The following is a 136,180-nucleotide window of genomic DNA, read 5'->3' as shown; positions in this document are numbered from 1 at the left end:
GAGAATAATTTTTATTAAAAAAATCATAAAAACATGTTTAACAATGAAAAACTATTTACTATTTTTTTATTTTTAAGAACAAAAAAAATATGATATTTTGTTATAATAATTTCAAAAATTATTTTTAAAAACTGTTTTCGAAAACAATTACTAAACAAACATCAATTCTTCCATAAAATATATTTTAGGGGGTTTTTGAATATGTGAATAAATAAATAAAATCAAATATTAAAATTTTTAAATTTATTTTGATTCACCTTAGTTCTCCACCTCAAAGGTTTTGTTCCTTTCATTAAGAACAAATAAATAAATTATAAGAGAACGTACATCAAAGCTAAAATGTGAGTGATTATAATTTTGAAATCCATCTACTATTAAGAATTTTATTTTATAATTATACTTTTTTCATTAAAGAATGTCTCATAGAAATTTAAAAAAAAAATAGTATAAGTTTATATACTTCTTATTTTAAGTTCATATTTTGCATGTATGTTTGATCATGGGGTGTTTCGACCATCCATGCACGGGATAAATAAAAAGTGGTTAAAGTTAAAAAGAAAAAAAAATATTTATTTAGACATATAAGAAGAGTGTAAATAATTTTTTTATTTTATGTTATTTTATTGGTCTTATATTTTTTAGAAGAATCCTATTGAGAATTATTTTTATTTTATTTTGTTCTATTAGTCTTATGTCTTTGGAAATAGTCCTATTGGAATTGTTCTAGTGGAGTCTCATTTATTTTATAAGTAAAATTCTCTTCCACTTGGAGTCATATTCTAATTACAAGTAGAGTCACATTACTCACTCTCTAAATATGAATACTAATTTTTTAGAGAGTATTTTTATACATCTATCTATAGGAATTTTTTCATAACCCGAGTTGTACACATTTCGCTTACAGAGTGCGCCCAAGGCGAGATTTGGTTGTTAAATCTTGAAGGTAGACCCCTAGTATCCTAGTGCACCGAGTTCGTCTTCGAAAAAGGTGGATCTATTTCAATGACAATGTTTATCACGCCTCAGTCGATAAGTTTTTCTTCTTATTAATTTTGTTATTTGTTTGTGTCTTTTGGGCTAATCATTTATTTCCATACCCCTAATACCACCAATCTTGAAATATATCCAAATGGAAGCTTCTCTAGTTCACACCCGTCCTGACATCTCTAAAATTGATCCCTTCAATGGGACATTCTTTAAGAAATGGCAGAAAATGATTTTCTTTGCAATTGATGTAGTGAACTTGGGACACATTTTGACTGACCCAAAACTAGAAGATGGTTTTCATTTGTTACCAACCTGGGAAACTATAAATAAAACTAAAAATAAACAAGTTAGGTATGTTATTATGAGTACCCTTTCTAATGAACTTTTTGATATTTATTGTCAATTTAAAGTTGCAAAAGAAATTTGGGATGCAATGAATAAAAAATATATTTTGGAAGATGTAGAAACTTAGAAATATGTCATAGGGAATTTTAGAAACTTCCAAATGACCGAGGATAGAGATGTATCATATCAAATCCATGACTACCACTTGTTGATTAATGACTTAGTTATTGAAGACATTTAATTACCCAAACCTTTTGTGGATGGCTATTTAGTAGAGACTCTTCCAGAGTCTTGGAAAGACTACAAAAATAACATGAAACATAGAAGGAAACATATGTCCTTAGAGGATGTCATAATCTATATTAAGACTAAGGAACAAAACCGAAATAGGGACAATGTTGAGAAAGCTAAAGAATTGTCTTCTGAGGCTAATGTAGTAGAAGAAAAACTCCTTTAATTCTTTGTGAAAATCATGGGATCATTCACGAAACTACTCTTCCTTATTCCTCTAAGTCTAATGGAGTAGCAGAAAGGAAAAATAGGACCTTAAAAGAAATTATGAATGCAATGTTAGTTAGTTCAAGAGCATCCTTGAACTTGTGGGGGGAAACTATCCTATCCGCTTGTCATATTCAAAATAGAATACCTTACAATAAAACTGGTAAAACTCCTTATGAGTTGTGGAAGGGTTATGCATCTAATATAGCATACTTGAAAGTGTAGGGGTGTTTAGCTAAAGTTCTTTTCCTTGAACCTAAAAAACAAAAACTAGGTCCTAAAACCTTTGATGCAATGTTCATTGGCTATGCTGAGAATAGTGCGGCATATAGGTTTCTTGTTACTAAGTCATAAAACAGTCTCGTAGATGTCAATACTATAATAGAAACAAATAATGCAAATTTCTTTGAAAACATCTTTCATATGAAACTAAATGGTGAACAACAAGTTCATAAAACAAGTAAAGACAATTCTATTAAACCTTCTGAATTTGAAACTAGAATGAGTAAAATAGATAGGAAAAAAACAAACCTTGGAGATGGTTTATACACCTTCCTAATAGATGAGGACCCTAGATCTTACAAATAAGCTATAACTTCTCCTGAAGCATCATTTTGGATATAGGCCATTAATAGTGAAATCGAATCAATCATGTATAACCATACATGGGAGTTAGTAGATTTACCTCCCGGTGCAAAGACTATTGGTTGTAAATGGATCTTTAAAAGAAAGTTAAAATAAGATGGGTTCATAGAGAAGTATAAAGCTCGTTTAGTTGTCAAAGGCTTTAAACAAAGGAAGAATGTAGATTATTGACTAGAATAACATCAATTTGAGTGTTGATCGCTCTAACTTCCATTCATAATTTGGTGATACAAATGGATGTCAAGACTGCATTATTGAATGGGGATTTGGAAGAGGAAATTTATATGGATCAACCTGAGGGTTGTATAGTTCAAGGGAATGAGAAAAAGGTGTGTAAGTTGGTTAAATCACTATATGGGTTAAAACAAACTCCCAAACAGTGGCACAACAAGTTTGATTATGTGTTGGTAACTAATGGATATTTCATTAATGATGCTCATAAGTGTATCTCTACAGCAAGTATGAGGATAACACATGAGTAATCATCTGTCTTTATGTTGATGACATGCTGATCTTTGGAACTAGCCTAGAGGTTGTGTGAAACCAAAAAATTCTTAGGTTCTAAGTTTGATATGAAAGACCTAGGAAAGGCAGAGGTGATTCTAGGAATTAAAATAACTAGAACACCTGATGGGCTGAAACTTTCTCAAGAACACTATGTTGAAAATATCCTAAGGAAGTTTAAACACTTTGATTGTAAGTTAGTGTCTACTCCTTATGATCCTAACTCACAGTTGAAGAAAAATAGAGAACACAGTGTTGCCCAAATAGAGTATGATCAGATCATAAGGAGCCTAATGTACTTAAGAACTGTACCAGACCTGACATTGCTTATGTGGTAGGTAGATTAAGTCGGTACACCCAAAGTCCTAATCAGGACCATTGGATTGTTGTTCGTAGAGTCTTTAAGTATTTGAGAGGCATCATTAACTATGGGTTGTGTTTTAGTGGATTTCCAAGTGTCCTTGAAGGATTTAGTGATGCAAATTGGATCTCGGATTCAGATGATTTGAAATCCACTAGTGGATATGTTTTCATCATTGGTGAACGTGCAGTTTCTTGGAAGTCTGCCAAGCAAACTTCCATTACTCGGTCTACTATGGAGACTGAATTTATTGCCTTAGAGAAGACAAGTTCTGAGGCTAAGTGACTTAGAAACCTCTTAGCATATATCCATTAATTTATTGACAAGACCAGCCCCATCCGTGTCTATGTGTTGTGATAGCTAAACTGCAATTGTTAAGGCTAAGAGTAAAATATTTAATGGGAATAACATACATATACGCCTAAGGCACAATATTGTGCGGTAGCTGCTTGAAACATGGGTCATATCCCTAGAATTTGTGAGGTTAGAGTTGAATTTGGTCGATCCTTTGACCAAACCACTAAATAAGAAACTAGTGGAAGAAACATCAAGGGGAATGAGGCTTATGCCTATTACAAAAGTTAAGAATGGTGGTAACCTAACCTATTAGAATGGAAATTCCATGAAGTAGGTTCATATGGGTAATAACAAATTACTTGTTGACTTGAGGTGCTCTATCAACTCTAATTGTATGAGAGTTCATCCCTATGGTGTAGATAGAGTGTATTCTGCATCGACTAAGGTTGAGTGTTTACTCTTAATGAATACCATATTCCTTATGGATGGTATGTTTAATACGGAACATACTTGATGGATTCACCTATATGAAAGTGGAGGTGGGGTCGTTTCCTATGAGAATTTAGGCAGGTTCTCTAGAGCTCTCATAAATATCCAAGCAAGACGCATGATCTATTTGTGTCAACCCGTTTTGTACAGCTCATAGTGTAGTTGAGAAAACCAATGTGGATAAAAGTCTCTTGAGTTACATAAAGAAACACTGGTTCATAAAAATTTATTTTTACTGTGTTTTGTGATTCAATACTTATTTGTCCTAAGACTGATTCATAGTCTTTGTGCACTAGTACTGATGCATTGGATTTTTTTTTTCCTAAAAAAAAAAAAATCATGTTTACGCTCTGTAGGGGATTGTAGGAAGAGTGTAAATATTTTTTTTTATTTTATGTTATTCTATTAGTCATATATTTTTGGAAAGAATCCTACTAGGAATTATTTTTATTTTATTTTATTCTATTAGTCTTATATTTTTTGGAAGACTCCTATTGGGATTGTGCTAGTGGAGTCTCATTCATTTTATAAGTAGAATCTCTTTCCACATTGAGTCATATTCTAATTACAAATAGAGTCTCATTGGGATTGTGTTAGTGGCCTATAAAAGCAGGTCACCCATCACTCTCTAAATATAAATACCAATTTTTCAAAGAGTATTTTCATACATCTATCTGGAGGAATTTTTTCAAAACCCGAGTTGTACACATCTCACTTACAGAGTACACCTAAGGCGAGATCTGACTGTTGAATCCTAGAGGTAGACCACCAGTACCCTAGTGCACCAAGTTCGTCTTCGAGAAAAGTAGATCTATTTCAAGGACAGTGTTTGTCACGTTTCAGCCAATAAGTTTTTCTTCTTATTAATTATGTTATTTGTTTGTGTCTTTTAGGCTAGTCATTTGTTTCCATACCTTTAATACCAGCAAAATAAGATAAGACAACTTTCAATAATTTTTTTCTTACCTTGTTAGAACACGTATAGCACTATATTTGGAACAAAATATTGTCAATTTGCTATAATCTTACCTTAATTGGTTCAAATCGCTAATCATGCACATAGCAGTGATCTAAGCCTTCATATGCTATTAATTTTGTGAGTCCTTAAATATTCTTGAATTCAAAAACTCATGGTCAAGTAATGAGTTTATTTAAATTAATAAAATCGACTATTGACTTCAAACATCCTCAAGAATGTCATTCAATGCTACTCATTATAGAGGTATAACTTGTGCCTTCAAATTGTATATATAAATGAGCTACTTAATAATAACATGTTGCTTTTATTTTTAAATTGTAAGGTGAAGTTAAGTTGAAAAAACGATGAGTATTGGTACTATTGTAATTGCCAGTTGGGAACAAGGTGTTAACTTTAATATCATCTAGATCTAACTTTGAAGACACCTAGCATACAACTTTATTTTCTTTGATGCTCAATTTACCGGCATGTGGGTGCTTAAATAGTGAGCTACCTGAAGTGAGCAACCAAAATAGATCCACCAGAATGAACTCTTTGGGTTGCATACCACCCAACTAAGGTGATATTTATCTGAGTAGCTAGGTGTCCTAAATAAGATTATTACATACAACAATTGTTACATGCAATGAATAAGCAATCGTTACAAAAAGTCAAGATTTAAGTGTTATGCATTACAACCATAATTGAAGGCAATCATAAAGGCAAGAATCACATTATAGATCATCATATATAAAAGGCATTAAACAACCAAAATGAAAGGTATGCAATCTAACCCTTGTAGAAACTTAGTCAAAAATTCTCCCTAAGCTAAACTTAGCCATTGAAAGGGCTCGCTCGGACAAAGATCCAGACACGCCTTTTTGTAGGTCCGTCTAACACATGTAAGAGGAAAGCTACTCAGAGGAAGCACTGTTGACCACGGTCCAACAATTCCCACTTGCAACTCTTCTTCTAGATAAATTAGTACACCAAGACTAAATACTTTGAACGAGTGTTAGATGTTAAATCACTAGAGATCTCTTTCATTGTTTGTAGTTGTTTCTTAATGAATTTTAAGCTATAAAATTTTCTTTGTAAGATGACTACTTTATCAATCTCAAAAGATTATTTAATGGTTGAATACAGTTAAGTCAACTAGATGGACTTTGCCTATGATTAAGTTTTCAACTACCAATGCATGAATAATTGGTCATTTTACATATGAATGGTAGGGATTTTTTTTCCCAAAACTAACAATATGCCTCTTGTGGATTTTAAAGGACTCTAAAAAAATATTTTATGTAAAGTTTCCTATGAAAAAAAAAAAGTCATGTTGTAAGCTAATGCACCACTAAAGTTTGTTCACACCCATTGAACATCTAGTTACAATGAGGCTAAATCGGGCTCATCACAGTGAACATCAATCTTTATGGTGATTTTAGGAGCCATCCTCCTATAGGTGGTAGCATGTCAAACCTTACCAATACATGGTTGTCTCTATCTCCTATATGGATCAATCAAGAGTGGTAACTAACTCAACTCAACTCAATTTGAAGATTTATGCCACCTACCTTTGCCATACGACAAGCCTTGTCATAGAACCGTTTTAAAAAGTTTTATTAATAAAATTTGCATAAGCTTGACAGAGGGTTTCCAAAAGAGGTGACATTACTCTTATATTAAATTAAGTCATTTTTAACATGAAAAAAATTACTAATAGTAATTATATAAGGCCGCATGTTATGGATGTCGAGGGGCCTATTGATGAGATGACACCATGCACCCTTAAAAAAAGTTATTTAACTCTTATTATGGAAAAAAAAAAAAAGTGAATGTTTCTCTAAAAAAGTTAATGATTTTTTATATCGCCTAAAGGTGTCACACTCGATACAATGATCGGATGTTAATATATTTGTTTGAGTTGGGATAAGGCTCGAGGAAATGTGATATGGACTTTACACATCTTGATGGTCGAGTTAGTCTTTTTACCACCAAACATTGAATTAATTTAAGGGTCTTGATATGATATTTTGACTTGTGAGCTTATCAAAGTGGAGTTGATATATTTGTTTCAACCAAATTGAGAGTAAGCGAGAATCATCGTGTAGTGTAACATGTATCATTGATTCATTATCAAGAGCTCAAATATTATCATGATAAATGATGAAAATATTACAAATTAATAGAATATTGGTAGTTGGATTCTAATGATATACTAGAAATATCATATGAGAATTAATTAAAACTTAAACAAGTATTAGAAAAAAAAATTTAAGACATTATAAAAAGTAAAGAATAATACACATATTAAAGGAAATACAAGTTTTGATTGTATACACTTGATATTAACGTGGGGTAATATTTGATTTCATTAAAGGTGAATGGTACATATAAATTTCGTTTAATAATTTCTTTTAATTCCAAAAACGAGGACCAACGCGGTTCCATGACACTTAAGGATAAAGGAAGATCATCTAAGTAGGGATAATATTAGTACCATAATATGATATTTTCATAATATTGACTGTAATTACGAACATATTATGCACAGGTCTAATGACTTCTTCCCATTGCCTATCAATGGTTGAAGAACAATAAACTAACTCATATACTTGTTTGAAATCCTCATTGCATCTGATTTTGAGCGCTACATGATATATGGGAGGATATTAAATATACCATAGTTATCATAAATTAAACATGAACTCATCTCATAATGTAAAGGATGTTGGTCATACCTCATAACATAAGATAATAAAATTTAGCTTCATTTGATGATTCACTGCGTTGACTCCTTATACTCATTGAATCAAAACTTGTTGAAAGATGATTCTCGTTAAATTTTGTTAGCATTTATTGTGTCCTCCCTTTTATCGTTCTTGTCATAATCTTTATCACGAGTATAATGTGTGAAATCAACTTCATTGGTGAACAAGCTCAAATGGTGTAGACTTTGATCATGTTATCCAACATCTCCTCTATCATTATCATCTTAAGCACAATCTCGATCATCAACTTTCTCTCATCTTTAGGCATCATAATCAAACCAAAAGCATATGGACCTACTATTTTGGGCAACATTGAGAAAGTTAACACTAGCACAAGAAGGTTGTGTTAATGGTAGCATTACCTACTCAAATATATTTGATTCAACTTTGCTCCAACTATCATTTTAAACTTCTTTAAACAAAATTCTTTTAACTTTAACATTATAATCATGAACAGTGCAACAAATAAACAACTAGTCATGCTCTTTATCTCCTTTATCAATGGGAATATCTAAGATTGTGTTTTGCTCTAGAAACTATCAAGGAAAGAAAAAGAAAACCGTTAAAAAAATGATTTTCTCATAATTGGTTTTATTGTAGAAAATAGTAAAAAAAAAGTCAAATATAATTAAAATTAGTTAAAAACTTATATATTTTAAAATTATTTGATATTTATATAGAAAAGTTAATTAAGCAAGATGAGATTGAAATAAAATATCAAAATAATTTATGGATTTTAAAGGTATTTTGTATTTTATTTCATTCTACCATTTCTTTCTATTTTATTTATCTCAAACTTTCCAAGAACCTAACATCTACGATATCAAAGAAATTCATCTTCTTATTTTTTTCATTTTAAATCTATATACTAGTAGTTTTACTTTTGATGATATAATTAACAGACCTAGTTTCATGTTGTAATAACAAAACTAATTGTTGACAACATAAATAAGTAATACATTCAATTGTTTTTCGTGGATTCTAACAAACGTGTTTCAATTTCTTTTATAAAATATTTATTGTAATATCATAACTATTTATACTTCTATTTTTTTGCTACCAAATTCAAAAGTTATTAAGAATTTTTTATTTAATTTATTATTGTTACATGATAATTTTAATTTTTTTTAAATTTTATTTATTTATTTTAAGATGTAAAAATCGATTAGATTTAATGATGGAGAGCTTGCTTGCTCATTTCATTATAATAAGAGAATGACTCATGACTTATGACCAGTAAGTTACAATAAATAGACAGGGACTTCACTGCAAAATCTTAAATCTCATTGGTAGAATTCTTGACGCTTTTTATATTTTACAAATTTTATTTTATTTCCTCAGGACACTCCTCACCTTTCAAAATTTTCCATATATTTCTCTTACAAGAGATCTAATCTCATTTAATTGTTTTCAATTTTGCCCCCCAGTTTTTCCACTATCACACCCGCATTGGTTGGAACTCGGGATCCAGATCTAGAGTTTCATCTGTGCGTTTCATTCGGTTTCGAGCTGAATTTTGTGAAGGAAGTTCGGTTTTGTTCGTGGTGGTGAGATCTGGCATTTTTGGTGGATTTTTCGGGCTTGATTTTTAGGTAATTTGGTTTTTTATTGAAATTGTAATAACTGTTTGGTTGTTGAGAAAATGCGAGCAACGAAAATTGGAGTTTTACTTCTTCTTGGCTGTTCTTTCCACTTTTTCTTTTTTCCCCCCTTTTGGTGTTCGCTTATTAACGAAGCAAGAAGTTCGACCTGGATGTAACAATGGAAATGATAGGTTTTTAGATTTATTCTTATTTTATTTTATTCGTTTGGAATTATAAGTTCTTATTGGCTGTTGAGAAAATGCGGGAATAGAAAATTCAAGTTTTACAGTTTTTATCATTATTGCTAAATGTTTTTGTTCTCAAGGTAGCGAAAAGCTCGACCTTTAGGTTTATTTTTCTTATATTTCTTGTATTATATAGACATCCATAGGGCAGATTTAAAGGCTTGCAGGTTACTTTTTTGGATTTGAAGGTACTTCCATTGTACAAAGTTTTAAACTCTTGGGTTGCTGACAAACCGAGGATAATCAGATCGAAGCTTTACAATTGTGGTCGTATACAACTCAGTTGAAATGAAATTTTGTTTTTTAAGTGAATTAAAACAGTTTAAGTTATGTAGGGTTGGGGATTCGTTTTCCTGCATTTTGTTCTGTTTTATCAGCGGCCAAACAGTGGGTGATGGAGAGGTGTGGGAATTTCATGTTGATATGTGGTTATGTTAATCTAATAATTATATTGCTTGAATTTTTTAAGGTTGGTCGTGGAAAATATCTGGGTCTGCTCAAAATGCCTGTGAAACTGCAGCAATCATCATTTCGAGATCGGACACCAGAGTTTCTTAATGTGGCGGAGAGGCTGAAGAAGTCATTCTCGTCAACTCAGAATGGGGCAAATAGTGCTTCAAAAGCAGAGGAACAGCGCTTTGCGGTTGCAATGCAGTCAGAGTTTAACAAAAGAGCTTCAAAGATTGGGTTTGGAATACATCAAGCATCGCAGAAGCTTTCAAAGCTTGCAAAATGTAAGTAACAGATACGCGAAACAAGTATTGATACATATGATGGTTATGTGTATTTTCTTGGTTGGTAATTCTTGGATGATACAACTGAAGTGTATTTGAATGGAAATGCACATGCAGAAGCTTTCAAAGCTTGCAAAATGTAAGTAACAGATATGTGAAACAAGTATTAATACATATGATAGTTATGTGTATTTTCTTGGTTGGTAATTCTTGGATGATACAACTGAAGTGTATTTGAATGAAAATGCACATATTTCTAGTGGAAGAAAGAAGCATTTGAAATATTATAGTGGACAGGTGGGTGGCACATGCAAATGTGCAATTTTGGCTTTGGTAATGTGAAGTAATTTTAGTGGTTTATTGGCTGTTGGCTGTCATGAGAATAGAAGTGGAAGAGTTGATTTAGATAAAAATTAGTAGACGAGTTTTTCAATTGCAGTTGGATGAACCACCTCATGGTTTCTTTCATTACAATCTCCATTTTAATCTTTGATATTGAATATGGAAGCATGCATACACATATAGTGTAACATAGGACAATTAATCAGTTTTTATGGGAAATTTGTATGACAGGTTCTCCACTTCACTGAATCCTGCAGGTTTTGTTAAAATTAAAATTGGATTAAAGCAGGAAACTGTGTATATCATTATACTATGCTTGAAGTTATAACATATTAGCATGTATGACATGTTCTCTATGGTGCTTGAACTTTTTTGGTTGTGAATTGATTTTGAGAAGGAATTCTACTAACCAATATGAAAAGGAAGATTATTCTTAAAATTATTTGCTTTCCATGTCCAAAGATTGGAGTAGAATTAGGCAATAGTATCTAAATTTTGTATTAGTAAAATAAAGACATAAAATCGTGCCACATATATCAATAACATTATCATGCCTGGAAAAAAAAAAGGGGGGAATGTTATAATCTGTAATCTGCATGCATGAAAAAATGAGTTTTGATCAACGTCTATGATGTGTAGATACATATATTGACAATTTGAATTGCCTTGATTTACAGTGGCTAAAAGGACTTCAGTTTTTGATGATCCCACCATGGAAATCCAAGAGATGACTGCAGTTATAAAGCAGGATATTACTGCTCTGAACTCGGCAGTAGTAGATCTTCAGCTTCTCAGCAACTCCAGAAATGAAAGTGGGAATATCTCCAGCGACACCACCAGTCATTCGACCACGGTTGTTGATGACCTGAAAAACCGCTTGATGAGCACCACAAAGGAGTTCAAAGAAGTTCTCACTATGCGAACAGAGGTAAGTAAAAATTTTGTTGCACGCTGTTACTTGCTGGATTAGCCAAGTAATGTCAACAGAAGTCTATTCTATGATATCTTCTCCTAGACTGATTGCATTTTATTGGATTTATGAAGAACTTGAAGGTTCATGAGAACAGAAGACAGTTGTTTTCCACTGCTTCAAAAGATTCTACAAATCCTTTTGTTCGTCAACGTCCATTGGCTACCAGGTCTGCTGCTAGTGCCTCAGCAAGCCCTCCTCCATGGGCTAATGGATCTCCATCTTCGTCCCAGTTATTTCCCAGGTAAATACTTGTTCAATTGTCTTTGCTTCATACTGATGCGAGATCACCAGCATTGTGAGTTCTGAATTACTAATAATCTTTCTGTGGCTGAAACATAACTCAGCTTTACCACTGAGTTTTGATATGTCGAGGATAATTCATAACTTATATTAGAGTTACATTTTTTCATTCCAAAATTTGCAAGGCAACTACCATCAATTAAAATTGTGAATATATTCTTATTACTTCTAAAATTTTCTCCAAAGTTCATTTGGCGACAACTTGAACTTTTTCTTCTTTTCTAATTTCTGCTCTCTGAATTCTTTCCTTCTGGGTGACAGGGAATATTTCCAATGATGTTAATATGCTTCATCCAATTAACTTAACTTCTAAACTTGTTTTGCTTTTAATCGACTTCTGAACATGGAAGTTCTTTTTTAGGCTTCTTTGTAGCATGTGAAAATTCTAGCTGCTCATAATTTCTCATGAAGCATCATTCTTGAAGATTGACCTGGACCTGAAACTTGGGTTAGTGCACTACTAAAACCTTAGTCATGGTTTTTCTATTTCCAGGAAGCAGATTGATGGAGAGAGTCAGCCACTGATACAGCAGCAGCAGCAACAGCAACAGCAACAACAGCAGTTGGTTCCATTACAAGATAGTTACATGCAGAGCAGAGCAGAAGCTCTTCAAAATGTGGAGTCTACAATTCATGAGTTGAGCAGCATCTTCAACCAGCTGGCAACACTGGTTTCTCAGCAAGGCGAACTTGCTATCAGGTTTCAATCAATATTTTTGTATATCTACATTTCACACCAAATACACATAGTTATCATTGATCAATTTCAGTGATCTGATTGAAATTATTCATTAGCTCATATATTATAAGTTAACAGAGCCTGAACTAGATTGCACAGCTTGTGAGCTGAGCCTGATCTGCAAGCCCTGCTTGGTTAACTAAACAAGGCTAATTTAAGATCAAGGGGCTTTAGTTTCGGTAGATCTCCACTTGTTTACGATTATTTGTGTGTCATCTACATTCCAGAGTAATATTCTGAACATGCTTTTTAAGATAGTATTATTTTCAGTGTTTTTGGTAATGAGTTTTTCATTATGAACTTAGAAGATATAACTTCCGGGTTTTTAATGACAGTATCCAGTATGCTTAAAACAACCCTAGCACTGCTTGTGCCTAACAAAACTTTAATTATCCAAGTGAATCAAGCTATTAAATTGCTTAACCTTTTGTTTCTTGGGGAATCATATCAAAACAATAAATATTGATTCAGAACTAGATACTTCCCATGAAATAGTCTATTTCCATGGAACGAATATCATTGAAATGGAAATGTTTTTGGTGCATTTTTGCAATGGCCATTTGCAAGTATTTGGAAGACAATAAATTCTTTTTCACTTGCCATTTTTACATCTCAAAACACACGATTGGAAGGACTTGAGGGCATGTCCTTACATTTAATTCACGTATGAACTAATGCGAAGCACAGATTTCATAGAATTTGTGTATTTAAACTTAATCCCTGATGCATATTCTCTCATGGCAGAATCGATGAGAACATGGATGACACGCTGGCGAACGTGGAAGGGGCGCAAGGGGCTTTGCTCAAGTATCTCCACAGCATATCATCTAATAGGTGGTTGATGATCAAAATATTCTTTGTATTGATTTTTTTCCTCATGGTTTTCCTATTTTTTGTGGCATAATTCATGGTGGAAACTGAGATATAAAAATGAAAATGAGAGAAAATGAGAAATCCTTTTACGGGTATACACCAATTATTCTTTTGTGCCCCCTTCCTTCCTTGGAGTGAGTATTCGTGCACGTTCAAATGAGATTATTGTGCAGTTTGCCTTTTGTTGTATAAGCATGTCCCTGTAATTGTAAGAGCTGTTCAAACCGGTGAAATATCATATTTATTATTTTCCTCACTATTTGTTCTTAAGCTATGTTTGGAAGCAACCTCAAAATACATGTCCTTACCAGCCATTGCACCCATTTCTGGTCATTTTCCGAAGAAACAAAAGGGAAAATTTAGTTGTTCGACTATTGTTTTCATTATTTTATCACATTTGTCCGGTAGTTTCTTTTTGTGTAGGTATTGCCAGCTTTGGGTTTAATGAATTCTTCTAATTTTAAAATGCGTTTACATAGTTAAGTGAAATCCTATGCTTATATGATCATAGCATATGTTTCTTCTAATTACTTTTGAATATTACATTCATATGTTTCTTCTAATTACTTTTGAATATTACATTTAAAGTTTGTTGATAGTGATTTTAGAAAACGTTTTTAACGATTTTAACATTTAAATGATAAATTTTTTGAAGTGTTGAAAAAGTTAAAAAAAATTCAAGGGTTTTCTATATAAAAATGGGCTACTGAGTATTATTAAGAAATTTAAGGTCAATGTGCTTGGCTTCTATTTATTTATTTATTTATTTATTTATTTTCTTAATATAAATATTATCACCTAATCAAGATGGAGGTTAACAACAAAATAGCATATTATTTTAGAAAGTAGAATATCTAGAAGTAAATGGGCCTACTGTTAATTTTGAAGATTTTTTAGGTATTATGTAATATTAATATAGAGATTATCACTTAATGAAGATGAAAGTTATGAAAATTTCTTATTAGAAAAAAACAAAATGGTATATTATTCCAATGGGAATTATTGAGCCAACTAAGCTTATCCAAAAAAAGTTAATAGAACAACTCTTAATTTTGTAGATTTTTAGGTATTATGTAATCCAACACTTTGGATGGAAACTTTTTTATTTTTAGATATTATTTATAAGGTTTTTTTTTTAAATTATTAAAAGAGTTTAAATAATGTCCTTGTTTCTAAAAATGATATTAGTTTTAAAATACTTGTTATGACACACTTTTGACAAAAACATCATTTTACATTTTAGTTGCTTTTTCTTTTTCTTTTTTCTTTTTTTTTTTTTAATTTTTTCCCTCTTCATTCTCTCTATTTTTTTTCCTTCAAAATTATCCCCTAGACTCAAATTTTGAAATTTCTATCGATTTGTTTTTCATTTTATACTCTTAGAACTTCTAACTTCTTATTCTATTATAAATCAATCTACGCCCATCAATTTCGTTTTTTACAATAAGTTCTTAATTAGAATGTTCCTTTTAGATCTTTCGAATTTCTTACTTCTCATTCTCATGGAATCAAACCAATTCTTCAACTTTTTTTTTTTTTTTAATTTTAGTATAAATTTTTAAATAAAATGTTCATTTAAGTTGTAAATATTGTTGGTGCACATACCAACTTTGTCCCGAATAGCTTTCTTCGCTCGGTTGCTACACTATCCAACAATGCATGGTCTTGCAAAAAAGGAGTGGTCAGATGGTGACCCCTCTGATGGCTAAGTCAGCTTGGGGAATTCTAAGCAGAGTTTATGTATGAATCAACGTGCGTATTTTTATTTATACTGCAGGGAGTCTTGTAACGTTATTTGTGTCTTTATGATTAACATTTATTACCGCTTCAATCTGCATTAAAGTGTAAAGTCAATTCAATTGGTCAATAGGAATGCAAATGATTTTCTTGTGTTTTATTGTCCCTATAAAAGATATCAAATAAAATTAACATTAGTTAAAAATTTATGTATTTTAAAATTATTTAATCTTTATATCAATGAGTTAAAATAAGTAAAATGAATTTAAATTAACAAATAAAAATAATTTATCAATTTTTAATCTATTTTTTATTTTTCTTCATTTTTTATTTCCTTCTACTTTTCCTTTATATTTTATTTCCCTTATATTTTCTCTCAAATTTTATGAAAACCAAACATAACCTAAGGATTGAGTTATCAACTATAATTTTCTTCTAAATTTAATTGCGATTAAGTTTTACTTGCAAATCATAATGTTTACTATAATTAATTTTCATCTATAAAGAACTTAACAGAAGTTGAATCATGAATAAAAATATTTATCTAAATCAAAAGATTTTACTGAACAATAATTTACATCCAAAAAAATCGAAACATACCAATAATATCAAAGCCACCATAATTTTCCATACACGAGGTATGTTACTTACCACTATTCCTAGCCATATAGATAAAATTTGACTTGGTCATCAATGTGAAGTAAGCTTTTAAATATATATATATATATATATATATATATATATATATATATATATATATTCCTTTATTGTAAATATGGATGTAGAGAGACCAAGAAAAAGAAGATCCTAGGGTGAATTTGAGAGAGAAAAGTCGTTAATGTATTTTCTTTTTACTGGAATTATTGTGGCCTTCATGAGTATCATGACCACATGAAGTTAATCTCCACTATTCTAAAGGTTCATGACCAAAGGCATGAACCTAATGTATTTACATTTCTCATTTTACACATTTAATGTATGAGAAAAATTAAATATATATGGTACATGGTATTTGGAAAATACAAGGTATCATAACCAAAGTCATGAACCTACCAAGTTATGTACAAGGTACAATGACCAGAGTCATGCACCTAAATTAAAAGTTTTCATATACTATAAATATTACATGGAATTAAGAAATGATGATTCATGTATCTAGAAGGAAGTGTTCATTTGTGACTCTCAATGGAAGGTCACTTGAAATGATATAAAAGGGCTCTTGATCCTTCTCTCCACTCATCCTTAGTTTGTAAGGTTTTCCGTCATTTTGTACAAATATTAAATGTGAGAGAGTAAGGAAAGGTAACGTACAAGTTACCAATACCGATTTGAGAGATATAAGATACTACCAAAAGTGATTCAACATTGTAAACAATTTACATGAGGTGATCGTTATCACAATAACATAAGGTGAGTTTTATAGATCTATTTTAGGTTTATTAAACTAAAATTAAGAGATCTTATTTACTTGATTTTCTAAAATGCCATCTCTTAAAATTTTAAGGGCTTAAATCCTACTTATTTTAAGGGCATTTTTGTTTACTAGGGGTTATCTTTCTTGCTTTCAAAGATCAGAGACTATTTGTATGATCATGGGTATCATTAAGACCCTTTTTACCAAACAACCCTTGTTCTTTAGGTCTAAGAAGTAGGTGGGACTCACTTTTACAAAAGAAAAAGTGGTATTGCAACCTAGATGACTTTCGAATCAAGGTGGGAGTAGTGCAGGGACCTTCCCACCTCCTAATTAGATGGATAACTGTCGTGTTACCTGTGAATAAAAAACCAGCTCAACATTATTTTTTGAGTTTTCACCCAAAATAGTACATTAAAAAAAATTACATAAAATAAACTTGTTTTCAAAATAATGCCCAATTTAGTGTGTCTGTACCACATCATGGTTGGTGATTACGGTTTTGTTTTTCTAAAACGGTTAAAAAACCGTAGTCACCAATCACGATTTTAACATTAAGTTTAAAGCCGTAGTTGGTGACTACGACTTTGACAATTTTTTAAAAAATTTAAATAGTCACTAATTACGACTTTAAACTCAAAGTTAAAATCGTGGTTGGTGACTACAATTTCTTACCGTTTTAGAAAAATAAAATTGTAGTCACCAACTACGGTTTTATGACATGACAACTTATGTGGCATTTACGCACTAAATTTGACATTATTTTAAAAACAAGTTTATTTTATAGATTTTTTTTTTCAATTTACTATTTTGGATCAAAACTCTTATTTTCTAGTCCATGTGTTCCTATGGACGATGAATGTTTTCATGGTTAAAAATTATAAAATTAAAAATACCAATAGTTTAATAAACTCACCTTTATAACTTTCATAATTAAAATGGTTAATATCAATAATAAGATGATAAAATGTGTTTAAAATTTGTAATTATCATATATTTTTAAATTTTATATAATAATAAAATATATGATTATGATTCAATCATTGGTCCAATTTGTGAACTCCGATCTAGTAACATTTTTAATTCTCATTATCACAATTTAAATTGTTAATATCAATGATAATATGATAAAACATGTTTAATTTTTAATTATTATACATTTTTTAAATTATTATACATTTTTTAAGTTTATATAATTATTTTTAATATTTTTTTTAAAAATCTATGATTATAATTCAATCATGGGTCTGATCAGTCAACCGTGATCTAGTAACATTTTTTTGTTCTCATTTTGAAAAGATCGAAATCAATATAGCATATTAATGATTGGAAATAACACTTTTTGGCTCTACATTATAAAACCCTAAATCTTTCATGTTTAGTATAAAATTTGATGTCAACTCTTGCCACCGTCAATTTCTCATTAGAGCCAAAAAGAAAAGAAATGGGTTTTGTAATTTTGAGAAATATGAGGGATTGGGTTGCAAAGAGAAAGATTCACAAGGACCAACCTGTAAAAACCCACACCTATAAAATGCTTTCTTCCACTGTCTCCTTATTACGTTATCTGTAACCATTAAAACTTACTGAAACGAAACAAAGTCTCATCACATTACGAAACCCTAACCCTAATTCCTTTTCTCTCTCTTTTTCTCTCTTTTTCTCTCCTCCAAACCTTGAGACATTTTCTTCAAAACTCTTGTAATCTCCTCTTCCACCTCCAACTCTAGCGATCTCCACCGAATCGCTGTTCTCACGAAACATCTGATTTTCGAAAATTCAATAATCCGAATCTCTCTCTTCACAATTTTTTTTTTCCATTCTGGATCTTCATATTCGATTTCCTTGTATAATTGTATAAAATTTCAGTTGACTATTGCGGACTCAGTTCTTTCCAAATTGCTGGATCTTTCGGATTTTCGATTTTTTGGTGTAAATTTCAGTGTTCTGAAGCGCTGAGGAAATTTTTGTTCTATAATATGCATATTCTGTACCTAAAATTTTAAGAAATTGCGGCTCCCACTTGTTGTTTGGATTTTTGTTCGTTTGCAAGATACGTGGCGTATTTGGAGAAGAAATGGTGGGCGGTGGTAGCAGGAGAGACGAGGGTTCGATGGTGATCAACAACAACAACGTTTTTGCGGTGCTTGAGAGCCTAAGGAAGAAGAAGAAGTCCGATAAGGAACGTGGAAGTTCGAAGAGTAAAGGCTCGTCCAAGGCCCAAGAAAAGGATCCGGAGCCGCAGGTGTTTTGGGCACCTGCGCGTTTGACAGTGAAATCGTGGGCAGACGTTGATGATGACGATGATTATTACGCCACTACTGCACCTCCCCAGTCCGTTTGGGGTACTTCGGAGCAGTCACAGACTATGGAGAAACCGACCCAGGTAGAGGTGCGTGCTTCCATTTCTTTAAGTCGCTAATTCATAGTTGATATTGCAGTTCTTTATTTATTCGTTTTGCTGTGTATGCTACATCGATATATGTGTGATGGTTATGTAATCTCTGATATATCAGCTACATATATGTGAAACGTAGATACTAGATATAGATAATGATGGGTTAAGCTGTTGTTATGGTTCCATAATTCTTGTTCTGTGATTTCTTTGCTTGGTAACTTGGTTTTTTTTTTTTTTTTTTTTTTTTTTTTTTTTTAACTCAAAGCGTTTTTTGGATTGGAGAACCTTTGTTGTTATAGCAAGCACTTGGGTTTTCATTGTGCATAGTCATGGCATGGATATTTTTAATTCTCTCTAAAAGAAACTTGTACTGATTGTTGAGATAGTTTGTAGGCCTTCTTGTTTTCATTTAATATGCTTCTTAATTTTAGATGCCAATACCATAGATATTTTGTGAGGCATTTTTCTTTCATCCGGTAGGTGATAAGTCTTCACCGTTAGCACATAGCGAACTTCTCTAGCCACTGAAATGTTTTCCTTTTTATTTTTGGGTGGTTTTGTCATGGGGTGTTGAATGATCCCATTGGTCTATCCAAGATCCAAATATATCTGTTGTGTTCTGATTGGTCAAACTGCACAAATTCCCATATATGCTTTCAAAGCTTTCTTCTGTTCCATGTTATTTTGTATTTCCATGCAGATATGCGGATCCTTCTATGTTCTTTTAATAGATCAATGGGTATGGAGTATGATTTAATTCCTTTAACCTTAGTGGAGGTTTCTTCCCTTTTTTCCATATCTATTTGTTATTATTATTATTAGTATGTTTCAACTTTCATTTCTATGTTGTTATCATTATTACTATGATGTTGATGATAATTTTTGATTGCTACTGCTTTCGCTATTCACTGAATGTAGTAGCTGATGTTCTTTTTGGTAAATGGGATGGGGTAAATTATTTAAGGACAACCTTTACACTCAACCAATATGCTCATGAACTATAGTGCCTTCAATTTTCCTTTTGTGGGTATATCTTCTTTCTTTAATCTTGTCCATGCTTGGATGCAGACCTGGAACTTCCCATATCCCCATTCCAACATATTGCCACTTGAGCTAGGCCTCATGGGCTTTAATTTGTATGTGTTCTTGTAACCTTGTGCCTGCAAATGGATGCTATGGGTCAAACCATGTGGCTTGCATCTGTGTTTGTTTTGTTTGGCTAATCTATAAAGAAATTAATCCAGCAACTTTATGGTTGTTTGTCTATGAGGTTGAATGTAGAAAGAGAGATTGTTTGTATGTAGGAAAGCAGGGAAAATAAGATGAATGGTTTGAGAGGGCCATTGGGTTTGTTTTGGTTTATTATCTACAGGGTACAAAGAACGCCTAATACAGACATTATAGCAGTGAGTAACTATTGCCTTTGGCCGTTGTGTGCTGACGTGATTGTTTTGTGGTTGCACAATGGGCAGCAGTTACAGATGTTTTATTTTTGTAATTTTTTTTTTCTTTTACTTTTTCGGTTTTGCTCATTCAGTTGTGTAGATAAGAGCACCATTCCTTATCTTGTTGGTGTCACATATGAAATATGAAACAAATGTATGGAAGCATGTGGCGACAATGTGGACGATTGATAGAAACCTGGAATTTGGTAAAATATCTTTTTAAATGCTAGGCCTTAGAATTTTTTTGGTAACATTAAATTATGCTCGTCTATCTGGAATAACAGGAGTCTGAAAGTGAAGAAGATATTCTTGATGAAGTTGATGATGATTTAGAAGAAGAGCATGACCATGAACCAGAGCCAGTGGTGAAGAAGCCTGTTGAATCTTCTTTGGTGTCAAAAGAAACAGAAAGACAACTCACAAAGAAGGAAAGGAAGAAAAAGGAGCTTGCAGAGCTTGAGGCCCTTCTGGCTGATTTTGGAGTTTCCCAGAAAGAAAGCAATGGCCAAGTTGAGTCACATGGTAAGTATTATCTATTATCTGCAATGAAAACTTCCCCATTTTCTATGTACCCCATGTCTTTTCCCTGAGCATGCTCTTTTCAATATCTCCATCTCTTTGTTGAGATGCCAATGTGCTTTTGTCATTGTTGTTGGAGCCTCCTTGAGAAACACTGGTTTTCAGAAATCATACAGATTATTCCCAAAGTAATGTTGCTGTTTCAAGGGACTTCTCTCACCCTCATGGCTGCCTGAAAGCTCCGTAGTACAATGAATCTAGAACTGTGATTTGGGCTCTTCAATTAGATTACCACCTTCAAGTGAAATTTTGAAGAAAAAAAAAAAAATTAAATAGAGAACAGGTTTTGCTGTCTGTTGTTTGGTTAGTTCTAGCAAAACACGGAACCGACCACTGTTTAAAACCAATAAAGTTGAGTATTGCTTAAACAAGAAATCTTTGTCAGGTGTTTCACAAGAGAAGAAAGAGGAGGATAAGAAGGGGGAGCTTAATGGTGATGGAGAAAAGAAGGACAATGCTCCTACAGAGTCCAAGAATGCAAAGAAGAAGAAAAAGAGGGATAAATTGTCTTCGAAGGAGGTGAAAGAATCCCATGATCAGCCTGATAGCTCAGATGCTGCCAATGGGCTGGAGGAAGCTGCTGCAGGTGAGCAAGTTGAAGAGGAGACACCTGCTGTGGATATGAAAGAGCGGCTAAAGAAGATGGCTTCTGCGAAGAAGAAGAAATCAACTAAAGAGATGGACGGTGCTGCTAGAGCTGCTGCTTCAGAGGCTGCTGCAAGGAGTGCAAGGCTTGCTGCAGCAAAGAAGAAAGAGAAGAACCATTACAACCAGCAGCCAGTCCGGTGAGAGCCCCATTTTGTTCCTCACATATGAACATGTATTTGCCCTTGTTCATTTGAGGTTGATACAAAATAATCAGAAGGCTCTGGTTTTGTGGAAGATTGCCTTTAGTAGTATTGCCATGGACTCAGAGCTTCCTTTTCTTGGGGATCTTATTATGGCTGGCTATCATGGGACATTGTTTTTCTAGTTTTGTGCATTGAAAATCCTTCCACGGACGGACACGGGAGTTGAACTTCATATTATTAGTAGTATATTTAATCTATTTTTTGTGTTTTTAAAAATTGTTTTAAAAATAATTTTATACATAGTTTTCATTTTCAATTATTTTTTATTTATATAATTATTTTTTTAAAATAATTCTTAGAAAATCAATAAAAATAATTAAAATATGTTTTCAGACTATATTCTGTATTTTTGGAAAAGGTGTCCATAGTGTGCTCAAGTCTGATCAATAATATTTGAAAGAGAAGCTTATTTTATTCTTGGAATAAAATGAAAACAAAAATTTGACAGATTTATTTTTGTGAAGAATAAAAAATAATCATTGAAATAAAAATAAAAGAATAATTTGAACTTTGTACGGATTTTGGCAAATAATAGGTTTTTTTGGAAGGTCTAAAAAATATAAATATTGAATATTAATGAATTTTGAATTTTAATGAGCCAAAAAAAATTGTCAGTTGTTTGGTAATTGTTTTTAACCATAATTTTTAAGAATAATTTTTAAAAATTATTCTTTAATTTTGGTAAAGTAAAAGTTTATTTGAAAACATAAAATATTTTTAACTTGTTTTTTCATATTTTTAAATATGTTTTAAAAATATATTTTTATATATAATGTTTTATTTTTAATTATTTTATATGTTTATATAATTATTTTTTAAAATATTCATAGAAAAATAATTAAAATATATTCTTTAAAAACTTTTCTATTCTTTAAAAAAAAAAAACAAATTTATTGTTAGGTGTATTTTTTTGTACTTCTTGTTATGAAGAAATAAAATTGTTTTAATAAATAGTTTCATATAGGTTGATGGTGTTTTTATGAATTATTTATTTACTTTTTTTGTAAATGCAAACTTTTATATAATATATAAAACTCTTTATGCAAAAAAAATTTAATATGTTTTTAAGAATTATAAAAATAAGTTCCATTTTTTATATAAGAGATTTTATATTTTGTAATGAAAAATTTACTTTTAGGAAAAAAAAAAAAACCAGGATGTGTATTCAAACAACATACACATATTAATCATGAATAAATAATTATGGAGGTTATATAAAATAAAATTATTCAATATTAAATAATAGATATAAGCTTTCATCACTTTTGAAGATGAGATTTTAGAGGTTGAAAAACTTTAAATTAAAAAAATTATTAAATTAATGGTGGGTTGTAAATCCTTTCTAACTATTCAAATAATTTTCTTATTTTAAAAACCGTTTTTAAAACCCATTTTTAAAAATTTAGAAAATCACTTGAAATAATTTATTAATAATCATTTTATTAGCGATTCTTTAAAAAATAGTTTTTAATCTAATAAAAATTATTATTTTTATAGAAAAATATACTCCTACCGAACTCCTTAAATTTCTCTACCAAAAGAAATATCAAAATAAATAAATTTTAAATAAAATTTTGAAAATATAAAAACCATCTAATTTTTTAATTAAAATATTTTTATTGTAAATATAAAATCTATTGGGCAAAAAAAAAAAAAAAAAAAAAAATCCTCTTTTACCATGGACTCACTCAATTTTTTTTAATTTTAAAAATAATTTTATATATAGTTTCAAAATTTAAATTTCGTAAATAAAAATAATATGATTGTAAAAAAAAAAAAAAAAAAAATATATATATATATATATATATTCTTAATAATTACTTTAAAACATAGTATAAAAGATGAAAAGTAAAATAGGCAAAATGGCGAAGATCAGACTTCAGAGTTCTGACTGATCCATGTTGTTCTGGATGGATGTCAGATAAGGTCATTTCCGTCATTTAACTACTTTACAGGGGCATTTCCGTCAACGAACCCAAAAAGCCCAAGAATTGTCTCCAACTCAAGCAAACTCCTTCCTTCTCTTTCGTTTCCCTCTCACTTTCTTTGCCGAGAAAATCACCTCACAAGAATCCACTCATTTTCTCTCGAGAGTAAATGCTCATTTTCCATCCGTTCAGGTTCCATTCCTCTCATTTTTTTTATTCAATTAAATAAGTCTTACATTTACTTATTCAAAATTCGGTTTGTTTCTTATGTGCCAATCGTTACCTTTTTTTTTTTTTTTTTTTTCCTTTCTGCTTTTTGATATTTTTTGCGTTTATACTTTTTGATCTTTGATATTCGGTTGGCTTCGGAGAATAGAGAAGGGGATGAAGAGGAAAGAAGTAGGTTTTGTGTTGGTTTGGTTTCGAAATACGAATGAAGTGGCCGAGGAAAGTAGGAAGGAGAGAGAAGTGAACTGAGAATCTTAGGGCCTGTTTGGTGGCGCAAATGAAAACCGTTTTCTATTTTTTTAAAGCAGAAAAGATGAAAATGGTTTGAGAGAACAGGTGTTTACACGCTTGCAAAAAATTGTTCTATGAAAATGGATCGTTTAGTTTCAATACTGAAAACGGTAAAGAGAGAGAGAGAACATCTTTGTGTTTTTCATTTTTGAAAATGAAAATGATTATAAAAACTATTTTTATTTCCATTATTATCAGGGGCTTATGTGTTATGTGATAATAGTTTTGGGATTACTTGGATAGTTGGATCAGGTTCAGTTGATGCACAATTGTTTGAAAATTGAGGAAAAGAAAAGGAAATTTTGGTTTCTTTAATTATTGCTTTGTTTTATTGGCATGCAAACAATTGGAAACTAGTAATGATGTGATACTCAATGATTTTTTTTGGGATTGAGGGTGGGGATATGAGAGGTTTTCCAGCATAGGGACAAAATTTTAAAAATTAATGTTACCTATCAAGAAAATATTCAACAATTTTTTCATTGTTTAGTTGCTGTGAAGTCTGAGAAAGAAATAAATAAAAGAAATCATTTTTGTTGGGTAATAAAAATGAGAACTGTTTTCAGATATGAAGAATGTGCTAATGAGTTTTTTGAAACTAGGTTGTTTTTGGAAATGTCGTATCATTGCCTCTGGATTTTTAAAAAATACGGGTGCTTTAGTAATTAACCATGGCCTGAAAATGGAATGGTTTCAAATACAGTTATCATTTTTATTTTCAAAAAATGAGAATGTTTTTTCATGGAAGCAAAGTGTTTTAATTTTTTCTACTGAATGGATCTTTATGTTTTATGTTAATTTTGGTCTCCAAAAAATAATTGATGATACGTCACAGCTGAATTCTTATTTTAGGCTCAGTGTAATGGATAGCATTTTGTTTCCTTCCAAACAATTAAAAATTCTGATACTGTTTTTGAACAAATGAAGGAAAAGAAAAGAGATATTAGACTTACAATGGCCACAAGAACCCCAACCGGTTATAAAGATTTCAAATTTTCATTTCTTTTCTGGTGGTAGCTTAGCAATTGAATGGATGATCTTCAAAATTTTGATTCTCTTTCCTTTCCTGCCATTTTTTCCCAGCAATCAATTGGTGGATTTACTTATCACTGAGTGGATTAATTGGAGTATTCATTTTTTAATTGAAAAAAATTTACTTATTAAATTTATATTTGGAAAACGTATCTTGCCAATTAGATTTTATTTAACATGTAAAAGGTTTTGGGGTCATGCTCCATTCTTTTTCAGTGAAAGCTTATGGAAATATCATAAAATAAATTTTGAATCCCAGATTCCATGGTTTGGAACCCAATACTCCATGCAATTATTAACTTGGTTGAGTTTACTTTTTCATTTTTAGAAACTAAGACAACATAAATGATATGATTTGATGGCTTTGCTTCCTTTCTAAGGGAAGGCTATTGCTTGTTTGCAATGTTTGATTTTCACAAAATGGTTGATCTGAAGTGTTTTTTCCACCTTTTTTCCTCAGGATTGGAATGTTTGGGTGCTTTATAGTATTCTGAATTTGCAGGGGACTGAGACAGGGTCTTGGTCCCCAGAAGATGAGTTACAATTGGGTGGAAGCATATAAGGGGAGATAATGAGCAAACTTCACAGCCCATTCCTTGGGCTTCCTCTTCAAAGCTCTGTAAATGGTATAGACCATGGCAATTTAATTTCTCTGAACACATGGGCAAAAAAAGGTCTCTGTAAGTGTGTATGCTCAAAAGATAATTGTTGGATATTTCAACCAATTAGGTTTTCAAATTTTTGTGGGAGAAATATAGAATTATTGAGGAATTTTGGGTCAAGGAGTGGGTCAAGGGTAAAATGTTTGAAAGAGCCTTTTTCTCGAAGCAGATCTCTGGTAAGGTCTTTAGTTCCTTTGTGGAAAGAGGGGTTACTATTTGTCAGGTGTTCTGTCTTTTTGGCTGTGATTTCTGGGGTGTGCTTATTGGTATGGTATGGACGGGCAAAAGCCAAGAGTTTTATTGAAGCCAAACTTTTGCCTTCTGTTTGTTCTGTGCTGAGCGAGCATATTCAGCGGGATCTTGATTTTGGCAAGGTTTTAAAAATTTCACCTTTAAGCATCACATTGGAGTCATGTTCTGTTGGGCCTCATAGTGGTGAATTTTCTTGTGGTGAGGCTCCCACTGTAAAACTTCGTGTTCTTCCTTTTTCAAGTCTAATGAGGGGAAAGATTGTGTTTGATGCAGTTTTATCTCATCCCAGTCTTTTGATAGTGCAAAAAAGGGATTTTACTTGGTTGGGTATACCTTCTTCTGAAGGTGGTTTGCAGAGGCACATCTCGACTGAAGAAGTGATTGATTATCGTACGAAAACCAGGAGGATTGCTAGAGAGGAAGCCGCTGCTCGCTGTGCCAGAGAAAGAGATGATGCAGCTAGACAAGCTGCAGAAATGGGGTACATTGTTTCTGAGCAAATTTCTGGTCCATCTGAAGTCGATGCTGTGCAAAAGGATGCGACTCATTCGATGGGGTTAGCTAGCTCTGAATCTTTTCTATGCATGGATGAGAGGACACATTGGAGGGAGCATCATTGCATGGACACGGGTGTTGCATATGATCTGAAGCATGCAGATTTAGAGAAATCATTTGGTGTAAAAGTTTCTGGCTCGGGGCCTAGATTTTGGTCTAGAACTATATCAGTGAATCCAAGAGACAAATTAAAGAGGAAGGCCAACAGGAGTAATAACTCTGCAGCTGGTGTTACTGCCAAAAGAAGAATTCTTGAGCGCAGTGCATTAATGGCTTCTGCATATTTCCGGGGTCTGTCACCTGGGAATTTTGATGAGCCATCACAGTCAACTGCAGGTTATGATTCTGCAAAACTTGACAATGTTTTACTGAAAATTGAGGGTAATGCCGATGGCTGCACTTCTGTTGTGGATGGATATAGAGAACCTATTCCATCTGCTAACCAGATTGGAGTACTTAACATTGGAGGGGAGAAAAATGTTGAGCATGGAGACCTGAGAACTGCTATCAATGATGCTGGAAGCAAGGGAAGTTTAGAATTAGGGAACAACATAAAGCAAGATATTGGGAATAGAGATGATTCAACAACTCAACTTATTACAGAACATAAAAATCCCAGTGCTCCTGTTAATAATATTAGTTTGACACATGATCCATTTCATATGACTATAGGTAGACTTAGCGAAGTTAGAATATTAGGTGAAAATATGGAACCACTTAGTGAAGTCAAAGGAGTAGCCAAAACAGATGAGTGTAATTTAAACAATGAGGTGTTAGGAGGAGCTCATGTTGTAAACAAAAATATGGATATGGGAGATAACTCCTGCGGATTGCAAGACCATGTGGTGGAGCCTGTTGATGATTTATCTGCAAGTCAAGAAGGTCATAAATCTCGAGGTTTGATTTTGACAAGGTTGGGGCCTTGGCATGCAATGCACCATTCATTTCCCATTTGGCCCTTGTCCCCGAAATCATTGTTACCCTCTTTTCCTAAAAATATGGGGGATCTATTATCTTGTTTTCTTGCTCATTCTATTCAAAAGTTGAAGTCATGCATTGGTCAGAAAGTCGAAGATATTGTTGCAGGCCACCTAGACGAAGTGCATACCGAAGGTATTGAGAAAATGTTTCCAGTTACACTGGATTCTGTTTATTTCAAAAGTGGAACTCTGCTGCTACTAGCATATGGTGACAGTGAGCCCAGGTGAAGTCCACTTCTGTTACATTTGCTGCAAATTTACTTTTAAAGATGAGAATACCTTCTAAAGATGCTTAAAATGGTATAGTTTGTCAAATCATGTATGATAGATATCGATCTAATGCATTTTCCATTTTTAAACTGCACCAACCAAGTGGCCTTCTGGCTTGGTTACCTTTCTTTTGGTGGTTGTATGTGGATGAGCTTTGACACATGTATCGTTTGATGACTTATTACTTTTGCATTAAAAATGGCGTTTTGTCTTCTATGTTTAGCATTTACAGTTTTATACATGTGCTCTCTGCTTGAAGACAATGCTCTATATATAAAAATTTGAATATGCATTGTTTCAAGCATTTATACATGTTTTATTTATTTATTTATTTATGATAGGCATTTAAACATGTTAACTATTAAATGACCTAAAACTTTAGAATTTAGATAGAGTTTTATCTTCTATGCTTAGTATCTACAGTTTCATGTGTGTGCTTCTTGCTAGAAGATGCTTTGCAATATTTAAGATTTTGAATATGCATTGTTCGAACATTTTATGTTTTTCTTAATACACCATTTGCAGAGAGATGGAAAATGTCAATGGACATGCAAAGTTTCAAAATCACTATGGTCGTATGCATGTTCAGCTGAGTGGCAACTGTAAGATGTGGAGATCAGATGTGACATCTGAAGATGGTGGCTGGTTGTCATTGGATGTTTTCGTTGACAATGTTGAGCAGCAATGGCATGCTAATTTAAAAGTCATTAACCTTTTTGCACCGGTAAGGTACAAAGTGAAGGTTTTATATGAACTTGGAAGAAATATGATGGCTACAACCTAGGTGATCTGAATTGTTCATGTCCTGTTTATCTCTTTTTGCAGCTCTTTGAAAGAATTTTAGAAATTCCAATCATGTGGTCCAAAGGGAGAGCCAGTGGTGAGGTGCTTCTCTACCTTTAATTTGATTAATTTTCTTTTGTTCTTCAAAATTATCTATAATCATGTTTCTATTCAAAGCTTCATCACATGCATGCTATCTCTTAGATAATCCATAAAGAATTCTAGATTCCACTGTCTGTTTTTTTTTTTTTTTTTTCTTCTGTTTGGTTGTTATACAAGTGACTCAATGTTTGTATCACTGATCAAAAGTTTTTTATCTGTCCATTTTTGGGTCCACCCATATAATGTTTACCATTCTGATCTCTTTATACGTTTTCCGTGTACAGGTTCACATATGCATGTCAAAAGGAGAAGCTTTCCCTAATCTTCATGGGCAGCTTAACGTGACAGGGTTGGCCTTTCAAATATTTGATGCTCCATCATGGTTTTCTGTATGTCCTAGTTTCTTTTGTTCTGAAATGCTTTCCTCTGTACTTTCTGGAGATTTCTCTTAAGCTTTATGATGTCTTGTTACTGCTTATTTTTTCTAATTTACAAGGCACATTTTAAGTTCCAAGGTGACATGATTTCCATATTGTTGGCAAACATGGTGATATGGGGTTCAGGGGACATCCTAGTATGTTGGGGCTGTAGGAGTTTCCTAGTTGCTTGCTGAACAAATACATGACCACTGAGGTAGAGGCATGAAGCTATGCCTTTTTTTTTTTTTTTTTCCTCCCTTCAAATCTCAAGCAACTTATCAAAAAAGTGGGGAAAAAGCAGGACCTCTTCTCAAGCAGGCAATTTTAATGATAATAAATGTGATTTTCAAGATGTAGAAATTTGTTTTATTTTTAAATTTTCTTTCATCCTTTTCTCACTGAGCGCCTTTTATTTAGTTTTGACAAATCAGTAAATTTAGACTTGGAGAGAGTGCACCCTGTCCTATGAGTTCTTGGGTCTTTATTCAAATGTAATTTCTATGGTTAAGGTTAGCAAAAGTGAGGGAACCTAATGCATTATGATAGAAGAAGTTGGGAAATGCATGGGTCAACCGAAGTGAGTGAACCTGATGGACTGTAATAAAAGAATTGTTTACCTGGAATAACAATGACTATCTTCCTTGTCTTAGTGGGTGTTTGATAAAACTTAATACTTATTACTTAATGACTTAACTTGACTTTAAGTTAAATTATTCTTAAGTTATTAACTTAAAACTTATCATTCATTTTTTACTTTAAGTATTAAGGTTGTTTGGTCAAATTAACTTAAAATTTATTTTAAGTTGTCAAATTGACATATTTACCCTCATTAGTTGTAATTAATGTTTATCATCATTAATTTTAACTAATATTTATTTTCATTAATCTTAAATAATAAATTTGTTTATTAAACATCCGTACTTGAAGTATTTTAGATATATAAGACAACCTTAAAATATTTGCTATAAAAAATGAGTTATGAATTTGGAATCATGATTGTTAAATATATTCTCATTAGATGTGGACAAATAAAACAAAAAAGATTTGAGATTAAGAATAAGTTAATTATTTTAACTTAATATTTCAAGTTATTTTTAACTTTAAGTTGTGATATTAGGTTATTTTATCAAACATGCTTAATTTACTTAATGACTTAAATTAAGTTATCAAGTCATTTTAAGTTATTAAGTTGATTTACCAAACACCCTCTTAGTTAGAGAGACATTCCCTGTTCAATAAGTAACAGAGTGAAATTTTGGGGTTGGGCATGTAGTAGAAACAACTACTGTAAGATCAAAACTTACATGCATGTGAGCTGTGCTTAAGAAAAAAAGAGCTGAATCAAACTAAGTGTAAGGCAAGAAATTTGAGTGCGAACATTCATTTAGCTCTTGAAGGAACCTTACAACAGTATCTTTTTAGCTTTTCACTAGCCAACTGGTAAAAATTCTTATATGATGGAACTTTTAGCTCTTTGTCAGGCTTGCAAAAATTAAATTTTAGAAACTTTGAATTAATGACTTAAAGCTCTTCTTGCTTGGACATGGATGTTTGACACTATGCAGTGGCTTTTCACATACAAACAACCTGCTCGTAACATTAATTATCACCTAAACCCCTTTTTGACTCTATTTTACATTAACTCTGCCAGCCTAGTGCTAAACCTGTAACTTTTGCTTGCTGTCAGACATTCCAGAAAGTTTTTCCATTCATTTCAGCCCATAGGACACCTTCAAATATGGCCAATCTAACCCTTATTCTTCTGATAAACCCTAACTCTACCTTCCTCTCCATAAATGCTAAAAATTGAAGTCCTAATTGATGTTTATTTGATTCTAAACAACTATTTTAAGGGTTGTTCTACATTGAGAAGAGGATTTGCTTATAAGAGGTTTATGTTAAAGACCGACATTGACGTCGTTGAACTTTTGCATTTGTTTTGGCTGGATACTCTGGTCATTCTCTAAATGAAGTTATTTGGTGTATGTTTATTTAGACATTTTGTGTGGTTTGGTTGTTGGCACTCTGGAGTAAATGCGAAAGTAGAATTCTAGAATGGATTTTTGGTATGTAAATGCAGATGAATGAAGTGGTGAATAAAATGAAGTCAAGAATGTTTCCCTTCATATATCTTTTCTTTACTAGAAATAACAATAATTCATTGAATTATGAATCAGTAGTTGAATAAGGATTAGTCATCCTTGACGGATATTGGCACAAAAGAAAAGGAAGTAATATGAAAATACAACCAAACAGCCCAACCATAGAACTTAAAGCACAAAGCTCAAGGGGCTATGTAGGTAACTCCCCCACAAAAACCTCTAGCAGTGATGCACCTTGCTTGGATAACTTATTTGCCGATTGTTTAGCTAGACCAAGGATCCAAGTATAGGAGCACCCCAACTCTGTAGATGGATTATGATTTTATGTAGCCAAATGTCCCATTTCCTAGGTCCTCGCTTCTTCAGTAAGACATATGGATATAATTGTAGTTGAGTCACCCTCCACTAGGACATGTTCAAGCCCGAAGAAGTAACCAGTGTCAATCTTTCCTGCAATGCTAACTTTTTTTTTTTTTACGAATAAAGCAAGATAATATATTAAAAACAAAAGATGCCTGCAAAGTGCCCTGAAGTACACAGAATGTATACAACAATATGCTTTTTATCTTTTCTGCATGGTTGCAACCAGGGAGGAAAATGTCGCGATATTTCGGCGATATATCGCCAAAATATCGAGTATCGGAGCATCTCGACACGATATATGTTAGAGAAATATCGGTTCCACGATATTTTATCAATTTATCGTGAATTTCACCTATTTCTCGTGATTTATTGGCATTTTATCATTTTATCTTCAATCTATTGCAATAATTTGGGCGGTCAAATGAGGATCAATGCGGTCAAACTTTTAAAAATGCCTCAGGATTTCTGTCGCGGGGGCTCGAACCCCAGCCAAAAGGTTTGGTTGGCAACGAGACCGCTGGGGCAAGTTTGCCCCTTGATATATAATGTGCACCAAATATATATAAAGTCAAATTCATCATATAAACATAATTTTAAAAAACTGTTTTAAAGAACAAATTAATTATAATTATTTTATAATTAAATAAATTTTTTTCATCTATTTGAATACAAAAAATATACAAATTATCATGATAATTTTCTTCATAGTGTTTTTAATATTATTAATATATTAATTAAGTATTAAAAATTATACATATATCATCATTTATTTTATATCATTTAATACAATTAAATTAAATTAATTATAATTTTAATATTAAATATATTTTAAAATTAGACATATTATAATCAAATATCACAAATATTATTATGAATAATATTTGATATAATTTAATAATAAATATATACTTATGAAATTTATAGTTTTTTTTATTAACACATATAAAATTATTATCAAATATGATAAATCATATTATACATATATCAAATTATTTAATAAAACAATTTAAAAATATCATTATACTTTTAATTACACTTTTATGAAGTTTTTCTTATATTTTTATAAATTTTGATCAATTTTAGGCTTATCGATATTTTTTTCCAAAATATCCGCCGATATATCTCTGATATATTCATAAAATCGAAGTACCGATATATCCGTGATTACCGATATTTTCATCCTTGGTTGCAACATAATATCCATACCACAGTTTTGTTAATGTTGTATTTTATTGTAGTGTCTCACTTTATGCTTCAACATGATGTTTTTTCTCTGATTTTGTTCTTGTTTTCAAGCTAATGTTAATCACCCTTTCTTAAGTTTCTCTCTGTAAAATGGCAAAGTATTCTCACATACTTTAGTATTTCCTTTCTGATTGTCTCTTCTGATATATTGCTTTTTCTTGCTTGTGCATGAACATTTGGCAACATCCAATTTATCTTTTTATCCGGATAAGTTTGAATATTGAAAGCTAACTCATATGACCAGTTTGGAAGTACTATATACACTATGCTTTTTTGATAGGACTTGTCAGCAAATTTATGGTTCCGTGGTCAACAAATATTCTTGCACAATGCTAGTGGCTGGTTCGGCAATGTTCCTTTGGAAGCTTCTGGAGATTTTGGCATTCATCCAGAGAAAGGAGAATTTCATCTAACGTGTCAGGTACAATTCTTTGTATAAGCATGCACTAGGCTTGGATGAATGTTTTTAATACTTCAGATCAGAGATGGTCCATTTTAGCTAAAAAACTTAGCATTTTACTTGTATCAAGGAGTTGCATGCTGCCAATTGTTGTCAAATTGAATCTTTATAGTTGTTTGATGGGAATCTTCAGGTAGATTGGGGAAGAAATCTGTGAAGATTTGAGACAGTTCCCCTCTTACTCTAGTTGAAGATTGACGATCATAACCTTGTACATGTTAAATGCTAAAGAATGGTTTTTCTGACCTCATCTTTTGTGGAATGTATTCTGATGAGAAGTAAAAGGTATGTGAAGGATGGGTTATCCTTTAAGAATAGGACAAAAAAAAGGGAATTACAAGGCAAAAATAATCAAGGGAGCTTTTTACCAACAAGGGTACAAATGCTTATCAATGTAGTTGAATTGATTCTCTTTTATAACTTATCCTTGATCCTTGAATCTATTTTCTTTAAGTCTGATATTAGGGGGTGAGGAGAGGTCTCACTCCTTTTAGATTTGAAAATATGTGGTTGAAGGAGGAGAAATTTAAAGATGTTCTGAGATTGTGGTGGGAGGGGCTTAATTTCAGTGGGTCTACTAGCTTCATTAAGATGAAAGCTTTGAAACCTATTATGAGAAGTTGGAACAAGTGTTTAGGAAGATTGAAGTTCAGAAGGCTTTGGCCTTGACTTGTGTGAATTTCTAGGATAAGGATGAGAGTTGTCGTTCTCTGCCTCTGGAAGAGGAGGATTCTAGGAGGGAAGCTAGGGAGAATTACAAGAAATGTGTTCTTTTAGAAGAGACGTATTGGAGACAGAGATCAAGGGAAATCTAGCTGAAGAAGGGGATAGAAACACAAGTTTTTCCACCGAATGACTAATGCGCACGGTAGAAAGAACCAAATGGTTAGAGTCAAAATTAATAGAGCGTGGATCACTGAGGACAATGATATTAAGGAGGAAGTGGGTAAAGCTTTCTAGAAGTTGCTCTCAGTCACTGGTGAGTGGAGACCTAGCTTACGTGGTATGTCTTTTGAGAGGTTGGAAGCTTTGGAGGCGGAAAGGCTAGAGAAACCTTTTACAGAGAAGGAGATTTTTGGCGCATTGTCAGATTTTAGCGAAGACAAAGCACCAAGCCCAGATGGTTTCTCCATGGCTTTTTGGCAGTATTCTTGGGAGTTTATTAAGGATGAGGTGATGAATTTTTTTAGGGAATTTCATGAAGATGGTCGTTTTGTTTGGAGTTTGAACACAACCTTCTTAGTACTGATCCCAAAGAAAGGGGATGCGGATGACTTAAGGGATTTTGGGCCCATTAGCTTGGTGGGGGGGCGCTGTATAAGTGGTTGGCTAAGGTGCTGGCTAATAGGTTAAAGCTGGTGTTAGATAAGGTGATTTCCAATGCCCAAAATGCGTTTGTGGAGGGTAGGCAAATTATGGATGCAATGCTTATTGCCAATGAAGCCATTGATTCGATTTTGAAGAGTAATGGTGGTGCAATTCTCTGCAAGTTGGATATTGAGAAGGCGTATGATCATGTGGAGTGACCTTTTTTGTTTTCGGTTCTAAAGAAGATGGGTTTTGGGGAGAAGTAGAAAAGGTGGATAAAGTGGTGTGTCCACTACTAGTTTTTCCATTTTGGTTAATGGTACTCCTTCGTGATTTTTTCAAAGTTCTAGGGGTTTAAGGTAGGGAGACCTTTTTTCGCTTTACCTGTTTGTGATAGTAATGGAATTACTTAACTACTTTTTAAAAAGAACTGTTAGTGGAGGCTTTTTGTCACCATGCCAGATCAGGGGTAGAAGGTGAAGGGGTTAAAATCTTTTATTTGTTGTTCGCTGATGATACTTTGGTTTTTTGCAAGGCCAACAAGGACCAAGTGACCTTTTTGAGTTGATTACTTATGTGGTTTGAGGCTATATCAGGGCGGAAAGTTAACTTGGATAAAAGTGAGCTGATCCCAGTGGCCAATGTGGAGGAGTTGGTTTCTGAGCTTGGTTGTAAGGTGGAGAGTTTACCCTCCACTTACCTGGGGATGCCGACAGGGGCTCCTTTCAAGTCTGTGGCAGCTTGGGATGGAGTGGAGGAGAGATTCTGTAAGAGATTGGCTATGTGGAAACGTTAATATATTTCTAAGGGATGGAAAATTGCCTTGATTAGAAACACATTGTCTAGCTTGCCTATTTACTTCATGTCTATTCTACAATTGCCAAGGGAGGTCAGATTAAGGCTAGAGTTGATTTAGAGAGATTTCCTATGGGGAGGTGAGACCTTAGACCGGAGACCTCATTTAGTAAGATGGGCAACAATGTGTCTTGATAAGATAAAAAAGGGTCTGGGGGTTAAGAGCCTTTCTACGCTCAATAAGACCCTTCTTTGCAAATGGAGTTGGCGTATTGCGAATGAGAGAGGGGCTTTATGGAACCAAGTAATTAGGGGGAAATAAGGGGAGGAACGAGGAGGGTGGTGTTCTCTAAATGTAAGAGAGAGGTATGATGTAGGGTTGTGTAAAGTAATTAGGAAGCTCGAGCACATTGTTAGCAGTAGACTCTCCTTTGTGGTGGGGAATGATCAAAGGGTGAGTTTTTGAAAGGATATTTGGTGTGGGACTACACCTTTGTGTGCTTCTTTTCCTTCCTTATTTGTCCTAGCTGATCCCAAATAAGCTTGGATGATGTTTGGACCGGGACACCGGGAGGGGAGGGGGTGGTGGGTGGGTGGAGTTAGAGTCCTCGCTTCACTAGGTCTTTTAATGATTGGGAGATGGATGAAGTGGAGGGCCTTCTGTTACGCTTGTGTGGTTAGAAAGTGATCTTGGAGGAGGAGGAGGATAAGGTGTGGTGGATGGAAACAAAGGATGGAATTTTCTCGACAAAGTCACTTCACAAAGCCTTAGTGTCAAGCTCTTCAGTTTTGTTTCTAATGAAGATCATTTGGAAATTGTGTGTGCAGCCAAATGTAAGCTTCTTTGCTTGGGAGGTATCATGGGGCAAAGTTTTAACCTTGGATTGAGTTAAAAAGAGGGGATGGGCCTTAGCAAATGGATGTTGTTTTTGCCAAGCGGATGAGGAATCCATTGACCACCTCCTTCTCCATTGTGAAAATACAAGGGCATTGTGGGAGATGCTCTTCACTCTTTTTGGAGTGTCTTGGGTGTTTCCTTCTTCGGTTAGGGAAACTCTCTTGGGTTGGAATGGATTCTTTGTGGGGAAAAAACGCAAGACAGTTTGGAGAGCGGGTCCTCTTTGCATTTTTGGGACAGTTTGGAAGATAAGGAATAGAATCGCCTTTGAAGATGATGTACTGTCCATCGAAGGGCTGAAAACTTCTTTTCTTAACTCGCTTTGGTCGGAGACTAAATTGTTTATAAAAGATGGTCCATCGACCTTTTTTGAATTCATTGATTGGGTGGGTTCCCATTGAGGGAGGGGTTGTTTTTTGTATATCTTTGTGGAAAATTTTTTGTTTCCAATGTCAGGAGGTGAGTGTTTCCCTTTCTATTCGGTACATCTTGAGTCGCTATTTTAGCGCCTTTTTGTAATACAATACTTTTCCTTCTCAAAAAAAAAAAAAAAAAAAGTCTGACATCAACTAATGGTTGATGGAGCTTCTTCCCAATGAAGGAGTGGATGCTAAGCTGTATGGTTGTTAGTCTTGATCTGACTATTTTCTTGTTGTTTTGTCTTTTTTCTCCTGTTCTCTCCCTTCTCTTTTGGTTCTTTTAAATACTTATCTTTTGGGCCGCTCCTCTTCCTTCCCTTCCCTTTAGCTTATTTGCCACTGCAACAGTTGCAACTAACTTTTTCATGTTAATGATCTTACAAGTAAAAATAAAAATAAGGGATATTTGGTGGCTCTTTTAGCTATGATCGTGGAGTTATCGACACATTGACATGCCTTGTATATCAAAACACAGATTGATTCAGTTTTGGACTGTACCAAGTGGATGTTCTATGCAGTTCACAATAATTTAGTCTCGTCTAGAATTGTTGTATTCATTAGTATTCCTTTCTTCTGTTTGATCTCTCAATGAGAACTGGGGCAGTTCTTTTACACATCTTCCCCTTGAAATCACAGGTAGAAACCAATTTTCTGCCTTTTTTTAATCAGAAACTCAAAAGATCTTTTCAATCAATTAAAAAGATCAATAAGTACGAGACATCCTACCACAAGGTACAAATTTAGATCAACCAAGTGAATGGATATCATTACATGGATCCATATTGCTGAACAAACAAGAGAAATTACAAAAAGTGAAACAATAATTGAAACATTCAAAACAAACATTAGATAGACTCAAGGAGCACATAATCTCCAACAAAAGATGCCAATTGCTTTGCTCCTCTTGTAGCTAGCTCATCTGCCACTTGATTAGCTAAGCGAGGATCCCATCAAATGCAGCATCCTAACTTTGTAAAGATATCGAAACTCTGGCATGGCTGCCTATCAATTCTCCATGAACCCCTCTTCTTTTTAGCTACCCATGAGATAACAACATAACCCCTCTGCACTACAAAATTGGACAAGCCAAAGCTTTTTCTTGTACAAGGCCCTCTAGAAGTGATAGAACCTCAGCTTCAATAGCAAAACCATCACCTGCAGGTTTAGAGTATGCTTTGATTACTAAACCTGGATGATCTCTAATCACACCACCAATCCCAAGCTACCCCTAGGGTGCCCAAGACACACCCATCGAAGTTCAATTTAACTACTACTTCACAGGCTCTTTTTTCTTTGCTTTTTTAAATATTAGAAATGAAACACTTCATTTCATTAAATGAAATGGAAGGTACACAGAAGGATGAGTATCCTTATCACATATACAAATCTGACAGAGGAAAGAATACTGTGGAAATATGGGATTATGATTTGTAATTAAGTGCCAAGATTAGAAGGATTGTGTTAGGATACTTTCTATTTTTATGGATGAGAGAATCTCTCCTTGTGTTAGGATACTTTCTATTTTTATGGATGAGAGAATCTCTCCTAATTAGTTATTGTTTCCTTAGAGATAGTGATTGTGCATATTATATGGCTTAGATTAGGAATCCCACTTGTATATATATAGGTCACTTTGTATTCAGTTTTGACATAGAAAAAAGAAGAATATTTTCTTCATGGTATCAGAGCATTCAGATCTGAACCACGTATAAAAAAAAAAAATCATCTTTTTCCATGGAAAGCAGAACGGAAGGATCAAACTGGGAGGTGACGTCCAAGCCTGAAGCAGTTCACTCCGGCAGTGCCAGCACCACAGACGGCATCATTCTTCCCATAACAGGTCATATACTCAATGGGCAGAATTTTATTCAATGGGCTCAATCTGTTCGGATCTTCATCTGCGGGAAAGGTAAGGAAGAATACCTTACGGAAGCCATTGTTCAGCCGAAGGAAGATGATCCAGGATACCGAACCTGGAAGTTGGAAAATAGTATGGTGATGTCTTGGTTAATTAACTCTATGACCAATGACATAGGAGAAAACTTCATGTATTATGGCACGGCAAAGGAGATATGGGATGCAGCTAGAGAGACCTACTCCAACATCGATAATACCTCGGCGATTTTCGAAATCAAGAGTATTCTCCAGGATCTTCGACAAGGAGATTCAACTGTTACCGAATATTTTAATATCCTTACACGGTATTGGCAACAACTCGATATTTATGAAGAATTGGTTTGGAAGTGTCCCGAAGATGGACTCCTATACAAGAAGGTCATTGAAAAGGAACGCATCTACAAATTTTTACTTGGCCTTAATAAGAATTTAGATGAGGTACGTGGAAGAGTTCTAAGTATTAAGCCATTACCTAGTGTTAGGGAAGTTTTTTTTGAAATTCGCAGAGAGGAAAGCAGACAAAAAGTGATGTTGGGAACCCAAAATTCCTCCAAAAATCTTGAGAACTCAGCCCTAGTTGCACGAGGAACCCAATCCAACAACAACAACCACCAAACAAGAAGAATCGTCCATGGTGCGACCATTGTAGAAAACCTGGACACACGAAAGAGACTTGCTGGCATCTACACGGTAAACCTGCTGATTGGAAACCTTCTCGGCCACAGCAAAACAGAGAAGGCCGGGGTTACACCGCTACAGCCGAAGAAGACACATCTGGCACTAGCTCAAATCCTGGACCGTTTAGCAAAGAGCAATTGGAGGCACTACAGAAAATGTTCCAGCAGATTTTTCAATCAACTGGAACAACTATTGGTACCGCATCTGTAGCCCAGAAAGGTATTTTTTCCCATGCCCTAAATGTTAGACAGGAAAATCACACTACATGGATAGTGGACTCAGGAGCTTCAGATCACATGACTGGGAATCTCATGGTTTTTCATGAATATACTCCTTGCCATAACAATTCCTCTGTTCGAATTGCCGATGGAACCCTTTCTAGGGTATTCGGCACAGGTTCAGTTATTATTTCCAAGGATATTACTCTTCACTCCGTGCTCTATGTTCCGAAATTGGATTGCAACCTATTGTCTATAAGTAGACTAACACAGGATCTTAATTGTGTTACTAAATTCCTTCCTCACATGTGTGAATTTCAGGCCTTGAACTCTGGGAAGAGGATTGGCAATGCTGAGGTGCGTGCTGGACTATACCTTCTGAGAGCTGAGGAAATTCGAAGGCTACCAATGAAGACTGCTTGTGTAGTTTCCAACCCTAGTACCAAGACGGATAGTGTTGTTATGTTATGGCACTACCGATTAGGTCACCCAAAATTTTCCTATCTTGAAAAACTATATCCATCATTATTCAATAAAAATTCCAAAAATTTTCAATGCGAAATATGTCAATTGTCCAAACATACTCGCAACTCCTATTCCATTCAACCATACAAACCATCTCATCCTTTTTCCTTGATTCATAGTGATGTTTGGGGGGCCTCTAGAATCAACAACATTACAGGTTCTAGATGGTTTGTCACCTTTGTTGATGACCACACTCGAGTGACTTGGGTATTCCTTATGAAGAAGAAATCAGAAGTGAGGGAAATATTTGAAAACTTCAACAACATGGTTCAGACGCAGTTTCAGGCAAAAATTCAAGTCCTTCGGACAGATAATGCTCGAGAATACTATCACAACACTCTTGGGTCATATCTTCTGGAGAATGGCATCGTACATCAAAGCTCGTGCATTGATACTCCACAGCAAAATGGAGTTGCAGAAAGGAAAAATAGACATTTGATGGAGGTTGCACGATCCCTCATGATAGCTTCAAACGTGCCTAAACAATTATGGGGTGAAGCTGTACTCACAGCAACCTACTTGATCAACCGAATGCCTTCTAGGATTCTTCAATTTAAAACCCCGTGTCAAATCCTCCTCGCTGCATATCCATCCGCTCGAATAATCTCGTCTATCCCAATCAAAGTCTTTGGTTGTACTGCTTTCGTTCACATCCATAAGTCCCTACGTAGTAAACTTGATCCGACAGCCACTAAATGCATCTTTCTCGGGTACTCACCAAACCAAAAAGGATACAAGTGCTACTCTCCAACAACCAAGAAATTCTACACTTCCATGGATGTCACTTTCTTCGAAAATCAACCCTTCTACCCCAAAATTGCAATTCAGGGGGAGAACTGGTCCACAGATGAATTCCAATTCTGGGAAACCGAAATCAGCACTACTTCTCCTTTGAGTTCATCACTGCCTTCTCAAACAGATACTACTCTTTCTGTTCCTGAAAACAATTCCTTGGATGTCCCTTCTGTCATACCTGAGTCAACTACACAAGGCAGTAAAGAGGTAATAGTTTATTCTAGAAAAAATTTAAAGGAAAAGCCCGAGAAACCTCCTCAAAAGGAGCCCGAGGACAGCACTTCACTTGAGCAGAACCAAGAATTGGACCAGGATCCAAGCAACCCAAACTCACAACCAGGTAACACAATTTATGATCTAAATTCCAATAATGAACTTGATGATCTTGATCAACCCATTGCTTTAAGGAAAGGTGTAAGATCCTGCACTCAGCATCCAATCAGTAATCATGTGTCCTATGGAAAGCTTTCACAGAATTTCCAAGCGTTCATCACTTCTCTTGAAGATGATCGTATCCCATCCAACATCCAAGAAGCACTTCAACAACCTGAATGGAAGACTGCTGTTCAGGAAGAAATACAAGCATTGGAGAAAAATGGGACATGGGAAATCTCAGAATTACCAGAGGGTAAGAGGCCTGTTGGATGCAAGTGGATATTTACCGTGAAGCACAATCCAGATGGAAGTATAAACAGGTTCAAGGCTCGACTAGTAGCTAAAGGATTTACTCAATCCTATGGCATTGATTATGAAGAGACATTTGCACCAGTAACAAAGCTCAACTCCATCAGAGTGTTATTGTCAGTTTCAGTAAATTTGGACTGGAATCTGCACCAACTTGATGTCAAAAATGCATTTCTCAACGGAGAACTAGAAGAGGAAGTCTACATGAAGATTCCACCTAGTATGGAAACTCCAGAAAATTCAGGAAAAGTGTGTAAACTGAGAAAGTCCCTATACGGTCTAAAACAGTCACCTAGGGCCTGGTTTGATCGACTGACTAGAGTTGTGAAAAAACATGGGTTCATCTAATGTCAAGCAGATCACACACTGTTTATGAAGCACTCTAAGGAAGGTGAAATGACTTTGTTCATTGTCTATGTTGATGATATTATAATTACCGGAGACGATGAAGAAGGGATAGGGAATCTCAAGAAGCTGCTAGCAAGAGAATTTGAAATCAAAGATCTTGGACAACTCAGATACTTTCTTGGCATGGAAATTGGCAGAACTAAGGAGGGAATTGTGGTCACGCAAAGGAAGTATGTCCTTGATCTACTTCAGGAGACTGGAATGCTAGGTTGTAAGCCAGTGGACACGCCTATGGATCCTATTGGTAAGATTGATAAAGATAATGACAGTCATCCAACTGACAAAGACAGGTACCAGAGGTTAGTAGAAAAGTTGATCTACTTAACTCACACAAGGCCCGATATTGGTTTCGCTGTGAGCATGGTAAGCCGCTACATGAACAATCCCACTGAAAGACACATGAAAGCCGTATACAGAATCTTATAGTACCTTAAAAAGAGCCCGGGTAGAGGATTCTACTTCAAGAAAACCTCAAGTAGGGAAGTTGAGGTATTCACAGATGCTGATTGGGCAGGATCCTTGACAGATCGGAGGTCAACTACTGGGTATTGTTCCTATGTGTGGGGAAACTTGGTGACTTGGAGAAGCAAGAAGCAGTCCGTAGTGGCGAGAAGCAGTGCAGAGGCAGAATTCAGGGTAATGGCTCATGGGATATGTGAAGGAATGTGGCTCCAAAGAATACTCAAGGAACTTGGAATTATATCAAACTCCACTATGACAGTTTTGTGTGATAACAAGGCTACCATAAGTATTGCAAAGAATCCAGTTCAACACGACAGAACCAAGCACGTGGAGATAGACTGTCACTTCATCAAGGAGAAACTTGAAGGGGGAACAATCAGACTTATGTATATTCCTTCAAGTCGTCAAACAGCAGACATTCTGACAAAGGCACTTCCAAAGGCCACCTACGAAAACATGAAAAGCAAGTTGGGAATGCTAGACATCTACTACCCAACTTGAGGGGGAGTGTGGAAATATGGGATTATGATTTGTAATTAAGTGCCAAGATTAGAAGGATTGTGTTAGGATACTTTCTATTTTTATGGATGAGAGAATCTCTCCTTGTGTTAGGATACTTTCTATTTTTATGGATGAGAGAATCTCTCCTAATTAGTTATTGTTTCCTTAGAGATAGTGATTGTGCATATTATATGGCTTAGATTAGGAATCCCACTTGTATATATATAGGTCACTTTGTATTCAGTTTTGACATAGAAAAAAGAAGAATATTTTCTTCAAATACTTTGCTGTTTCTTATGCTGTGTCTTTACAACTTACAAGTAGCAGCCTCACCATATTTGTGAATTTTGTGTGTGCTTGTGTGTCTGGGCTTTTTGGTGAATGTGCCATAGATACCCTCATTTGCATCTGTTTGATATTCTATATATATATATATATATATATATATATATATATATATTTATCAGAATCGATGTCCTCAGTAATACACTACACTGAGATGTTCATATTTTTGAACTTTCTTTTTATAATGAAATCATGGCTTCTGAATTAAGGCTTTCTCTTTGAGTTTCAATTGGCAGCTTGAAGTGGTCTATTTATTTTTACCTTTTCTTTTGATCAATAGTTGCATATGCAATTAGTAATGCTTGTGTGATTATTCTATTTCCAGGTCCCTTGTGTAGAAGTAAATGCTCTGATGAAAACTTTCAAGATGAAGCCTTTGCTGTTCCCGGTATGTATATTGTGTTTCATGTATCTGAAATTTTTCAATTTAAAGTGTTATTACTTAGATGCATTTGCTATACTGTTTCTATTTCAGTAGTTTTTGCTCATTCTTAGTATTTATTTAACTTAGAATGTAATATTCTTAATTTCTTATACTTTTTGTACAAGGCTTGCTTTGTGATTTTCTTATCTTTGTAGTTCAAATTGCTGGATTAGGTAATGCTACCACTATCTCAGTTATTTGTTCTTTCAAAGATCAAATGATTTTTCCTAGCCTTTCTATTTATTGTCTCCACTCACTGCAGCTGGCTGGTTCAGTAACTGCTGCATTCAACTGTCAAGGTCCCTTGGATGCTCCTACATTTATGGGCAGTGGCATGGTTTTAAGGAAGATATCCAATTCTGTTTCTGATTTTCCTGTATCCTCTGCATCTGAAGCACTAATGAAGAATAAAGAGGCTGGAGCTGTAGCAGCATTTGATCGTGTACCCCTTTCATATTTATCGGCTAATTTCACTTTCAACACTGATAACTGCGTAAGTTTTTTGTAGATAACTGATCATGCACGTGTCCAGAATAGACAGTGGTTTTTCATCCTTAATCAATTTGTTTGAATGAATTTACATTTGACAGGTTGCTGACTTGTATGGAATTAGAGCTAGCCTTGTGGATGGTGGTGAAATTCGTGGGGCAGGGAATGTATGGATTTCCCCAGAGGTAGTTAACTGCCTGTCAGATGATCTGTTTTGGTCATAAATGAATTAGGCTGAATGCTAAAGATTCATGTTACTTTATCTTGTTAGATTCATGCTTTTCTTAAGTTTTATCCTTTAGTTACTTGAAAGAACTGTTAAGTTATTCCTAAATCATCTTTGCAGTGTCTTGTTTTAATTTATTGGTAACCAGATTGCTGCCACTCCATTACTAAATATCAAGATCTTCATTTTTAGTTGAATTATGACTTTGTGATACCAGATTTTGGTAAATGTCGAGAGGTGTCAGATACCATGTGCTGGGACTTTCTAGCAGAGAGTACCCAATAATGTGAGGCTGGTGTCAATGTTTTTGTATTAGCAATGACACTGTTGTTAACATTTTTCTTTATTACTGGCTCATTGACTTGCATAAATCTTGGAGGCACCAAGCACAGTGTGCCTGACACTGTTAATCTCTTGTTAATGTCAGGCACCTTACCACATGGGAGAAAATGGATTGTTACATATATGTGTTTGTGTAGATATATAATTCCTTGTCAGGAATGGGCTACTACTTAGCTTTGGGGATTTAGGGTATGTGCAGAAACTGTCATTGAAAACAATTTTTTGTTCTAAATAAGAAACCAGTTTTCTAACTTAAAAACTAGGTTTGACAAAGTTTTAACTGAAAATAGTTTTTTAGGAATCTGTTCTGAAAATGGTTTGTTTTTAGAATGAATTTGAGGTGTTTTTTTGTTTTGTTTTTAAGAAATAATAAAAAAATATGGAGAATACCTTGGGAACTTTTGCATTATTCATTAGAGTAAATACCTTCACGGAGAATAAGCCAAGAAAACCATTTTTCATACTTGAGTTCTTAAACAGAATTTTATTTCTAAAAATAATTGAGAACCAATTTTAAGATCTGTTTTCAAGAACTGTTTTTTGAGAATTTTGCCAAATAGGCCCTAAGTAATTCCAAAATCTACCCTTGTACCCATCTAGAATCCAAATATATTTGGAAACAGATGTACAGTTGTCCTGATTTCCTCTCATTTAGTAGATATCTCTTGCATTTTCTTTTTAGCTTTTATCTATTGATTGGTTGGAATTTTGATGTGTTATGTCATTTTTAAGAAACGAATAATTTCTAGCTCTTAATTCTCAACAAGGATGAGTACAACTTATATAGATACAAGGCTGACTAGGCTACAGCTAATTTAGGACTAAGTCATGGAACCTAATTACATGCAGATTTCTAGGAAGAGATAATGAAAGAAATAAAATGTACAACCATACAAATCAATTACAATATTTACAAATTTGGACATAATTTGTCAAATCTTCCCACCTTCCTCCTCAAGCAGGTGCAAAGATGTCTTACATTCCTAGCTTTTCTAAGATTTGATGAAAACCCAGATTTGGTAAACCTTTGGTGAGGATGTCTGCCGACTGCCTAATTGAGGAGACATATAGTGTACAAATCTCTCCAGAATCCACTCTCTTTAATGAAGTGTCGATCCACTTCCACATATTTGGTCCGATCCTGATAAACTGGGTTATGAGCTATATTTATAACTACCTTATTGTCACAGTACAACATCATTGGCTCCTTTACTCAATCTTAAGATCTGTGAGTATAATTTTCAGCCATAGTAGCTCACAAATACCCTGAGTCATAGTTCTAAATTCAGCTTATGCACTAGATCTAGTCGCAACAGGTTGTTTTTTGCTTCTCCAAATAACTAAATTTCCTCCTAGAAATGTGTTATACCCTGTAGTTTTATCTTCTATCCACCAATTGAACTTGCCCAATCCACATAGGTATAGGCTTCCAACTTGAAATCACCGTTCCTTTGAAACATTATTCCCTTGCCCAGGGTTGTCTTTAGATATATGATAATTCTATACATAGCCTCCATAAAAGACTTAAGTGGAGAATGCATAAATTGACTCACCATACTTGTAGCATATGCTATATTAGGTCTAGTGTGTGATAAGCAAATTAGTTCCCTCACTATTCTTTGGTAGATGCCTCAGTCAGCCATAGGTTCTTCATTATTTTCCCCTAACTTATGGTTTGACTCTATAGGGGTATTAGCAGGTTTGCACCCTAGCATGCCAGTTTCTTTGAATAGATCTTGTACATATTTTCATTAAGAAATAAAAATCCCTTTTTTGATCTTGCAATTTCTATCCCCAAAAAGTACTTGAGACTACCCAAGTCTTTGATCTTGAATTCCTTTGCTAGGTATGACTTTAATTCCCTAATTTCTTCCAAGTTGTGACCAGTAATAATGATATCATCTACGTAGACAATCAAAATAGTTACCGTACCAAGAGGGGAATGTTTGAAGAACAGTGTGTGATCACCTTGGCTTTGATGATAGCCTTTCTACACCATTGACTTCGAGAATCTTCCAAACCAAGTTCTTAGGGATTGCTTGAGCCCATGGAGTGATTTTCCTTCTCATGTTTTTTCTCAATTAATACAATTGTTCGTTTCTGATAAAAAAAAAAGAGTGATTTTCTAAGCCAGCACACTTTGTTTGTCCAAGATTTGTGTATGAATCCAGGGGGAACATCCATGTATACTTCATCCTCTGGATCTCCATGAAGGAAGGCATTCTTTACATCAAATTGTTGCAAAGGCCAATCAAAGCTAGCAATGAAAGATAATAAAATTCTGATGGTGTTTTATCTTTTCTACCATTGCAAAGGTTTTTTGGTAATCTATTCCGTATATTTGAGTGTACCTTTTAGCAACCAACTTTGCTTTGTACCTTTCTATGGTTCCATCAACCTTGTATTTGATCTGATAAAAAAAAAATAAAAATCAACCTTGTATTTGATGGTATAAATCCACCTATATCCTACTGTTTTCTTCCCTTTAGGCAGCTCGACAACCTCGGAAGTTTTATTCTTTTCCTAGGCTTGTAGTTCTTCATTCATGGCATCTTTCCATGATTTACTATTTAAGGCCTCTTGGACTGTTTTGGGAGTTTCATTAGAGGAGAACTGAGTAATAAAGGCATGGTATTTTGATGACAATCTCTGTAAGGATATGGAATGTTGGGTGCATGTTCTAATTCCTTTCCTAAGAGCAATAGGCAAATCCAAATCACTATTAGTATCAAGATTAGGTTTAACATCTCCATTACCTGTCATGGTTTCAGAGATTGGAGCATGTGCAGGTATTGTAGATATTTTTATCCTTGAATACATATTGAAATTAGGTGCTTTAGGTCTCTTGTGCTCAGTCTTAAGTGAATAAATTTTCAATATAGGTTTTGAGGAATTCAAGCTCTTTTCAAGACTTGAGGAAGTTGTACTTTTGTTCAGTTTCAATAGACATACATTCAGGTTGATTTTCTTGGACTGGTTCACTCTCAAAAAGAGTAGGATGAGAAGGAGACTGATCATAGAGATTAGACGAATGATCAGATATAGCACTTGGCAAAACCTTATCTAAAAAGTGACCAGAATCATGCTCTACAACAACCTTATCAGAATTCAAATTCTGCTCTAAAACCTGACCAAAATCCCAACATCCATCTTCCATAATCTTGTTGCTCTCCCCTTGAAGATAGGTTTCAGAGAAATAAGGTTTGTTTTCAATAAAGGTAACATCCATGGTGATGTATTTCCTTTTGGTGGGAGGATGGTAGCATTTATACCCCTTTTGTGTGTGAGAATACCCCAAGAAAATGCATTTGAGAGCCTTTGGATCAAGCTTGCTTCTTAAGTGGGTATGAATAAAAACAAATGAAACACACCCAAAGATTTTTGGAGGAAGAGAACCAATGCCTTGAAAATTTGGAAAGAACTCTAAAAGGGAATATATAAGAGATTTGAATGCAAGAACTTGAGATGGCATACAGTTGATCAAGTAGGTGACTGTTAGAATGGCTTCATCCTAATAAATTTTAGGAACTTTCATTTGGAATAAAAGAGACCTAGCAACCTCTAGTAAATGCCTATTTTTTTCTCTCAGCAACCCCATTTTGTTGGGGAGTATCAAAACATGATGACTGGTGAACAATGCTTTCATTTTGCAGATATGTAATCAAGTCATTACTAAAGTATTCCTTCCCATTGTTAGATCTGAGTGTCTATATTTTGACTCCAAATTATGTACTAATGAGTTTATGAAAGATAAGAAAGATAATGGAGATCTTAGACTTTGATTTTAAGAGATAAACCCTAGTGGATCGGGTGCAATTGTCGATAAATGTAACAAACCATCAAGAACCTGAATGTATCAAACTAAATGGAGAAACACATTTAGAATTTTTTATTGGAAATGAAACTCGATGGTGCCTTAGCAAGAAGACACACTTCAGAATGAAAATCGAGACAATCAAAGTTTTTAAACAAAGATTGAAACACCTTTTTCAAAAATGGAAATGGAGGATGTCCTAAATGTCTATGCCAAAGCCAAATCTGATCAACTTTTGAAGAAGAGGTATAGACCAACCCTTGAGACCTTAAAATACTCGTCTTCCAATTGCTATCTAGGTAGTATAGTCTATCTTTTTCCTTACCATGTCCAATCGTCCTCCCTGTTACCGAGTCTTGAAAAGTGCAACCAGAAGAAGTGAGTATAACCAAACAATTCAAAGCTTTAGTGATTTTTCCTATGGACAAAAGGTTATAAGAAATATTGGGAATGTGCAACATGGATTTTAGAGATGAAGCGGGGTTGATGTTGACTGTGCCTTGACTGGCTATAGAGGAAAAAGATCCATCAGCAATATTTATTTTTTGCTCTCCAGAATGTGTGGAGGAAGTGGAAAATAATTTTGAAAAACTGGTCATATTATCTGATGCACCTGAATCAATGATCCAGGTGCTGGAAAAACAGTCCTTAGAGACATACATTGCATGGATATTACCTGACTAATTCATAGAGCAAAAACCTGAAGTTGGTGTAGAACTTTGATTGTGATATCGAAGTTGATTCGACAGTGAAGGCTAAGCACTCTTGATTTTCAAGCTGACAGATTTAAATGGGATGAAAATGGGACTGATATAAGGCTCAGCAATGAAGGCTATGCACAACCGTTGGCAAAAAAATGGCAATGGAGGCTTAGAAGAGGATGACACAAACTGCAAAATTGTTACCTGCTCTGATACCATGAAGAAGCGAATAATTTTTCACTCTTAATTCTCAACAAGGATGAGTACAACTTATATAGATACAAGGTTGACTAGGCTATATCTAATTTAGGACTAAATCATGGAACCTAATTACATGTAGATTTCTAGGAAAAAATAAGGAAAGAAATAAAATATACAACCATACAAATCTTCCTGCACATTTTTTTTTTTGTAGGAATTGCATTGTTGCTTGAAATCTTCTTTCCACAGGGTTGTTCTTCCTCATGATGTTGTATCTTTGAATGTTTGCTATGACTCTTTTTATCTGCATATACACATAATTAATTCTGTTGTTCAAAGACTGATAAGCAAGGCAGGTCACTTGCCTAACTTCTAAATTGGGAATAGAATAGAAGTCAGAAAGGTTGTGGAATGATGTGCAAAATTCTTTATGAAGTTTTTACTTTTTTTAGTCAAAGGTTTATTATTTTCATTTTGCAGGGTGAGATGGATGATATGGCGACGGATGTGAATTTTTCTGGAAATTTACCCTTTGAGAAGATTATGCATCGATATTTAACTGGTCATCTTCATCTGGTGCCACTTAAATTAGGGGATTTAAATGTTGAAACAAAACTTTCTGGTTCCCTTTTGAGACCGTAAGATTCTTAGGCTTCTTTGTAATTGTTGATAGAATCATTGATATGGTTGCTTATTAATCTCAGTTGCAGAATATTTATTTTTTAGTAATGGAATGTTGCTATATTTCAAGTAGGCGCTTATGTCATTTTCCAAATGTAGGAGGTTTGACATCAAATGGGCAGCGCCAGAAGCTGAGGGGTCGTTTACTGATGCTCGAGGAGATATCATAATCTCACATGATAATTTTGCTATCAGTTCTTCATCAGTTGCTTTTGAATTAAATTCAAAAGTTCAAACATCTTGTCCTGGTGAATATTGGTTAAACAGAAAGGATTATGATGTGAAGAGTGCCATGCCACTAATCATTGAGGGTGTTGAATTAGATTTGCGTATGCGTGGTTTTGAGTTCTTCAACTTTGTCTCTTCTTATCCTTTTGATTCTCCAAGACCTGTGTATTTGAAAGCAACTGGAAGGATAAAGTTTCAAGGGAATGTTGAAAAGTTTCCTACTATTGCTAATGAGCAAGCTTTTGATTCTGAGAAGAATATACAAGGTGTGCAAATAACAGATAAAGAAAATACCCATGGTCTTGTTGGTGATATCTCAATATCTGGTCTCAAACTGAATCAGTTGATGCTGGCGCCTCAGTTGGCTGGAACCTTAAACATCTCACATGAGTGTATTCAGGTATCTCCTCAAAGCATAAATGAGAATTATTTTCTCTTTTGGTCTTTCTGGAATTGTGCTTGAGGTTTTATGTTGAGATATGTGATGTCACGTCTTATTACTAGTAATTTATAATGATCAATGAACTTGCTAAGGGTTCAACATGAGTTATATATCTGTAGCTTTGTAAAAGGGAACCTATGGTGTTCTCTGATACTAGAAGTCTGAAATCTGAAATGCTCTTGTAGAAGTGGCAGTACTAATATCTGTCTGAGAAGCACATATGATGGGTTGGGTCAGAAAGTGCTCAAATAGTGTTTCCTTGTTTTGGGGGTTCAAGGTGTAACTGATTGGGATGAGTCTCCAGGGCCTATTCATTTGAGAATTTTAGGACTTGTTTAGGAATGTTATTGAAAACAGTTTGCAAAAAACTGTTTTTAAGAACAGTTTAAAAAAATAATTCTCTGAGGTTTTTTGGAACAAAAGTCTGTTTGAGATCTTGGAAGGTTCTCAACCTGGTTTTTGTTTTTCCAAATATTTTTAAAAATAACTTTATTTATAGTGCTTTATTTTTAATCATTCTTCTTATTTGACAATTATTTTTTAAAATAGCTCTTAGAAAACAAGTAAAAACAATTCAAATATGTTTTCAGAAAACTATTTTTTATTTAAAAGATTACCAATCATATTTTTGAGTATGGAAAACAGACTCTTAGTTTTTTTAGATTCATAATTAATGAATAGTTGGTATATGAGTCTCAATTAGAACTTGGATGTATTTTTATTGAAAATTTCTTTTGAAAAAAATTTTGTATATTTCTAAAACTTATTATTTTCTAGAAAAATCTCTTTTTCTAAAGTTTCTATTTGAGTACCTTTTTATAATCTAGAAAATCTTCTTTATTAGGAGCCCTTGTTAGAATAAATTTTAATAAAGTTGTAAGCTTCTAATTCTAAAAGAGTGTCTCTATTTTTTTTAATTCCATTATTTGGAAAATTTATGAGTTTAAGGAGAGAAATAAGAATTTTAATAACTTACTATATGGGTTAAGCTTCTTTTTGTGGTTTTATTTTTCTTCTAGGTAAGACCGATAGAAGGCTCTAGTGAGACTCTAAGGTTTCATATCTTTACCTCTATATCTTTTTTCTTTTTCTATCTTTTTTTTCTCTTTTCCTTGCTGACATAATTTTATTCCTCATTCCTATCCATAAATTCTAGAAGATTGAAGCTCTTGCCCATCTGATTTGATTTTAGACAACTCTCTTATGGTTGTCCTACATTAGTAATCCAACGTAAATTCTTAAATGTGATGTCCTTTGTTGTATGATAAGTTTGTATAAATGTGAATTAGTCCTAATTTGGTGTTTCATCTGCCACCTTTGGATCATAGAAATCCTAAAACCCGGGACCAAGTCAAAACATGTTTCCAAAACCACTTCCTCTTTGGATGTGACGGCTTGTGAATGGTTTTATAATTTATCTTGGGAGCAAAACCATCCTTGAAAATATCTTTTGAAGGTAATAAATTAGTTTATAATTTGCAAAATTGTGCTAATTTTTTACTTTTTATGTAAGAACCCTCCTCAAAACTCCATGTTCTCTTGTAAATTCTATTGTGATAATACCAAAAGCCTCCACATTTTTTTATAACTTAATATAAGTTTTACTTTAAATTTATATTTTTGAATAATTAGAGTTATAAAGGTTGGTTTTCTATGATGATTTTATAAGCTTGATGGTTTAATAGTAAACCTTAGGATTTTTAATTTGTGTCCTAGGGTAAATCTCCTGCCATGCATCTTTGCAGATATATATGCCAAGACATAAGTATTTTAGTGCAAAATTTATTCTTCTTTTTTAAAAACACACTTGAGAAAGATTTTAATGTGCAAAACTTATGTGTCTACTAAAGGTTGAAGTTATTCATTTCCTTGGATACATGCCAAGACATGAGTATTTTCAGTCACATGATCACAACAAAGTGACTTGGTATCAAGTGTCTGCTTAATGTTTTTCTCTATGCTACTGGAAAAGCAGTTCCAATCATTGATTCACTGGGATCACAATGTTGCATGTAGTGTGTGGTGAGACTCATACATTTATTTGTACGTCTGTTTCAGGCATCAGTAGTTATACATCTACTCATACTACCTAGCTATTTTTCTCCCAGTTTTAATAACTAAATTATACCGAATTCTAAGCTCTTGCTGTTATGCAGTTCAATGCCACAGGTAAGCCTGATGAAAGTCTTTCAGTGAAGGTTGTTGGACTGTTGCAGCCTAATAGTGAAGAAAACCTGCATAGTGAAAAAATGTTATCTTTTTCTCTTCAAAAAGGGCAACTTAAAACTAATGTCTGCTATCGGCCACTGCATTATGCGAACTTGGAGGTTCTTATCTCTAATTTCTTATCTTCTGATTTTAGAGCACTTTTTGTTCTTAGGCCCCATCTAGCATGGTAATGAAGTCCATTAAAAAATAAAAAATCTCTATGTAGGAGAGGTCATTCAAAAGAGATTTGTTTGAACATACTTAGAAGGACTTTTAACATAGTTATTTTTTAGATAAAAAATGAATGGATTGTTTTGCAATTTTTAAAAATTTATAAGGTTATAATTTTCTTTCCTTTTTTTTTGTTTAAGGAAAACACAATTTTATTGAAAGAGCTTTTGAAGTCCTAATCTCTTTAAGCCAAAAGACTTAAAATGCAACCAGACATGGGATTTAAAGAGTTTTTTGATGCTTTCACCATCAAAAAACTCTTTAAATCCTCTCATATGGTGTGCTAAATTTGATATGAGATCATAGTCTGAATAGAGCTTGTCAAAAAATAATTCATGTTGTCAGCCCCAGATGGTTGGGGATTGAGGCTGTTATTAGTTAAGCCTAGTGTTAGTCTTGTGAGTGTAAATGATTTGAAAATGCAATTAATTTCTTCTTGCACCTTCCTATACAATTGTCATAGGTACGCCATCTGCCACTTGATGAATTGGAGGTGGCCTCACTTCGTGGAACAATACAGAGGGTAAGCTGTCATATGGACTTTCTTGACTTTATTGTTTAAAGATCATCTTCTTATTCTCCCCTGCCTCCCATTTGCCCTCACATTCAGAACAACCACAATGAAAAAGTAAAACAAGATCTTAGGAGGAAAAGAAAGCAATGCCTACTGATTTGGGAATTGGTTTGAGTAGGGCATGGTGTTCAAAGTCTAACTCACATTGTCTGAGGCTGGATATTATAGCTTGCTGTAATTATTTTTGCATTATACTTCAGCCCAAAACTTAATTGATGAAATTGTAAATAATTTTTTCCTGGACGCTGAAAATAGATTATGGTGACTTGGTGATTTGGGTTCACCACTTACTATTAATTATATGTTGTTTACAGTTGAAACCAAGCTCCTAATTCAAGGGTTTTCAATTAGTGGCATGGTTTGGGAATATTGGGTGTTGACAACCATAAGTATAACTGAAAACATTAGGGATCTTGAAAAAGTATTCAGTTGCTTTGAAAAGGGGAGTTAATTTGAGATAAAGGCATTAAAGGGTAAAGAGAAAGGATGCTAATGATATGGATAGAATTTATAGTTAGTGTGAAAGGTTTCTAAGTTTTATAGTCTGTACTTTACCTAATGCATGGTTTATGACTGGTTGAGTGGTAAGAGACAGAGACGATGGACCTTTTGGGATCACTGTTCCACAAGTTCAATAAGTGCCTTTTTTTTGGGTGTCCCTATTTCTTTTTTGTGATGACATAAATGATTCAGGTTCTCAGAGAAGTGGTGTAGAAGTGTGTACCCTAGTCAAAGGGTGGTCACATTTTTACAAAGTAACATTTAGAGAAATAAGATCCAAAGAATGCACCATGAAGAATTTCTTCACATGACTACCAAAAAGAAAGTGAACAGACTTAAATCTAGCACTTACTCCAAGAAGCCTCATGAATCTGGAAAATGTGATTCTAGTTTTCTTTCTGAATAGATCACAGTATAATTGAATTTAAAATAACACTTAAACTGAATCACAATCTGATGGTTAAGTGAATAGCAATAGAATTGCAATCTGATGGTTAAGTGTAATTTGTCTGAAGTGGCTATCCTAACTGTTAGGTGACCAATTTTCCTAAAAACTTGTTTTTTTGATAGGTAATTTTTTTATCCCCATTGGGACTTGAACCTGGAATGTCCCGCACAATTTTCCTAAAAAATTTTAACTTGTAGGATTTGGGTCCACAATGTATACCATATTCTTTAACACTTGCCTTCACGTGCAACCCTATATCCACATGTGGAGAGAGACATATGTCCGTAGGCAAACAAATACAATTATGGGCTTACATGTAGGCTCAATAAATTAGGGAAATAAACGGTGAGGCTTGAGCACATGACCACTTGCCAAACAAGGCTTTGATACCATGTTAGACAACCAATTTTCCTAAAAGCTTGAGTTTGTAGAATTTGGGTCCACAATGTATATCATGCTCTTTGATGCTAACAAACAAATCAACTTCAAATGGAGCTGAAGATCTCCAAATAATAAGTACAAAGGGCCTTCTCTGTGGACTGGAGGCCCTCTTGAGATTCCTTGTTCCTTGGTGCTTATCAGAGAAAAAACTGAACCAAGTTTTGTGAACTAAGCCATCATCCTTCCTCACCTCCTGTGATGGCTTCAATCTATAGCAGTTTCTATTGTGCACATTCTGTTAATGCTAAGATGTTTCTGCTCTTTACTTTATCATATGTGATTAATCACTCATTACATAAAGGTTATTTAACACTGCAGATGTAATATATTTTAAGCCTTATGATGGTCTCTTATGTTTAATAGTTGGTGATTGTCTATGGCGGTTTAAATTTTAAATTTACTTAGGTGATAGTTGCTTGTTTACTTTCAGGCAGAACTTCAACTGAATATTCAGAAAAGAAGGGGACATGGAGTTTTATCTGTGCTTCGGCCAAAATTCAGTGGTGTATTAGGTGAAGCTTTAGATGTGGCTGCTAGATGGAGTGGGGATGTTGTGAGTACCTAGAGTAAAGTTTCTATTCTAATAATCTGTCCTTTTTTGCTGTCTTCTGTCTGGGCATCCATTGCAACTAGTGATTAGTTTTAGTACAAAATTTTCATCTCACTCCTACTTTTACAAAATTTTCATCTCACTCCTACTTACCTATGGATTGTTATTAGTCACAGAGGTTAAATGAAACCATTGATTTCTCTCTGCAGGATTTTCCTTAATATGACATCTTTGAAAATTTTCAAATGCACTACCCTCCAAAACCCATAAACCCAAACTTAAGGTGAACTTTTTTCAGTAAGATTGCCTCTGCTTGGAAAGGAAGGGGCAGAAGTCTTTCATCACCTTCAGTTTGTATTTGATATCTTGAAACTTTGTGGGTGGGTTTTTGAACAGGAGCTATAATTTTAGATCTTTAGTATGTTATTTTGTTTTTTGGGTATGAAAATACGGTGTCTATTGTTATCTTGTTTATGGTTACTACTTGCTACCAACTTGGCATGCTATGCCACCTGAATGATGTTTCTGATTTTATTTCTTGCCGGTTGATCTTCAGGTTGAAAAGTTTTAAAATCCTATCTTTTCAAACAAACTGTGGGCAATAATACCTCCTTAAGCTCTCTCATTTCTGAATTCTTTTTCCTGTGGTCAATGAGCTCTTGCCAGAACATTAACCTCAATTCCTTTTTCAGTCATTTGTTTCCAATTATCATTTTACACCTGATTGCTGGGAAAAAAAAAAAAATCAATTTTGCATTTAGTTTTGTGAGCTTTAGTTTCTAATTATATCAATGATGTTATGCTACTGATCTGATCAAAAAAGAAAAAAAATGTTATGCTACTGATAGAGACACTATTATCCAGATAACTGTTGAAAAAACTATTCTGGAGCAAAGTAATAGCCGATATGAGCTTCAAGGTGAATATGTATTACCTGGCACCCGAGATTGGAATCCTTCTGGAAAGCAAAGGGGTGGCTTGTTGGAAAGGGCAATGGCTGGACATCTGGGTAGTGTGATATCTTCTATGGGAAGGTGGAGAATGAGACTTGAGGTTCCTCGAGCTGAGGTTGCTGAGATGCTTCCACTGGCAAGACTTCTTTCTCGAAGTACGGATCCTGCTGTTCGCTCTAGATCAAAGGTTGTAGTTCACTCAAACATCCAACTAGAAAGGGGCTCTATGTGGAGTTACCAAATCAACATTCTTGTACACCAACACAAAAACTTTGCATTCTTGACCTCTTAGAATGTATCTAAGGGCAGCATTATCCTTGACTTGCATTCTAAGAACTGAACTTGAATAAAGTTTATATAAATGGAAGTTACATGGTAAATTACTTTTAACTTTAGGCTCTTTAATGATTGAAACAGCCATAATAATTATCGATGCTACTTTTTTAAGCAGTGTATGATTTTTTTTTTTTCTTAGTCCAAATATTAAAATTATAAAGAACGATTTTGTATTTTTTTTTTTTTTTTTGGTCAAAAATAAAAATTGGCACAACCTCGTAGACCTTCTTTAATGTATTCTACCTGGAGGATAGGTTGAGGGCCCGGCTACACCTTGTGGAGATTCTTGCTGCTGATATTCTATATCAAGATAGTTTTATTTTTCCAGTTATGTTCTGGTGCTTCATTTGTTTCAGATGTCTTTTAGATGCTACATACCAATATGAGGAAAGTCCATAGAAAAATGTTCTTTGGCTTTAATTTATTTGTTTAATTCATTTTTCCTCAGTACATTATGAACACCAAATATAAGGACTATGGCGAACCTCACCTTTTTTTTTAAAAAAAAAAACTGTTTTGTAACATTTTGTATGAGCATTCTTCAACATCCTGTAATAAGACGCAAGTGTCTGTGCCTATTTACATAAATCTTGATTATTCACGCTTCTCATAAACTCATTTGCAGGATCTTTTTATACAAAGTTTGCAATCAGTGGGATTATATACTGGAAGTCTTCAGAACCTGCTTGAGGTACTTGTTTGACACAGAATTATGATAATTATTTAAAAATTCCAATTTTCATGCTTCTTTTTTAGCGCTCGTGGGAAAAACCATAAAGAAATGCATTTTGGTCGGTGTTTTCTTTTCCAGTCATCTGAATAAGATGAACTACCTAGAATGTTAGGCTTCCTTGTATCCATTTTTTATTTGCTTTAAGTATTTTAATAGAACTATGAATTTTCAGGTAATACGAAGGCATCATACTGTATCGGATGAAGTTATTCTTGAAGATGTATGTCTTCCTGGTCTAGCCGAGCTTAAAGGTCGCTGGCATGGTTCTCTTGATGCAAGAGGTGGAGGCAATGGGGACACTATGGTAGATATCTTGGACTTTTTGCCTGAGGCCATATAGTTTAAATATCATGCATCTGTGATCCAAAACTTCAATCTAAATGGCAGAGATAATATTACCATAATCTGGACAATTGAAATTTGTGATTGCTGACATTATAAAATTTAGTTCTTGATACATGTACATTAATTTTTAAACATGATGGAGAAAATCGGTGTCCTTTTCATGAACAAACATGCACAAAGATTTACCCTTAATTTTTGTGGACCATGTGAGTATGGTGATAGGTACTTGCTTTCTATGTGGTTTTCTCTCATGAAAAATTAGAAGAAAACATTTTACATCACCTTCATGTTTGCCAGGTGTTCCATTGTGCCACATTTGCATTGTGAAGTTCTGTCTTGCAGGTGGTCTCTTGAATCTCTGTGCTTCTGCTGGGAACCTTATTCCCATGCCATCTTTTACACTTTACAGCGATTTTAACAAAAAGAGGTTCCCAGTGATATAGAAATTAGCATTTCACAAGTTTATAGACTTTCTTGCTGTTAAGCTTTGTCCAGTCATAATTGGTTCTTTTTCTGTACATATTTCTCAGGCAGATTTTGACTTTCATGGGGAGGATTGGGAGTGGGGAACCTACAAAGCTCAGCGTGTTCAAGCAGTTGGTGAATACAGCAATGATGATGGTTTACACCTTGAGAAAATCTTTATCCAAAATGATAATGCCACAATCCATGCTGATGGGACCTTGTTAGGGCCAAAAACAAATCTTCATTTTGCTGTTTTGAATTTCCCTGTTAGTCTAGTCCCCACACTGGTACAGGTTATTGAATCTTCAGCTACTGATGCTGTTCATTCCCTGCGGCAATTTTTAGCACCAATTAAGGGCATTTTACACATGGAAGGGGATCTCAGAGGAAGTATTGCAAAACCAGAATGCAATGTAGAAGTAAGGCTCCTCGATGGTGCCATTGGGGGTATTGATCTTGGGCGAGCTGAAATTGTAGCTTCCCTAACATCAACCAGTCGCTTTCTTTTCAATGCAAAATTTGAACCCTTTATTCAAAATGGTTATGTTCACATTCAAGGAAGTGTTCCTGTAGCTTTTGTCCAAAATAACATGTTAGAGGAAGAAGATATAGAAACATGGATCCCTGGTTGGGTGAAGGAAAGGGGCAGAGGTCCTGCTGATGATGTCAGTGAGAAGAAAATCTCCAGGGATAGAAATGAAGAAGGTTGGGATACTCAGTTGGCAGAAAGTCTCAAAGGTTTAAACTGGAACATATTAGATGTAGGAGAAGTTAGAATTGATGCAGATATTAAAGATGGAGGCATGATGATGTTAACAGCTTTATCTCCTTATGCTGACTGGCTTCATGGCAATGCTGACATTATGCTTCAGGTAAGTCAAGCTAGAAAAGGTTTTCAATGGGCTCATCTGAATATTTATAATAAATCAAGTGTTGGATTCTAAATTAAAATGATTTGATTTGATTAGGTTAGATTATACTTCTCTCAAACATTGATTTGTTTTAAATAAACAGGTCAGAGGTACAGTCGAACAACCGGTGATCAATGGATCTGCTTCTTTCCACAGAGCATCTGTATCATCACCAGTCCTCTGGAAACCACTCACAAACTTTGGTGGCACAGTTCATGTGAAATCAAATAGATTATGCATCAGTTCACTAGAAAGTAGGGTAGGCAGACGGGGAAAGTTGTTTGTAAAAGGGAATCTTCCTCTCAGAATAAGTGAAGCATCACTTGGTGACAAAATTGACTTGAAATGTGAAGTTCTAGAAGTACGGGCAAAAAATATCCTAAGGTGCCTTATCTCTCTTTCTAACATGGGGATCTACAGGAAGCATTTGGTTTGGCTTGTTTGCAGCATATATCTTGATATAATTTTTGATAATATTGTTCTGCGCTTCTTTTGATATTTCACAATTTATTGATATTCTTCCTGATTGACCAAACTAAAGAATCTTTGCTCTCTTAAATTGTGTACTTCTCCCAATGCTGATAATCCATTGTTTGCTATCTATGAAAATTTTATCTGCTTTTTTGCCTACACATTTTCTTCATTGTGAACTAATGCGTCTACCAAAATCACAGTGGTCAGGTAGACACACAGATGCAAATAACTGGTTCCATATTGCAACCAAATATTTCTGGAAATATTAAATTGAGCCATGGAGAAGCATATCTACCACCTGATAAGGGTACAGGAGCAGCTCCATTTAATAGATTGGCATCAGTCCATCCAAGTGGTGGTTACAATCCAGGAACTGCTTCCAGATATCTTTCATGGTTTCCCAGTTCAGAGCCTGCTCCCTCAAGCACCAAATTCCCTCAACCCTCAGGTAATGTATAGATATTTCATCAGTTTTGGTTTGTGATGAGAACATTCTACCCTGTGATCAAGCACCTAATACTCTTAACAAAAAGTCAGTGAGTTCCTCTCCCAGAGAATGCAAACATGATTCAAAGTTACGAATGGACTATAAACTTTTTAACATTTTTCTTTTATGAATGGATTTAATCAATTTATGTGAAGTCAGATCCATTGATTTACCTGTGTTTACCATTTAGTGTATCTAATCACTTTCACCCTGTAATGTAATTGTTAGATAATACATTTTATGTGCCTTATTTATTAATATTCAATTAGATAGGTCTTCTTTGTAGTTTACAGGCATTCAATTGTTTCCATTCTGCATGAATTTCTCCACAATTCTATGCATCCAAGAACATGTCAATTTTTTTCTTTTCCTTTATGCACAGGACACCTCCTGCAGTTGATTGCACAAACTGAGGTCATATATAATACTGGAGTGCATGAACTACAGCATTGAAACCTAAAACAGTTTTGCATGGTAGCTGTCAAGCTGCCAAACTCTGCATTTAATGTTGTTCCCTTTGTAGATATTTTTATAAAATATGTTCAACATTTGCAATTGAAATTATTTTTTATATTCCCAGGTAAACAGACCGACGTTGAAAAGGAAATGGAGCAAGTGAATCGTAAGCCAAAAATTGACATCCGCCTCACTGACTTGAAACTTGTTCTGGGACCAGAATTGAGAATACTTTATCCTTTGATTCTTGATTTTGCTGTAAGTGGAGAGCTTGAGCTCAATGGCATAGCTCATCCCAAACTGATAAAACCAAAGGGCGTTTTAACATTTGAGAGTGGTGAAGTTAATCTTGTTGCAACCCAGGTGACACCCATGTTTCCTTTTGTTAGTCTTGTAAATGATTCTTGACATTCTTGTGCACAACATCTGTATTTTTTTCCTGTCTGTCGGATGGTATGTGGACTTTGTTGAGTACACTCACACTTTACCTTTTCAATTTCAGGTGAGGCTTAAGAAAGAGCATCTTAATATTGCAAAATTTGAGCCTGATAATGGGCTGGATCCAACACTAGACTTAGCTTTGGTTGGATCAGAGTGGCAATTCAGGATCCAAAGTCGAGCCAGTAATTGGCAGGATAATTTGGTTGTGACTTCAACACGTGCTGTGGAACAGGAAGTCCTCTCACCTACTGAGGTAACATTTACTACTTTCGTAGGGTTGTCATTCTCCAGCTTTTTACCAGTACCTGTGAAGCTATCAGTCAAATCTGGAGCTTAAGATGTAAAACTCTTTTTCCAATGGTATATTTTCACTATTGCAGTTGTGCACATGTAGGTGGTGGAGTTAGACATATTACAGGAGCCACATTCTACAAATATGAATGGATTATGATATGAAAGCACCGTTTATCTTTATATTTAACTTTAAATACTTCTTGTTTTATATTTCTAGAGCTATGATAGGTAAGAAAGGGAGCTAGTAAGTTGGAATATCATAATGAACCGCAATTTATCAGCATTATGAAAAAGTAACTCTTTTGAGTCAGAATAACATAAATCTAACATGTTTCATTTTTTCTGAGTTTGTATCCCTGCATATTGACAGTTGATTTACATACAACTGTGAAATGTCCATATGACACTTGCTGGCATTTTTGATCTGGTGAAAGTGGCTTGGTGGAGCCCACCTTGATTGTGATGTTGCCCTGGGTTTCTGTTGTAGCAATCTGTCCTTGTGTGGAATAGCGGATCATAGATCAAATTTTTATAGAATTTTTTATGGTTATATTAATATGTCCTAGAGATGTTTGTTAAGCAATTTGATATTATCAGATGTTCCCATTTGCACAGGCTGCCAGAGTCTTTGAGAGTCAATTGGCAGAGTCCATTTTGGAAGGTGATGGCAAGCTTTCATTCAAAAAGCTAGCGACTGCAACACTTGAGACATTAATGCCAAGAATTGAAGGGAAGGGAGAGTTCGGACAGGCTAGGTGGAGAATAGTATATGCACCACAGATCTTCAGCTTGCTTTCAGTTGATCCTACTGTTGATCCTCTCAAGTCTCTGGCCAGTAATATTTCCTTTGGTACAGAAGTCGAAATCAAGCTTGGGAAACGCCTTCAGGTTATTAAATGCAATTTTCCTTGTTTGAAAATATTGTTTCCTGAAATCTTTACTTTTATGTTGGTGGAAGTGCTTCTCTTTTGAAAAAGGTAGTAAACAAAATCATCCCACAAACTGAAAAGTTGATTTTAGGAAAATTAAAAATTACAAAGAGCTAGGGTGGACTCTGCACACTTGTACTAGGAACAGGATCATGGTAGCTTTCCTCATTACTCTCCTCTTGACAGGGCTGTTTTATTACAAACTCAGTCCAGAACTATCAGATTTACTGTGTTGCATGTGTTTTGTATACATGTTACAATAATTACTAAATTGTTGAACACTGAATTCAGTTCCAATGTCTGATATTGACATCATAAATTAGCCCTTGTTGGTCATAATCAAACAAATTAGCCCTCGATTTATTAGCCTAAAAAATAAATCTATCCTTCCAAAGCAGTAAGCTTCTGTGCATGATTAGGGAAAGTGATTGCTGTGTCTCACGGTTTAGTAAAGATGCCATTATGACTCATCTTTTGTAACTATCAAATTGGTTATGATGGACATCTCAACACTCTTAAGATAATGTGGTTCCAAAATGGATAATGTCTTGTTTGATGTGAGTAAATATGCCTTTTTTGTTTTCTCTTGCAAAAGAAAAACGACTGCATAGGATTTCAGTATTATTCCACTAACAGCCTTTTAATCATGTTTTAACAATACTATTCTCTAATTCAAAAGAAAAAGGAAAAAACCAATATGTAGATTTTATATTGTACTAACTGATACAAAATTTAGTTTTTTTGAGAAGAAAAACTTATTGTTGGCATAATGGTGGATGAGGCGAAATGATAATGTTTTCCCAGACCTTTTTATCCTTTTAAACAAAGAACAGAACAATGAAAGGCAAAAAGCAAAGAAAGTCACAGATTGGATGACTGAGATTGTCAATGATGTGGAACTATGATGGAAGGATGCTATATTTAGATGTTAAAGGTTAAATTGAAAATAATGCAAGTTTTTGTTTGTCTTCCTTGGATTTGTTTGCGAATTTCTAAAGCTCAGATTGTTGTTTCCCTCCACAGGCTTCCATTGTTAGGCAGATGAAGGATTCAGAGATGGCAATGCAATTTACCTTGACCTACCAGCTCACAAGCCGCCTACGAGTGCTCCTACAATCTTGGTCTGTTTCATCCCAACGCCTCCTATTCGAATATTCTTCTACCTCACAGAACTAAACCTGCCACTGCTAGGCCTCGAGGTTGCTGAAACCCATTTTGGGAAATATTATTCAGTCCAGGGATTGGGGTGTTTGGTCCTGGTATTCTCCTTTTTTGCCTTTCAATCTTCATTTTCTCTTCTCCCTTTTTAAAGGGGTGGTTGTTAAAATAAATATTGTAAATTGTGCTTATTGGCAAGAATCGAGTCTCAAGTTCACACTAACCTGGATGCCTATACCACCACCCAGAAAAGTACAGTAAGATGTAAATTTTACGCCATTATATTCTTTTCTCAGAAATGAATAAAGCTGTCTGTTGAGATCTACCTTCTGGATTTATATAAATTCCAGAAAGCAAATTTAGGCCTTACTGAGAATTTAGGAGGTAAGGAGTTTATGCATCAAAGTGCTTTATTCATTTGGAAGAAACTTACATTGAGGAAAATGCTGGAAAGATCAATGATATGTCATGGGTTTTGAGTCCAATATTTAAAGCCCATTTGGGGCGGTTTTTGTTTTTAGCTTTACTGGAAGTTAAAATCAATATTATAAAAATGAACTTTTGACTTCTTAGAGGTTAATCCAACCTAGAAAGGTTGGTTGTGGGGGTTTTATTCCAAATTCCTAGTTCAAAGTCTTCCTAGAAAGCTTGAACATCATCCAAAATGGGACATTATCAGAATTTTAGGTCTTCCAGGAATGACAACCTCATGAATTATGATGATGAGAGGCAAGGTACGCAGAATGGAGACTTTCCACTTCTGAGCTATGTTCCAAATGCTATGAACTTTTCTTCAAAGTGTAAATTCCTTCAAAGTATTCAAATTTCAACCAAGATGATGATACTAATGACCTGCTTGAACAGTTCTTAAGTGTCCATTAATCAGTATAGCATCATGGAAATATAAAAGGAGACAGAAAACTGATAAAAGGCTATTATTATTTGTAAATAGAGTGATGGTGAGAAGAAGCAAGAAATGGAACCCAATTAGCTACTAGGAATTGCAGAGAAGAAACATCATGCTCAAAAAATCCCTAAATATACATTATTACAATTATTTAAGGGAAGGGAAAAAAGAAACTCAATAATGGTAAGCTAATGGCCATTGTCACCAAAATCTCCAGGGATCCTTGTATGGAGGAACGTAGTCTTCTGTGGGAGGGAGAAGGCGGAAAGAAGAGGCAGCTTTTTCCAACAAAGGCCCCATCTGCATCATATAAAATGTATTCTTCTTGTTAGACTGGGAAATTAGACTAGACTACCCATTCTTCCAAGAAGAAATGAATCACCACATTCCATAATTGTGTGTGTGTGTGTGTGAGTGAGTGAGTGAGAGAGACTTACTACTTTCCACTGCTTGCTAATTGTTGAAACATTCAGAGAGTACAAATAACCTGCAATAAAGTTTTCTTAAGGTAAGATGAAAAATCCTTTAGTGAAGGAACCATAACTGCTACCGTATGCTATGATCCTTCAAAAATTATGAGTGAATGAATTATCCTGAGCAAAGTAGTTCACCCTGGAACCCAATAAGATGATACACACTGGCTCACACATACAAGGCACAATCTATTTGTATTCCCTCCCCTTTGAATTGAAGTTTCCCTGGCAGATGAGCTAGCTCACTAAGGAGTGAGGTGTTTATTTTTCTACTTAAATTTTTAACAAACTCAATATGTCTCAGTTGCATATAAATAAGATATTTTTGTACAGTTGCATACAATAATGAAATATATAACTATGAAGATCCTACCGTCTCGTTCGGCAGTTGAAGCAACATAGTGCCTGTAAATGTTTGATTCTTGAGCCTGTATCATTTCATGTGAACATCAACAAGCCATTACATCATTCATATACTTGCTACCAAATATTGTAATAGAGACAAATACTCACAGATTTTGTAGGTGATTTGCGAATTAGGTACTCATAGTACCAGTACGGCTCACCATCGACCTGAGAATGATACATTAAAGTTTAATGTTTTTAGTAGTGTTAATTATTACAATTTACATGTATTAAAGTTGGAAAAAGTATCTGAAGTAAGCTTAGAGATCTCACTTCACTAGCATGTGTATCAAGAACTGAGCTTTCAGACATGCGCTGACTTGAAGTGATTCGCTACACAAAACAGTAGTACATTAGATGAAACTAGCATTTGGTTTAGAGAAAGCAATTCAAGAAGCCCCAAAATGGATAATGATCCATTGGAAGTTTCAAGCAACCAAACCAAAGTCCTTTGAACACTTGCTACATTCTAAAGCAAGTTCAAGAGACAGCTCTTGGTTGTGCAATTCTAAACCACAAAAAACACTGAATGCCTAACCTTTCCTGTTCAGAAAGAAACTATTAAGCTACCAATTGACATAAAAGCTTAAACCGTGAGGTAATAGTGGGCTAACAATATATATATATATATATATATATCTATATATATATATATATATATATATATATATATATATATATATATATATCATGCTAAGTTGGGCTAAAGACCTAAATATACCTCCCGAAAGGCAGCCTTCTTCTTGGACTTGCACATAGGCTTGGTGGATTGGGGGAATATGCATGAGATGAGATTTGAATTTATGACCTCCCAATAGCTTAGGCTCTGATACCATATAAACTTTCAATTGACTTAAAGCTTAAGTTGTTGGACAATAATGGGTCAACAATCTATATCATGCTGATTTGCAGTAAAGTTCTAAACATCCCACCTGAGGATGACCTTCTTTTTGAGCTTGCATGTGGGTTCAATAATTAGGGAAAATAAACATGTGGTGAAACTCAAACTTACAACCTCCCAACAACCAAGGCTCTCATACCATGTTCAACTATCAATTGATAAAAAAGTTTAAATTGTTAGGTAATGATGAATTAACAATGTATATTATGCTGATATGAGCTCAAGCCATAAACATAAACCATATATATATTTTGAGTGCTTATACTGGCTACATAGCATTTTGTATTTCCATGTACAATAACTTGCCATTATTCTGAAACTTGTGTCTAAGGTTAGTTTCAGATTTCAGTTTCTGTATCACTGTCAATCCTTATTGACCCCATGCCCTCAGCGAAGTTCGACACAGACAGCCAGACTAATAATAATTGCTGAAAATAAAGGTAGTCTTTACTGCAGATAAGAGACAAGAAGACAAATTACCAATGCAGCCTTGTCAGCTAAAACAGAGTCAGCAACATCTTTTGCAGTCCATGTACCCTTGTCCTTCGATTTTAAGAACTGTGAATTGGGGGGACCTATCTGAATTGAAGAAAACAAAATCACTAATCTTCATGAAAGAACCAACAGGAAGTGCAAGCAACAAGCATATGGTTTTATCAAACTTACGGTAACAGAAATGATGAGGTTATCGATTATGTCAACACGCTCAGACACAATGCGCAGGCGTGCATCAGCTGCATCATACCAATATCCAGTTATTTCTTATAAGATGCATGTAAACAATGCTCAAATTTTTTGAAAGATAACACTGCAGCAGTCACTAATATTTCCAAGCATATCCAAAAGGCACAGGTAGCTTGATGAATCTTATAACAATAGGCATAGTTTCAAACTTCCGTGATACTTCCATGAGAAATATATACTACACTTACGAGACAGTGGTGCAGCTGACGAATAGCGTTCTGGCTTTCTCGATTCCACCCTGAAAGCAGAGATAAAGAATCAGGTTTCCTGGAATTCAAGGATATTTGATAACAATAGAACGAACTAATCCATATTAACATTCAGTTGAATGAAGAGAAACAGATATGGAGTTGTGACTGCCACATCTTGTGAGACAAGAAAGCAATGAGAAGTGCTGAACAAGAGAGTTTCTTATAATAATTATTTTTGAGAGATAGAGTTCAACAGCATTATCTCTCTAAGTATTCCAATTTTGAGGACTTAAACCACCTGAATTAATTCCTACTAATAATGTAAAATATCAAAAGAACATGAAACATTTCAGTAGCAAATGCAACAATATTCTGTTTGCTAAAATGAACAAAGTGCCTACCATTTGAACACAAGCTTCTTAGATGGCAACTCCAATGGGTATAGATAAGAATAAGCATTTATATCATCAACTACTGAAGCCATTTTAAATTCTTCTTCTGTGCCATATCCTGTAACAGTAGTTATGTAAGTAAAAAAATAGCAAGTTACAAATCAAGAAATGAACCTCTGGAAAAAATTTGAGATGAACCCATTTCAACTTCTTACATTACAAGTGGGTGAATTCACCTTCATCAAGAATCTATGAAAATTTTAAATTATGAATTCAAGCAAATCCATGAAATCCTCCATAAAAATTTGAGATGTACCCATTTTCAACTTATTGGGTCACCATTGGGCATTCACTATTCTCAAGAATTTATGAAACTTTTACATCACAAACCAAGTTATTTCCTTACAAACAGTCCCTAGAAATTGAGAGAGGCCCATTTCAAGTAACATGCAGACTCAAACACAGACTTCAGAGCTAAATATCAAATGGAGAATCAATGTGGATTTAGCTAACCTGAAGGAGGGAAGATTAGAGCCGCTGAAGAAGAGAAGCCAAAGAGCATCAAATCCCTTCTGTAAAACCCAATTTGTGAAGTGGGTCTTGAAGGAACACATGAACATGAAATGATTTTCACAGGCAATCCACATTTCTTCTGGTTTACCGTAGTTCTTGTATGGTTTCTGAACGCCACATATAAATTAAAAAATAAAACAAAAATAGAAAGCAGTAGCTATGAAGGGAAAGTAGAAAGAGAAAGGAAAAAAAGAAAATACCTGAAGATGAGAAGATTGGGAGAGAGGAGTGTGGCCATAGCTCTCGCTCTGCTCTTTTTTTCTCTTCCTTCTTTCTTTGTTCTTTTGTCAGCTCATCTACACCCACCCTTTCTTCATGCCGGGTCCAGATCCGAGTCCGGGTCCAGGTCCTATCCATTTATCTTCATGAATCCACGTGACCTGCACGTGACTCTTGTCCGATGAGATGGAATTGCCAAATATGAGCTGGGCTCTTGTATGGGCCAATTTGGAATGTTTCTTTCACCCGTAAAACCCTAAACCCCCCTTTCTTCTTCTTCTTCTTCTTCTTCTTCACTGTGCTTCCTCTACTCCCACCCCAAACGACGTCGGTTCAGTTTCACCGTTTCTCACATAGAAAAAGGCATGAATGAAGTACTGAAGCTGAACCGCCCACCACCCACCAACCACCATGCGTCCCTCTCTACTCACCTCCCACCATTTCCACAGATTCCGCAGAACTCTCTGCTTCTCCATGGTCAATTTTTCATATCTCTGCGCTCTCCCAAACCTAGATTCCATTGAAGAGACCAAGACCCACGACCCCAATCACCTCCAATTGCAGCACACTATGCAGAATGACGCCGCCTCGGGTAATCTCAGAAAAGCTCTCTGCGCATTGAATTCTATAAGGTACCCATCTGTCAATGATTATAATGCTTTGTTGTATCATTATTTGAAGTCATCGTCGAGGCATTTGGTTGTGTTGGATGAGTTGGTTCAAGTGTACTTTGGTATGAAGAGGCTTGGACCATATCCAAATGCTTCCACATTCAATATACTTTTGGATGGAATGACGTCTACTGGGAATTTGCGTGCTGCCTTCTTTTTTGCTGAGGAAATGTGGAGAAGTGGGTTTTTGCCGTCGTTTACTTCTTTATTCAAAATTTTGAAGAAATGGTTGGGATTGGGGAGTTTAGTTGATTCTATGAGTGTGTTTGAGTTTATGCTGAGATTGGATTATTTACCTACTGAACCTACTTTGAATTTGTTGATTTCTATGCTTAGTAAAGCTGGGATGGCTAGGGAGGCCCATTTTGTGTTCCGGGTTCTTCTAGGAAAGGGTTGTTTAAAGTGTGCTCACAGTTATAATCCTATATTGTGGGCTTTGTGCAAGTGTGGCCAGAGTTACACTGCTCTGGCATTGTTGTATTCTTTGAAGAAGATGGGTGCTGTTCATAATGCGGCATCATATACGGCTTTGGTTTATGGGTTTAGTAGGGAAGGGTTGTGGGAAGAAGCCTTTTGTATGTTAGATGAAATGGAAATTGATGGGTGTAAGCCTAACGTAATAACATATACTGTAATTGTGAAATTTCTCTGTGATGAGGGGAGGATTGGGGATGCATTAGACATCTTGGGTAAGATGGGCAAGGAAGGTTGTGATCCAGACATTGTCACATACAATGTAATTCTTCGTGAACTTTTCCATCAGGATAGATATGTTGAAATTGGTGAGCTCCTTCAGGTTATTGATCAAAAGGAGATATCACCTGACCCTTTCACCTATGCAGCTTTAACTGGAGGGCTGTTAAAAAGAGGCCAAGTAAGAGTTGCTAATAAATTATTGCTTTATGTTATTTCAGCAGGCTGTACTGTAGATGTTGCCATTTACAATATATACTTCCATTGTTTATGTCGTGAAAATAAATCAGGAGAAGCATTGTCTCTGTTGCAGAGTATGGTGGAAAAAGGTCTTGTGCCAACCAATGTATCATATAATACTATTTTGAATGGGTTCTGTAGGGAAAACCATATTGATGAAGCTTTGCAGCTCTTTGACCACTTTGAGTGGGCCAATAATAGTCCTGATGTGGTTTCCTTCAATACAATTTTGTCTGCTGCATGCAAACAAGGAAACTCTTCAATGATTCGAAGAGTCTTGTACCGAATGGAGTATGAAGGTGTTAAGCTTAATGTTGTTAGTTCAACTTGTTTGATTCAATATTTTTGCACCATTGGAAAGATTTCAGAATGTTTGGAGCTTTTGGAATCCATGATACGTAATGGCCTTAATCCCACTGTAGTGACTTTTAATATGCTTTTGGACAAACTTTGCAAGAATGGGTTACTTGGAACAGCACACAGAATATTTAGAGAGTTTAGAAACACTGGATATTTCCCCAATACAACTTCATATAATATTCTTATACATGCTTCAATAAGGGAGGACAATGATTCACTGGTGGAGCAGTTGTTAAGGGATATGTATAGCCGGAGATTGAAACCAGATGCTGTTACCTATGGTTCCTTCATTAAAGGTCTTTGTAAGGAGGGGAAGATATCAGTTGCCATCCAGCTGAGGGACCAGATGCTAGAGAATGGACTTACTCCAACTGTTACTATTTACAATACCATATTAGCAGCAATGTTTCAAAGAGGCAAGTTTTGGGATATTGTCTCATTACTGAAAGATATGACCATGGATGGATGTGAACCTAATGCTGTTTCTATTGAGATTTTGAAACAAGCAATGTCAAAATGTTGGATGAAGAGATTCCCTGAGGTATCAAAACAGCTAGAATTTGTGATATGTGGAAATGGTGAAAAAGAGACTCAAAATGGAGGAATAAAAAGTTAAGTGTCTTTGATATCAATTCTTGCAGCACTTGCTCACCATGACCATATCATATGCAATTATGGTCTTTGAATCAAATCCAGCTGTCTTTCACAAGGATCTCATTGAAGAATACACAAACAGGTACAACTGTCCAAAGGATTCTTACTGCATATCCATTTTATGCTCTATATAAACTTCTTTAAATAGTCAAGATAAAAACTGTTACTTGTGGATTTACGGTGCACAATATGTGCAATGTCAATAAGTTCTAAAATATTATACTTATCAAAAAAGAAAAAAAGTTCTAAAATATTATCTCGTTTTGCCTATAAAAAAAAAAGTGTCCTAAGATTCATTTTTCCTTTTCAGCCAGGGTACATTTTGATGTTTAAAAGTTGCAGTCTAATATAGTCTTGATAAATGAAGCAGAACTGATCATTGGGAACCTAGAACCTATAACTATCAGCAAGAACTATCATATCCACAGCAGTAACCAGAACCCTCAGGATGGGATCAACTGTCATATCCAACACAACTAGAATGGTTAGTCTTACATGATCCCTTGGGGTGAGATTTTGCTTCTCCTGAAATTTTTATTGTTCAACTTTTTGTTGAAGTTGTTACCTTTATCTCTGAATTCTTATTAGTTACTGCCCATGCAATTTCTTTTGTCTTATTTGGGATCCAATTCTGTCTATGGTGACTAGCAGTTCACTCCCTACCTCCTTCTCATGAGTCATGACCTCTCTCGACTTTTGAGGCTGCTCATCTTTCTATACATGAGGATTTTTTTTAGGGAGCTTGTTTCTCTTTCATTTAATCTCAGTTCTTTTTGGTTCCAAGTTATTTCTCCTCATGGTAATTAGTAAAGAATTGTTATGATTGCTTGAATCCTGTACTAAAGGAACTTCTCTTGCTGCCAACATCCCAGTGCTGGGGGAGTTCTGGCTGGAAAGTCTTCGAAATATATACTCTGATATGAAATGTAACCTTAGATAGTGGAGTACAGTTTGCCTTCCTTGACATTTGAAGCATGTTGCTACGCTATGGGCTTGGAGGCATTTGCACTGTCTAGTGATCACTTAATAATTAAGTTGGTGGGCTTGAATGGAGAGATTACTAAACTCTCCAGAGACAAACGAGAATAAGCTTATTTCTTGAGATACCAGAATACCATGGTATAAATGACTGATAGAAGAAAAATACCCTCACTGATTGAAAAAAAAAAAAGAAAAAAAAAACAGAAAAACCCACTTATGATGCTCTAACTAGAAAATTAATGCAATTACAGTGAACAGGTTTGATTCCATGGACATTTAAACATCTGTTAGGGTATCATTATAAATCTGTTGTTTCTGTAGTTTATTGAGCTGTGGATTGTTCACCTCTCAGGTTATCAACTAGTGTATTCCTAATAATTTTAGCATTTTTATTTGGTCATTCTGTCTTCTTTTGGGTTTGTTTGCATACATGCTAATAATCCTTGCTTGCTCCTTCCCTTCTCTCCTTTGTTTGTGCCAGCATCAAGAAACTAAATGAGCTTTGCAGTTATTCAACTGTATGATGGGAGCACAGTGGTGACAGGTTGTGTTCTTCAGTTATCAGACTGGTACTGTTGAATATCATTTGAAAATTCTGTGCTATAGGACCTGATATTACCATCTGGAGTGAACTGCAAACCATGGTTGCTGAAGTGACACTGGTTGTGTTCCTTGGTCCAATGCATCTCCTTTAGAACAGGTACAACCTTTATCTATGTCATTTCCATTATTGCACTTCAGTTAGGGTTTTCATTTGTCATTAATACGATCTTCAACGTATTCTTCCATGTTAGTCAAGATGTGAACTCCTCGGACATGTTGAAATGTCAATAAGACATATCGGCTTCCTAGGATGATTGAGATGTGATGTGTTCAAAGCCTACATTACCAGCAAGGGTCATCATCCCTCCCTCAATTACAATGCCTGCATACAGATTTCCTCGGACTCCTATGCTGCAGAGATGGGTAGAATCATCTCTGTAACAAAGAATGGCCTTGAAGAGAGTCAACCTCCCGGACTTACCAGTGGAAGAACAGTTGACAGATACTAATGGGGCAACTACCTTCCCTTTGCTTGCAATGGAAGTGACCTCCAAATCTGTTTGAACTGCAAGGATGGTGGCCATGGTTTTTCAATCTTTAACATTTTCCTCCCTAAGAGTTGTAGGGATGACGCCAGTCTCCACTCCAGCCAAGAATTGTACCATCAAATCATTGTATCCATCTTTTCTTTTTCCAATATGATAAAAGCATTGTATGGTTCCTTTGGATACTACCCATAATTTGTAGACTAAGGTGCCAAATCGATACCCATTTCACTTCGAATCTAAGTAGTTGAAAATGTAGGATGAAATATAAGTCACTGAATGAATGTTTGAACGATGAATAAACGAGTCCAATGTATGAAGAGATGAGATCATTCTACAAAACCATGAAACCTCATTTGTGGTAAGATTAAATTAAATAAGATTCGGGTATAAAACTATAAGATTTAAGTTGTAGACATATTATTATTTGATTGATGATGCATTTTTTTTGTTATATACTTTGTAGTGTTTGTATTTTGGATATAGATTGAGTTGTAAACTAATTCCCAAGAATTTCCTATTACACATGTGGATGTCAGCATATACAAAATTAGTCGGGAGCATAGATAGAAATTAATCCATTAGTCAAGAGCGACCATAAAATTTAATCAAGAACCGTTAAAATGTAATATTTATATCATTAAAAAGTACTATTTTACCTAGATGATCAAATGTACAATCTTTGATCAAAAAATGAATGAAATACTAATTATTTTTAAATGACTATTTGAAATTTGTATTTTATAAATTTGGATACCAATTTTATGTTTTTTTTTTCATATGAACCTATGAAAACATGTTTTTTTTCCTTTTTTGTGTTATTTGTCCTCTTTAATTATATACAATTTCATTTTATATATTTTTTAGTATATAAGATAGAAAAAAAAAAATAAATATAAATAATGGGAAAGAGTTTAAATTATATTTTAAATTCTTTTTAGTTTTAATTACAAAAGTAAAAAAAAAAATTGAAAATTTGTTATTTTATTATTGATGTCAATTTGTAAAGATAAAGTGCTTTCAAAAGATAGAGTATTTTAATAAAGAAAGTGTATTGATATGATGGCTAGAGCATCAATAAGGATTTTTTTCCTTGTTATCCACATATTATATAATTAAAATTTTAAACCTAAGGGTCCATTTGGCAATCGTTTTGGAAGTATTTTTAAGAATAGTTTTTTGTTTTCTGGAACAAAAAATATAAAAAAAGTATTTGATAACAAAAAACCGTTTTATATTTTTTGTTTTTAAGAATAGAAAACATGATGTTTTCAAAGGACATCTTTTAGTTATATTCTTTTTTTTTCACTTGTTTTTTTAAGATTGTTTTAAGAAATAATTATATAAACATATAGAATAATTAAAAATAAAGCATTAAATATAAAATTTATTTATAAAACATATTTAAAAATATTAAAAATATGTTAAAAATATTTTAGATCTCTAAACAGACTTTTTATTTTACAAAAAGTCAAGAGAAAACTTTTGAAAACTATTTTTTAGAATTATTTTAAAAAACAATTACTAAATAGATCCTAAATCTCTTGTAAGTTTAAACTTTTAGTAAAATTGGTAGTTCAACATAGTATCAAAGATTTGATCTCGATTTGTTTTGTTGGATATATGAAATCCATATCGAACCCAAATCATCTAAAAAATCGGTGGTTGAAAGAAAATATGGGTTTTTATTTATTTTTTTAAAAGAAAAGTAAGAAATGATTTGTAATTTTTATTTTGAAATGACCATATTGGGCTTTAATGTTGGTGGGTCTTAGGAGTGGGCATAGCATGAAAGCAATCAATTTCTTAAGAGTATAAGAACAAAGCTATTAATTAATTAATGGATCCACCAAAGATGTTAAGTTACCTTCCATTAAAAACTTGTTGGAAAATCAAAACCCATTCTTTTATTTATTTTTATTTTTATTTTTTAATTTTTTTTATTTAGAAAAAAAAAATCAGTTTCTATTTTTTGAGATTGGAAAAAGGAAAAATAGAGAAAAGGCTAAAATTGTATTCCATTACTTGCGCCTATCGAAACCCAATCCTGAATTCGATTATTTTAAGACTTTGTTTTCTTTAACCTAGAGAGAGAATGAAAGTGATATTTACTCAACCAGAAAGAGAAGATCATCATTAAGATTCTGATTGGATTTGATTTTGATGATAATCTAGACATGTAAAAGAGTTTTGAATGTTTTGGAGAGAGAAGATGGTGTCTCGATTCATGATCTTGAATTGTGGAATGCTATTAAAGATCAGAGATTTTTGTGATTAGGGTTTTGTTTGTCTTTGAATGATTTGGGGTCAAAATGGGGGTGGATTATTACAACGTATTGAAGGTAGGAAAGAATGCAACGGATGAAGATCTCAAGAAGTCATACAGAAGGTTGGCTATGAAATGGCATCCTGATAAGAATCCCAATAACAAGAAGGAGGCTGAAGCCAAGTTTAAGCAAATCTCTGAGGCTTATGAGGTTTCATTCCTAAATTTTTATTGTTCTTCTTTGTCGGTTTTTTTTCTATGTTCATTTCTTTTTCTTCTCTCTCTCTCTCTCTTGTTCGATTTTTGGGCGTTAGGCCCTTGTTTGGTTGTTGAGAAAATTGATGTAAAAGGAAGGAAAATAAAATATTAGGCTTTTTTTTTTGGGTTTTTTTTTTTCTCTATAGTTTAAATTTGAAACCTTAAGCATCTCCGTTTGGTTGCTGAGAAATGGAAGGAAGAGGGAGAAGAAAAAGCAATTTGATTTTTGTTATTTTTTTTTATCAATTTGTTATTTCTCTCTTTCTGTGTTTATATATGTAGAGAGCCTTTCACCCTGTTTGGATGCTCAGAAAGGGGAAAAAGACAAATTGTTTTTTGGGTTTCAAAAATAAATCGAAACACAAAATGAAGTCATTTAATTATATCATCCACCTTTTAATAACTAATAATTATGATAATGAATGATTAGCAATGAAGAATCTGACCAAATTCAAGCAGATTTGGGATGCTATGAAGTAAATGTTTTTCCTCCCAAATTCTCCTCCTCCTAAGTCCTATGGTTCTGTTTCTTCCAATTTTTACAACATTTTCCTTTCATTTGTTTTCTGAATATTACTCATGCCTTGGTGATTCAGAAAATAGAGGGATAGGAAAAAAAATATGGGATTTTGATTTCTGTTTTAGATTTCCAGGAACTATTATTAGACTATGAAAAATGCCATTATGATACCTTTTACAAGCTCTCCCATTAGATGTGATATGTTTTTTGTTAAATAGTAATGCATCCCAAATGAAGGTGAGATTATGCATTGAATTTCCGGTAATAGATTGACAATAAAGAAGCAATGTTTTTATTTTTATATCTAACCAGTTCAATGTTCTGATAACACAAGACACCTTAAAATTGAAGGTGCTCCATTTTCATCAAGTGAAGCATTTGAGTATATAATTTTTCAGTTTTTCAAACTAAGAAAGTGAGATTTTACTGACAGTTTCCGGGGAATTGAGAATTTTACTTTGTTAAATTGATGATTCTATTGATACAGGTTTTGAGCGATCCACAGAAAAAGGTGGTTTATGATCAGCATGGTGAAGAAGGGTTGAAAGACATGCCACCTCCTGGCAGTGGTGGTGGATTCCCCTTTGGGAGTGGGGATGCAAATGGGTTTTTTCCTCGGAATGCTGAGGACATTTTTGCTGAATTCTTTGGGAGTAATCCTTTCGGATTTGCATCAGCAGCACATGGAAGGTCCATGAGATTCCAGTCAGAAGGAGGAGGCACTTTTGGGGGATTTGGTGGTGGTGAAAGTGCTTTCCGTTCGTATACTGAGGGCACCGGTGGTAGTGTCAGGCTTAGGAAACCGCCACCAGTGGAGAACAAATTGCCATGCACCCTTGCAGAGCTGTACACAGGATCAACAAGGAAAATGAAGATATCCAGGACTGTTGTTGATGCTAATGGGTAAGTTTATTCTATACTGTCGCCATGCCTAGCCATCTTTTTCTTCTCTGGGTCTTACCTATCCAAGTTAATTAGGAACAAAGGCTACCTTATACCTAACCCTGGACAATATAATGTTATAGTGCTAGATGGACTTGTATGACAAAACTGTTCTCAAGTAGTCATATAATAATCCAGTCTGCATAGGAATGTGTGTCTAACAAGTTCAGTTACATATCACTGTAAGTTTCACCAAAATTTTCTATGAAAGACAGATGCTTTATGGAATGGGTTTCTTCTAAGTCGGCTAAAACTCAACAAGACAAGGCCATTAGCCAAATACTTAACACAACATGTGACGTAGTTGTAAAGGATGAGGTATACCTTGTTACAACTTCCTCGACCCAAATATTCTGTATGGCTATTGAACTTAAATCATTGAATATGTTCATTATTTCCCCACTTCCATGACAATAATTTGGTGGTCCTTAGAATCAAATTATTTACTTATTTCAATGTATATGGAATGGAAGTTGTGACTTTTTCCTTTTTCTTATTTAATTTTGTAAATGTTCTATTGTTGCTGTAAATACAAGAAGGCAAAGGGGACTGTTTTCTATCATTCTTTGAGATTGATTCTGCATCCCCTGTTCATATACTTGGTTCCTTTTGTAGCATATTAACAACCCACATAATGATAATTTCGGCTTCATCCAAGTAGACTATTGGATAAAAATGACAAGATAGAGCCTTCAAAGAGCACCATTGCCTGGATTTGCAATAGGGGGACCTGGACTAAGATGTTTTAAGTCTACTTAGAGTGCACCAATCTAATAAAAAAAATTGTGATTATTTGCTTTTATCGCTTTTATCGAGTTGTTCATTATATTTATGTAAAATCAATTGCCTCATTGCATACTTCTTGCACTGCAGACCACTTCCACACATTGATTTCACTCGCGCCCCCACCCCCATCTTTTTTTTTTCTTTATCTCATTGCTTATTGCGGCATCATATAATTGATATCATGGTCTGGAACTTACAAAAGCCACCCTCTTTACATTCCTCTCTGTGACTATTGTAGTTATTTTTTTGTATAGATGCGTGTTCCAATCTAATGTTTGTTACTCATTTCTTGGTTACAACCTATTTACATTGTTGAATGTCTAGTTAATTTGCTGATGATCTATATACGACTCCGATTATAACAATACAGTTGACTACTTTGTACACACATGGCTAAGCAAGCTTAGGCTAAATTCAATTGCCTCTCTACTTGCTGATCATTTTTGCAAACAAAAAAAATGCTTTACAGTCGGTTAGTGCCAGAAACAGAAATATTGATCATTGAAGTGAAGCCCGGGTGGAAGAAAGGAACAAAAGTCACTTTTCAAGATAAAGGGAATGAACAGCTGAACCAGCTAGCAGCAGACCTTGTATTTGTGATTGATGAAAAGCCTGATAATGTTTTCAAGAGAGACGGCAACGACCTAGTCATGAACTATAAGGTATCACTAGCAGAGGCACTTGCAGGGACTGCAATAACCCTCACTACACTGGATGGCCGTAATCTAACAATCCCAGTTACAGATATTGTGTCTCCTGGTTATGAACTTGTTGTTGCTAAGGAGGGAATGCCAATTGTGAAGGAACCAGGTAACAGGGGTGATCTGAGGATCAAATTCGAAGTGAAGTTCCCGACAAGATTGACTCCTGAGCAACGTGCGGGACTCCGACGTGCCTTGGGAGGTTGATTGCGATCCATGCTTCAGATTAACAAGATGATATACCAACAAGGCTGCCCTCCATACTGTTGACGGAAACATGGATTGTATAGTGTTGTCCCATTTGCAGAGAACCCTACCTGGCTTTATCATAGAGATGGATTATACAGCAATATCCCCGTTCCACTATAGGTTTTTTTTTCCCTTTTTTCTCCCTGTATTCTCTGATTTCATCATCAGTTTTCTCATGTATGGGGTGGGTAAACGTTTCATGTATTTTTGATTGATGGTTGTATTTGCTTAATACCGTATGTATCATATGGTTCACTAAAAAGAACATGGATTCTTAGCAAGCGCATATGTAAGAAAATAGTTGATATAGAGAGATTTTGATAATTAGAATTCAGTAATGGATTATGAAATGTGTATTGGAAAAAGAAAAATGAAAATAAAAATGGGCAAAGCAACACTGAATTCTAACTGAAGATAAAGATGGTGGCCCCAATGTTGTACGTATTTTGTAAAATTCAAGACCAAGCAAAAAGAAAGACATTTTCTCAACAGTAAATGACACAATGGTACTAATATCAAGGGCTACTTTTATTCCACTATGACCCACAAGATGACTTCATGTTGAAACTAAATTCATGAGGACCCCCTTTTTTTTTTTTTTTTCCTCTTGATTTTGTATGGGCAAGTACATAGAATTAATCAATGAATGAAATGAAAGGATCCACATCAAAAAGAGCTCAAGAGAAACCGGCAACGAAATTAAACTAAAACTTAGTTTTTTTGTTAAACTAGTTCAAAAACTGTGACAACTAAAGCAACCATGTACAGAGATTTATGGGTACAGAACTGAACATTTCTAGAGGGAAACAAGTTAAGGATTTACAAAACATCAACTTAAAACCCTCTGCTTCTAGGTACATCCTGCCTCCAGTTTATCCCGGTCTGCCCGGGATAAGGAGCATTTCCCTGGACAGAGGGAAGGCCTTGGGGACCAGATGGGGGAACCCACCAAGAACCCTGCTGCTGCTGCTGCTGCCATGAAGGGGTAGGAGGGTTTTGTGGGGCTTGTACCAGATTCACTGATGATTGCAGGGACTGCAGAGTCATTGACAGAGGGGTTGGTAAAGGTCCCAGTGGCTGCTGGGGCTGTGCTGCTCCCAAATGCTGTTGCATATGGGTGGGCAGCACCGGCTGCGCCTGAAAGCCATAAACTGGAGGTGTAGGTTGTGGGGGATGGAGCTGCTGTTGGGGGGCTTGTGGCTGCCATTCTGGTATATCATCGTCGTCATCATCAGCCCATGGCTGAGTCACATGCCCTATTATTCTGCCTTTGTCTCGCCAGTTCCCTGAACTTGGTTGGGCTCCACTTTGCCCATATTTTTGGATCAGCTGTCTCATCTGTTCTACAGGGCGGGGCGGGTTATGGGGAGGCTGATTAAAGGGGGCCACTCCTGGGCCCCCAGGGGTGGTTCGGGCAGAGAAAGGCGCAGTTGATGAGTTTGAGCCACCCGAAAATTGGAATTCAGGCAGGTCATCTTCATCCCGGGAAGCCGCAGGGCCAAACCCAGGAGGAATGTCATCATCATCATCGGTTGAGGGTTCTGGTATGTTGGGAGCAGAGCCCAGAGGGAGTGAGGGCTTGGATGTGAAATTGGAGTTCATATTAGCATCTTTTTCATGGTGTCTCCTAGTTGAAAAGTGTTGTTTCTTTGTGCCGTGTTTATGCAGTGAAGATGAGTTTGGTGATATTGTTGAAGTTAATTGAGCTTTTCTCCATACAACAACACCAATTAGGCCATTATCAGTAGAATTAAGTGTCTCAGTCTGGTCCTTGTAAAGGTGTTTGCTGATCATTTCCAGAGTTCTTGTGTGAGGTGGGCAAAAGTAGAGTTCCATGCCAGGTGCTGGCTCAGCAAACCCCACTCTCTCATCCAAAACATATGAATCAGCCACCTGCACACGATGGTGTGTTGCAGTGAGTATGAGGTAGTTGCAGGCCAAGACGACTTAAAATCATATGGGGGAAGTATGTTACCTCGCAAAGGTTTGCACGCCCATCCTCTGAGGATCCCTCCTTCCAAGCAAAACGGACAACCTACAGAACAAGAATTTCAACATCAATAGCAACCCAAAAATACATCATCATTTGTAGCTTGTTAAAGAGAATGTAAATCTTCAACACAACATATAGGATATATCCATGTTTGTAGGTCTTCCCATTGCCTTAGTGATTCACAATTTTTTTTATTTTCGCCTGTTAGTGTATGGTTTTGGCCATTGAGTTTCATGATTTAACACTCTTCAGCTACATCAATTACTTATTTCCATTCTTCTATTTTCTTAGTGTTCTTCCACTGGAAAAAAAAGTCTTTTAAGTAGGATAACTCATAGACTGCTTCATAATTTAATGTGATCAGCACCTTAATCATACTTTTCATTTTTTTTTTGTGAAAAATTACAAAATCAGAGAATTTGTTTCCATTTGGTTTTCATTAGCCACAACAATCTCTGGAAAACTATGGTGAGCACTAACGTCTTTAAAAGAAAGAACTCGTTCATTGAGAAAAAAGAAATATTCATCTTCCTCCATCATATTTCTTCTCACATTCACAGAAAAGCAGATATACATTCTCATTATTCTAGAAAAAATGCCATTCACTATGAATGGGAAGGGCCTGCACCGTATCAACAATGGACAGGAATTGACAGAACAGCAGCATAAAACTGGGACAAGTAGCTCAATTACAATACTAAATAGGGGGAGAACTTGAGATACCATGGTGGCACGACTTCGAGACATAGGAAGCTCTTGGAGGAACTTCTCAAATGCATCAAGTCTGACTCTTCCCTTGATCTCAAGAAAACCAGGCCACTCTTTTGTAGATGCTTTTTCACCACTGTAACAAGAAAATCGGATCAGCAAGACACCATGACAACTTCCACACAGAATCAGAGGTATACCCCTTTCAAGAAACTCCACTATTCAACCAAGATATTGCCAAGCAGCAACACTTATAAACTAAAAAACTGTAACTGGTTGGTTAATATCATTAAAACCAGGAGACAATATCATAACAAGCATTGTTTTTTTTTTTTTTCCTCGAATAGAAACAACCATCATCATTTATCTTAAACATTGTGAAAGTTCCATACCTAGAAATAATTGGTAAACAAAGCAGACAGGCACACATGTGATCCACAGAATTAATTAAGAATAGGCATCTTTCATTCACTAATATAGCATAAAATGGCTAGACAGGATAATAGAATAATGAATTTAACCAATAGTAAACCCCATCACACATTTCCTAAGAAGGTTCATTACTAAACCCACCTAACACAATTTTTATGAGTACTGTTGGCAATTTGCAAAATTACAAGACCAAATATCATTGGTTTCCTCATATAGCATGAAACAAAGGGGCTAATCAAATAATAAACATTGGATGAGTAGAGGCGGTGCTTTTTGCTATCTATGAACCCAACCATAACCTATGCCAATTTATTTTTGGGTTGGCTTATTAATAATACCATGCAATATCTCTCTTAGTTGAGAATAAGTATTCTTTCTTCAGCAGAGATGGATATAGCATAACAATTAGTAGATAATGCAAGAATTAATTACTTGCTCTCATAAGCATTTCAATTTCAATGGGTTTAGCTCATCAGATGCAATAAGAGGGTGCGTTCAGGGCAAAGATTTCCAACCCGATTAATTAAATAGTCTGATCACAAGAGGGTCTCACAAATTTTCTTCCCAGATGAGAGATAAATGCTGGTATAATTGCTGACATTTCAAACTGCAAATACATCTTAAACACTATTAAGATAACTTAATGCAAGCATATTATAAGGTTGAATCAACTCATAAACAACAATTTCATGACAAGAAATAACATGTAACAATTTGGAAGACCAGAATTTGACAGACAAGGCATACCTTTTAAAGAAACAAACAACTGTGGCCATGGATGAGACATTCAACTGAAGTAAGCCTTCCCAGACATAATCACCCTTCTTTTGGTCAACATGAGGGGCACTTTCTGATTGCATATGAACGTGACTTGATTTCTCATTACTCTTAGATGTACCACCTGGCAGGGAGGTTTCTGATTGTACGTGACCATCATTAGGTTTCTCATTAGCATCAGATTTTGCATCTTTTTCATGCATTTTATCAGGCTTGTTTAGTGTACTATCAGGGCCCTTTGGAGATACATTAACCCCTGAGTTGTCCTTGCCCGAGGCAGGTGTCACTTTCTCAGCATCCACCGGTAAATTTTCAAATGGTGGCTCAGAGTCAAGAGACTGCATGAATTCATCCAGAGAGACAATTGGAGGAAGAAATTCTTCATCCTTAAATTCATCCCCCATCAGCCCTTGCATCAAATCAGGGTCTTCATTTGGAAGAATAGTAAGGCTACAAGGACTATCCTGCTGATCTAAACTACCTTTTTCCTCTATAAGATTTGTTTTGCTTTTAGTTCCATCGGGTTCAGAGGGACGACGAGCTTCCTTCTCTTTGGTTCTTGGTCTGACTCGAGTAAGTGAACTTGTTCCAACAGAAACCTCCACTGAGGCACCATCATCCTGCTCAAACTCTACTTGGAACTCACCCTTATGTGTTTTCCTCACTAATCGCCTGATATCTACTTCTGAGTCAGGCAAAACTACCATTTGGGCAAGCTCTTCTGCTTTTGCTATTCGCCACTCAGACAGCTCTTTCGAAGCAAGTTCCTCTGCAGTCATAGAACATAACCGTTCTGGGGAAATTTCACCAGCCACAACTCTTTCTCTCAGTTCTGGATTATTACGATCTTTTAGATTGAACAAAAGAGACCTACCCTTTTCTTTATATTTCTTATTCACACCTCCAAATAATTTAAAGAGTTCTGCTTCAATTTCAAATGCCAAAGTTTGTGGAGATTGAACTGTTTTTTGCCCCTCATTTACAACCTCTTTACCATCCAAATTTTCATTTTTGGCAGTGGAAATTTCCTTTGGTTCTGGAACCTCCGTGTCTAGATCCAGTGCCCAAGAGAGCCCATTTCCCTGCAGAAGCTCATCTTTGACAAAGAAGTTGTCACTAAAAGAACTTTCCGCATCAGGCAACACAGTATTCAATTGGAATTCTTGCCTGTCATACTTCCAGTTCTGTGCATAATCCCCATTGTTTTCATTAGTAAGAGTCTCCTGGGAAGCACTTTGACCATCATTGCACTTCTGAGCAGAACAATCTTCTTTGGATGGCAAAGTCCCACTAGGCTTTTCAGAAACCTGGTCAACAATATTAACAGCAGTAGAAGCAGATTCAGCAGGCTCAGAGTCCTCCTGTGACTGCCTTGGAATGCTCGTATTTGTAGCCTCATTTTTAGAATTCTTTTCCATATGTGGAGGTTTATCTTGCTGCTGGTAAACCAAGGCCAATGCATCAGCTAATGATTCCCTCAGCTTAGTCCTCACAGATTCAAATGACTCCGATCGAACCTTGGGAGATGGTTGCATCTGGGTGGTTTGACCTTTTGGAGTTACTACTTGCTGAGAGGCAGATTTACGAGACATGGAATCTGTACGCACCATTTTCTTATTCGGTACTGTTAAATGCTGTGAACCTGGAGTGTTGGGTGCAACCTGCACTGGTATTTTTTTATTGGGAACAAATAATTGCTGTAACCATGGTCTATGCTCCATTTGTGCCACCCGCTTGTTAGGCATTGATATCTGCTGTGCTCCAGGACTATTAGATATAGGTTCCATTGGTACCTTCCGTTTATTGGGTGTTGAAGACTGCTGTAATCCAAAATTATTCAAATTTGAATCCACCACTTCCAGTTGCCTGTTTGGCATTAAAGACTGTTGTGCCACCAGATTATTAGCTCTTGGTTCCATCTGCCCCAGTTGCTTACTTGATACAGGTATCATTGGAGGCATATGAGTACAAGATATGGGCTCCAACAGTTCCATTTGCTTGCTTGATACTGACAGATGCTGTAATCCATGGTCATTGGGCAAGGTTCTGATTTGTCCCATTTGCATGTTGGGCATTGACGAGTCCAAGTTGTTGGAAGTGGGTTCCAGCTGTGCCATTTGCTGGTTTGGTAGTGATAACTGCTCTGATACAAGATTGTTGGACATGTTGAGCTAGCACCATAAAACATATGCAAATACAACTGCAATATGGACCTCCAAGGAGCTCCTCAACTTAGTAAACTAAATTCACATAGGCAGTAGTATGTTCAATCATCACTGAAACACAAACAAAAAGAAATCTGCATTCAGAAGAAAAATGATATCCGTTTGGCTACACACCTTCAAATCCACACTATTATAATGATTGGTGGACAAAAATATAACACCTTTATAAAAATGGACAAGCAAATTCAGCCCCAAAAAATTAAGAACAAAGTGAATAATCACATCAATCATATAGCACAAAGCTGGATCACAGACTCAACAGAATTAATTATTTCTCAACCAGTAGAAATGACATGCACACAAAAATAATGTTGGCAGCTAAGTTTACTAAATTGATCCAACAACACTGGTTCAAAAACTACCTTCATACTTAATTACCAGGAGTCTAGGAAGCTTTCAGGTACCACCGATATTTTTTATGCAACCTTCAACATTTCCATGCACAGCAGTCCTTTTTTGGAAATGCATAGTTCACAATTCTGAATAACATCATCTAACTTAAACCAAAAAAAAAAATCCACAAACTTGATTTCCCAAACATATATACTGCTTTGAAGATCTGACATTATGATACTTCCACTAAATAAATATGATCTGAGAACCAAGCAATATACACCTAATTTTCCATGAGTTGCAACAAGCTCCAAAAAAATACATTGAAATTTACACACAAGTTGTCAAATACAATCATAGCACCAGTTATACTCGTGTGAACAAGCAAGTAAAAGGCGGGCATAATTATTATTATACAAGAGTGTGTAATAAAGCAGCTACAGCTAAGTACAAAATTATGAATGAAAAAAAATTATTATTCATCAATAACAATGAAGTAATTGGGATACTAAGTGTCTTTCATCAGCTTCATTTCTTTTAGTTCTCCCAAAAATATTGCTCAAATGCAAGCACAACGGATCTACATTAATAAGTCAAATCCAATTCAGGTTGAATGGAAAGAAGCCTAGGCTTAGAACAGTGCTAGAAATAAAAAACCAAACTATATCAGATAACGAATTCAACTTTTGTTAGCAGCTGAAGAGCATTCCATTTTGTCACTCATGCTGGGTAGCTGAATGATATTTTCATTAACCAAATAAAAACAAGGGAACCATACACCATCTAAATCAGCCCATTTATTTCCTCCACAATCCCTGAATCCATAAGAAAGGGCTTGTATTTTAAGTCTAAAATTTGACATAGTACCATACCAGCCAAAGCTTAGGTTACTTAATCACTCATAGTTTACAGGTGTATCAGAGGTAGCACTAACTCTATAAACCAAGAAAAGTATCACAAACAAATAAGCCCAGAAAATTGTGTAAAACCCGCAAAATCCAGATGGATATAAACGGCGACAAGAGGAATTCGATCCAAATGGTAGATAAGAAATCATTCAGGTGCCCCAGACCGCAATAAATTTTCTGGAGGATTGCAGGCATCACAGTGCACTTCCCAACAAAATTTTCTAAAAAAGAAACATATGATCATGGAATTAACTTCTCTACCATAAAAAATAAAAAATAAATAAATAAAATAAATGAAACTATTAAAAAAAGGGATTTGGATAGAACTTTTTCAATTTCATCCTTTCGAAAGCTAACCCATCTCACACATGCTTTAAATGGGCACCAGCAAGCACAAATCCAGACACCCAATCATATATTCTCAGATTTAAACATAGAAGGCTGAAGAAAAAGATAAAAATAAATATAAATAAATAAATAACTGACTAATCATCGACAAACATAACACAAAAACAAGAAAGAGAACGAGATAAAAACGACATCTTTTCACACAGATGCAATCAATCTTGGGAAAATCAACTTGAAAGAAAACCCTAGCTTCGGAATAAATCGCTACAGCATCAGCTAAAAACGAGTGGAAACAAAAAACAAAAAAAAAAAAACAAACAAAACAAACAAAACTTAATCCTAACTAACAAATCGAAACCCTAGATCGACACAACTCCTAAAGATGGAAAATCAGGAGAGGAGGAGTACCTGATCGGAGGCGGTGGAAGACAGCGGCGGAGAATGCAGGGAAAAATGAAGAAGAAGCGAGTCGGCTGTGTCTGAGATTAGGGTTGGAGTCTGAGTCTGGAATCGGACGATGGCAATATAAACCCTAGAAGAGTGAACGCGTACGTGGCAAAAACGGAGCAGGGTTTCATGAAGAGTCTGGATTTGACACGTGTGATTATCTTTTCGTCGGATAAACTTGGTCACATTGCAATTTCTCATGACACGAAGGGATAGTTGTTAAAAGAAATATTTAGCTTAAATAAAAAAAAATATATATATATATATAAATAAAATTTTATGATATTTTATAAAAAGTATTTTTATAAATAAATAAGTTGTTTTAAAAAAATTTTAAATATATATTTATAAATAAATTTCAGTTATTTTTAAAAATAAATTTTTTTAGTTTGATGTTGTAAACAAAACCATAAATTTAATTTATATAATATTAATTTAATTTAATTCCAATCTTATAAAAAATAAAAATAGTTTGTAATAAAAAAATGAATAATATTATAATAATAAAATCATAAACTATATTTTTAAAATATATATATTATTTTAGTATATATTATAAAATATTGATTTTTTTAAAATTGAACAATAATTTTTTTAAAAAATTAGTTAATATTTTTTATTTAAAAACAATTAAATCATTTTTTTAACATATAAATAAATTAAGAGATACTATTGTTTTGGTTAATTGGATCACTTTTTGAATTACCAATTATTCTTATAATCCAAATTATTCTTAAAAATAAGTAAAAATAATCATTTTTTCATATGTAAATAAGTTAGGAGAGAAACATCATCATTCAAAACCAATTTTAACCTATGAATTATAGTTATGAAAAACATAATAGAACAACGGGCTCTTAAATTAGTTATTATTTAAGTTTCAAATCTTAACGAAATATATTGAAGAATCCGTTTGATCATATTTTTAGAAAGCACTTTATAAAATTTGAGGAAAATTACATGTAATGTTTCATATTAAAAAACATTTTTAAAGAAAACACTTTCATTAAAAGTACTTCAAATAAAAACACATCCTAAATCTTATTTGACACAAATTTTATTTCCTTAATTAAAAAATTCAGAAAAATAAACTTATATATGTAAATAAGACACTAATAAAGTAATTTAGAATGAGTTTTAGTATGTTTCTAATATTGATTAAATTTGGTTTGAATTCCATAACTTTTTAGTATTAATTAGATCAAATTTTAAATTTTAAATTATTTTTAAGAATTAATAAATTCTGTTCCAAATTGGCTTAATTTGAAATTTATTTGTTTAATTGAAAATTTTAAAAAGGTTAAAGAAAAATTCAGAAAAAAAAAAATGCATGAAATTAAATAGTTACAATTAATGGAGGAAACAAAAGAAGAGAGCAAATTACACTTCATTTACCTCTTATAACTTTCTAAAATTTGTTCTTCTTTTGTTTTTGAAAATAGACTAAGGTGGTGCTTATTTTTTTGGCTTTTTACTGAAAGCAATTTAGTTTTAGAATTTAAGTTGTTTGTTTTTCTATTTTTTCATAACTTATTATAAACTTTTTACTAAATAGAAAAAACCAAAATATATAGCTTTTTCTAAATAGAAAAAAATAACATATTGATTTTTTTTACTTTTTAATACTTAATAGAAATAAAATACTACAAAAACAAACAATCTAATATTTAATACTATTAAGTATTAAGGTTCTATTTAGAATTAAGTAAAAAAACAAACACCACCTAAAACAATTTCTAAACATTACAACTAATTTTTTAAAAACATTTTCTAAATTTTGTTGAACACCCGATCTTCCCAAAAGCACTGTTTTATGCCATTAGTGTTTTCTAAAATCACTGTCAAAAAACTCTAAAGTGGGCGACGAACAAACTCTTTAAAATCATTGTTAGTTTCCAACCAAAATCACAATATCACATACACCTGTGGGATATTTTATGCTTTTGAAGCTTGATAAAAGCCAAATCTGCAACTTTCTACTCCAATTACATGATGTGCAGCACCTGATGGGGTGTGTTATTGAACAAATTTTGGTATATAACAGACTGTCAAAAGGCACTTGCCTGGTATAACAAGTATCTTACAACTTTTCTTAACCTAGAAACATCAACCACCAAAAAAAAAAAAAAATCCATGAATGAATTTTAAGTGGTCATTCATTCATCCACCATCAGAAGAACGAAACCTAAAAGTACCAGAAGCACCAATTCATACATACCATATGTGATGCACATATACTTGAAAAAAAAAGGGGGGTGACATATACTTGTCAAGTAAACATATTTGCTCTACCTGAGCCTTTCACCCACACCACCATTCTCACCCTCTCTTTTACTAGTTGATACTTAACCCTGAGAGTGAACCTAAAAAGCTCTCACCGATCTCACGCTTGCAGAGGGGACACAGAGCATTGATCTTCAGCCATTTATCCACACACTCCTTGTGGAAGAAGTGAGAACATGGCAGCTCCCGAAGCTCGTCGTTGTTTGCATACTTTGCCAAGCAAATACAGCATACCTGTACAAACAAATTTGTCATTTATGGGACTAGCATGGTTTTTGCATGTTTAATTAAACGCTGTAATAGACCGACAATGATCGACCAGGGCTACTTGAGATATAGAAATTTCAGTCTCTTCCAAACCAACCTATTGGTAGCAAGTCCAGGTTAACCAATTCTCAAATGGCTGGCACAGAGCAGGCAAGAAATGCCATGTTCTCACCTCTATTTACCAATGGTCCTCCATGGGGCATGGAAAGTTGGAGAGGAAGTATGAAGCTAAGAAAATGAGGGGAAAAGGAAGGAAAGTAAAAGCGAAGGAAAAAATAATTTAAACTTGCTACTTTCTTTTACCATGGTTCTCCAATTTTTAAAAGATTAAGATTTTTAAAATGTGTAAGTTTTAAAACTTCCATTGTATTTCATTTTTCTTTGCATTTTCCCAGACAAACTAAACCAGATTTCTTCTTCCTTATCCCTATTACTTTCCAAAAACCAATAGCAACCTAAGCATCAGGTTAGAAATTCCCTTTACGGAAGGGGAGGTGTTCGCGGCACTTTCAGATCTAGGCAAGGATAAAGCCCCCGGCCCGGATGGCTTCACCATGGCCTTCTGGTTGTTCAATTGGGATTTAGTAAAGGCTGAAATAATGGGCTTCTTCAAGGAATTTCATGAGAGGGGCAGATTTGTAAAATCTCTAAATGCAACATTCCTTGTACTAGTCCCAAAGAGGGGAGGAGCTGAAGATTTGAAAGATTTCAGGCCCATCAGCCTTGTAGGCAACCTCTACAAGTTGCTGGCCAAGGTGTTGGCCAATAGAATTAAAAAGGTGATGGGAAAAGTGATCTCAGAGTCTCAAAATGCCTTTGTGGAGGATAGACAGATTTTGGATGCAGTGCTGATTGCAAGCGAGGCTGTGGACTCAAGATTGAAAGACAATGTGGGAGGGGTGTTATGCAAGTTGGATATAGAGAAGGCTTATGACCGTGTTAGCTGGAGCTTTTTGTTGGCTGTTCTTAAAGAGATGGGGTTTGGAGAGAGATGGATAAAGTGGATTGATTGGTGTATCTCCACAGTGAAATTCTCTGTGTTAGTTAATGGGTCTCCATCCGGTTTTTTCCAAAGCACGAGGGGGCTAAGACAAGGAGATCCCCTTTCCCCTTATTTGTTTGTGATCACCATGGAGGTTTTTAGTAGTATGATGAGAAGGGCTATTAGGGGGGGCTACTTATCTGGGTGGAAGGTGAGTGGTGGGAGGGGTGAGGGGAAGCATATATCGCATTTGTTGTTTGCGGATGATACGTTGGTTTTTTGTGAGGAGTCTTCAGACGAGATGACTTATCTAAGTTGGCTTCTCATGTGGTTTGAGGCGTGTTCGGGTTTGAGGATTAACTTAGAGAAGAGTGAGATGATCCCGGTTGGAAGGGTGCTAAATATAGAGGGTTTGGCTTTGGAGTTGGGGTGTAAAGTGGGAGGGATTCCTTCTAGTTATTTGGAAATGCCCCTAGGGGCAGCTTTCAACTCTTTGGCGGTGTGGGATGGGGTTGAAGAGCGTTTTCGTAGAAGGCTTGCTATGTGGAAGAGGCAGTACATATCTAAAGGGGGAAGACTCACCCTAATTAGAAGCACTATGTCCAGTATGCCTATTTATTTGATGTCTCTCTTTCATTTGCCTAGAAAAGTGAGGTTGAGATTGGAGAAAATTCAGAGGGATTTTCTGTGGGGTGGGGGAACTTTAGCCCATAAACCTCACCTTGTAAGATGGAACTTGGTATGCTTGGAGAAAAGAAAAGGTGGACTAGGGGTGAGAAATTTATCTTTGATGAATAACGCCCTTTTGTGTAAGTGGAATTGGAGGTTTGCTAATGAGAGAGATGCGTTGTGGAGGAGTGTAATTAGCCTCAAGTATGGCGTAGAGGAGGGGGGCTGGTGTACTCGAGATGTGATGGGAAGAAACAGAGTTGGGCTTTGGAAAGCAATTAGGAAGAAGTGGGGGTTGTTTGATGGCAGGGTAGCTTTCCATTTGGGTAATGGGCAAAGAGTGAAATTTTGGAAAGACAAGTGGTGTGGTGATGGGCCTCTTTGTGAGTCCTTCCCATCTCTTTTTTCCATGTCCATGTCGAAGAATGCTTGGGTTTCGGAGGTGTGGAATCCTGTTGGTGATGGGATTGGTTGGACTCCTCTCTTTGCAAGGGCGTTTAACGATTGGGAGATTGATTTGGTGGAGCGGTTGTTGCAGAAGATCCAAGCTTTCAGGGTTCAAAGGGAGGAGGAAGATAGAGTGATATGGACAGCTTCAAATGATGGGGCTTTCTCAGTTAGATCCCTTTATTCTATGATGGAGCCGGGGGGCCTTTCTTTGTTCCCTAGTGAAAGAATTTGGAGGGCAAGAGTGCCTCCCAAGGTAGCTTTCTTTGCTTGGGAGGCTTCTTGAGGTAAAGTTTTAACACAAGAGCAACTTCAAAGGAGAGGGTTCTCTTTGGCAAATAGGTGCTTTCTCTGTCTATCTGAAGAAGAAACAGTGGATCATCTCCTACTGCATTGTGTCAAGACGCGGGTCCTATGGAACCTCCTTTTCTCTCTTTTTGGAATATCTTGGACTCTCTCGTGTACAGTGAAGACAACCCTTCTTGGGTGGAATGGAGGGTTTGTGGGAAAAAGACGCAAGAAGGCTTGGCAAATGGCGCCTTTATGTATTTTTTGGTCAGTTTGGAATGAGAGAAATAGGTTAGCGTTTGGGGATGAGGACCTTTCGCTTCAAAGGTTGAAATATTCTTTTGTATGTAATCTTTGGTTTTAGGTCAAGGGTTCCCTAGCAGAGAGTCATTCTTCTCTTGTAAGTTTTGTAGACTGGATAGGCTCCTAGTTAGGGAAGGTGGTGTGTATACTCCCTGTATACTTAGAGGGCACCGGTTTTTGGTGTTTCCTCTTTTCGTTTAATATACTTCTTTTACTTATCAAAAAAAAAAAATCAGGTTAGAAACACCTTGTGGGTTCAAACCAGAATGAAATTTCAGTTGACCCCGTGAAGACTAGGAACCTTTCATCCAATGAGGAGTTTGGTTTTACCAACCCTTCCCTCATCATCGTAAGCTACAAAATACAGAACAAGGCATGCAAAATGGGCAAAGCATAGTATGAACTTCTTTAGTTCAGTTGTATCACTGATCACAGTGTGCAGTATCAAGTTATGGAGGGCTATGGTATAACAACTGAGTTACATCGAAACAGTGGCTTTTTTGGCAAAAATACACTGCACAAGCCCTCCCAACAGTGATGTGGCACAATGCAAAGAGTTAACAATGAACCAAGGAGGCTCATGGTGGAGAACTCATGAAGAAAATCTACAGACTTACTGCATCTTCTCCAGAGATCACCCGCTCCCTTTCTGTTCCTGCTGCTACAACCCCACCTTCACCTGCACCTGAATTACCTTCTCTATCATCACCATTTCTATTTTTTTTCAGCTTGAACTTGTAGGTTGGAAGAGCATTTATTGATTCTGATGTGGCTCCTCTAGTCTGTGTCAGATCCTCTCTAAAGCCAAGGATGGAAATTATACAAGGGAGGCAGCAGCAGATTGTAGCACATAGAATGAACGGCATGGCATATCCGATACAGCTAAAGGTAAGAAAGACTATACATAACCTGATGAGGAAATGCAAAGAATAGGTTGAGTTCTCGCAGAAGGAAATAATGGAAATGACAAAATGTGATAAATGGTACTAAACAATACCTGTACAAGTTGGGAGCCTCAGAGGATGAGGAGTGCCCTCCAAAGATCCACACATTTCCTACCACAAACCAAACAGCAAAGAAGCAATCCAGAGCCATCTTGAAGTATTCCACCAGAACCTTTAGTCTGCCAGGGAGACAAAAACCTACTCCTTAAGTATTATGGTTGTAGTTCTTGTTTAACTCGAGATATCTTGTAACTAACAGGAGAACAAGTTAAGCTTTTATAGGATGCATGCACACAAACACACACATATGTACAATTAGGGGCAAATGGCCAGAGACAGTATGTCAAATGAAAAACAATGGCAGTGCTCCTCATCAGAATAATAGTTGTTCCAAACAGCTCATTGAGGCTTAGTGAAGACTGAGTATCGATATATTTTTCGTTTCCAATAGGCAGAGAATTGATTGAGCTTTTAAGAAACCTTCTTTTTTAACATTTGACAATTATAACCCACCATCAACAGATCAAGAAATTAAGGTTGAAGCAATCATTGAACCTCTCTGTTCAAGAAGATGTTGGTTCAATACTTTCAAAATACTATTCATGAAATATCTGGAGTTGAAAGCAAAAGGTTGAGCCCAAATCTGATTTTCAAAGAATATGCATAACATCAGATCCTCCAATTTTGTCAGGAAGATCCTATCATGTTCAAGAAGTTGGCTTTGCAAAGAGAATTCCATTGGAACCTCCCCTCAGCAAGAAGAATCTGATCAGTTTCGGTCCTAAAGCACATTCAATAACCAAAAGGTGGACTCATATCACAATGCAGTACATAATGGGCATACACAATTTTTTAAAATGTTGGATTTGTTATCAACTTATCAGTTAGCTCTGTAACAACAGAAACTCGACACAAATGCACCATCTCCGCCCATCCACCAAATAAATGCATTTTATCCTGGAGCATTAGTAACAAGGAGTTAAGTACTTCAACACCTTTTTTAAAGCACATTCAACATTCAATTAAAATGGTCAGCAATTTCAACTGTCTATCAAAAGCCAACGATTGCAACTGTATTTTACAAGTGCAGCCATGATATTACGAGTTAAAATGACCACCAAGACCTCCAAAAGGAAACCATGTGCTGGCTTACTTCCTCATAAATAGTCCAAGAGACATGACCTTGAAAAATAAACAATCATCATGAATCACATACCTACCCATAGCTTCATATTGCTCTTCTTGACATGGCCAATATGTTTGCCAAGATCCGAACCTCGTTATAAAGACCCTTAATGACTTCAAAGCCTGTACAACCTAAGAGTGCTTAAAAGTGTCCCTCTTGGATAAAATGCATCAAGACCCTGTTCTGAGTGCCCTCCTTATCTTAAGAAGAAAAACATACCCCCTCCCTCATGGGGAAGTTTCCCATTTCACATGTCAAGACTTCAAATGTTGTTGGGAAGTTTCCCTCTTGGTTTGCCGCCTCAAAAGTTTGAAGTTTGTTGGGGTTTCTCTTTGTTTTTAGAGTTCTATTGTTGGGAGTTTTATCCTTTGTTCAGTTTGTGTAGGAAGGACCTCTCATCCTTCGCTTGCTTACTTCTCTTTCTTTTGTAACTTTTCTTTCTCTTGTATCTTTTCTTCTATTAATATATTCTTCTTCGTTTCTGATCAAAAAAAAAAAATGTTGTTGGGAAGTACAGAATTTTAAAACTTTTATGATTGGAATTGTGAGATCCCATATTAGCTAAAGGGAGAAGTTTCTAACAACTTTTATGCAATGGGCTCCTCTTAACAATGTAGACTAGTTTTACAATCGCAAAGGTCTTGGCCAAAAGCAAACAATATCTACATGGGAGATGCAAGTTGTTACAGATGATATCAAAATCAATCCATAGTCAAATGTAGGAGTTTATCTAACCATGTAATCCCATTGAACATGATGAGAACTTCATGCCTACCAGGGGCGAGATGGTGGGGGTGAGAGGCGAAGAGGGATTGTTAGATCCGATATCGACTAGAGAAAGAAGTGCTTGAAATTTTATAGGTAGTGGATTTCTCTTATTGTTGCTAGTTTGCTATGTGTCCTTGTTGTCTAGTTATTGTTGGAGTTACGGAGAGGGGATTAAAGTAGTCTGTAATAATTTATTCTCCACTGTTCAAAGATGGACAAGAATGCCAAAAACCAATCTGACAAAAAAATGCTATAACATAGTCAAGACGGTATTACATTAGAATATGATTCCTCTAGCATATGAAGAACTGACCAAGTTTTTTCCAGATCACCGTATGACACCCACTGCACAATGTTTTACCCAGCTTTACTTGATCAGGCCAATATAGCATTGTGCTTCCTTGTTTTAAAATTCAAAGGACTTGTCGAAACTAACCCCACAAGGTGGAAGGAAGTCAATGTAAAATGAATTTTGCACATCTATAATTGTTACAGGACATTTGAGGGTGGGGATAGAAAGGTAAAAGAAAGAATAAATAAAATAAAATAAAATAAGAAAAAGAAATAGCCAAAGGCTTACTGTTTTTTTAGCATTTTGTCCGTTTACAAATAAAAATCGAAGGTTAGAGCCTTCACTTGCCTTGTGGCTAACAAAAAGGTTAATACCAATTATCTTTACAACAGAGGAGGCCTTATAGAGCCCTTAGTCTGAGCAACGCCTTATGCATTGAGCAGTAAAGAGACAACCAATCACCTTGTCCTTAATTGACCAGCAAAGATGGAGTTAAGACCGACTTTCGTCCTTGCAGGCTTGGCTTGGGTAAGTCCAAGAGAGGTAGAGATGTGATAGAGATCTACTTTCCAAAAGTTTGGTGGCAATGCTAGAAGCAGGGTGCTTTAGGGTGTGGTGACAAGCCTCTACTATGGATGATCTATCTAACTAGACAAAAGTATCAGGAATTTGAAGATAGATGGAGGCATTTAGAGTCAGTTCAGGGTATACTGCATTTCTTCTCCTCCCTATGGGTTTGATTTCTTCAGAATTCTTAAGCACTCCTTAAGAGTTATTGGATTGAAGAGTTTCTTCTTCTGACAAGATGAGGTTCATTATATTCATAGTAGTGCATTCTGGGTAAGTTCCCCTTGTTAGGCCACCTAAAGCTCATCTTCAATTTTTGTTTTTACTGGGAATTTTTTTTCATGCATGTGAGGTAGGACTAGTTATAGAGATCGAGGTACTAGCACTGTTGGAATATTTGGCCAAGGCATATGCTTTAGTTAGGTTGCAGCAACTTCTTTATGCAGGAATGGGTATCTCAGAGAAAAAGAGGTCCTAGGTATTTGAGCTCATTGTTGCGAAGAATATCTTGCCTGTCCACAGAGTTGGGGTGTTTCATTTTTATGAATTCCACACTCAACAAAACAGTTAGCAAATTCTTTGGCTAAGAATGAAATGCCTCTATTTTGAGGTTTTCTTAGGGGATTTTGCCTCTCCTTAAGTTGTATCTTCAATTTTTATATTGGTTTTTCTTTCAGGTTCCTTTAGGGGAACTCCTCTGTTTTATTCTGTTTCTTCTTTGAAGGATACCTCATCCTTTTTGTACTTTTTGATTCACAATACAATGAAATCATTATTTCTGATAAATAAAAAAAATAACAAATAAAAATAAAAACAATGAAACAACAATATAGCAAGGTCATATGGACCTAAAATCTAAAACACTCATGGAATTCAGATATGGTGCTTTCTTAAGTTAACTACTAGATCATCAAATTCACCATGGATCTGTTGTTACTAATCAGAGTGCTATAGCTACAACGATGATCTACGAGAAGCTTCAACTGCTGAGAAGCAAATTGATTAACCAAAACAAGTTTTTTGAAACAGCATGGTGACTCAGAGCAAAACAAATAGTTCAACAAAGAATAATAGAAATATTCTTGATTGAAGAAGGACAACATGGCAATTGCTGCAAAATGATAACATAAACGCAATCTGCTTAACAACAACAGCAACACCACAAATTCATACCTTGCACTTAATCTCCTTACACTTTGACTGTTTCTCGTGGCTGGAACAGAGGGTTGGCGATCTTCTTCTTCTGAGGTGCCAGTAACTGAAAGGGAAAAGGTAGGTCCTCCAGGGAGGTTGCTGTGAAAAGAAACCTGCCGTGATTGAGCTGACTCTTGCTCATGACCCTGGTTGCGATGACGAAAACGCCAATAGAGAATAGGGAGGGTCGCAACACATCCAGATGCATATCCCACAATCCATATAAACAATGGAGCATGTGGGTGCTCATGCCGTGACAAAGATAAAACAACAATAGATGCAATAATCTGACTCACAGTCAGAGCTAGTTCGATAGAAATCCATAACCCAGAATTCAATGGACTCCTACGACGGCGGGCATCTGCTCTCCTTCTGAAGGAATTTCTGGAGTTTGATACATTGGAGGAAGAAAATGAAGGTTGAGAAATAGGGACCCTCGCACTACTTGCAGGTCTATCGTCATGCTGCAACAGGTCCAAGCTCGTTGAAGGTCCATCATTGGATGAATTAGATGAGGAAGCATCACCACTCCTAGTTATGTCAATGACATGCTCAGTATCAATTTGATTTCCTGGTTGCTCCATTAATAATGGGTAAATATCACTTTGACTTTTACTATGTAGTTCCAGTGAGGGAATGGCCATCTAAGTCCGCCAAACAAATAGGAAGCAAGGGAAGCATAGGAAGATTAAAATAAGAACACCGTCTTCACATCTGCTTTTCAACTGTGCCCAAATAAAGGTTGAACTTGTATTCTGCATTCACTGTCTCATACTTGCCAACTTAAAATTACTTGAGGCCACAAGATGTGGAGAAATTAACAGTCAAAATTCTGATAAGATGAAGCAATGTCAGAATGATTATTTTCTTCTTTCACCTTTCTGAACATAAAACCATGACAAATTGACAATATTAAAAGAAAAAAAAAAAGATTCAAAACTTTATATTCTTTTCTTTCCTCAATTTGTATGCAAACAAATGGAGGGTTAATAGAATATGCATCAGGGATAAGTTTCAGCAAATTCTATAATATGATAGCTAGCGCTTCAGAATAAGCCAGCAATAAGAAAATAAATAAATAAAGGCACTTGAGGATACTTTGATTAAATCAACACTACTACCCATAATTTCATAACTGTCCATACATATGAAAAAATGAAATACCATCCCTTAGATAACATAAAATGTAGCCATAAACCCGACCTAGTTCTTTCTTTTGTGCAGGAACCAAACCCTAATCTGCTTTGAATCTTATATTTTTCCTTTTCCTTTTATTAGACTTGGAGAGAAATCCCCACTTAACTGTGACTGGCACAACTACTTTGCTTAATTGAGGTGAGTTTGAAACAGCCTAAAGCAAACCATTCAAAGCTTAAGTTTCTTTCATTTTACTCAGTTTTCATAGCAACCAGACTGTAAGCAACGCTCAGCATAGCACCCAATCAATAATCAAACATTCCACCATTTTCCTTAAAAAAATAATAAGAACAACAACAACAATAATAATAATAATGCAAACAAAAATAACAGTGACAAGGGGACAATTTGACAATTTACAGATGGTAGATTCGGCAGTGGAAACCTAAATCCTCAACTTGGAAACTCAGAAAGTATTCAAAGGTAAAGGAAAATCAAACTTTATTTTCCTTGGCCTTGTTAAGTTGATTTTATACGGTTTCTTAACCTCAAAAAGATTCGTTTATTTTCCACCATCAAAGTTTCTCTCAGCACCCAAAGAGACGGCAATTTCAGAACAACCGTCCACTGTCTTAAAAAAACAATCAAAACCCTAGCCCCCTCAATTACCTCCCGAGAAATTTGCGAAAAATAAAAGAAAATCGCACTCTGAATCTTAGATTTTTCCATTATCTGATGCGGCGATGCCCAATAAAAATAAATAAATAAATAATTTCACCGAACTGAGCCTAATACTATCAATCCTTCCTGAGTTAACTCTTTGACTACGTTAATCCAGAAAACAACAAAACCCCAAAATTTTCTTCCGTTTTCTTTAGGTTTCCCAGCAACGAAACAGACCACAGATTCAAACCCCATGGCCCTCTTCAAGACGGATCAAAACTCAACGAACCCACCAACAAAAGCTTCAATTAACGCTACGAACTCCCCCCAAAACAATAAACCGACATAAAGATTCGCCAATAAAGACATATATAAATGAGTAATTAGAGAGAGGACTGACCAGCGGCAATTGAGGTAGCAATTGGGAGAAGAATCGGCGAGGTTCCGTAGTCTGTAGTTCTGATTTGATTCAGTGCTTTTTTTGTAATAATTTTTTGGATTTTTTTATTTTTGGGGATTTTTTTTTAGGCAAATGGCGTCAACTTTAGAGCTCCGTTGCTTCAAGGCATCGTCTGGGAATATATATCAGATAGAGAGAGAGAGAGGATAGAGAGAGAGAGGAGAACAATCTCTCGCCCTTCGTTTCAGGTTTGATAATATACTAAATAGTAATAATTCAATAATATACCCCTGTGTTTGACTCCCACACACATATCATTTTGCATTCAAACTACTTTTCCATGAAAATTTGTAGATTTGAGAATTTTCTCTAGTCCCGATCAGACAATCACTTTACTTTTATAAAGCTATAATTTTTATTCAGTATCAAATAGCTTGAGTACTAATATAATTTTTTTGTTTTTTTATTTTTAACTTGAAAATTAAAATAGAAATCCTAATTTTAATAAAAAGATTTAAATATATAAATTTTTAGTATGAAATAGCGATATTTTTATTTTATCCCATATTTAAAATTCAATACTTTATCCTTAAAATTTATTAAAAAAATGATATTTTGTCTCCGATATTTGTTAAATAGTTGATGAATAATTTATTAAGTTAAGAATACGGAGTATTCAGTAAAACTTAATATTTAATAACTTAAATTGACTTTAAGATAAATTATATTTAAATTGTTTATTTAAAACTTATTACTTATTTTTTTTATTTTAAAGTATTAAGGTCGTTTAATAATATTAACTTAAATTTTATTATAAATAATTAAATTAAAATATTTATCTTTATAGATTATAATTAGGATAAAGAAGTCGAATAATAATAGAGATCGTGAAATAACAGAAGTAATTAAGATAAATAAGGAGTTGAAAATCTAAATTAGCTACTTGAAATTATTTTTTACTTTAAATCATATCATTAAGTTATTTTATTAAGCATAATTAATTTACTTGATTACTTAAATTAAGTTATTAAGTTAATTTATCAAGCACACGCTAAAATGTAAAAAATAAAAAAATAAAAATCAATTATTGAAATTTGACATTTTCATACTTGATGAGGATTGCATACGAAAAATCAACATCTTGAAAAGTATTTATGAAATTTAATGTTAAAATTATTAATTTAAAGTTGATTTTACTACCTAATGTTCCAACCGGATTGCAAAAAAAATAAAAATAAAAAATAAAAAATCGGATAAAATGAATTTTACAAAGTGTTGGGTTTTGAACGTGGGGACAAAAACGTGAAACAAATAAAATGCTAAAAGATATTAAGTGCATTTAGGTCCAAAATTTATTAAATATTAAATATTTTATTATAAATTAAAAATTAAAAAATATTAATTATATGACTACTTTTTCTATTTTATCACGCAATCAAGGATGATTTGACGTTGTTTCATGATATAAATGGTGACCACGTAACACTATCCCCAAAAGTCTACAAAGATTTTAAAATTTTATTAACACCACTGATTTACAAATACCATATTAAAACTATGGGGTGTACTATTGACACGTCAACCAAAACAACAAACAAAGTTAACACCAATGTTTATTACTCCGTTATTTTTTCAACTACGTTTAATAATAATTTTAAGAAGTATTTATACTCTTTTTAATATTTAAAAATTATATTCTCTAAAATATTAAAAATATTATAAATATTTCATAAAATCACTATCTAATATGCTCTTAAAGTGCATTTGACAGTAACTCTAAAATGTGTTTAGTCTTTTAACACTTTAATTTTTTTTTTTAAGTATTATAAATATTAGAAACTCTTCTTGTAACGAGTGTCAAAGACACTCTTAATATTTAAAAAAAAAAAGTGTTTTTAAAAAATTATTAGAAATTTAGTATGATTTAAGATGCATTTTAATAATATTTATAAAAAAAATATGTTTTTTTAATATTTAGTAAAATTTTAAAAATACTTTAAAAAAATTTTAAATCACTTGGAATGTTTTTTATAAAAACACTTATAATGTTTTTTACGTTGATTTTAAAAGGCATTGATTTTTGTTTCTAGTCTTTTTTAATATTTGAATGATAAAAATTTTTAAGTGTTAAAAAATATTATAAACATTTCCTAAAATTACTGTCAAATTAGCTTTTAAATGAATGCTCGTAAAAACACTTAAAAAAAAACACTTTGGGGGTGTTTGGTAAAATTTAATACTTAATAACTTAATTTGACTTTTAAGTTAAATTATATTTAAGTCATTAACTTAAAACTTAGTACTTAATTTTTATATTAAGTATTAAGATTGTTTGATAAAATTAACTTAAAATATATTTTAAATCATCAAATTAACATATTTATCATCATAAATTACAATTAGGGTAAAAGAGAATAAGTAACAATGAAGTGGAGTCACAAAGGAGATCATGTAGGTAATTAGGTTAAATGGAGTAAAAAATAATATAAAAATATAAATTTAAAAATAAGTTAATTGGTTTTACTTATTAATTAAAGTTATTTTTTATTTTAAATCATACTATTAAGTTATTTTATCAAACATACTTAATTTACTTAATGACTTAAATTAAGTTATTAAGTCATTTTAGGTTATTAAGTTGATTTATTAAACACCCACTTTCACTAAAAACACTCTAAATAAAAACTATGTGATATGCACTATCCCTGTAACATTATAACTTGATCACGTAACTAATAAGGCGATTATATCCTCATAAAATTTAAATACAATTTTCTTCTATAATAATAATAATAATAATAATAATTCTTAAAACTAATTCTCAATTATTTTAAAAAGTAAAATTTTATTCAATAGCTCAAATATTAAAAATAATATTCTCTATGTATGAAGGGATTATATATAATATAAAAGTTTTAAAAACATTTGTTATATTTTAATTATTGATCGAAAATGTTGTACAAAAACAATTGAATAGAACAATGGATTTTTTTTTAAAAAAAAAAATTGTTTTCTATTAAAAGTTGGTCAAAGTATTTTTGTTGTAAATAATATAAATTTATAAAAAAAAATTCAAAATCGGTTTTCAATTACTCTTTTTAATAAAATAATCCTATTTTTTTCTTGAATTTTATATGAAAAATTGCATTAATCATGAAGTGTTTTTAGTGAAAATATTTTATTTAAAAGTGTTTTAAAGAAAATCACTTTTTAAAAAAATACTATAATTGATTTTTTAAAATTTTAAAAGTATTTCCTACATTTTACCAAACATATATATATATATATATATATATATATATATATATATATATATATATATATATATATATTTAAAAAAAATTAAATTAAAAGTGATTCTTAAAATTATTATCAAAGAGTTAATAAATAATTATCTTAAAAACCCTTTTAGAAAAAATATTTCCTATAAAAATACTATCAAACACGTTCAAGTATTTTTTTTTTTTTTAGAAAATATTATAAATAATTTTTTAACATTATAAGTGATTTTTAAAAATTTTATCAAACATATAATTTTTTTTAAAAAAAATACTTTTAAAATTAAAAGCCATTTTTAGGATCACCGATCAGACCCAATAACACTTCACAAGTCAACACGAGAGTCCACTTTAATCTAAATATCTTAGACTAGTTTTGTTTTGTTTTTTTTACTATGAATATGATATATTATTTAAACATTCAATGATACTTTTCATTGATATTTTACTTGGAGAAGAGAACCACCCATTCAATGATATCTATCAATCAAGACCTACATTTTCGTCCTTAAAAAGTGGCAAATATTTCAAATATTCATTAAAAAAAAAATCAATAATAAAGGAAAAAAGAAAAAGGAGATATCAGCCTTTAAGTCTTAAAACATTGCTGCCATGGCCCCACCCTCCCTTTCCTTCAAAAAAAAAAAAAAAGGAAAAAAGAAAAAAAGAAAAAGGGAAAGAGACTTTTTAGCACTTGTTATGATTTTATATATATATTATATTATTATCAATATCATTTTTATTTATGTTGAAGTTGGATTTGGGTGTTTAAGTGGGTTGACCCGATCCGATCCAATCCAATAAAATAAATATGAGAAAATGAGAGAATATATTTCCAGAGTTTTAAAATTACCTAAGAGGTTGAGGGTTTTTTTTTTCTTTTTTTCCACTCCCTCTAAACTCTTTCTTCCTAAAAACCAAATAGATAATAATATTTTTTCCTCATTTCTCTTTTAAAAAAAAATACAATTATTCTGAAGAGACAAAAGTCTTTTATCTTCAAGTTTTCTTAATGAAATGAATGTCAAGGCTCTTTGCGTTATAAGAAAATAATGATTCTTATATCCATAGTTTCATTGATGATTTCAATCAAGATTTTTGGACATTTATAATCGGAAGTTTTATTTTTCATCAATTTATCTGATAAATATAAAAGGGTAAAGGAAAGAATGAGAATTTTGATTCTCTAGAATAGAAAATTTATAATATTAACATTTTACAACCCATATCTTGATACAAAGCTACAAACTTAAGATAAAATAGTTAGAGGGTGTTTTCTAAATCAACATAATGAATTAATATGACTTAGTAACTTAATTTAAGTCATTGAATAGACTAAACATAATTGATAAAAATAATTAAGAGTGTTTAGTAAATTAACTTAATGACTTAAACTGACTTAATAACTTAAATTTAAGTTATTAAGTAAATTGAACATATTTGGTAAAATAATTTAAAGTTAAAAATGACTTTAAATATTAAGTAAGAATAGTTAACTTATTCTTAATATCAAAACTCTTTTATCTACCTATCTACATCAAATAAAAATATATTTAATAACCATGACTCCACATTCTTGACTCATTTTTTTAGAATAAATATTTTAAGGTTATCCTATATATCTACGATACTTTAAGTCGCTTAATATTGCAACTTAAAGTTACTTTTAACTTTTAAGTATTAAGTTAAAATAATTCATTTATTCTTAATCTTTTTTTTTTTTTTTTTTGCCTCATTTTCCCACAATATTGATGATATATTTTTAGAATTTTGATTCCAACTCATTTTTTATAAAAAAAATAAATAAATAAATTATGGTTATCTTCTATATATCTATAATACTTTAAATATAAATATTTTATAAATAAATTTATTGTTTTAAAAATCCATAAACATAAATATAAGTTAAAATGTATGAGGATAAATATCAATTAAAATTAACGAGGGTAAATCTATCAAATTAATAACTTAAAATAAATTTTAAGTTTGTGTTATCAAACAACTTTAATACTTAAAAATAAATAATAAGTTTTAAGTTAACAAATTAAGAAAATTTCAACTTAAAGTCAACTTAACTTATTAATTAATAAGTATTAAGTTTTACCAAACATTATATTAAAATATAAATTTTTGATATATACTAAAAACTAAAAAGACATCATGGATCATACATGTAACTCAAATTCTATTGTTCTATACATGAGTTTTATTATTTTATACCATGTATAAGTATGAATACTTTGTATGTTGATCTTATTTGTTTGTATTTGGTTTCATTATTTTGCTTCTTAATTCTATTTATTTATATCTCGATCTTATATATTTATATTTTTTATTCAATAACTTAAATTTCATCATATATTTTCAATAACCCAAATTCGAAATTTGGTTATCACCAATTCACTATCTTACTATTTTTAAAAGGTAAAATATTCAATTTTAACTTTAAAAAAAAAAAAAAAAAAAAAAAAAAAAAAAAAGAGAGAATTACCCTTAAGGGTAGGCTGGGAAAAAAAATTACTGAAAATGGTGGGTAGATTTGATAATTCTTATGAAGGCTTAACATTTTTATTAGACCAATTTACCCTAAATTTCTCAAGTCCATTTACCAATTAAGAAGTACATCTTCTTTCTGACAATTATAAAGTATAAGTACAATACAAATGCAATATAGTTACAATGAAAAAATATTAACATTACGATACATTACAATATACCAAAATGACAAAATATTGAATTCATTTTTTATTGAACTAGCATTTCTAGGTTATCATGTTGTATTCCTATCATAAAGCATCATTGCAAACCAAAATTATAAAAAGACAACGAAAATACATTATTATAATTTCAATACATGAAGTTGCTGATGGTAATCCAATGATGTATAAAAAAAATCTATAAAATTAATTTTTTTATATAAAAATATAAATGTACAATAAAAATACACCATAATTATAATATAAATACAATAACATTACGATATATTCCGATAAGGTAAAATTTTAAAATTTTAAAATTTCTTATAAAACTGGGCCGTTGTGGGTTTTTTTTGGCATATACATGTCTAATATACAACAAATATTGTTCTTTATTGTATAAAATATGTCTCAATTGATTATAATTTTTAGTTTTCAATGAAAATCCAAATATGTTCATAAATACCCAAGTAAAATGGTTCCAAACAAGCACGAAACAATTGAGAAATTTTTTTCTTCTGTCATGTCAAACAAGTCTCAAAAACAAAACTAAAGTGCAAACATTTTCAATGGAAATCAATAATAATCATATCAAACAACCCACCTGAAAAATAAATTAAAAATAAAAACACATCTTGAATATGATCAAAATAATATAAAAAAAATTCAAAAAAAAAAAAACATTTTACACAAAAAAATGTAATTTCTTTCTCAAAACCTCCTTCAATATTTCAGATCTAATATTTTAGATCTACATTGTTAAAATTATTAACATTTCGTTCCTTCAATCCAAATTTTAAATTATTTATTTATTTATTTATTTGCACAAACTGACGTATTTTTATTTTTTTGTCTTTTTTTTTTTTATAAAAAAAATCTTACCTTTAATGGATTTCTTGTTAGATTCACATAAAAATACAAGCTTTGTGGAGACGGTTTCAGATCATAACCTAAAGTGCTGGAGTTTTTTCTTCTTTCCATTTTTTATTCTTTAATACCGACATAAGAAAATCAATGAAACTAGAAGGCATTTTAATGTTTACCAAAGGAACAAAAAATTTAGAGATGTCGTCTGCAAATTTCTGCACAAGAGCTTTAGTCATCTAGGCTGAGTTGTGGCTGATTTGAGGGTCCCGTGACAGGGGTTGTGGTCGGTGGGATCATCCAGAATGTGCCAGCTGCGACAACGTTGGGTGGGATCATCATTCCGGCGTTTTCAACGGCCCATATGGGTACGAGTCCTTGTGGGACCAAGCTGCACCTGGGTTAAAGAATATTTTTTCTATGCCTACCCTAAAGGGTAATTCTTCCAAATAAAAAATAAAAAATCAAGTATATCTACTTGAATTGACTTGTGAACTAATATCAATCAAATCTTAAGATGACAAATTTGTACTTAATGGTTCAATTAATGCAATTAAATGGTTGATTTAGCACTTTGAACTACCAGTAGGGTTTATTAAAATTTAAAATTGGATTTTTTTTTGCTTTCCTCACTTATGTGGTGTGGGAGAACATTACTTTCTTAACCAAATCACACACGAATTAAAAATAAAGAAAAAAGACTATTTTTAATGTGATTTGATGATCAATGTGATCCTTATGCCCGTAGAGTCCATCAATACTCAACAATCTACAAATCAGAATGAAAAAAAATAGTTATAATGGTGAAACTTTCGAAAATAACTCTTAATTGCGGCCAAACTTTCTAAAAATCAAATCCTAAACAAAAAAGGGTAAATATATAATAGGGGCAAACTTTTCAATCAACATATAAAAAAAAAATATATATATATCTATGGGCAACCCTCTTGGCATCTCGGGCCAAGTGCAACAAAATTAATTTAGACTTCACAATCAAACAATGTATCATTTTTTAAAAAAATGAAAAAAAAATGAAAAATGAAAAATGAAAATTAATCTTAAGGAAAAAAATGTTTTTTAGAAAACAAAAGCAAAAAAAAAAAAAAACAAGAAATAGATTTTTTTAATATTAAGTTGTTTTCACTTTCTTTTAAGATTATTTTCTAAAAAATAATTATATAAATATAAAGAATGTGAAAATAGACATTAGTTATTCTAAAAAAATATGAAAGAGATTGAAAACCTTCCAATTTCTAAATAGGTTTTTATTTTATAAAAGATAAAAAATAATTTTTGAAGCTGTTTTTAAAAATATTTTTCACACAAAATCTTATTTTTATAACATAATTTAATGGTTTTCACACGAAGAAATATTGAAAATAAAATATTTAAAAATATACAAAATATAAAAAATATCATATAAAACATTGTATAATAATTTTTTAAAACAATTCTCAAAAATTATTTTTCTCAATTATTTTCATACTTTTCAAATAAAATAATTAGTTTTTTCGATGTTTTGTTTTACCACTAGACCACAGTCTTCTTCAACTCAACACTGTTTGTCATGATATGCCTTTTTGTAAATACAAGCAGAATTTTTTAAATACTTGAATTAGTAAAGACCAAAGAGAGGCCAAAAACTAAGTCTATTTGGTCATATTTTTCAAGCCTTGTTTTCAAAAACCTGTTTTCAAGTTGAAGAACTAAAAATTGTTTTTTATTATTATTTTTTCTAAAGTAATGGTGATTGAGAAGTTGTTTTGAAAAGCATTTTTGGAATAACAAACATTAGAATGTTTTTTTGGATAAATACTTTTATTTATTTTTAAAATTAATTTGTCTATTTGATTTTGTTAAAAGAAAATCTGAAAATATCAATTAAATTCAATTGAAAATTTCAATTGAAGTTTTATTAAAATTAAAAATAGTTTTACAATTACAAATAAATTAAAAAAAAATATTTTTTGGTAAAATATAGCATTTTTTTTATAATAATAAAATTATAAATTATATTTTTATTAAAAGATAATCATACTATTATAGAAAATATTATAAAATATGATATTAACATCTTAATAAAAATGTAATCGGTTTTTTTAAATAGATAATAATATTTTTAAAACATACAATTTTTTTTTTAAAAAAATATAGAAATAAACAAGTTTTTCATTATATGTAAACATTTATCAATCAATTATGGATAAAGTATTTTAAGCAAGTTTTAATTCTATTTGCTATTCATGAAATCAACTTTTTGAAAGAAAAAAAATTATAAAAGAATCTAAAACGTTAAACCTTATTTAATTTGATTTGATTTAGAATATATTTCCTTAGTGAGAAAAATCAAAAACATATAGTTGCGAGGTTTTAAATTTTTTTGACAAAATATTAGATTCTTACTTTTTCTTCTAATTATGATACGTTATTTGAATGATTGATTATGAATTGAAAATTCATTTTGAAATATGTTTGAAGGTATAATTTTTAGGCTGAGTATAATTGTTGACTTGAAAATTACTTGAAAATGTCATTTAATCTTGATGGCCATTTATTCTACTTTATTTATTTATTTTAGAGCATTTAATTCATTTTATTGATTGTAGCATAAAGTTGTAATTATGGATTGATTAAGTAATTGAATATTATAATTTTAGGATTGATTAAGTAATTGAATATTATAAGTTTACATATCAATGTATTGATTTGCAAAGGTTTCAAAATTCCAGTTAAATGAATGTCATTTATAGTCTTTTAGTTATTAAATATAGGTTAATGGGTAAAATATTTAGAGAAATGAAAGTTAAGCGTATATAATGCTCATCAACTCAATCAACTTGAATATATATTTACTAACCTAATTTGAACCCGATTTTAGAAAAATATATTTGGGTTGAGCTTGGGTTAACTATTAAACCAACCTAACCCTTCGGAGTTGGACCCTTATCATTTCCTTAAGCTAATGATATCAGTTGACAATAACATATGAGGTGGTCGATCAGGTCCTCTAAGTTGTTATAAGCTTTAAATTTATGGAAAACAAATCTTATAGGTACCTTTGCATCTATAATTCAGGGAAGACAATGAGATGTTTGACCAAGTGATGAAATTTTTTTCCTCTCATAGAATCTACTCTAACTTTTAATTCATTTGATGCATCTTTAGGATACTCTTATTCTTTATGAGCATACAATTGTTATAGTAGTTCCGTATTCTCCCGAGCTAGGATTTCATTCTACAATATTAAAGTTTCTATCTTCTAGTTAAATTGATCCTATTGTTTTTTTGCTTACACATGAAAATCCCTTAAAATATTTCTTACTCTATCTAGTTTAGTACCCTAAGTTTGTTAGGATTGAATCCCTAAAAGCAAGACATGATATAATAAAGTCAAACTTGACTATCTCTTTGGTGTATTGACATTGATTTGAGCATTTTGACTATATATTTTACATTATACATGACTTAAATATATTAGGAGTTGCATAGAGGATATAAGTTATGAGTTCTTTGTAAGCAGATAAGTTGTCCATAATCAGTTCATAGATCTGGGCAATCCAATATTGACTGTAATGCATTACATTCTAATTAGAAGGATGATTTGTTTTGATCATCGAAATGAGTTTCTCATGGTGAGTGCATTAATGTATGTGATGCACACTAGACAAGCTTTACGATGAATCATAATGTAAGGTTGTTAGTTTTCATGATTCACTAAGTTACTATACTGTATGGACTCTCAACCTTAAGTGGATATTGAGTTTGTGACCAAAATTAATATGAGACTTTGATCTATGGGTGATACCTTAAAGTGGTCATATATCCTTAAGGATTTTGTCACTATTGACGGAGGTTGGCGACAACAAGTATTCTCAATAGAGACATCATGATATTTCATGCGATTAAGATAGTGTGTCTCATTTGGTGAGATCCAAAAGACATATGATAGTGAAATTTGTGGCGTCATAATAATTCCTTAAGTGGAATTTGACATAAGCTCTTTATAAGGTAGAATATGTCAATTGATCACATAATAAGTGGAACATGTATCTCAAATATTAGAGAGATAATCTTGATAAGTGATAACACTATCTTGTTGGATTATGGACACTAATTTATGGAAAGTTTGCATGTAGTGGATAGTAGGTCATAGACTTAAGTTTCGTCTCGTTGTTATTTACATAGGACACTAGAGGAAGTTGATTCTCTTTAGTGAAATGTTGAATCAACTTTAGAATTGGATTTTAAGGAAGCTAATACTCTTATGGGTCACAGTGGTCCTTGCTTTGAACTCATATAACATGATGACATGGTTTATGAGAGTTAGATTGAATTTAGGTTTACTCTTACACATAAGGACGTTTTGGTAACTAAGCAAGGTTGCACACAGAATAGTGAATAAGGTATTTGGATTGGACTAATTGATTAATTAGATGACCCATGTGGTTAATTAATCAATTAGAACTCATTTTGGGCTAGATTAAATAACATAAGCCTTGATGAACTTAAGTCACTTAAGCCTAATGAGCAACCCTATAAATATCCTCTTAAGGGTTAAGGTTTTCTAACAGAATGATTTTCAGTTAATCTTCTTCTACCTCTAAAGAGAAAGAGACAAAGTTTCCTCCCTTTCATTACCCACATTTTGAAGTGCTAAGACTGTAGTTCGAGTCATCGAGTAGAAGATCTTGGGTGTACGAAATCTTCAAATTTCTTCTTCTCCATGAGAAATTGATTTGGGAACATCTAGATATAGGTATGAACTTTTTCTTCTTTAGATCTTTATCTTAATATGGTTTTTGTAGTCATATGTTTCCACTTTGATAAATTTAGAGAAACTTAGGATAGTTTTTGTAAGCACTCGAGTGATATCTCGCGCTTGAAAAACACTTCTTACCAAATTCAAGATGAAAAACACTCGTTATAATTCTCTTAGTTTACAAATGAAGCTTAATTTCTCTATTTATAAATGCACTTGGAGCACTTTTAGATAGAAGTTTATAAGAAAAAATAAGCACTAGGCACATTTTGTACCAACCAAGTTACTAATTGTTGGAGGTACAAAGTACAATAGGTGATCATTGTAAGGCGAAAAGCTTAACTAGTTCATTGATTGTTCGATCGGTTACTCAATTAGTTATTGCCTTCCCATTGCCAAAACCTCCTCAACCAATTGACCAATACCTTTATATTTCTTGATTTTTATGAAAATCTTCACTTTTAACTCAAAAAAATTGGAGAAAATTGGCCAAACAAACTCACAATTTTGAAAATCTTTGGACATGAGTTGTTTGATTTTAATGTGGTTATCAATTGAAAAAAGAATTCAATTTTTGAAAATAATTTGATTTAGCTTGGATGAGTTTTGATGCTTAAAATATGATCGCTTGTATTTCTTAGTTCATTCCAACTTTACATAAAATTAACCTAAAAACGAATCTTCAATCTCAATGAGTTCTTCATGATGCACACTTTGATATTCCTTAGCTTTATATCATTGAGTTATACGTTGCTTCTTGAATCATCCATTGTAATCTTCTTTCCTATTACACTTGAGATTAAAATGTTAAATCTAAGTAATGTTTTGTTATCATCAAAACTTAGGTTTAATCAAACATTGAGTCAATAATGGTTGGCTTTTATGTTGTGTATCTTTGAATTTATGGATTTGTGTTTGATTGCGAACATTGATTCATTAATTTTGAACTTTTCAATTTTAAAAAATAATCTAAATCTAACTTCTTATTTTTCAAAATTAATTGGAATTGTTGATTTTAATAGACATTTAATTGAGTGTGAATTATGTTTTAGAGTTGTAATTAAACAAAATTCATTAAAATGGATGAGAGTGTTTTTTTTTTTTTTTTTTTTTTTTCTGGTTTATTGTGCAATAAGATATTAAGTTTTGAAAATGTATAGTAAATACATTTATAATCTAAACTTTATGTTTTTGATTTGGTTATTTTTATTTTAGAATGAGAAAACTATAAAAATTTATAGAATTTAATTTATTTGAGAATTACATAAGTTATGGATTACAATAGTGGCAATATGTGGTAAAATTTCAATTTCTATTTTAGAATTTGTAGATTTTTTTTAAAAATAATTTCTTATCCAAATTATGTAATTTTTAAGTTGTTTATTATGAGAAAATTTTATTTTTAATTTACATTGATTATTTAAACTTATTTTTATTTTTTAAAGAAAATTTAAATGGTTTATACCCTTCCTAGTCCAATTAATTTTATTTATTTATTAGTTTTAATTTTTTTATTCTACTAAAATAAATATAATTTATAAAAAATAAATATTATAATTTTTATAATTTATTTTTTAGTTGTATAATTTTTTATTTTACTTGTATTAAAAAGGGAAATAAAAAAATATTAAATTAAAAAATATATAATAGAAGGTGAACAAAATTGAAATCATATTTGAATTTCAAACTTGGTTTTTTTTTTAAAAAAAATTAAATCTGTCATTAATTCGTTTATCTTTATCTCAAATCTCGTTTTATTACAACTCAGAGGGTAGTTGTTTATGATTAAATAATTTGTTTGAATGCCGAAGTTTATTCGGTTGTAAAAAAAAAAAAAAGGTCTTTAAAAAAAAAAAAGGAAATATGTTGATTGTAAATTTTTGAAAATTATTTTAAAATTAAAAATGTTCTATAAAAATGGATCGCAAATTTACTACTAAAAATACTTATATTTTTAATAAGATTGGAAAATAAAGGATGGAATCAATTCAAATACGAATATATATATATATATATATATATTTATTATTTTCATAATATTTTATTAAAAATCTAAAGTACAAGAACATGAGCGTGTCTTTTAAAAAGCATTATATAAGACTTAGGCGCTTCTGCAGGTTGTACGGTAGCGGTCACTGCCACATTCTAGCGCATTGTAGCAAATAAGAGAAACCAACGGTCCAGATTGAAGGTATGGTCACGAGAAGGTCCAGATTGAAGGTGCGGTCACGAGAAGGACGGGGACGGCACCTCGGCGCATATTAGCAGAAATTTTGAAAAGTTAAAATATTTAAATTTTGAATTATTGCAATTATTATTATTACTGAGGCTGAGAAGTAGCTGCATTTTCTCGGAAAATGGCTAATATATATTTTCTCGGGAATCAAGAGACCGTGGATTCATCGGCATCTTCTGTGATGGAGATGGAGATGAACAGGGTTCACTTGCTTTGATTTCAAACCTCAAAATCTCCTCTCATTCTCACACACACATTCGGTGACGTCTCATTCTCTCTCTAACATTTTCTCTGGGATTCAATCTGGATTTGGAAATTATGTCTATCTTTGAGTGCTGATTTTATTTAGATTTGTCCCTATAATCAACACCCGATTTTTCCTTCTTTTTCTCTGTTTAGAATTTTTTTTTTTGTCTTCAGGATTTCTAAATTTTCATCATTTTCTCACTTTTCTCTCTCTAGAAATTTCATCATTTCGTTCCTTCCTTGCTCTCTAAGATTTTTCCATTCGTGAAATTTCGTAATATATTATTTTCTCTCTGAAATTGCATAATTCGGCTGTTTCTCTCTCTAAAATTTCATCATTTGGTTCGTCTTCTTTTTCGAGCAAGTTGTTTTTGGGTTCATGCAGGTAGACTTTAGTTGATTTCGAATCATTTGTTAATCATTAACTATCATTCACATTTACGACATCTCATATTCTTTAGTCGATCATATACAATGCAGATCTAGGGCATTTTTTTGATATTGCCTTGCATTTGACCCGTACAGGCCCGCAGAGAAGAAGATCTAGGGTTTTGTGACTGCTTCAGGGTTGTGATTTGCGAGTTTCACAAATATCAAATTGGCCCCTATGGATGTGATACTGTGTTTTGATCTATAAGGATTATTTCTAATTGATATTATCGAAATGCTGAAGCAAATTCTCAGTAGGTTGCCACGGAAGGCATTGAAAGCCGAATCCGGTGACTTGGTGCGAACCGACACCGGTACGCCACGGTCGAGCAGTGGGAGCCCGGGGTCTCGACCAACCAGTGCAAAGAAGACATCTTCGGTTTTTCCGACAAATGCTGTAGCTGGAGCTGAGCCCTCAGCGGCATTCAACGATGTGCCAATTGCAGAGAAATTGAATCTTTTTGTGAGTAAATTGAATCTTTGCTGCACAGTTTTCGATTTCAATGACCCAAGTAAGAATTCTATAGAGAAGGACGTCAAACGTCAAACGTTGATAGAACTTGTTGATTTTATGGTTTCGGGGCCTCCTAGGTTTACGGAACCTGTGATTGCCGCAATGTGTAAAATGTGTGCTACTAACCTTTTTAGGGTTTTCCCCCCTAATTATCGATCTAATTCTCTTGGTGGTGAGAATGATGATGACGAACCAACATTCAATCCAGCGTGGTCGCATTTACAACTTGTGTATGATTTATTGCTTAAATTTGTTACTTCATCGTGTCTGGATGCGAAGGTAGCCAAAAAGTATATAGACCATTCATTTATCTTGAGGTTGCTTGACCTGTTTGATACCGAGGACCCAAGAGAAAGAGAATGTTTGAAAACTGTTCTGCATAGGATTTATGGCAAGTTCATGGTTCACAGGCCTTTTATCAGGAAGTCCATGAGCAATATATTCTATCGTTTTGTGTTTGAGACAGAACGAAATAATGGTATTGCTGAGATGCTGGAGATTTTTGGGAGTGTAATTAGTGGGTTTGCATTACCTCTGAAGGAGGAGCACAAGATCTTCCTGTGGAGAGCTTTGATTCCTCTGCACAAGCCAAAATCTGTGGGAGTTTATTTTCAGCAATTGTCCTACTGTGTTACACAATTTATAGAGAAGGAGCCAAAGTTAGCCAGCAGCGTGATAAAGGGTTTGTTGAGATACTGGCCAATAACAAATAGCCAGAAGGAAGTAATGTTTCTGGGTGAGTTAGAAGAGATACTAGAAGCAATTAACATGGTGGAATTCCAAAAGATCATGGTTCCATTATTCTGGCGGATTGGATGCTGCATCAACAGTTTCCATTTTCAGGTACATATATTTCTTCCCTTTAGTTGTGGTAATGCTGTAGATTCCCTGATTCAGCTGTGTTCTAATTTTTCATTTCTTCATCTCCTCCTCACCTTGTAGAGGAGGTTTTAATTTCTTTGATTTGTTCTGGTATTTAACTGGGTGCTTCTAAGCTTTGCTATCACTCTTTTTCATTGTCTTCATTTCATCCTGTGATTATGGTTTAGCATTTATACCACATTAATAATTGAGAGCCTTGAGACCTGGCTCAAGTCTTTCAAATATAATATATAATATAAATACATGCATTCCCATGAAATAATAAAGAGCGTATGAGGGCCAAGGGAGAGCCTTGTTTTGTTTTTTCACTTTTTGTCGCTTTTTGGGGTGGGGCCCTGGGGGATCAGTCCTATTTTAGCACCAACTTTGGTCTCATGTGCCCTACATAAACAGGCATTCTGGAGTTTTCTAAGTATTGGAAAGTGAATAAGAATTGTATTCACACCTGAAGAAATAATAATAGCCATCAATTGATAGAAAGATACATTTCTGTAACTCAGCTGTGATTATGTTTGCTATTGTAGCATCCCACTTTTCAGTAGTAGATATTTTGACTTGAGGATGATCTACCCAGAGTATATTCGTCAGATTCTTCTACCTGGTTAAAACTTCGTGCATGCATTATGCTACCTGCATCAGTTATTTTTCTACCTGGTTTAATTTCCCAAGTTATTTTTCTTCAATTATTCTTCTTTTTTCCTTGAACAATGGTTGCATAGGTGTGATGTAAACTACCCGCATCAGCATTATGCTAGTTCTTGAATATGAACTATCTGTTCGTTGGACTTGTTCTACTTCTTCCACTATGTTAAGGTTTTCTGATAGGCCCTTCCCCAGTGTGAAGGCCCTTGTTTCTGCAGTTGGCATAAAAAGGTTGTCCAGAACAGAAAAGTTGTACAAATTTTGGGGCACCTTCAAATGAAGAAACAGATCCTCAGTGGTGTCTCCTGATTTTAGCAGATGAACCAAGTAGAAGGCAAAATCACCTTTCTAAAGCCTCTTGTGAAGCACATCTCCAAACATAACCTGGACAATGTTATTAGGGAACCCACTGGAACATTTCCTTGTCTATAATCCTACTTCAAATTTTCAGGGCCATAGTAGATGTTTGTTTAAATGTTTAGTTCTGCTCCCTAAGTCCTTTAGGATGGGTGAGAAACCGGAGACTTTCCTTATGATACCATCCATGCAATTATAGGAGCTAGTGAGAGTAGAACTTTTCTGGCTGTCTCTTGTTGGTCTTCAGTTTAAGAATTCTCTGAAGGGTTAGGTGCTTTTCCTTTGGTTAGGTGCTCCATGACTCAAAAAGGAGCCCCCACATTGATAGAAGTCCTGCATTAGTATTGGGCAACTTCTCCTGGATGCCGGCCAAACATGTTCATTCCTCCTTGTACTTTCTTTGATTTGTCATGAGGAGAAAATAATGAGAATAGCAGTCAGTTTATTTATTGGATTTACTTTTGAGATGCTTCAAACTTACATTTAAGGTTTTAAGAGCAAACCCATGCATACCAAGAAAGATAATTTATTTCTTTTTTCCACCTTTAAATGTTTCAGGTGGCCGAAAGGGCCCTTTTCTTATGGAACAATGATCAGATTGTAAACCTGATTGCACATAACCGACAAGTTCTCATTCCAGTTATATTCCCGGCTTTAGAAAGAAATGCCCAAAGCCATTGGAATCAAGCAGTGCTCAACTTATCTCTAAATGTGAGAAAGATGTTATCAGAGATGGATGATGAACTATTCTTAGCCTGCCATGCCCGGTTTAAGGAGGAAGAAAGCAGGCTAAGCCTGGAAGCACAAAAGCGGAAGGAGAAATGGGAACAACTAGAGAATGAAGCCAGCCTTCAGCCAGTGAGTGGAAACACTGCTGTTCTAGTAACTCCTTTAGCAACCTCGATTACTTGTTAAGCAGCATTTTCAAACTGTTGCTGCCTGGCTTTTTTGTCTTTTTCCTTTTTTCTTTTTCCTATTTCCTTATGACAGTGGGAGGCCAGAAGAGGTACAAGGAAATGGATGTTGTTTTGGAGGTGGGGCTTTTCTTTTTTTTTTTCTCCCCTTTGGATAGTCCTATGAAGCCAGCTGTTGTAACTCGTTTTGTACTATTACCACTGAAGGGAGTGATATTTGCTTCCTCGGCAAGGTTATTGAAGAGGCTGTGCTGCTAACATTTCTTGTGGATGTGTTGATTGTACCTTTCTTTGGGTGAGAAATTTTAGGAACATATATGCATTGTGTTGGGAAGCTTTTTTGGGTAGCATCTCTATGCTCTCAATGAGTTTTCCGGGCTGAAAAGTGGAAACCAAAAGGCAAGATTCATATGTTGGCTCCAAATTACAAAACATTAACATGTCGGGTATCCATTTAATAATTACTTACTATTTAAGGATTTGCTTCAGCAAATATAATTAGTATCTCAATTTGACATGTTTACTGTTAATTTATCTACTTAAAATTAAAATTTTAAATGAGTTAGAATAGTTTGATAGTGATTCTAAAAAGTGTTTTTAATATTTTTAATACTTGAAAAATTTTATCATTTAAGTGTTAAAAATATTAAAAACGTTTTATAAAATTATGAATTATGAATTTAATATATCATAGTTACTATTAAATTCAGGTCAAACACGTTAGATTCAAGTCATATTGGGGAAAAGTATCAAAATTTTTGCGATTTGTGAGCCCTATTCTATATCTCTAATTGGTCATAAATAGGTTGCAAGTTGGTCAGACCAAACCAAGCTTGTGGGGCTGGACAGCAATCTTGATTATTTAGAAAATAATTGCGTGATTAAACCAAACTTTTGTTTTACATTCTTGGGAGGGCCTTAGGGGTAGAGAAGCAGCCAAAGTCGACATCAAAGACTGACTTGTCATCCTGCTGCATTACCTTCATTATCATCTTTGCTACGTCGTCCCACTTGGTTTGTCAATCTTTTGGCCATATTCTCACGTGTCCAAGATCTACCTACCTCTCTTTTTGCAGTCTTTGGTCGGTTAGGCCGGTTATTTAATAATCTATTTTTGCAGTCTTTTAGCTATATCATCTTTGTTATTTAATAATAGACAATGGTTTTACATATTTAATAATATAATATTGTATTTTTTATTTAAATAATTTAAAATTTTTAATCATGAATATTATTAACAAACAAATAAAAAAAACTACATCATAAATTATAAATTGTAAAATGATTTCCAAATAATATAAAATATGAAAATGACAAACATTGGGATGAATTTTTTTTTTAAACAAATATTAAATATATATATATATATATATATTAGAAATCAAATATGAACATAATATCTAGCTTTTTTTATTCAATATAATATCCTAAAATATTATTTCCATCAAATATGGCATCTTATTGAAAATCATACTAAGTGTATGCTAATTCTATGTCTTGTACTCTAATCAATCAAACCTATCTTTGGGTCATATTTGTTAACTAAAAATAATATAAGATAAGATGAAAATGAGATAAAATATCTTACCTTACGTTGGATTGACAATGAGATAAAATGATTTATAATATTACTTATCAAATTGATATATTTAATATTTATCCTCATAAATTATAATTGTAGTAAAAAATGTTAAGTAACAAGGGAGATCGAGTAACAATGGAAGTTAGGAGTAACAAAAGAAATTATGAAAATAATTAGGGAAAATGAGGATAAAAGGTAAAATAAATATATGGATTTAAGAATAAATTAATTATTTACTCATTACTTAAAGCTATTTTTTACTTTAAATCATACCATTAAATTATTTTATCAAACATACTTAATTTATTTAATGTCTTAAATTAAGTTTTTTCATTAATTTTTCTATTTTTTAAAATTTTATACTACTCATTTCTTAAAATAAAAATTTTTTGATTAAAAAAAATCTAAAATTTTATTTGAAAAATAAAAGAATTAAAAAAATAATATATATATATATTATATATATATATATATATATATATATATATATCAATTTAGTAATATTTATTAATAAAATTTTAAATATTTTAATAATGAATATTATAAACAAAAAAAATCAATTGGTATTATGTTAGGTTTAAGTGCTAAATATAATTTTGCCATTTGATAATAAAAATAATTGAAGTCTGAAAGTGATTTATTTTCACAAATTTTACCTTATACGTATCATCAAACATCTTTTTTAAAAAATTCAATTTTAATTTTAAAATAAATAAATATAATTTCTAGATTTTATATATTTTATTTTTAATTAATTTAATTACAAACAATAAATAAATTATATGTAGATTTATAATTAAGTATACGTTAATTACATCCCAAAAATATCCTATAAATATTACAAAATAATAAAAAAGAAATTTTATTTAATTTAATTTCCTTTATTATAGTTTTTTTATTTTAATGAAAACTATTTAGAGTATATTATATTCTTGGAAAATACTAAGGAAAGAAAAAAAAAACTACTTCTCCACTATTTGGAGATAAGGAAAATATGATAAAAACAATAAAAAATAAAATATCATGAAAATTTTAAAAATATTTCCCTCAAAAAGAAATAAGGAAAGTTTGAGACTGTGTTTCTTCTTCTTCTTCTTTTTTTTCCAAACCTTTTGATAACTAAATGTAATATATATATATAATAAGAAAATCAATAAAAATAAATTATAGGTTGAAAATTGCAATAAATAGAAGAAAAAAAAAATCTTATATAGCATAAATGGTTCTTATTAAATAAAAATAATATATTATTTAATTTATGTCATCATTATTTTTATTTTATTTTATCAAAACCATTTAAAGAAATATAATCATAGTTTTCAGTTTTTTCATTAACTCTTAAGTGAAAAAATTAGTTCTTATAAATAAATTAAGTAAAATTTAAAATTCATTTTATTATATTAAATAACTAAAGTAGGTTTTTTAAAAGAATTTTAATTTCTTTATGTGAAGGAATTAAATCATAATTTTGATTAAAAAAGATATAATATTATTTAATAAAAAAATGATTTACAAAACAATAAATATAGAATAAAAAAAGTTATAAAATTCTAAAATTTACTTATTGTGATAAATGTGTTTTTTTGATAAGATCACTTGGGTAACACCTTTCTTACATTGACATTGACACCTTGCATCTCTTTTTTCGTTGCTCTTTTCAAAATGTTTGCTCAAATGATGAAAACCTCATAGACTTAAAGATGAGTCGAAAGAGGGTTGCTCTTTTCAAAATGTTTGCTCAAATGATGAAAACCTCATAGACTTAAAGATGAGTCGAAAGAGGGATCGGACCATTTTATATCATATCAAGACCTTTCATCTAGAGTCACAAATGAACACTTCGTATTAGATGATATGAATCCACCTTTTATAATTACATGTAATATTCATGGTACATAAAAACTTTAACGTAGGTACCGGATTTTAGGTTTGTATCTTGTACATAATTTAGAAGGTTTTAAATGATATCGAGAACTTGTTTAATAATAATTTTAGAAAACGTTTCTAATCTTTTTAGTATTTGAAAATAATCATTTTGATAATAATTTTTAATGTTAAAAAGATTAAAAATGTTTTCTAAAATTACTAGGAAACTAGTTCTTAGTCTTAAAGGGTTAAAAATTATGTTGTAAAAAAATAAGACCTACCATTTTTAAACACCCTTTAATGTAATATATTTTTGTTTCATTTTTTATTCCTTCTATAATCCGAAGATAAAAATGATAATATTCATTGAGTAATCATAGGATATCATGTAAGGTATCATATGATTCATATCACATTAAAAATTATATTGTGATATCTTATTCTATCCGACCACCTAAAATTAAACTTGACATATCAGTTGGAGGGATGAAGGCATGATGAGGAGATTGGATCTGGGAAGCGATGGTTATCTTAGGCCCCCTCATGGGCCCACCACCAGTTCTAACGGCCTAGAAAGCCTTGGTTAAGCCACAACCCAAAAAAGACCTGGGCCAAACTTTGGTTTGGGCCCATAGGAGTGTTGGCTGGGAAACAACCGCAGAGGATTTCTCCAAATTTATCAACCAGAGAAGTTTCGTCCTTCCAAATTATCAATCTAAGAAGTTTCGAGGGCTCATTGGATTCTAGGTGCTCCACCATTTGTACTTTGCCTTATCATTTTCTTGTTATAACTTACTCAAATGACCCTCTTATATGGGAGAGAAGGAAGCTTCCACCAATGGAAGAATGTGAAAGATTCCAAACAAGTGTAAAAACACTTATACATCTCTATCCAAGGGATGGAAGACAAGGGAAAAAAGTGAAGTGTTCTAGAGAATTCCAAATTCATCTTATACATACTTGTACATAAAGTTTGTGTAGAGCATTTTTAGAAAATTTTAGGATAAAGTGAAACCTTTGTGGATTTTAGAGACTTCCTTGGTTACCCATAAATAGGAGGTGATAAATTCATTACGTCCTAATATTGTAAGCATTCTTGTCCAATACAAAACTTCATAACTTTCTTTCTTTTTAGTGTTTTCTTCATTAAGCATTCTAGTTTTCAAGTCGTGAGCATTACTTAGCCTAGTTAACTAAGTGAGTGTGAAAGACTGACTTAGCAATATTAAGTCGCCTTAAATAACTTAGGAAATACCTATGTCTGTCATATTTTGCTTATATATATATATATATATATATATATATATATATATATATTTAAAAAAATTATAAAGAAGAAAAAGTAAAAAGAAAGAGTGGAAAAAAAAAAGGAAGAAAAATAATAAATAAATAAATTGTTTTCATCTAAGTACTTCACCATTTGCGCTTTAGCTTATCATTTTTTAGTTATGTTTGTTTTTCAAAAAATTTGAGAAAACAATAAAGAGAAAGAATAGGAAAAGAAACAAAAACTTTTATATATTATTTTAAATTTATTTTATAAAAAAAAAATATAAATTTTTAACTAATTTTAATTATAATTTATTTTCTTTTGTATTTCCTTATACTTTCCAAAAATTAAACATAGTTTTTGGCGCAAACTAAGGCTAGAAAGTGAATGACCTGTGGGCCTGTGGCTGAGGGCAATCTGGATGTCAGTGCAGCTCTCCCTCAGACGCCCATCCAGCACTCCCCCTACAAATAAAAGAAAAAAAAAAACAGTCCATATTCTGCCAAAAGTGTTGGAAAATAGAGACCAAAAAGAAAAATATTGTGAAGGGTAAATTATTATAAGAAATTCATAAAATATTCGATACATTTAAATACAACCCCCTCTTCAAACCGGCAACCCAGCGAGTTGCTGTTGAATGGCTCTGACATCATACAACTACACAAGCCAAAAAAAGGCTTGAAAAATTAGAAGTGTCACAAGGCAATTGAGAGTTTACTACCTCAATTGTGTTTAATAACAGTTCAACGTTACATCGACCTGGCAACATGCTACAACACAGGTAAAACAGATTTTGTGGAGTCTGGAGAAGAGAGTAAATGGAAACTCAGAAGAAAGTTTTTATTAGAGGTCAGGAGCACCCTCTAAGTACCGGATGGATGAGCATGGCAGTGAGCAATTCCAAGTTCTTAGTATGTTATGATTGTATCTTGACCAAGGAAGAATCAGATGTTAATCTTGGAAGAGTTCCTGCACTGCTTTTTCGGAGGAGAGAGTGGCCACGCTCTTGAACTGTCATGAATACAAGAACAGTTTTCAAAACTCAGTACCCTGTTTTTTATTCACTATCATGGAACCCGGCATGGAACTGTTTTTGAAAACAATTTTCTGTTCTCGAGAAAAAAACAGAAAACATAATGTATTTGAAGAATATATTTTAGTTGTATTAAGTTGTTTTCACTTGTTTTCTAAAAGTTGTTTGAAAAGGTAATTACATAAATTATTTTTAAAATATATTTAAAAACATAATATTCTAAGTTACAAGCAAACTTTTGTTGTATAAAATATAAAAAAAACTGTTTTTCAAAATTGTTTCCGAAAACACTTTCCAAACTCTGTACTTCTAATACATGGTTACCTTTTTTAGCTTATACTTGTCACGTATGGCATTCAGAGAGGAACCATTAGTGTTGAGTTGCAAATCTTGCATTGCAAGAACTACATTCTTCAGGTCTGATGCCTTGTAAGTGGTGTAGTGCTCTAGAGTTGCATTCTGCAAGAACATATAATTTTCATTTTTTTTTTCTTCATATAAAGAAAGTTAAATTGGAATTAATGAGGCAGGGAAAGATGCAAACCCAAGGGTGGTCTGACTGATTGAGTGTCCATCTGGCAAGAAATACGGCAGATGCAGCAATCAGGGAGTGTAGGTAATTTAGGAAGCTGTAGTCAACAAGAGTTAGCTCTGCTATATAATTCGCCAAGAACTCCAGTTCAACACAAGGAACCTGTTAATCAAAGTGATTAAATTTCAGAACTAGTTCACTTCCTTTAACTTTTTTCTATTTTTCATATTGGGAGTGATAGGATGCTGTGTAACAGACCTTGTAAGAGGTCTGTGCTGCCTGAATGAACCTCCTGAAAACCGTAAAGTTGAGGAAAACATGTGTCAGGGACTTTGGTGGATTGTAGGTGTTGTTTCACCAATAATAAAGATGGATAGAAGGTGGACGAGGTAGGTACCTGAGAAACTTTTTTGTGGTGGGAACGGATAGTTGAAAGCCCAGAAAATTCAAAACTTGACTCTCCATTTTCAATACCTGCAATGCAACTTCCATCAGGAGGACTTATAAATTCAAAAATGGAGTGAGCATTCCGCAAAGTTGTTGGGAACTAAATTAGTCGTCTACATTGTTGTTCTAAAAACTTTGCTTGTAAGGCGTTTGAGGCAAACTCAAGTAAACCAGCTCAGTACTTTACACTTACTAAGCTCAAGCCTTGTGGCATAGGGTAGGATTCACATGAAACATACACCTTATACCTTGAGGTTTGCCTCGTGCTTTAATTGCTGGGTAGGTGCCTCTACATGGTAATGAGAATTTCAGTGTCATCCAAATCAGTGACATGAGAGTGGCTGTTTGATGAATTTCCTGAGTTCAATTCAATAGCCAACTGGCTACGAATTCACTAGCTTGCTTGTTATGCTTAATAATTCAGTTATCTCTGCACTAATAACTCTTATTTCTGAAAGTTATTGGATAAAAATGAAGCAGAACATAGTTGAAGTTTTGTTTCAAAGGCATCAAGATCATATACAACATCTATGCACCTTTTCAGTAGTAAAATTATTGCTTGCTTAACTTAAAATAGTTTAAGTTCTACTCGATTGCATGGATAATTAAATGGGTTGAAGAAGCAGACTGCAAAAGGTAGCCAAAAACAAACCTCTTCTCTTGTGTAGGTGTTATCGGTGATGAAGCAGAACTCTTCCACATGCGGTGCACATATTTCTTCATACTTTCTTCAAGCCATAAAAAAACATGCACAAGAACAATTTAATTAAGTTAAGAAACAGAAAAACTATCTAAGATATTGTCAGGACCACCAAAAGCTTTCAAGAATATTTAGAATATAGAAACCATAAGCAGGTTGAGAGTTCAATTACTGTATGAAGAGCAATGTAATAAAAAAACCAATTGGAAATCTTATTTAGCTGAAAAATTTTCTGATTTTTTAAGAAATAAATGAGCAATTACACTCTCCCATGTCGATTGGGCAAAGCATGCTCATTCTATATCTATAAATTTAGGGACACTTTCTTGTTTCCTGTCATTTACCTTTTATACTTGATACACCATCCAATTTTATTGAATAAGCTTCAAGTTATAGAGAAGGAACCAGAAAGGAAATTCTCATTGCAATTTGTATAAATATTGATGGTCTTTAAGCTCATCATTATCATAACCAGAGCCATATCAGAAGTATAGTTCTGAGTTGGAGACATTTTAATCAGTGAGAAAATCTTTTTAACTATTTTTTTTTGTTAAAAGAGCTCAATGCATAAGTAATGCATCTATAATTCCATGACAGCTACAACAAAATAGGGAGCTTACGAGGCAATTAGCATGCAAGTAACACCAAGAAGTTGGAGTCTTTGCTTTTCAATGTAATTTTTGGATAGAAATCGATCGATAAGATTAACTGTGAGATAAAGTGTATCTGGAACCAGCTTATATTCTTCTGAAACCTGAAATAGGAGAAGTAATTATGATCAAATCCTTTTGTGATCAACTACTGATCTGAAAAAGAGCCCATAAATGCTGGAAACAAGAAAGAATCAGATGTTCTTGGATCTGTAAGTCCAAATTCAGATACAATGCTACCAAGAGCCTGTTTGGAGCACCAAAAAACATTTTTATGTAGAACCATTGCAGTTAGTTTATCATACAAGTTGAAACGGGTTAAGACCTTGTGGCAGATGTTGCTGCAGCATGGTTCTCCACATGTTTTAGAAAGACTAAAAAGATGACAATGCAGTATAAAAACCAAAATATATAATAGCATAAGAAACCATTAAGTAGAGAAAGAAGGCTATACACAAAAAAAAAGGAAGATACTCTTTCATGTTAAAGCCTAAGCCTACCCATTTGAGACAATAGAAATACCACCAGTCTAATAGTTAGTAAATCATTAGGAGGTTGCAGATTTGCAATCCATTGCTTACAAAGAATAGAAGGGGAAAAATGAAAGAAGGGAAGAGAATGTGATACTGAAATGACCAAACTTGTTCTGAGATTATAATTGTTATAATCTTCTAAAAAATGAAATTCAGTGAGGCAAAAATAAAAAAAATAAAAAAATGGATGCAAGTAATAGCTTCTGAGAGAATCCATAGGGCTTCCCAGCATCTTATGGACAAATCCATAGGCTTCTCAGCATCTTATTAAGTTAGTCATATTATAACATTTTGGATACTGCAAAAGTGCTTGTCCCAGTGTAAGCTAAGTGACTATACCAACCTCTACAAGCCAATCAACCAGAATTCCTCGCATGTTTGGAGTGATGTCTCGTTGGACTGATTCCATAAAATTAGCAGAAGGTCTTCGGTCAAGCTGAGAAAAGGAGGGAATTTACAGTTAGTTACCAGACAATACTTGATGTTTATAGGTGGAGAGCATAAAAGTTAGCAGACATTTTGTTTTTGAAGTCCCATGGCATAAAATCTTGAATTTAAATACTAATCCATGACTGTAAGTACCACATAGAAACCTTTCCTTAGAAATCCTTATCAAACAAGGGAGAATTTTCTAGCAAGTATAAGTTGTATGAGAATCCCATGATGATGAAAGCATGTGATACTCTGTTCAGCATCAGAGGGTAATCATTTAAGATGAAAAGCCAGCAGTGGTAATACATTCAAGATTTCCAACTAATGAATATAATGAAGTGCTATTAGACTATTATTGTAATTGATTGATCAAAAAATTAGACTATTATTGTAGGCTGTATAGATACAATCCTTGCCACCTGAGTCAGGCCCCAGGGGCAGGATATGCAATTGAGCACAGACAGTACTATTGCCATGAAGGTAAACACAATTATAGGCATTATAGGATGGTGTTAGCAATACAAACCTCTCTACAAAGAAAATTATCATAGATGTCAGAGGCATACAAGCTGCACATTTGAGGATCCTTGTGGTCTGAATCAATATCTGCAATGCATGGACCATTTGGGGATCCCTTTGCCTTGAAAAGATTATCTTCTTCTGCATAAAAGAAGCAAAACCAGTAAACTAAGTGAGTTTAGTAATCTTCATTCTAGGGAGTTTCTCCAACTTCTCACCCAAGCTACTAATTCAGATCCCTAGAGCTTATTTGAACCAGCTGGTGCTATTTGCCACCATGACTCTTATGCAACAAAGCATCAGGTGTTAAGTTAATTGCCTTCTGTGGTCCAGTCTAAGAACATAGACTCGGAAAATTGCATCAAAAAACATTTTATTTATCATTATATGAATGCCACCCAGAAGTATTTACAACCTGACTGTTTGAGAAATAATTTTCCTGCGTCCACAATTCCATTCCTATGTAAGCGACTGTTCTTTTTCTAGTTCGTTAAACTAAAAATGATTTAGTGATTCATAAGCCAAGAGGAAATTAATATTTGTATTTTATGCAGATGCTAAATTTTTGGAACAGTTTAAATTTAGTACAAACACATTTAAAGTAGATTATGAAGCAAAAGTTGATTCATAGACAAGGAAACATTATTCACAGAGCAGACTATATAAACATACATTATATGTATAGTTCAAAGCAACCGTGTTTCTCATTCACAGTATCTATTTAATTTTCGGTTAGAACATCATTATTCAAGTCATATTCTTGTCAACATTGTCACACCCTAATGGAAAATTAAAACAGAATCACAAACCTTCCTCAGAAAGACTTTGGTGTTGAGCAGGTTTTATGGATGTCTCTTCTAATGGAGTCGGATCAGCTACATCACTTGTTCTTAAGCTACTAAATGTATGTTGAATGAATTCATCCTCTTCCAAGTTAACCAGTAAAGTACTATCTTGTGTTTCCACTGTCCTTATATTGGATGTTTCTCCAGTTACCTTTGTTTTGGCATCCTCTTGAACCTGCGGAGTTTCCACCAAAACAGTCAGAGCCACCTTTGAACTCTTATTTGAAGGACCTCTTTTAGCTCGCTTGCTAATCTGCCAATCAGAAAATCAGGGGGGAAAACAACAAAAGGTAAGACAAAACAGAGAGAAGGTTACTGAGTGCACAAATTTTGAAGCTTGTGTACTAAAAAAAATATGGAGACAAACGAATGAAGTTTGGTAATACAAACATTCTCTTTGGTGTTGAGTGAAGATCAACAAGAATCATTGTATGTAATTTTCAGATAATTATAACAATAAACATATTAGGTTTTCCAATATTAAAATTCAATACAAAAATATCATGAAAATTGCACATTATATACAATTCAAAGAATGATAAAATCCTTGCCTCAACTTTAGTTGTACTAATGCAATTCATGTATGAATTTTCACTGACGACATTGGTGACATCCTTTAGCGCTGCCCTTCTCTTATGCTGAAGACTAGCATTGGTAGTGGCAGAGGGCTTGTTCTCATCAGACGCTGCCCTTTTAGAATTCGTTCGAACCACCTGCATTTGATCCAGTTTAATGGGAGGTTTAGGGGGGAGTAACCCCCCTGATTTGGTAGCAGCTTTCGCTCGTGCTCTCGTGATCCGAACAGTTGGCTCTTCAATTTTAGCAGAAGTAATATTTTCTTTGTTCATGATGTGCCTAGTGGAAGAGCAATCCACCCTTGAAAACTTTACTGTATTGGTCAAACCAGAAGACCTGTGACCAATTCAACTGCAGATAAAAAAGAAAGAGAAAATGTCAACAAACAGTAGCTGGAGATGCATTGGCAAAGCAACTCAATACAGCAAAAGGCCTTTGGATTTCAATGATTCAGAAAGACTTGAGCAAACAGAAGCAAACATAGTTGCATAAATTGAAGATTTGGTTCATGCCACAAAAACCAGGAGCAAAGGTGTTTAAAAGTATGCAACAACTTTCATAATTCCATTACATTAACATTTTGATGGACTTCTGAGGAAAATGTGGGGGGAAATAAGGTTGAATTTGAATCTTAGGTTTCATTTTCAGGACCCTTGAAAACAAAACCATCTCCAGTGAGGCTTAGCACAACACTGCGCTTTGTTGAGGCCTTTCCATCACAAAATAAACAAAAACAAAATAAAACATGAGATTCTAAGTCTTGTTTGGCTCCTTTTTCCTCTCCTCTTTTTCCGACGTTTCTCAGCAACCAAACAGTATTTCAGCATTCTTTTAGCTCACTAAAACACGTCAATATTTCAAAATTATTCCAAAGCAGAACAGGATTTATGCGTTCATCCAAAGATCTGACTATTTTCAGATGAAAAAAGTTTCAAAACCATCCAAAATTCTTGATTCCCTCATAATTTGGCCAATCTCAGCTTCAAACACCGTAAAAACTCAATCAAAACCAGAACAAAAAAAAAAAAAGAAATCGAAACATAAAAATACCAACAAAAAAAAAAAAAAGAACAAATAATCGTCTCCATCACTGGCCTCAAAAATCTCTATTTTTCTCCAAATACATAAACTCAAAACAAACATCAACAAAAACACACAATGCACAAAGAAAAGGCCGAACCAAAAATTCAAGATAATAAAAAGAGAAAAAAAAAAAAAAGCAGAAACAGAGGTGAAAATGAAATAAGCAAAAAGAAAAAAAGAGAGAGAGAAATTTTAGAAGAACAAAAACATTTTCATGACAGATCTGTGCTGAAAAACTAAAAAAAAAAACTCTGAAGTGTAATGAATTCAAACCGGCCATGACAAAAGGCCACGTTTAAATACATATACACACATTTTCAGAGAAAGAAAATGCGCAGCTTACAATGCATGTGCGAGCTCCGAGACCTCCAATGGCGGTCTGGAGATACAGCGTAGGGTTTCTAGTGACCGATCATCCAATGTAAGGACAGTTGTAGAGAGAGAGTGGTGAGTGAGTGCGTATGGGTTATATAGAAGGAGCGTGAGGACTTGAGAGGCAGGAGGGAAAGGATACAGTTCAAACTTCTCAAATCCAAATGGAAATTTTGTTTTGTCCACTCCTCCTTTTGCTTCTTCCAATATTTTCCTTTTTCTCCCATTTTAAAATATTGAAAAAAAAACAAAAAAGATAGGTGGATATTTATTGAGCCTGTTTGGCAGCAAAAGCGAAAATGTTTTCCACAATAAAAATAATAAATTAATAACTTACATTTTAAAAGCTTGAAAAATAAGTTAGTGTTCAAAAATATTTTACGAAAATAATTTTTAAAAACAATTTTCACTGTCTTCAACAACAATATCATGTACTTAACATTAAAAACGTAAAAGTTTTTAAAATATTTTTCTTATTTTTTTTTTAAAAAAAATATTATTAAAAAAATAATAAATTTTAAATTTATTTTTAAATCAAATTCTCATAAAATTATTTTTTTTCCAAATTTTGCTAAACATATTTTAAATCGATGAAATTTGAAAACAATTGCATTCCCGACTGAAATAGTAATAATAAGCCAATGCCACCGATAGAAAATTTAGATCACGAATTTTTTTTTATAGAATTCATTTTAATATTTTCTTGCCAGCTGGCAATTTCTTTTTTATCATTTTGAAAATTGCTAGAATGGAATGATTTCCTTAGTAAATTATGTATTTAAAAAATTAAATATTAAACATCTTATAGTAAGATTTGCATAATAAATAAAAAATAAATTTTTTTATTTTTTCTCAATATTTTAATTTGTTTATTTCATTTTATATGGACTTGGACCCACCAAAGATGAGTTGTCTAAAGCAATTTTTTTCATTTAAAAATAAAATAAAATTGTTTACCATCTAACCTAATAGAACTGAATTCAATAAATTTTCTTACATTTAATATGTTGTGGGACTGCATTTAATATGTTGTGGGACTATTGAAATGAAGTAATTTCATTGCTAAAAAGTACATTACCCACCTTTTCCATATCTTCTCCATTCCCATTCAAAATTAATTTTCCACGAGTCCAAATAAAAAAAAAAAAAAGATTTTGTGGATGTGGAATATTAGATGTTTTATTACCATTTATTTTTTAAGTCCTATTATAAGATATTTGATTTGAGTATAATAATTGATTTTAAAAAAAATTATCTTAAATTTGAAAAAAAATTCAAATTATTTAGAATATGGATAAAGAAATAAATACCACCTTAATAAAATTTATTCCTTATAAAATTTTAATTACTTATGAAGGTGGAATTTGACTGCTATCACAAGAGATATTTGATTTGAGTATAATAAGTGATTTAAAAATAAAAAATCTTAAATTTTAAGTCTTAAATTTGTAAAAAAAAAATTATTTACATTTCAAACAAATTCAAATTTATTTAGAATTTGGATAAAGAAATAAATACCACCTTAATAAAATTGTTTCCTTATAAAATTTTAATTACTTTAATTAAATGGAGGTGGAATCCATCACGTGATAATTTTTTCATTTGAATTTGAGTGCTATCATAAGGTTTTAGATGTAGATTTGAACTTGTTAGATCTATTGAAATAAGTCAGATGGGCATATGGATTGATAATAAAGTTGACGAAGACAAGTAATGCAGCCCGATTTGGCAATATTACCCCTTATCTAATTTTTCTACTATCTTGTTTGAGAATAGATTTTGGGGGTAGTCTAGTCATTTTACTTTTGATATCAAATTGGGCTGCACATGGGTGTAATTGGGACCCACTATGGTCAACCCGTTGGTTAATTTCATTTACACCATGAGGTTTAGATAAATACAATGTATTTGATATATAAATTTGTTATCTTCCAAGTGATACAAGACTTACAAGTGGTACATTTAAGTCCGTATCAAGTGGTATAAGAGTATGACTATATTGGACTTATTTAAATACTTTTAAAAAAGTTTTCTTAATTATTTTTTAAAACAAAATTTTGTTTAAAAACTCAATTTTGAAAAATATTTTTTTTGACTTATTCTTTATACAAATACAACAAATTTATGTACAACAAAAAATTTTAAACTACTCTCTATTTTAAAGATTATTGTTTAAAAAATACCAACAAAACAACGAAAACATTTCTGAAAAAATAACCATTTTTCAAAATAAACTCAAAAAAAATTATTAAAAGATTATAAATAGTATTTTTAAATAAAAGCAATTATTTATTCTTCAAAACATAAAATTATTTCAAACACAAGTGCGCCTAGAATTTGGGCATTTTCTTGATCTCACTCAAAATCAAATCATTAGTTGGAAGTACATATAGATTGGACTTTAGTTGGACCTACATTTGGCTAATGATACATGCTCAAAATATAGGCTAAACCCTGATTTCAATGCTTTTTGTAATCTTACGTGAAAAAATCATTTGTATATTATAAAAACAATTATACTTTTAAAAATATTTTAGAGTCAAACTACTACTACGATGGTATTTAATTTTTTATTAAATAAAAAAAGTTTAAGGCTATGTTTGGTTCCGGAAAGTACAAATGAAAGAAAAAAAATGCTAAGAAAAATGATTTTCTCATGTTTGGTTGTCCTATGAAAAATATCAAAGAAAATCAAATACAATTAAAACTAATTAAAAACTTATGTATTTTAAAATTATTTAATCTTTATATTGATGACTTAAAATAAATAAAATGAGTTTGAAGTAATAAAAAAATTAATTTATCAACTTTTAATTTATTTTTATATTTTCCTTAAATTTTTCTTTCTTTCTATTTTTCCTTTGTATTTTCTTTCCCTTACATTTTCCCTCAAATTTTCCGGGAACCAAACATAGTCTAAATATATGATTTTTTTTTATTTAGTTAAAAGTGATGTGTTGATAACTAGTTCAATTTAATTATAATATTAATACGTTATTTTTAGGTAAATAAAATAAGTCAAATATTTTATTTTTTTATTCATAATACATATATCGATAAAAATCCATTATTATCAAAGAGACAAAATAGTTGGAATTAATATCAAAATAAGGAAACATAACGGTAAATAAATAAATTATTTTTATGGAAATCTCCAGGAAAGTAGCTCTACGTAGAGGACAAAAAATAATTGAAACTTATAACTAAAGAAAAGAGAAAAATGCCAATGGTGAGAATCTTGACTATATCGTTATGTGGACTTTTTACCTTGAATTTCTCTTTTACTTGAACCCCTTTTGATCACGTGAGCACAACTAAGAGATAATTTTTTAAAAATAAAATAAAATAAAAACAAAAAGAAAAGGTAAAAGTAAAAGTAAAGCATGTAAATACGCCTATTTAAATTCGAATTAAAATGTTTTGAAAATGTGAATTTTGAAAATCTTGATTAAGCCACCCATGATGGCTTTTTTAACTTTAAGGCATGCTTTTTATAGTTGTCAACAACTAGTATTTAGGCATGATTAACAATCGATTGTACATTTCACTTTATAACCGTCAAAGCATATCAATCTTTTTTAATAATAAATTTATATAATTTAGAATTATAATTTAGAAAAGGTACATTTCATTTCATTTTTTTTTAAATTTTTTGTTAAAAGTAATATGCTTTCAAATTTTAAATTATTTATTTTATATTTTTACCTTTATCAACTTATTATTTATTTAATAAATTTTTTACTAAATAAAAAAAAACAAAATAACATATTTCTCAATATTTTTGACTTATTTCTTAATGTTTGGTTTTTTCTCAATATTAAAAGTAATTTATTTTTAAAAAATATTTAATAAAAATAAAATATTAAAAAAATACACTTTAATACTTAATATTATTAAATACTATTTAATTTTAAATTTTATTTAAAATTAAGTATAAAAAAATAAACATCACCGACCTTATCTTATTTCAATCGGGGTGTTATTTTTTAATATATAAGATAACTCTTTTTTGATAAATATCTGGTGGAGTCAATTCATACATGGCTTTAAGCCTACAAAAGAATCAAAACCGTTGATTTGGAAAGTCAGAAAAAGAGCAAAGAATTCAATCATATTCTACCAGAAGGAATATCATATGGTTGTTAGATGGAGCGGCTTCGAATAATTTTTAGGGCTCCTTTAGATCCATGAATCAGGACCACTTCAGACACAAAGAATCCTTTTCTCACAATTGACATACCATTGTCAATATTGGGCCCCCTGTTAGCCAACTTTTCTCTCTAAATTTCATCATCTAAAAGCCAAGAAGAGCCTAGCTGATAATTGGGTGCCATCCATACGTCAAATCATAACAACCAACATATTAACCTATTAAAATAAATCAATTTAACAATAATGAATTTGCATTTGAAAATAGGGTTAATTTCACTCGGACCATCTCAAATTTGGAATAATTACCCTTAACTACTATTAATTTTAAATTTCAGTAATGGGCATTAGATAAATATGTTGAATGTTGGATTATGAAGTCTGAATCAGTTTTATTATCCTTTACACTGGACGTTGGGTATAAATTTTTTTATATATTAATTGACGAATTTATTCTTATTATATATTTAATCATTTTATACTTAAGTCTTTTGCTTTTAAGAGAGAGTGATTCGGGGTTTCGAGAGTTTCACCATTATAACTTTTCTTTTTATTATTTTTTATTAATGAATTGTTGAAGGTTGGTGTACTCTATTGATGTAGGGATCATCATATCGATCATTGAATACGTTGAAAATCTTATATTCTTTTTTATTGTATTTTTACGTGTGTTTGTGGTTTGATTAATATTTAATATTTCTTTAAAAAATAAATTTTATTATTTGAAAAATATATTTTATAAATGAAATACACATGTAATGATACTAATTAATGAAATTTGAAATCAATTTTGGCTTGGTGTAATTATATTGAGGGGCATTAATGAAATTAAAAAGTAAAATGTGATTCGGAAAGGTGTTTATAATTTATTACTTTGGTTGGCTTCTCTTTAATGCTAGAAAAAGTCATAAATAAATGCTAGTGCTATGTAATTAGATTTTATATTTTTAGAAATATTTTTATTAAAAATAAGTATACTTTTTCATATTTTTAAAATTTTTAATTAAATTAAAATCCTTAATATAATCATTTTGAAAAAGTAAAGAGACTAGTATTTTTATTTTATAAAAAAAAAAAAAAAATCGATTTCATTTAATTAATTTTAAATATATATATATATATATATATATATCATTTTTGTTTTTAATAATAGTATTTTAAAAATATACTCTTCAAGTATAAACACCAATCAAATCACAAAAATACACACTTGTATTTTTAATATTTGAATCCTAGAGCTATGTTTGGAAAGTATTTTCCAAACTTTTTTTGGCAAATAAGATTCGCATTTTAAAATGTTTTCAAATACTTTAAAAAAAAAATTATCAATAATATTTTATTTTTAATCATTTTTTATATCTGTATATATTTTTTTTAAAAATAATAATAATAATGTAAAAATAATTATAAAATAAATAAATACAACTAAAAATTATTATTTAAAAACATCATATTTTATATATATATTTTTTTTTATTAAAAAAAAAACCATTTTCAAAAATAGTTTCGAGCTAACAAATCAATTTACTCTCCCAAAGTGAGTCAAAATACAAGGATGTGAATCTCAAGTAATTGAATAAAATAATGAGCCGATCAGCACCACCATGGAGTGGCCATGTGAACATTAAATGAAATGAAATTATTTAAAAAAAAAAAAAAAAAAGAGCAAAAGTTTAAATTTAAACAAGAGAAAGAGAAAGAAGAACAAGAAAAAAACAGCAACTTTAAGAAGAGGCACAAATGGTCCCCATTCTCATCCTCTTCACTATTGTCTTTTGGCAAAAATGATATTTTTTTTTGGGAAACCAAACAAGGAAGAAATATAAAGGCTGTCCCTTTTCAGTTGT

The 136,180-nt window shown here is 33.1% G+C and overlaps 10 protein-coding genes across 20 annotated transcripts; 6 read left to right on the top strand and 4 right to left on the bottom strand.

The window, feature by feature from the left end:
- Nucleotides 1-9,219: 9,219 nt before the first annotated feature.
- On the top strand, nt 9,220-13,897 carry LOC117912203 (syntaxin-32-like). Of its 2 annotated transcripts, XM_034826705.1 has the most exons (6): nt 9,220-9,444; nt 10,150-10,414; nt 11,434-11,684; nt 11,801-11,970; nt 12,523-12,729; nt 13,513-13,897. In XM_034826705.1, the coding sequence occupies exons 2-6, from the start codon at nt 10,183-10,185 to the stop codon at nt 13,670-13,672; spliced, it is 1,020 nt and encodes a 339-aa protein (XP_034682596.1). In that variant the 5' UTR covers nt 9,220-9,444; nt 10,150-10,182; the 3' UTR covers nt 13,673-13,897. The 2 variants fall into 2 exon arrangements, with proteins under 2 accessions (XP_034682596.1, XP_034682597.1); XM_034826706.1 differs by lacking the exons at nt 9,220-9,444; nt 10,150-10,414 and adding an exon at nt 10,462-10,553.
- A 4,471-nt stretch (nt 13,898-18,368) lies between these two features.
- Nucleotides 18,369-22,262, top strand: LOC117913199 (nucleolin). 2 transcript variants are annotated; one of them, XM_034828164.1, is made up of 3 exons: nt 18,369-19,178; nt 20,920-21,157; nt 21,600-22,262. In XM_034828164.1, exons 1-3 carry the CDS (start codon nt 18,870-18,872, stop codon nt 22,001-22,003), a joined length of 951 nt encoding a protein of 316 aa, XP_034684055.1. In that variant the 5' UTR covers nt 18,369-18,869; the 3' UTR covers nt 22,004-22,262. The 2 variants fall into 2 exon arrangements, with proteins under 2 accessions (XP_034684055.1, XP_034684054.1); XM_034828163.1 differs by having other exon boundaries at nt 18,370-19,184.
- Nucleotides 22,263-24,080: 1,818 nt separating this feature from the next.
- LOC117913056 (protein TIC236, chloroplastic) lies at nt 24,081-64,477 on the top strand. 2 transcript variants are annotated; one of them, XM_034827941.1, is made up of 24 exons: nt 24,081-24,185; nt 26,005-28,217; nt 28,789-28,987; nt 29,089-29,148; nt 29,433-29,537; nt 33,558-33,698; nt 43,995-44,057; nt 44,356-44,586; nt 44,684-44,767; nt 50,347-50,504; nt 50,647-51,175; nt 53,374-53,544; nt 54,120-54,179; nt 56,051-56,173; nt 57,035-57,310; nt 58,085-58,150; nt 58,365-58,496; nt 59,068-59,874; nt 60,017-60,297; nt 60,588-60,835; nt 61,455-61,693; nt 61,833-62,024; nt 62,681-62,953; nt 64,018-64,477. In XM_034827941.1, the coding sequence occupies exons 2-24, from the start codon at nt 26,116-26,118 to the stop codon at nt 64,168-64,170; spliced, it is 6,693 nt and encodes a 2,230-aa protein (XP_034683832.1). In that variant the 5' UTR covers nt 24,081-24,185; nt 26,005-26,115; the 3' UTR covers nt 64,171-64,477. The 2 variants fall into 2 exon arrangements, with proteins under 2 accessions (XP_034683832.1, XP_034683831.1); XM_034827940.1 differs by having other exon boundaries at nt 62,663-62,953.
- A 585-nt stretch (nt 64,478-65,062) lies between these two features.
- Nucleotides 65,063-69,050, bottom strand: LOC117912244 (psbP domain-containing protein 5, chloroplastic). Its single transcript, XM_034826757.1, has 11 exons — nt 68,939-69,050; nt 68,679-68,845; nt 68,175-68,283; nt 67,771-67,820; nt 67,505-67,572; nt 67,319-67,417; nt 66,211-66,270; nt 66,046-66,105; nt 65,906-65,960; nt 65,497-65,546; nt 65,063-65,359 (listed from the first exon to the last, which is right to left on the bottom strand). Exons 1-11 carry the CDS (start codon nt 68,974-68,976, stop codon nt 65,261-65,263), a joined length of 855 nt encoding a protein of 284 aa, XP_034682648.1. The 5' UTR covers nt 68,977-69,050; the 3' UTR covers nt 65,063-65,260.
- Nucleotides 69,051-69,231: 181 nt separating this feature from the next.
- On the top strand, nt 69,232-73,938 carry LOC117912073 (pentatricopeptide repeat-containing protein At1g63330-like). 5 transcript variants are annotated; one of them, XM_034826530.1, is made up of 4 exons: nt 69,232-71,657; nt 71,946-72,059; nt 73,038-73,256; nt 73,351-73,938. In XM_034826530.1, exon 1 carries the CDS (start codon nt 69,369-69,371, stop codon nt 71,535-71,537), a length of 2,169 nt encoding a protein of 722 aa, XP_034682421.1. In that variant the 5' UTR covers nt 69,232-69,368; the 3' UTR covers nt 71,538-71,657; nt 71,946-72,059; nt 73,038-73,256; nt 73,351-73,938. The 5 variants fall into 5 exon arrangements, with proteins under 5 accessions (XP_034682421.1, XP_034682424.1, XP_034682420.1 ...); XM_034826533.1 differs by having other exon boundaries at nt 71,886-72,059; nt 73,356-73,938; XM_034826529.1 differs by having other exon boundaries at nt 71,886-72,059.
- A 1,733-nt stretch (nt 73,939-75,671) lies between these two features.
- On the top strand, nt 75,672-79,700 carry LOC117912937 (dnaJ homolog subfamily B member 4). Its single transcript, XM_034827751.1, has 3 exons — nt 75,672-76,121; nt 77,176-77,591; nt 78,886-79,700. The coding sequence occupies exons 1-3, from the start codon at nt 75,957-75,959 to the stop codon at nt 79,322-79,324; spliced, it is 1,020 nt and encodes a 339-aa protein (XP_034683642.1). The 5' UTR covers nt 75,672-75,956; the 3' UTR covers nt 79,325-79,700.
- A 362-nt stretch (nt 79,701-80,062) lies between these two features.
- Nucleotides 80,063-87,620, bottom strand: LOC117912936. Of its 2 annotated transcripts, none has more exons than XM_034827750.1 (5): nt 87,499-87,620; nt 83,247-85,419; nt 82,083-82,203; nt 81,342-81,401; nt 80,063-81,259 (listed from the first exon to the last, which is right to left on the bottom strand). In XM_034827750.1, the coding sequence occupies exons 2-5, from the start codon at nt 85,391-85,393 to the stop codon at nt 80,201-80,203; spliced, it is 3,387 nt and encodes a 1,128-aa protein (XP_034683641.1). In that variant the 5' UTR covers nt 85,394-85,419; nt 87,499-87,620; the 3' UTR covers nt 80,063-80,200. The 2 variants fall into 2 exon arrangements, with proteins under 2 accessions (XP_034683641.1, XP_034683640.1); XM_034827749.1 differs by having other exon boundaries at nt 83,247-85,552; nt 87,499-87,612.
- Nucleotides 87,621-89,525: 1,905 nt separating this feature from the next.
- On the bottom strand, nt 89,526-100,162 carry LOC117912632 (E3 ubiquitin-protein ligase At1g63170). 2 transcript variants are annotated; one of them, XM_034827320.1, is made up of 5 exons: nt 99,928-100,162; nt 97,707-98,608; nt 93,774-93,899; nt 93,394-93,685; nt 89,526-90,054 (listed from the first exon to the last, which is right to left on the bottom strand). In XM_034827320.1, exons 2-5 carry the CDS (start codon nt 98,369-98,371, stop codon nt 89,872-89,874), a joined length of 1,266 nt encoding a protein of 421 aa, XP_034683211.1. In that variant the 5' UTR covers nt 98,372-98,608; nt 99,928-100,162; the 3' UTR covers nt 89,526-89,871. The 2 variants fall into 2 exon arrangements, with proteins under 2 accessions (XP_034683211.1, XP_034683210.1); XM_034827319.1 differs by having other exon boundaries at nt 97,707-98,559.
- A 13,681-nt stretch (nt 100,163-113,843) lies between these two features.
- On the top strand, nt 113,844-118,015 carry LOC117913198 (serine/threonine protein phosphatase 2A 57 kDa regulatory subunit B' kappa isoform). 2 transcript variants are annotated; one of them, XM_034828161.1, is made up of 3 exons: nt 113,844-114,020; nt 114,532-115,792; nt 117,389-118,015. In XM_034828161.1, the coding sequence occupies exons 2-3, from the start codon at nt 114,671-114,673 to the stop codon at nt 117,743-117,745; spliced, it is 1,479 nt and encodes a 492-aa protein (XP_034684052.1). In that variant the 5' UTR covers nt 113,844-114,020; nt 114,532-114,670; the 3' UTR covers nt 117,746-118,015. The 2 variants fall into 2 exon arrangements, with proteins under 2 accessions (XP_034684052.1, XP_034684053.1); XM_034828162.1 differs by lacking the exon at nt 113,844-114,020 and adding an exon at nt 114,027-114,391.
- A 4,985-nt stretch (nt 118,016-123,000) lies between these two features.
- Nucleotides 123,001-130,272, bottom strand: LOC117912177 (cyclin-A2-2-like). The gene is made up of 12 exons (XM_034826669.1): nt 130,156-130,272; nt 128,705-129,080; nt 128,118-128,406; nt 127,316-127,449; nt 126,701-126,793; nt 125,795-125,928; nt 125,127-125,202; nt 124,425-124,501; nt 124,286-124,319; nt 124,040-124,189; nt 123,820-123,954; nt 123,001-123,473 (listed from the first exon to the last, which is right to left on the bottom strand). The coding sequence occupies exons 2-12, from the start codon at nt 128,999-129,001 to the stop codon at nt 123,414-123,416; spliced, it is 1,479 nt and encodes a 492-aa protein (XP_034682560.1). The 5' UTR covers nt 129,002-129,080; nt 130,156-130,272; the 3' UTR covers nt 123,001-123,413.
- Between the last annotated feature and the right edge of the window lie 5,908 nt (nt 130,273-136,180).

Source organism: Vitis riparia, chromosome 4 (genome assembly GCF_004353265.1).
Source record: "Vitis riparia cultivar Riparia Gloire de Montpellier isolate 1030 chromosome 4, EGFV_Vit.rip_1.0, whole genome shotgun sequence".
NCBI classification, from domain to species: domain Eukaryota; kingdom Viridiplantae; phylum Streptophyta; class Magnoliopsida; order Vitales; family Vitaceae; genus Vitis; species Vitis riparia.
Note: the sequence above shows the minus strand (reverse complement) of the source record. Positions and strands in the feature narration are given on the sequence as shown.

Bases quoted from the DNA above. Each gene is read 5' to 3' on its own strand.
- LOC117912203 (XM_034826705.1), top strand. From the start codon at position 10,183: ATGCCTGTGAAACTGCAGCAATCATCATTTCGAGATCGGACACCAGAG. The intron at 11,685-11,800 runs GTAAGTAAAAAT...GGATTTATGAAG, and splicing joins TTCTCACTATGCGAACAGAG to AACTTGAAGGTTCATGAGAA. The intron at 11,971-12,522 runs GTAAATACTTGT...TTCTATTTCCAG, and splicing joins TCGTCCCAGTTATTTCCCAG to GAAGCAGATTGATGGAGAGA.
- LOC117913199 (XM_034828163.1), top strand. From the start codon at position 18,870: ATGGTGGGCGGTGGTAGCAGGAGAGACGAGGGTTCGATGGTGATCAAC. The intron at 19,185-20,919 runs GTGCGTGCTTCC...CTGGAATAACAG, and splicing joins AGAAACCGACCCAGGTAGAG to GAGTCTGAAAGTGAAGAAGA. The intron at 21,158-21,599 runs GTAAGTATTATC...AATCTTTGTCAG, and splicing joins TGGCCAAGTTGAGTCACATG to GTGTTTCACAAGAGAAGAAA.
- LOC117913056 (XM_034827940.1), top strand. From the start codon at position 26,116: ATGAGCAAACTTCACAGCCCATTCCTTGGGCTTCCTCTTCAAAGCTCT. The intron at 53,545-54,119 runs GTTCTTATCTCT...CAATTGTCATAG, and splicing joins TGCATTATGCGAACTTGGAG to GTACGCCATCTGCCACTTGA. The intron at 61,694-61,832 runs GTGACACCCATG...TTTCAATTTCAG, and splicing joins TTAATCTTGTTGCAACCCAG to GTGAGGCTTAAGAAAGAGCA.
- LOC117912244 (XM_034826757.1), bottom strand. From the start codon at position 68,976: ATGGCCACACTCCTCTCTCCCAATCTTCTCATCTTCAG. The intron at 65,961-66,045 runs GTGAGTATTTGT...GAAATGATACAG, and splicing joins GCAAATCACCTACAAAATCT to GCTCAAGAATCAAACATTTA. The intron at 65,360-65,496 runs GTAAGTCTCTCT...TATATGATGCAG, and splicing joins TTAGCAAGCAGTGGAAAGTA to ATGGGGCCTTTGTTGGAAAA.
- LOC117912073 (XM_034826532.1), top strand. From the start codon at position 69,369: ATGCGTCCCTCTCTACTCACCTCCCACCATTTCCACAGATTCCGCAGA.
- LOC117912937 (XM_034827751.1), top strand. From the start codon at position 75,957: ATGGGGGTGGATTATTACAACGTATTGAAGGTAGGAAAGAATGCAACG. The intron at 76,122-77,175 runs GTTTCATTCCTA...CTATTGATACAG, and splicing joins AAATCTCTGAGGCTTATGAG to GTTTTGAGCGATCCACAGAA. The intron at 77,592-78,885 runs GTAAGTTTATTC...AATGCTTTACAG, and splicing joins ACTGTTGTTGATGCTAATGG to TCGGTTAGTGCCAGAAACAG.
- LOC117912936 (XM_034827749.1), bottom strand. From the start codon at position 85,441: ATGTCCAACAATCTTGTATCAGAGCAGTTATCACTACCAAACCAGCAA. The intron at 82,204-83,246 runs GTATGCCTTGTC...TTCTTGTTACAG, and splicing joins GTTGTTTGTTTCTTTAAAAG to TGGTGAAAAAGCATCTACAA. The intron at 81,402-82,082 runs GTATCTCAAGTT...CTTGTTCTGTAG, and splicing joins CTCGAAGTCGTGCCACCATG to GTTGTCCGTTTTGCTTGGAA.
- LOC117912632 (XM_034827320.1), bottom strand. From the start codon at position 98,371: ATGGCCATTCCCTCACTGGAACTACATAGTAAAAGTCAAAGTGATATT. The intron at 93,686-93,773 runs GTATTGTTTAGT...TTTCCTCATCAG, and splicing joins GAGGCTCCCAACTTGTACAG to GTTATGTATAGTCTTTCTTA. The intron at 90,055-93,393 runs GTAAGTCTGTAG...TTGTTTGTACAG, and splicing joins TGATCTCTGGAGAAGATGCA to GTATGCTGTATTTGCTTGGC.
- LOC117913198 (XM_034828161.1), top strand. From the start codon at position 114,671: ATGCTGAAGCAAATTCTCAGTAGGTTGCCACGGAAGGCATTGAAAGCC. The intron at 115,793-117,388 runs GTACATATATTT...TAAATGTTTCAG, and splicing joins TCAACAGTTTCCATTTTCAG to GTGGCCGAAAGGGCCCTTTT.
- LOC117912177 (XM_034826669.1), bottom strand. From the start codon at position 129,001: ATGAACAAAGAAAATATTACTTCTGCTAAAATTGAAGAGCCAACTGTT. The intron at 128,407-128,704 runs GCAAGGATTTTA...TCTGATTGGCAG, and splicing joins TTAGTACAACTAAAGTTGAG to ATTAGCAAGCGAGCTAAAAG. The intron at 125,203-125,794 runs GTAAGCTCCCTA...TATGGCTTGAAG, and splicing joins ACTTGCATGCTAATTGCCTC to AAAGTATGAAGAAATATGTG.